This window comes from Homarus americanus, unplaced genomic scaffold (genome assembly GCF_018991925.1).
Source record: "Homarus americanus isolate GMGI-L3 unplaced genomic scaffold, GMGI_Hamer_2.0 scaffold11794, whole genome shotgun sequence".
Lineage (NCBI taxonomy): Eukaryota > Metazoa > Arthropoda > Malacostraca > Decapoda > Nephropidae > Homarus > Homarus americanus.
Window position 1 is genome coordinate 1,185,355 of NW_024739301.1, and position 139,646 is coordinate 1,325,000.

The 139,646-nt window shown below is 39.1% G+C and overlaps 2 protein-coding genes across 6 annotated transcripts; one reads left to right on the forward strand and one right to left on the reverse strand.

Annotated features, from left to right (window-relative positions):
• Positions 1-9,587: 9,587 nt before the first annotated feature.
• On the reverse strand, positions 9,588-54,407 carry LOC121874502 (sister chromatid cohesion protein PDS5 homolog B-B-like). 5 transcript variants are annotated; one of them, XM_042378649.1, is made up of 25 exons: positions 54,216-54,407; positions 44,882-45,043; positions 43,968-44,117; positions 42,399-42,583; positions 41,546-41,753; positions 40,159-40,284; positions 37,033-37,166; positions 35,890-36,027; positions 33,991-34,099; positions 33,666-33,817; positions 32,734-33,118; positions 31,885-32,106; positions 28,244-28,385; positions 27,526-27,677; positions 27,230-27,355; positions 26,211-26,464; positions 24,918-24,998; positions 22,971-23,094; positions 22,201-22,420; positions 19,887-20,149; positions 17,850-17,988; positions 14,691-14,839; positions 14,039-14,092; positions 12,791-13,014; positions 9,588-10,032 (listed from the first exon to the last, which is right to left on the reverse strand). In XM_042378649.1, exons 2-25 carry the CDS (start codon positions 45,032-45,034, stop codon positions 9,999-10,001), a joined length of 3,924 nt encoding a protein of 1,307 aa, XP_042234583.1. In that variant the 5' UTR covers positions 45,035-45,043; positions 54,216-54,407; the 3' UTR covers positions 9,588-9,998. The 5 variants fall into 5 exon arrangements, with proteins under 5 accessions (XP_042234583.1, XP_042234584.1, XP_042234588.1 ...); XM_042378650.1 differs by having other exon boundaries at positions 44,888-45,043; positions 54,216-54,406; XM_042378654.1 differs by lacking the exon at positions 24,918-24,998 and having other exon boundaries at positions 44,888-45,043; positions 54,216-54,406.
• Positions 54,408-55,198: 791 nt separating this feature from the next.
• Positions 55,199-80,443, forward strand: LOC121874503 (proteasomal ATPase-associated factor 1-like). The gene is made up of 7 exons (XM_042378655.1): positions 55,199-55,491; positions 61,764-61,968; positions 70,501-70,596; positions 75,973-76,178; positions 76,599-76,738; positions 77,890-78,089; positions 79,782-80,443. The coding sequence occupies exons 1-7, from the start codon at positions 55,436-55,438 to the stop codon at positions 80,034-80,036; spliced, it is 1,158 nt and encodes a 385-aa protein (XP_042234589.1). The 5' UTR covers positions 55,199-55,435; the 3' UTR covers positions 80,037-80,443.
• The last annotated feature ends 59,203 nt before the right edge of the window (positions 80,444-139,646 follow it).

The following is a 139,646-nucleotide window of genomic DNA, read 5'->3' on the forward strand; positions in this document are numbered from 1 at the left end:
TGGAGGGAGTGCAAATTAAGACGCTTTAACCTGTCTCTGTATTCAAGGTTCCTAATGCCTGGGATTAGCCTTGTCATTCTCCTCTGAATTCTTTCTAAGGCTTCTATATCCATTCTGTATTACGGTGACAAGAATTGAACCGTGTAATCCAAGTGGTCTCACAAACACAAGATATGGACCTCACTAGTTTTGTAACGAACACTCCTTTGTATGAACCCATGTACAGTACTTGATTAACCTTGTTTCGAGAAAATACACATGGTTTGCTTGGCCTAAGATTCCGTCTTTAATAAATTGTTTTTCATTATTTTATATCCCAAGCAGCAGTTATTTTCATGTATGTATATACAGCTCCTCCCTGACTTACGACGGGGCTAGGGACCCAAATCCAAGCCGTAAGTCGAAATGGTCGAAAGTCGAAAACGCTTAAATAATACATAGAAAATCTAAAATGGGAGTCTCTTTTTCTTTTCAGCACCACAAAACTTTCACTTTTAAGCTTGCCAGCCATTTTAAAGTGAATTACAAATGAAAAATTTCTCTGTGTACTGACGTTGGGACTCGAAAATACGTAATTTGACAAAATTTTGGTACAACCGAGGCATGTCGTAAGTCGGGGAGGAGCTGTAATGGTAAGAATGAATGGGGTGACGAAAGGGGTAAAGCAGTGGATACAAAACGGGTTAAAAATAGTGGTGACGAAGCGGGTTGTTGACGATATGGGCAGGACCCAGTACTTGCCCAGTAAAAACTGTGAGGGCAAACGTTTTCGGAGTGAGAGATGTGAACTCTTGGAACAATCTACCAGAAAGTGTTGTGACGGTACAGAGTGTAAGCTCTTTCAAGACCAGACTTGACCAACACTGGAGCGGGTTCAGGTACATTCAGGAGCCGGTGCATGCCCAGTACCTGCTAACAGTGTGTAACAGAGAGCCAGTATATAACTAATCTTGCCAACAGTGCGTGACGGAGACGTGACCGATCGCCCAAGCGGCTAACGAGCCGTTCCGTGGTGAAGAGGAAAAAAGTAAAGTAAGATACCTGTTGGCCTGTAGCTCTAAAAAGAAAATACTGTCAAAATAAAAGAACATTCAGTTCAGAAATACTGAGAAAGGGAATCATGTCAGTATTTACTTGTACAATATTCTATATTTGTGATCATCATAATTGAACAAGAAAGAGGTTGAGGAAGTGATTGTAAATTTCACTTGTTACCACTAAACAAATTCGAAGTTGAAACCATTTTTTATCGGTGGTTTTTCATGTGTTATAAATTGGGTTCAGTATAAATACAGAAATATGTTTATACTGTATTTCCTTTGTCCATGTCATTCAGCTACAAATCTGTGAACTTATGAAGCAGTATACTGTATTCTAATCCACTAGAATGGGGAGTAACAATGTCTACTTACCATCCAATTTAAATGAAATCTCTACAGCATGTTAAAAAAAAAAAAATGGTAAAGCTCACAAAGTTGGAAATATGTCAACACTCCCACCCCAATACTGTACAAGTTGAAGGCGTCCCCTGCCATACATATTAAAAAATAAAAATGAATAAATGGCTGTAGGAATGATGTAACATCTGGTAGAGGAAGGACTTATTAAAGTTCATGGTGAACTGCTCACTGTACACCATACTAAGTGCAGCTAATAATTAATTCTTACTGTTTACCAACGACTTTCGGGATCTTTGAAATTCAATGATATATGTCCACCTTGACCCTGCAATTTGAATTTTCTAAATACTACTGTACTATTTAATAAACTTTAGTTTTAACATTTAATTTTCACTCACTCACACACATACACACACAAAATTTTAGAAACCAATCAATATTATTATAGTACCCTGTATTAACATAACTAAAATAGTTCCACCAATAAAGATGTCTAAAACTTCAGGATACAAACAATAAAAACTTTACCATATGGTAATGCTGACAAACAAGTGCATACAAAAAAGTATAAAATATGAGGCATTAAAATAATGAGAAGGATAGAGCTATAATGACAGAGGGTGGGAAGGAGGTGAAGAACTTCTTTGCAATAGTTGGGCCAGGAATTTAATAGCATGCAGGATGTATATAAGGAAAACCTCTCTATTTTGACATTCTTTATTTCAGTTTCTGAATATCTCAACACTTTTTTGAGCCATCAAAACATAAATGATAATCTGACAATGTCTGCAGTAAAAAAACTCCCTTATGGTACAATTAAAGCAGATGCTGCTGACCACAGATGCCACACAATTGGGTTGTTGCAGCCAAGTGGATCAGTTGAGTGATGTCCTTTGCTTTGCTGATGTATCATTAGCTGTTATTTCTTGTTATCATATTTAACCACATATACTAGACCTTTTGAAATTTAATTTAAATCATTTAACCAAAAAAATTATAAAAAAAAAGTATATCTACCTACCAGTAAGAACTTAGGAATGATGTGTTTCTATACTGTATTTCCAAATCACCATGTTTATGGTATTCCTACCAGTAATAATCATAAGACTCAAGAGTTCCCCAAACAGCATGAAAAAATAAATAAAGAGAAGAGAAAAATAAAGATTCAATTGTATGAATATAATTACCATACTGTATAGGAAATAATGCAGTAAATAAATATGCTGCTTACAATATTGTTCCTTCTGAGGACTATGGCTATCATCAACTACAACTGAGCACACAAAAGCTTTGTTACAGTATACTGTACCTTATTTAACTTGCAACAATTTAAATTACATTGCCACTAATAAAAATAAAACAAAAGATTTCTGCTTCTACATATCATTTATTGAGCTTACCAAGATTATTCTTGATGATGCGGGTCATCTCAGTTGTACTGATTTGACTTCCATACAGTCAAACTAAAGAGGTTTTGAAACAAGTTATATTTTTTAAACACATAATTTACATACAGTATATTTAAAGAGCAAAAGTTGCTGATTCAGTCATAATTGGTTGCAGATTAAAATAAACGGTTTTATGTTTAGACAAAAGAATCTTTCATCTTGCTGTACTGTAAGTAGCATAAATTAATCATGATACATAATACTAACTAAATATAATATTGTCTTCCACAGTATAAATTAAACTAGATTGAAGTAGTTTGATCAGTTTGTTAGGTTAGACTGTTGGGATTTCACTGCTGTTTAGAAATTACACAACTGTAAATATTTTGCATCCTTTTGTTATTTTAGAGTGCAAAATTTTATTGAAATGTACATATCATTCTGAAATTCTGTATTTTATACATTGTGTATAAGTTATTTTTAATAAAAAGAAACAAAAACAAATCATAATGGGATATCTGAATGTATGATATGATGAGTGATTAAAAACATAATGGTAAATGGAACTTGGATGTCCTTCAGTTGTATGAAACAGAAGCTGGAGTACAAAGGGAAGGTGGAAGAAGTCAAGATTGGCAGAAAGAGTAAGATAAAACTACTGAATGTGGTGCACTGTTGATTGATGAAATATGGGATTTTGCGAGAGAAAATAAGACAGTCAGTCCCCCAGAAATTATGGACAAAGTACAGAGCAACATGGACTGCAGTACGTACAGGCAGACCCCGATTTACAGTACAGCTCACTGCCTGCACATACGTTCACCCCCCCACACCTATGCTCTTCATTTTTCTTATTTTATAGTTTTATATTACATTTTCTTTTTTCTAAGCCACATTAGAGTACTGTATTTTAATTTTGACTCTTTTGCTCTGTAATAAAGAAAACAGTTTTACTAGGATGGACTATGATATCCTTAGCGATATAAGTTACGTGTTAATTTACATACTCGGACTTAAATTATATGTAAGGAAAATTATTTTTGTTTACAATCATTTTTTATTTTGTATAAGTGACCAAATTACAATAATACAGTAGAACGTCGCTTTAAAACGATTCAATTTAAGATTGTTGATTTAAAGCGACATCCACAATTAAGGACGCTGTTTTAATTTAAAGCGAATCTTTCCTATTTTGTGCGAGTCAATCTGGCGTATCATATTTTAAAATTCGCGCCTAATGTTTCTCTGGGCACTCTACGCTGTCCTAGGGGCAAAGCTGTACTGTACATGTACTCAAAATAATGTACTAAATGATTACTAAAATTTTTGTCAAGTGCAAACTGTAGCATGATTATATTCAAATTACTCACTATCTTAAAAGAATTCCAGCAATGTAAATTATATTCTCCCCGGTCACTTCTGTGACATTTTATAAGCAAAAAATAAAAACTCAATCTAAAGGACATAAATAAACAAATAAATACTTCACTAGACCTTTGGCGCCAACTGTCAAACATGTCAGTCACCCCCAATCTTCCCAGCCAGGGTTTGGTGGTTATAGGCTTGCAGTTTTTATCTTATATAATATCACAGACTAAAGTTAGGAGAATATAATTTGCATTGCTAGAATCCTTGCAAGACAGCGAATAATTTAAATATAAACGTCATATTTTACACGAGAAAATTTTTTTTTGCCCTTTGTAATAAAATCAACTAGATCATGTCAGTTCAGTGACATTATAAAATTAATTAGAACATGTCAGTCAGTGACATTTTATAAGAGAAAAGCTTAGAGGCACTCTTAAGGACATATAAATAAATAAGTACAGTGGTCCCTCGGTTAACGAATACAATTTGTTCCACAGTCGTTCGTTAACCGAATCCATTGTTTCAATGGGATATTGGGTAATTGGTTCCAGCTCACAGAAAAGTACATACAAAGTAAAAAAAACAATGCAGTAAAGTACACTTACTTTGAGGTGTGTATGTAGAAGGTTCCTGGTTGATGATGATGATGGGAATTACAAGTGGGGGTGGAGGAGAAGAGAAGGAAGTGGGGATGGAGGAGAAATCACCTTTCAGGGGACCCATGCTTGATACAGTAATTTCACCAATAAAATTTTAAGTTCACTAGGTGTAATTCAAGATTATTTTATTTAAATCAACACTGCACTATATATTATCAATATGTTAACTAAATTTTGGAATGACCAATAATTTTAATGTAAAAATGCAAAAATATTCAAGACACCAACAAAATCGATGTTCGCTCCACTGTAAACAAAGCCACACTGACGCCTGGTGGGTGAGTCAAGAGGGTTATGGGTGCACAAAATACTAGTTCCCTGTACTGCATATATTGTCAATATGTTAAGTATATTTTAAAATGACTAATTAAAAAAAAAAAAAAATGCAAAAATATTAGAGCACAACTTTCTTGATATTTACTCCACTGGACAAATGTAAACATAGAACAAATTATTGAATTGGTAGACTAGCCCAGCAGCTGATGCTCACAACAAAATGTGTTTGTCGTAAGGATTTCGATAATCGAAGTTTTGTTTGTTAACCGAACTGAAGATCCTTATGGGAGGTAATTCGTTAAGCGAAATTTCGTTACTCGAACTATTCGTCAACCGGGGAACCACTGTACTAGACCTTGGCATCAACTGTCAAACATATCACCTCACCTCTACCCCACCCCCAATCGTCTCATCAGCTGATCACTAGTAAACAGAAAATTTCACGTCTCATAATTTTAGCTGTGTTGATTTATGAGTGTTTGTTTTAAGATAATACTGCAAAAAAAACAATGTTTTGTTTATTCTAGGAGATTGGCCGAGGTGCATCTGGGTAGACTCTTAGTCTTTTTATTATTTTGTGTTTCTCTCAAGTACCAAACAAAATTATTCCACTGAAACAACACTTCGATTTAGTGCGACCTTTCTTGGAACGTATCTCATGTTATACTGACGTTGTACTGTATACATTAGTGCCGCACTGTTTACTCTTTATGTAGCGTTTTCCCTTCATCACCTACCATTTCCCTGCATCACATACCATTTCCCTGTATTATTTACCATGCCTCTTGTCTACTACAATGCTTCATTCTTCGCCTGCAGTGTTCAGTGTTAATTTTTTAAAATTAGTAATAATGTGTATACGTATGTATTTATTTTTTGGGGGGGGGGGCCTCAATAAGTCGGAATTTGGGATAATTCAGGAAGGCTAGAGCCCCATACGTGCCGAGTTTTCAAGGTTTTACTGTACTTAGATGGAAGGTTTTACTAGGAGAGTGAAGTACTGTATGCACTTTTGAGTTTTCAGGGAGAAGTAAACTGGTTCCAAATGAAAGTAGGATTTCATCAAGAGTAGGTAATGTCACTGTGGTTAAATGATCTCATGGCTCGGGTACCAGGAGAGGTAAATGCAAGAGTGAAGAAGAGAGATGCCATCATCTTTTTATGGCCATTTTCCATGCTTAGTAGGTTTGTCGCGTTCACCTGATGGTAGCTCTCAATGCTGCAATCTTTCTTGGCTGATAATAAATGATAAAAGATGTAGAGGGATGGTGATGAGCAACTTGTTATTTAAAGATGATACTGCTCTAATGGACAATTTGGATGAAAATATACAAATGTGTGTGAAAAAATTTGGTAATGTGTGTGCACTTGGTAAAAGTTAATTGTGAATATGAACTAGAGTCAGGTGATGTATATAAGTAGACAGAATGAAGGAGAGTATTTTAAGATGTCTAGGAGTGGATGTGTTGACAAAAATGGAATGATAAATAACAAACTAAACTACACAGAAGTATAAGAACAAAAAATGTAATAAGTGGTCTGATAGGTATACCGGTACAGTATAGAAAAAGAGCCATATCAAAGGAGGCAAAGATGGGGATGTACAAGAGAACTACTGAGATGACATTAATATTATTATTATATGGGGTGTGAAACATGGACAATGGAAGTGATGTGAGTGACAAATAACATCCTTGAGAGAGGTTTGTGAGATGAACTGGATGTAGAGAAAAGGAGAAGTTGTTGAAGTGTTGGGTAAAGTGTAGGTCTAGATATGCTTAAGTTGTATGAGAGAATGGGAAGGGAGAGATGGTATATTTGTATGTATGATTCAGTGGACGTTGATGGACCTTATGGATGCATTAGAAGTGAGAGGGGAGGAAATCCGGAAAGTAGCAGTGAGTGTGCAAGAATGTGACAGGGAGATCAAGAGTGATTTTTAGGAAAGCATATGCTGCTAATGTTTGATACTGGCTTGTGTAATTTGGGATCTACTACAGATGAAGTAATGAATGTATGATGAATGAAAGGAGAATATGTGTATGCATTCAGTCTTGACTCCAGCAGTGTCCTGGATAAAATGAGGGATGGAGACTATAAATACAGGGTTTTCACTAAATTTATAAGAATAAAGCCCAAAATTGATTTGAATAGGATGGAGATCAAGGGCTTGGTGGCTTACATAAAGTAAATCACTAACTTAATACCTAACAAACCAATGTAATTGCATAATGAAATGAATCATATGTGTTTACAGATTAACTATGATCAATTCAATCATTTTTGTAACCTAAGTAGATGAATATTTTGTTTCAGTAACAGTCTGAACCAGCCTAGATAAAAGATGAGTCATTCAATGAGGCTCACAAGTCACCCTTCACCATACTGAGCCAAGGCTTAGAAGAATGGAGTTGGGGGAGGGGAGGGGTAACAATAATAACATTCAATAAAACTTGCCATGCTTTTTACAATACATTAACACTAGGTAGTACTTCCAGGTTTCTAGATCTGAATTTTGTGAGAAAAATTACCCGACATACTCTATATATCATTTCATCTCACAAGAAAAGTTAAGGTAGAAATATAAAGCCTGAATTTGTTATCTATTCCAAAAATATCAAGTAGTCATTAAAAGCCCGATTTGTTTCATCTTACGAAACCAGATGATATTCAATAGTCTTAGTTCACCAAATGCCAATCAGTTTTCAATTGAAATACAATACTTATACTACAGCAACGTGAACTGAACTAACCAATCAAAGAAGTCACCTCATTCCTCCAACACCAACTTGGAGGTCTAACCCATTTTCTGATGACTAAAAAAAAAACCCATACTGTGTTGAGTAAGGCACAAAATTGTGGCAAGAGTAGTTTATACATAAATGTTACAGCCAAGAATACTACTGATGACTAGGGGGAAGCAACCACCTCAACCTCTTTACCCTATTTTGGTATCAACAAAACATTTACTATTAAGAGACCTTGAAGATGCACGAAACCTGATAATGTATGTATTCAAGAGTCTAGTAATAACCACACTAAAGGAAAGTGAAATGAAATAAAATAAAAATAAAATCTCTGAATGTTTTGCAAGTTACGTCACACACAAAAGAGCCTTCATCAGAATTATTACAACAAACTTGTAGTCGATAAAAAATATATCTTTTTTTTTTAAGAATGAGAAAAAAAAAAATAATAATAATTTGAAAGTGAGTTAATTTGTAATGTTGCCTTTAACCACTGGGTCCAGAAAGTGTACGGCACGTAAGTTAACTCCACACCTGTCAAATACACTGATTCCTTTTGTCCACAAACCAAATTTAGATAAAATCTATATATCCAGCATAATTTTGGTCTAATGTTCCTCTGGCCCCTGCTCATATTCATTCATTCTAATGCCCCCTTCACTGACATAAAAAAAAGTTTACAATTTGGGAACCAATGACCACATACAGTCATTTCTTTTAACATATGAGCACACACACACACACTGAGCCAGACCCTCACATAATTCCTCACAAACATGTACACTTATTACATGTATGCCTACAGTACAAGCACACTCAAGCATACCCACGTGCATTCTTGGAAAAAATTACAATCTGAATCCCAGAGGTGGCCTCACACTATACTGTGTACTATCTGCCTCACACTATACTGTGTACTGTCTGCCTCACACTATACTGTGTGCTATGTCTGCCTCACACTATACTGTGTACTGTCTGCCTCACACTATACTGTGTACTATGTCTGCCTCACACTATACTGTGTACTATGTCTGCCTCACACTATACTGTGTACTACAGTATGTCTGCCTCACACTATACTGTGTACTAAATGTATGTCTGCCTCACACTATACTGTATACTATGTCTGCCTCACACTATACTGTGCACTATGTCTATTATGCCCTAACAGATGGGGGTAAAACATTTATGTTTTTCAATATAAGAAAATTAAATATTTTTTCCAGTCACCATCAACTGATGGAGAAGAAGAAAAAAAATTAAGATTTTCCTTTGTCTGTGAAGCTAACCTACAGGACAGTGTTAGCAGAGGCAATCTACAAATTGGTATGTCAAGCTTAAATTTTTTTCTTCAATATTTGTGGATCTCTGGTCATTAAATTAGCCTTTAAAGTTGTTGCAGCCACACCCAATAAATACATTTTTATGGAGTAAGCTATCTATTATTACTGCAATACCTGAGAAGAAAACTTTACAGAGGACATTAAACAAATGCATAATTACTTTTCACACAGTTGAAACACTTAAACATGGCATGGAACTGAAGCCTGATATAAATCATATCTGTTTTGACAAAAATAAATAATAATAACAACTAAAAGATGCAAAGGAGCTGCTCACTGTCTGCCAAAGACACCACAGTAAAACCCAATGGAATCATGTTTCCCAACCATTTGATGTAAAATGTACATGAAGGCAATAAGTCCAACCAGGCTCCATAATTATGAGGGACACTAATCTAAACACATCTTACTTTTTAATGACAGTGCATTTCATTCATATGAGACTTAGGACCATTCTTCTCCTCAAATTATGAAGAAAAACAAGTAAATAAATAAAAATACACTCGACATATCCCACCTTCTCAGCCAACTCTTTAACTTTTATATGTACAACACCTTCGACTACCTTCTAAGACTGCCATTCTTCAACAGGTTACACATTTGTTCCCACTTCTGACCAGTATACTTTCCTCAATTAGACCTGGCATGGAAATATACCTAAACTTTGGTATGGACACTAATTATGCCTGAAAGCCACACCTAAGGCTTACAGTGTACAAGTGATGCTGTTTCTGTCCTATCTGGGTACTCTAAGCACAACTACAACCCTTTGCATTCTCATAACAAGTCTGTTTTAGCTTTCTGTTGGACTGGTTACTCACGTCTTGCCATTTGTCTCTTTCTGTAGATAACTGCAGATAGAAAAAACAAAAAACACAGTAAGAAAAATATAAAGACTGTAGAGTACACATGTAAAAACCTTTCTCAACTTGTGTACAGAGAATCAAATAATTACCATATTATTATGGAAGGGTCCAATGAGTTTCAAAATGAACAAAGCAACTCCTGATGTCTCAATAGGGTTGTCAAAATTCTCTGTCCATTGTGTCATAATGTCTAATTCAAAATTGCAAAGATACTTTTTTGGCTGTGCGAACTTATATACAGACACCTACATGCAAGTTTGTGCAATAACCTATGATTTACTATAGGTATTAAAAATGGAAAAAACCTATGCTGTATGTTTTTTTGAGTAAATAAACTTAACATTGAAATGTTGACATTGGAAGTTAATTATGCATATTTTGAACCCAAAACCAAGAGCAGAGACAACTGTATCTAAATTAGTACTCTACACGTACGGAAAAATTTATCTTATCTGTATTTTATGAGATAAATGATAACTTTCTAGTTATTAAGTGCCTAGAGGGTGAAATATGATACAGCACCCAGGGGAGGAATGTCATCTAGGCTACATTAAAAATTGGTTAACCTTCATTTATAACTCATTTATCAGCTTGTACAAAGTGATAACAAAGAGATTTGTTAATTTCTTGTCCAGCTTCAATGATTTCACAAACTATGTAGCAAAATACGATTCAAAAGACCATTCTCTCTCATTGTACAGTCATAATAAACAACAGACTGACTACATGAACAGTTTGTAAGCTGACAAATGGTGAAATGATAAATGAAAAATAAACCGTCTAGCTATCAAATTCGGTACAATACATTCCATTTAGAATTGCCACACGCAAGAAAAAAAAAACTGTTTGAATTCCATTTTTCTATTCGTCTATCTATCCAATATTATATAATCACAAGTCTAGTAAAAAAAAAAAAAAAAAAGAGGTGGAAATAACAAAATAAAGTGACATAAATATAAATTCAGAGTAATATGACTCCCAGGTAATGCAAAGATCGCGGCAATGTTGGATTTAAAATGCTGGGGCTGGTTCCCATAGTAATGAAGGCGCTACATAACAATTCCCATGATTCTTCCAACTTGAGGCTTGCGTTGCCACTTTCTAACCATTTCACATGATTTTAAGACATCATTACCTAGCTTTAACAGCTGAAACAGAAATTAACCTTTTGGTAACCAGAGGGAGGTACTGTGTCTAGGTTTATTATATGGAAGCCACATAGGGGTTAAGAAGTTCAATCTTCAGCCCAAGCAAACGAGCCACCACCGAACTTCCATCTTTTTTTATCTTTATTATTATATGATTATTATATATTGTTTTACAGGATAATTATTGTTTGACTGTCATAAAATAACGGTGGAATGTGGTCTGTGGTCAACTACACAGCCATTGAACATGCTGCTAATTGTGGGATTTGCCAGAAAATACCCTTTCTCTAATAGTGCCATTAATTGGGAGTTGCTAGTCAATGGAATACTCAATACAAGTCTGTCTTTAATTAATGCAATTTATTATGGGACTGCCCAGACATCACCTCAGCATGTTTCAGGCCTAGACCATTAATCACTAAAATACAATTAAGTTCAAATACATCATAAGTCACCATAAAAAGTCAAAACCCTGGCTTTGACATTCATCGACTATTGAGGTCCACTTGTAATGCATCATTATTAATGCTGTTACCAACACCCAGTGATGCCCCCATATTCAGCTCATATGTAAGAAACTGGGCTGTCATGAATTATACTGACCTCCTTCAGAGCATTTTTTAGAGTGTTTTATTTTCCAGGAAGACATGTAGAGCACTTTCAGTGATAAGCATGTACTTATCATTTTTTTTGGTTAACATGCTTTCTCACAACACAATTTAATTTTAAAATTATTCACCAATTTGGTAACTCCTGTCACAAAGTAATCTGTTTCCAGTTTAGCACTATCGATAGACTATAGTGTCTATGATAAAGTGTTTTTGCATCCCCACTACAGTACTTTACTCACTTCTGCTCCAACTGGCAATTACAAAGTAACCTTGAGTACAGTTTGTGCAAATGTATATGAAATTAACCCCTTTATTATAAGGACATAGTAATACCAGGTGATATTATTCAGCAGAGAGAGGACACCATACACAAGTGGTTAAGAACAGTGTCAAGAGTGGTATATTAATTAGTGCTATGACAGTATATCACGTAGGATTACAGTATTCATAATAGAAAAAATTAAGAGATTGTTGTCCCTATGGACTGAGCACCAGTGCAAGCTAAAGAGGTCTCAGAGTTTGGTGGCCATACAAAGTTTTTATATCACTTTCCATGTTTTAGTTAAGCATGATACTTTTTAGGAACGTATCTACTGAGTTAACCGAGGAATACCTGAGGAATCTTGAAATACATTTCAAAGTTACAAAGTTATGGTTGGTAGTACCTTCTTTGGCTCACAGGATTCAAGAAGACTTTAGACTAATTTTTGTTAACTTTTGAAAAGTCAACAATGTAGCATTAAATTAATATGGAATGCTTTTGAAAATTTATATTAACTAAAAAATTGAATCTCAATAATTACCAGTAGTGAGAATGCAAAAAAAACAAAAACAAAACAATTTGTCTTGGAACAGATGATGACATAACAAAAACCTAATCAGCCATAAAAATGAACTGTTCTGATTGTCAGATGAATGTCTTCTTTACAATAATTACTTCTAAAAGGCCTAACTAAAACTGTTGGTCAGCCCAACACCTCTTACCTAGATATCCTATTGGATGCCGCATCAATAGCTCCTCCGATACGCCCTCTCTTGCTTGCAGGTCCTGTTGAGGATGCAGATGGAACGGTGGGTGTGGGCAATACACTGGTTAGTGTTGTGCTGTCATCATTGTCTAACTCATCCTCCAAGTTAAAGCCACCACGACTTCTTTTTCTGGTATTAGTTAAGTTACTTGTGTCCTCATCCATCATTGTGTCTTCATCCTGAAACATGGTAAGTTTATAGAAGGTGGTAACTTTCAAATACTGTATACTATATTAAATAAATAATACCAGTTTGAACTAGAGGAAGCTGATATATATATATGTGTGTGTGTGTGTGTGTGTGTGTGTGTGTGTGTGTGTGTGTGTGTGTGTGTGTGTGTGCATATTGAGGCAAGAATGCATTAAAACACTAAGGTAATCCACCCCTCTCAACCAACATGACCTTAGCACAAACACCTTAAATGACATTTTACTGTTACTCAATACTATCTTATTCACGCTTATTGAAGTTTGAAAAATACCAATTCCTTACTTACAAACTTGCTAAATTTTACACTTCTAAAAACTTTTGGTTAAAAAAATTACTAAATTACTCTCAGGATTTTCACACGAAAAGAGTCATATGTACTAAGTATTTCATGTGTGGCAGTGAAACATGGACAACCAAAAACAATGACTGCAAGAATGCAAGGCAAGGATACATATTTTTATCTTAACATACAGTCAGTCCTCGACTTACGACGGGGTTAGGGACCGACGACCAGGTCGTAAGTCGAAAATGCGAAAATGATACATAGAAAATCTAAAATGGGTGTCTCTTTTTCTTCTCAGCACCACGAAAACTCTCACTTTTAAGCTTGCCAGCCATTTTAAAGGGAATTACAAACGAAAATTTTGTCAGTACACAGCACGATCACTAACTTCGGGACTCTTAAAATGCGTAACTTTAAAAATATTTTATTCGACTGCAGCAGCTGTATGTCTGGGTGGTCGTAAGTCGAGGAGTAGCTGTATTCTACACATGGACATCAAGTAAGGAGAATGGACAATGAGTAATGTCAACAGTAAAAGCAATTTATAGAGCTGATAATATCCAGTAGTTACTGATAAAGCGTGGGGTTCTACAATAGTATGAACAGATGGGAAGCACAGATGTAGGAAATATCATAAGAAAAGTATTAAATGAAGTGTTGGAGGAGTTGAGTGTAATGGAAGCTGATATTTGGATAGAAAGCATTTTTACCTTGACCTCCTTCATTACTGGCAAGTCTATGCTGCTGCTAGTTGTTACATTATCCTTGGAAAGCATGAAAGGCAACAACACAGGGTATACAATGATTAAGCTGATACTCAAAAGTGAGCAAAAAGGACCAATACATAATATTAGTACATATAACATCACCAATAACCTTCAAAGAAGCCTTTTGCATGAGAGCAAAAGTTCTTCCACATTGTAAAAAAGAATTTCAAGTTGTAAATCTATTGGACCAATCTACCGTATCAGGTGTGACATCATTGCCTCAAAAGCCTTACACACCAAGAAAGTTAAACTCACTGGTAGTGATCAAATATAGACAGGTAAAAAATGTAAACCCTCTGTCATCTGAAATAACTTGCTGTGCTCATCAAAGCACTGTATATTTAACTATCACTGGAAAATTTTTAAATACTATTACAGTAGACAAAGCTTCTTCCCATAAAAGACCTGTTAAAGGTCTCATCACATATACTACATAAGGTTGGGCATACAGTAGTCACAAACAAACTATGTAATGGAGTTAAATAATTAGACCAGCACAGACACAGTAATTCACCGTGATTTTAGTTCTAAATGATTATAAATAATAGCACTAATCACCACCGTCAATTATTACTGTCCAAATAATGCCACTAACCTCCACTCTGTCTTCAGGTCTCTGTTTGTTCAGCACTGCAGACTTAACCATCATCACTGTATTTGTTGTTTTCTTTGTCACGCCTGTCAGCACCTTGGTTGACCCCTTGGGCGCATTCACTTGTAATTCAGTTGGCAGGTACGATTTTACTGAAAAAAGGAAAGTCGGAAATAAAGGATGTTACCAATATAACTAAAAATAAATTAAAAAGTATAAGTGTACTGTACACCTTATTCATTCCCCAAATTTATCCAATATCTGAAATCAATACAGTTCACACACACCCACACTACCTTGCTGTCACTTGGAATCGAGTATGATCATCCAGCTATGATGCAATGAAAGGAGTTATTAAAGATGTCACCTTTGTTGGTGAGCTTTGGGGTGACTGAAGAAGCCGATATGGGACTGGCAGGGCCATCCACAGATGTTGCATGTGTGGAGGGCTACATCTAGTGCAGGAGGGGTGGCGGCAGTGTCTTTCAAGGCGCTGGTGCTTGTCTACTTCGGTATGCAGTTGGGCTAACTCAAAAGTATTGACACCATTTTGTGTGGTGCTCCTCCAATCAATACGGTGTGGAGTGATCATCTCCTAGGTGAGGGGGTTGATTTGGCATTTTTTCAGGTTTGTCTTAAGACTATCCTTGTACATTTTCAGTTGCCCGCCAGCATTACGTTTACTATTCGTTAGATAAACCATAAAGTAGCTGCTTTGGCAGTATACTGTCATCCATGTGGGTAACATGGCCAGTCCAATGTAGTTGTTCATGGATAATGGTAGCCTCGATGCTCCTACAGTTGGTGTCAGTGAGAATACTGGCATTTGTTCTCTTGTCTTCCCAGCGATCTCGGAGGATGGAGCGTAGGCTACGTTGATGAAAGATTTCAAGTGCCTTGAGGTGCCTCCTGTACGTGACCCATGTCTCATTGCCATACAGCAGGGTGGGGAGGACCATTGCTCAATACACATGCAGCTTTGTGGATAATTTCTGCTCCCTACAGCTGAAGACACGGGCACGGAGTCTGCCAAAGGTTTGAGATGCAAATCTGATCCGACGTTGAATCTCTTCATCGATGTATGCGATGGTGGACAGGTGGGAGCCAAGGTACTGGAAGTGGGTAACATTAGACAGAGTTCAGCTGGATGGATGGTGGAGGTATGGTTGAACCAGGGCCAGGTTGAAAGAGAATCCGAGTCTTACGTGCATTAACGTCAAGACCGAAGTGTGCATGCTCAACTGTGTAAGTGTTCAGGATCTCCTGGAGGTCACATTCAGTGTAAGCAACGAGTGTGAGGTCGTCTGTATACTGAAGTTCAGTGATGGAAGCGGCCGACACCTTTGTTCCTGCCTGGAGTAGTCTTATGTTGAAAAGACCCCCATCCGGTACTGGATGTCCACCCAGCTGGCTAAATTGGCACTGGTACGAGTAAGGAAGGGTGCCATTGTGTAACACACTGCTGTTCATGTAATCGTGGAGTTGCTGCACAATGGCAATGAATTTTAGTGGGCAGCCAAAACAACTGAGAGTCCACCAGAGGGTTTCCCTGTTGACCGAGTCGAAGGCCTTAGCAAGGCCAATGAAGGCCATGTACAAGTCACGACACTGTTCTCTGCACTTTTTTTGTATCTTGCGGACAGCAAAGGTCATTTCAGTGGTACCGCATGATGGTATAAAGCCACATTGAGATTCTGGGAGGAACTTTTCCGCCTCAAGAAGAAGTCTGTTTCGGAGGACTCGGGCGATAATCTTGCTAGCTACGGACAGCAGTGAAATCCCGCCACAGTCTGACTGGTCTCCCTTATTCTTATAAATGTTGACGATTGAGGAGTCTTATAGATCTTGGGGGATTTCCTCCTCCTCCTCCTCCCATATACTCGTAACCAGGAGAGAGTGGAGACGGCTGGTAAGCAGAGGTCCTCCTGCTTTATACGAGTACACCTTAGCTGGGATTCCATCAGGCCCTGAGGCTTTGTTATTTTTCATCTGTTTGATGGCAGTAGTTACCCCATCCGGGGATGGAGATGGAGGATAGCTGAGGAGGGTCAGCTCTGGGTGCTGAGGAACCTGATGGGTAGTCAGGACATCCACATCGGTGTTTCGGTTGAGCAGGGAATGGTTGTGCTCTTTCCAGCGCTGACGGATGACTTCTTTGTCTTTAATTAGGGAGCTACTGTCGGATGAGCGGAAGGGGACCACGCCATGAGTACAGTAGTTGGAGCATATACTGTTTTAGTGGAATTGAAATATTCATGCATCTTGTGTTAATCCCCCCCAAAAAAAATGCATTTTACACGCTTTATTTTTCCACCATTAGTTCATTAGTTTGCGAAGTTCATGCTGGACCGCCGCTTTTTTCCTCATGGAAGGCATCAACTTTGGTCCGAGACTAAGGGTTGTTCTGCCAGTCAGTGAGAACAGCACATTTACTATTGACGAGTACTTCGATTTCCGGGCCGTTTTCATCACACCAATCCTGGTGTTTTATTTTGATCTGGTCGAGTGGGATCCCATTCGGTACAGGGATTTTGGTTGTTTGTTGTTGCGTTGTTTATCAGCCCATTGTTGAGAAGCTCTCTGAAAGCATGTGCTACCACTGGATCCTCCAGATGCTTGGTGTTAAAGCCGTTTTGGGGCAAAGTGAAGGGAGAGTTTGGCTCTGATGAGCCGATGATTTGTATCACAGTTGTCCGAGCCACGTATGGTGTTGGTGATATTGAGGTTGTGTTCAGCACACTTGCTGAGGAGTAGGCCATTGGGATTACACTTGCCTAGTCCATTCCTTCCTATGGTTCCCTGCCATCTGTTAACCTCTCTGCCACTTCTGGCATTAGAGTCTCTCACTCACTCACTCTCTCACACACACACACACACACACACACACATTACAGTTCAATATAAGTGATAACTGCAAATTTAGAACAAAAATATTTCATACATATACTGAATTCCCAGGACTTCAGTTTGGAACTTCATATGTATAGCTTGAAACCTTAAAATTTTTCTCCACCTATTCCTGTCATCTACTTTCTTAACTGTTTCCATCATGATTAACACCTTTATTATAATTTTTGTCTCCCTAAACTGCCCGCAGCACTGAATGGCAATAGTTCTGAGTCTAACTATTCCCTAACTCAAAATAAATTAACTGCTGCTTACCATTTACAAAGTTCGGATCCTCATGCTTCTTAAAGTACATAGGGGGTATCCGGGGGTCAGAGGGGAACTCCTTCATCTCGAAACTTGTCGTCTTAGACAAAATGAGGCCCATTGCTAAGTCACATACTGCCCACAATTTCTGCAAGAGAATTAAGAATATGTTTTTCATCATAACCATAAAAAAAAAAAAATGACAAACTTTATAATAAACAATGAAATTCTTATTTTACCTGTAGAGGAAACCCAACTATATCAAAAAATAATTTGTTTCAAACGATCTGTGTAATTGAAAATATGACCAGGTACAGTACCACCTGAATGCACATATCAATGCAGTACACCTCCGTTATCTGAGATTCTAAAACAGTAGTTGAACCTAGTCTAATCCAGGTTCCTCAAACAAGGATTCATTATCCACTCTAAAAATGTACTTATTTTTTATTTATTTATGGAACATGGGAAAAAATTAACTATTGGCGGGTCTGAATTTGAAATTGGCACCCACCTGGCTAAACTGTTCATTCTGACAATTTTTGGAATAATAGAAAAATGGCCTTTGTCCATAAACAATGCATAACATTTCTATATCCCATTTTGGTGTTATGGCTCTGAAAATAACATTACAAAATTAAACAAAATATAAAAATTAATGAGGTCACTAACTCCATCAGAGACATACAGTGAGTTCTGCTATAACGCGTGTTTTGATAACGCGAATTTGCTCTAACGCGATTTGTGAATTAGGAACGATATTTGTATAACGCGAACGCTTGTTTGCTATAACGCGATTTTTGCTTACTATTTCTCCAATTTTGTGGTACAGTGGGGTATGCTATAACGAATCTAATTGGTTCTAGAACCTTGTTCGTTATAGCATTCGTTCGTTATAGGATTAATCCGTTCCAGGCCCCCAAATACAACCACTTAACACTGAAAAATATAATATAAAATTGTAAAAATTGTAAAAAAGTGCATAAATATGCATCTAAACCCCTGAAATAAAGAATATCATTAATATTTGTAATAAAAAAACAATAAATTAGAAAAAAAAAAAATAAATAAAATTTAAATAATGTGAATATAGTAAAGAAGAATATCAACAAGAAGCGTTCTGGTGATAGAATTCCCGGTGATGATCATAAAAGAAAGGATATAACACTTGAAGAGTAGCTCGATTTTATCAACCTCAAAATCACCCTTCTCCCCCATCAAGTAAAGTGTTACATTTACTGTATGATTTCATTATTAGATATGAATGTAACATTTATTTAGACTGTGCTATCCTTTGTGTTAGGCTAACTACTAAATTTTTTCGATTTCGAGTAATCTGCACCTAACCCTATTTTCTCCATAAGCCCTGTTATTTCTATTACGCGATTTTCTATAACACGATATTTTACAAGAACACAATTATTGCGTTATAGCAGAACTACCTGTACAGTACTTCAGGTGCCAGTATTCTTCATTATTATTAATACATAACAATCCATTGACTGGTTTTAAGAATTTTGACTTTGAAATTCGTTTTGTGTACTTTTCCCATTACTACAACAAAAATATTTTACAATTTCCAAAGATCGAACTAACCAACTAATTTACAAAGCCAACTCTCCAAAAATTCCAACTTCTGGACACTTCTAGGGTGAATGTGCATCCCCATACCAACTGTCGGCTCTTTATCTTCCAAACTGTGGAGGACCCACTTTCACATATTTCCATACCTTATCAAAACTTACACTGACATTGGTCATTATTTTCCCAGTTCCTCAACTTCATACACACTACAGTTTCAGTAATTTTCCAAGGTTTATACGAACCTGATCTTTGTATTCTGAGTTTTACAGGTATTCATTGCTTTTAAAAAATCTGTTTAGACACAAAAGTTTATATGCTCAACCTTAAATGTGTGAACTAACACTTAACTTCATTATTTTCATATTATTTTCTCCAGCATGTTAATATATACTGTATTTTGGGGAACAATTTCCTTAAAATAAATAAATAATACAATAAATTAAAAAAGCAGCCATTACAAACCTGATTTGTTATTTCATCTTCTGGCTTCACTGCATCTTTGTGATTCTTCATCTGTTCAATGAGTGCCTTATAAAACCCAAAACAATAAACATCATTCTTGGTCATAAGAGGTTCAAGGATGTACCAGAGACAGGAGCGAATACGAGTTAACTGGGACACATCAGTGGGGTCCTTAAAGTCTGGTTGGTGGGCAAGAAGGGGCACAGCGAACACCAGCATGTAGTCTGGCATGATGTGTGGCAGTTGGCTGGATGCTTTCTCACCTGTTTAAGCAAAGAGATTTGTTGAACATCTAAACAAGTACAAGTTATTAGTATATGTACAGTACTTCTATAATTCATATATCACACTTACAAGAAAAAAGTTATTCATATACTATAATATTTTCTGCTGATTTTATATATTCTTTGGCTTCCTGTACATTTCTTTTTTATAAATACTGTACTATATATACATGAGCAGTATTTATTTATTTTTATTTTTTTTTACAAAGTAAGATTATTGGATTGTCCAGATGGTTCATACTTAGTAAGTGAGGTGAAGGACTGGTGGACTGTTATTATAACACCTAATCAAGTTCAGACAGGATCAAATATATCTACAAGTACAGGTTGTACCTCTCTAGTCCGGGATTCTATGGTCCGGAACTATTTTAGTTTGCCCAATAGCCGCTACATGGCGTTGGCGGAGTGGCGGTTGGAAATCAAAGTTTGTTTACATCCGGCAGTTCGGCTCTCTCTCTGTTTGTTAATACAGAGTACAGCATTTAACCCTTCAATATGTCTTCAAAGAGACCACGAAGCAGTGAAAGTGGTGCTAGTGCTTCCAAGCATAAGCACAAGTCACTATCTATCCAGGAAAAGGTTGAACTGTTGCAGAAATTAGATAAAGGTGCATCGGTACAGAGCTTGTGTGAGAAGTATTACCTTTTCTTATTTATTAATTCCTATCTTATGTTTTCATGCTTTATGTAGGGTGTTTCGAGGGTGAATTTCCATGGTCCGGCACTGGTCAGGTCCCGAGGTTGCCGGACTAGAGAGGTACAACCTGTAGTACTATGATAGGATGTATGGTACCAAGTAATCAGTCAACCTCCATAGCCACATTCTTTATACAGAAACCCTCACACCACCCCTGCATCCTCCCCAGGCTGTATCCTACCCACATTTGCATTGAGGGTTAGTTTCTGTGTTCAGCAACGTCCAAGAGTGTAAACTACTTTTCCCATTACGAAAGTACTTGGAGTTTCTAAGAACCTACCACCACATAATAACCATCTAAATAGGTTGCTTTAGAGACAAAACTTATTACCGAAGGCTGAAAGTAATGAATCTTATTTTAACACTAGTATGTGTACTCCATGACCCTGTTATAAATCATCATTCCCCAGATCAACCCTAAGTTCCTATCCACTGAAAGGAGAGAGAGAGAGAGGGGGGGGGATGACAACAAGAGATATACAGGTACTCCCCGATTTACGACGGGGTTAGAGACCGACATCCAGGTCGTAAGTCGAAATGGTCGAAAGTCGGAAATGCTTAAATAACACAGAAAATAAAAAATTTGGGTCTCTTGTTCTTCTCAGCACCACGAAACATTCACTTTTAAGCTTGCCAGCCATTTTAAAGTGAATTACAGATGAAAATATTGTCTTTGTACTGACTTTGAGACTGAAAAATACATAATTTGACCACATTTTGGTACAACTGAGGCGGTTGTAAGTGCGGGTGGACATAAGTCGAGTCGGTTGTAAGTCGGGGACTACATGTACTGTAAATTTATAGAATAAGGAATATGAATGGATAGCAATACTGTAGTACCCCTAAGTTTTGAGATCTGGATTCTAAATGTTCTAAGAATTAACTATGGTACCCAGGGACTGTGGTCTACCAATATTCTACCCCAAGCTTGACAATCACTAAGGCCAAAACAGTTCAGGAGCCAACAATCATCATGAACCTTGAAGGTTATGGTTGTCTAATGTGTGTGTAAAGCACCGACTCACACCCGACACACAGGTTTTACCCTACTGACTCACTGGAAATTTGCAAAGCCATAATCCCCCAGCCTTCAGCCTAGTCTGGTACCCTCTGTATACAAAGCAGTACCTTTAGATACCTCAGTATGCTAGGAAGTTATAAACTAATTAGAATTAATTAGAAAACTGGTTCAAGTCTCTGATCTCAAAGGTGCCTGGGTTCTTGACACATTGACTTAGTTAGTATATAATATACGAGTTGCCCAAGGTTACAATGTTCCTATAAACTCATAAGTGAGAACCATCAACATTTCAAAACATGGGATAGGGACTTACTTCCTCCTGACATAGTGATTGACCTAATATAATCTCTTCTCTTGCTAATGTCAGCCATCATGTATTGCCTAACTGCTATTTTCAACTGTCGGTCAGGTTCTAGCCCAGCCAAGGCATAGAACCCCATGAAATCAAGAGGCAGGCATTTGTGTGGAATCCCTCGAGCCAGACCCTTGTGCAGCTTGATGGCAAACCTTTCACGAACTTGTGGACACTCATCCTGCAAAATTAATAACCAGGTAAATAAGCACACTGTATGTATAACGGACAGTATTCACAAGTTTTACAAGAGAGTAAACTGTCAACCATTTTTCTTTTATGTAGAAACAGAAGAATGTTATATTATTTTCTTTATGATGGATAAGGGGAGGTACACCTGATGTTGTGCCCTGACAATATGACCTACAGGTCATTCAAGTTAAACTTGTTTAATATACCGAGAGGCATTTATGAGTTAACTCAGGGCATCAGCCACCTGGTATTAGCATAACATATGACAATTAGAGATTAGGTATATATATTAGATATCCCCCTTTGGTTTGAATATTTGAAACAGTCCGGTTTCTATGAAAAACCACTGAGAATGTGATGACAATTCTATTCAATATTGTGATGCCAATGCTAAGTCTGCAACCATGGAAAGAAACACCTGAACTAACTCATTTTGCATAATATTCTCATAATGAATCTTTAAAAATTAAATACTAAATTCACTTGAAACTTAATGATTTTAAATAATGAATTATGTACTAGTTACCCGATAATCTTACATTCATGAGAAGAGAGAGATTGTAGAACTGCTCTGAGGTAAACTGGTCACCAACGCCCTTCTGCTCACAAATCTTGAGCATTGCAGCACCAGCAGATAGTCTTAGATGAGCCATTTCTGCTTTCCTGTGGTGGAACAACAATATGGACTGTATAGATATATTGGGAACATCATCAACTAAGTTCAAGCCAGGAAAAAGCTAAGTACTACAGTACTTGTATGACACTCATCCATCTACCAAGCTGAACTAATTTACAACTAAATAAATGTCATTCAGGTACACCAAACTACAAGATTCTAAAACAAACAACCATTACTTAATGTGTTTTCATTCACATTCCTAACTTAATGTAGTCTACACTTCATTTCCACTGAGCACAAACTCTAGCTTTTCATTTCTTAAAATCAAGTACAGTAATAGTTTTATCAGTCATTTAAAGTTAAAATATAAACTAATTTACTTCAGTATCATATATAATGGTACAGTACTACTAAATCAATCAAGATACAGGCAGTCCCCGAGTTACGAACGGGTTACATTCTTGGACCCTGTTCGTAAGTCGGAACAGTGTTAATTTCATAGTTTAGGTTAGGATAAAGTACAACCCTGCCCATACAAAACAACAGTAGTATCCCATACATACCAAATACAGACAATGACCATTATATGATGGGTAAGAGGTCTAAAAAAGCCACTAATTAGTGATCGATTGTAACTTACAAGGAAAATAGGTTCTGTTCCTGAACCCTTGAAGAGTCCAAACAAGTTTTATATCCTGCTACTAAAATGACGAAATAACTCAAATAATGGACATGAAATCAACAAATTTATACAAAATAAAGACAAATTCAATAAATTTATACAAAATAAATATTTATTTTCATTTACCTTACAAGATATGTACTTGTACAGTACAGTAGTAAGTTGTGATCCCCCAGCTGTCCCTACAAGTAATTTTGGGTCGATATTCATAATTTCCTATTTTTTTTTAAACTTTGTTACATGCACACACAATCTTTCATACAAAATGTGAAAAATTTAAATAAATGATTATAATAAGGTAAAAAACATAAAGAGAATAAAAAATTTTATGTCCCATGAATTAGTGTGAATCATGGGAGCAGGAAGGGGGTGAGGTACAGGTATCTCAGCCTCCTGCCAAACTGTGACCTACGCTATTGTAAATTTTCAACTTGTATTTTTGGGTAGATATACATACTGTAATTTTCTTCTTCTTTATCTTATTTTTTTTTTACTGTTACATGGACACACAATCATTCATTTAGAATGTGCACAATAAATAAATAAATATTTATCATAAAGCCAAAAACATTAAGGGACTAAACATTTCTTACGTGTGCAGGGCTTAACACATATAGCGGGGGAGGAGGGAGAATGCGTGGGGGATCTCGGCTCACTGTTTTGTGTCATGTGCATAGTGATACGATTTCCAAATGGCAACGCAGTATATTTTCTATTTATTAATATTATTTCTATTTATTTGTCACATTTACTGGTACAGTATATATTACCTCATGAATAAAGAATAGTTTCTTCCACATGCAAATCATCCTTTGGGCAATGTGAGTGACACAGTTCAATTGCTTAGCCTGGCAGTAACCGGGAACAAGAAGAACCTCCCGCGTGGGTCGCACGAGTTACCCCACTCCGAGATTGCATCGTCATATCTCAGAATATTGGCAGTTATTGCACATAATTTTTTCATAGCAGTGAAAAACAATCAGGTAGCAACCATCATAAAACTGATCTTTAGCCATCACATACAGTAGCGGTAAATGGTGTTAATTCTTTAACATCATAAAACTGATCGAGAATATATAGATCCATCATGTAACGGTCATTGCCTGTAATATAAATACTGCAAATAAAGTGATGTTAAACAATATAGAATAATGAAAGTAATGTAAAAAATGGGATTTTAGTTACTGATTTTTGTGCTGAATATATTGGGATCCCGTTCGTAAGTGCGGGTGTTCGTAAGTCGGGCGTTCATAACTCGGGGACTGCCTGTACACACAAATACACAGTGGTGGTTATATCAATCTATAAGACTAGGAGGGTGTGCTTGGGGGGTACACAGAATATATGTAAAAACACTGAGGGGGGCGGGGGAGTAGGGGTAAAGCAGGGTTGTGTTATGCTTCCCTTGTTGTTTAATAATAGTACTGTACATATACTGTATATGGATGGTAAGGTGAGGGAAATGAAGGCAGTGGTAGTTTTTGTGCAGGGAAAAGAACTGGAAATGGATGGTGGGATGAAGCCAGTCTTAATGATGATGATGATGATGATGCACTTTTCTGGAGAGTGAATAATGATTACCGTACATACGTTGGTGAATGACTTTGGCTGAGTGTGTGTGAGGGAAGGTAACTAAAGATATAGCTGCATGCTAGAAAATAAGTATAAAGAAGAAAAACCAACTAAACTGGAACATAAATTGTGAGGGAGTGAAATACTGAAGCAGATTATGGAATTCAATTATCTAGGGAAGATACTCAATAAGAGAGAGAGAAATGGCAAAGGAAATCAGGGCAAGATCAATATACTGAAGAGTGTGATTGGAGAGTTGGGATGTATCATTAAGGGAAGGAACGCAAGCTTCGAGGTAAGTAGCCAAGGTATTGTGCAATCCATCCTACCTTGACATATGGCAGTGTAATATATGCTTGGATGAACCACAATGCTCTGAATAAAAGGTACAAGGGTGAGATATTTGAGAGATTACATCTGGGGGACTACAGAAAGAAAGAAGTGAAGAGTATGGGATGAACGAGAGCCAAGAATGTGAACTGTAAGAGTGATGGAATGGGGGCAGAGGTTCTCCAATATGATATGGGTATTTGAGTATAGCAGTGTGAGTGTAGCTGGAACAGGGAGTTGAAGGAAATTGCCTACCTAACGTACCGTACGGGAAAGTGGAGCAAATACTATTGAAAAATTTGGTGTGGGAATAAGGGGAAAGTGACATTGACAGCTGTAAAAAATCTGTAGTTTGACATGGAGGCTCTTCTATCATGGTCAACCCCAGAGGGAGGAGCAGTTCTTTAAGTCATTATAAACAAGAGCAGATAACACATTACACAATATGAATATGAAGTTGAGATTCTCTAATTTAAATAATACACTGTAATTTTTCATATTTCTATTGCTTTAGCACTGTATATATAACTCTGACCAACACACCATTTTTCAAAATTTTTACTGATATATACTTACAGCATTTTACCAGTTTCTAGTAAATCACCCTTGTGAAGGATGAAGGCATTTAGCATACGGAACGTTTTTTGCGCTGAGATCACGTCAGACTTTAGTCCTAGAAGCCATCTTGCCATCATTTTGATGCCCTCCATTTTAACTGATGATTCCTCAGTCAACAATTCCTCCTCGATCCACTCTTCAACATCATCTCTTGGGAGAGGGCCCGGGGTGTGTGCACTGGTTTGGTTCCGCATTAACAACTCTTTAACAACCTGGAAATTGTGTTACGAGAGTGTATATTAAAATTTTATATTAAGAAGAAAAGAGAAAGTGAGACAGAAAAAGAGGGAGATTCGTTTGTTTAAAAAATTTCAAGAAGATAATTATTTCTTTTAACATAAACATGAACAGAAAAAAGTGTCTGGCTGCACCTCTGATGATGCACATGTGGCTGAAAGTAGATGGCAAGTTTATGACATGGATACCCCCAAGAAGTTGGTAATAATATCAGCAGTTTCTGCTAATGTTTAAAGCCTTTTTAATAAATAAAAAGTGTACACTCGCTTCAAAAAGTATCTACGGAGAGATCTGATGAATTTGAAAATGAACACATCGACTCCTGTTGACTTTAAATTCTTTGTCCATTGTGTCATATTGTCTCACACAAAATCACAAAGATACTTTTTGGAGTAAGTGTACCTGCAAATAAAATTGTAACCAGGTATCCATTTGATTGGAACAGTCACTCCTTAATCTGGTCCTGCCTATACCTGTAAAGTGTTTTCTCTTCAAACTCTCAAACCAAAGATCAAGTCTTTAGTTCCTCTTCCCCCTCTAAACCCAATTTGATCTAGGAATTTATTCTCTTTCAGTTTTTAATTCATTAAAAAAATATATATTGAATGCATGACTAATAAAATTAGTTATCATGTAATGAGTGCACACTAATCCTCCTATTTTTTATGTATTAAATGAATTACAGATTTTTTTAGTTTAACTTAGACTAATAACAGCCCACATAGTGACACCAGACTCACCTTTCTTGATACAACATTTTTTATGGGTATTAGGAATTTGTCAGGCATGTTGAAAGCTATGTGACCCAAGGACACAACAGCTGTTCTGAAGTGTACGCTATCAAATGTCAGCTGTTCTTTGATTTTCTGTTAAAGGAAAATTTTATAAGGATTACAAAATGATAGATGTAGTATTATACATTATAGTGTGGTACTGTGGTTCTAGTAATAAACATGTAGGCCTCAATGACTTATAAGTCAATTAAACCACCAAGCAACATAAAATGGTTATCAAAATTAAAATTTTTCTAACCAACCTCCAATATCCTTTCAAACACTTCATCTGAGTCTGAAGTGCAGTTTGTGTGAAGACATCGTACAGCATGCTTAGCTTGTTTGGGGGTACCTGATTCTGCAAACCGCTGACAAATTGGAATAAGCACTGATGCAAGATCTGGATATGGTTCCCCTGAAAGAGAATTTACAGTCAGGAAGGAAAGAAAAGACTAATATATATAGGTAAACCTATTTCATGACTGAGGAAGAAATTAACTACCGCCAGAGAGCCTGACATATTTCACAACAGGATAAACCACGTATGTGAACAATGTCAAGTGATATACTGTATATTCAGTACACATAACTGTAATGCTTCATAATATACAGTACATTTGTAACAAGTAGCCATGGGCACAAGTGAATGGAAAGAGATACAGGGAGCAATAACTACTGTATCATGCTGTCTGTGGTGTTTTAAGGTAAAACTTGCTGAAATTTTTCATGAGCTCTGGTGGTAACAGTAAAAGCGGACACTGGTAGATGGATGGAAAATGATTACTATTTGGCTGTGTGTTGAGTCTTTACAATTATAATATATCTTTATTACATTACAAGAGGCATACCAACAAGCTCTAAATTAAGGTAATAAATATCAATTGCTCTTACCTGGACATTTGCTTTTAAAATCATATCAAGAGTTTTCTGGAAGTATAACATGATATGGTACAAGAAGATATTATCTACAGATCTACTTACCAATAGGTTTATATTTGCCTATGTAGGTAAGAACAGAAAGGACTGGTGGGGATATTGTTGAATCTGGCACGTTGAGGAGGGCAATGAGTCGCGTCAGGATGTCCGCATGCAAGAAGTGAGCTGGATACACAAATGATAACACCTGTGGAATAATCACTTTAAGTATCATATACGGTATATGCTTACATTCATTATGTAACCACAGGTGAATCAAGTCATCATTGACAACATTATCCTCCTAAATTTCATGTGGTGAAATTTTAACAACAAGCAAGAAGCACCTGTTCCAGTTGTTGCTTTTGAACTAAAATTAAAAAGGCTAATACACAGAGAAATATCCTATTTTTAAAGGTACCTTTAATCCTCAACACCATGGACCTACAGTTATCTATATGTTGTCACATTTCTCAGCCACAAGATTACAACAAAGCTCTAGGGAAATAAATATAACAAAATTTTGTTGACACCAGTGAGTGCAGCTAACAGAGGTGCTATCCATAACTCTTTTACTGTTTAGTTATGATGAAGTACCAATGCTAGAATATAAGATGGGCAGCATCTCAGTATCAGTAGTACTTTGTTTGTGGAAAATGAGTGTGAATACAGCACACTGTACATTAAGCCTTTTATACACATGGAGGGAGAGTGGCTGGCAATGCACTCAAACAGTAAAGTTAGATACCCATTAACAGCTGGGTGGACTGAAAACACCCTGGCTACAACCCAACAACTCTCCAGAACAAGAGGTAAGTGATGTACCTACATTGCTGCCACCCCCACCCTGCAGTTTTGTTTGCAATGTACAAGCTGAATGCTAATAATGGTCTGATGAATAAATATAATACACACTGTTTGCCATAATCTTCTTATCCATCAACAAAAGCTTGGTACTCATTAACACTTCCCCAATTATGTATACCAAATTTTATTCTCATTTTCAACACTGACTACCCGGATGAAAATTGCTAGATATTTTACAACCATACATGTGGGTGAGAGCAACAATATCTTCACTGTCTCAGTATAGTATAGTCTCGGTTTACGCGGATTTTTTACGCGGTTGGTCATTTATGCGGCACCTGTCCAGACGCGCCAATTATTAGTTACGCTCTTACATCACCGCTGACGTATCAGACTGTGATTGGGCCACGCATCCTTACCACCCACAAATCCCCTCCGCCGCGAGCTGTGATTGGTCTAATTTAACTTGGCGTGCCCTGCCACCAGAGGGAATAAGTTGCTGACCTTAGAAGCGTTAGTCCCATTGTCCTCCTTCTCTGCGTATACAGTGCTCCCTCGTGCCCACTAATCTGCTCAACAATGGCTTCCGCTGGACCCCCACCACACCCGAGAAACCTTGAACTACTTGGCCCAAGCCCAAGAAGGTACGACGCGCCTTAAGCTATGAAGTGACGTACAAAATCGTCCAGGAGTTAGAGAAAGGCACAAGACAGGTGGATCTCGCCCGACAATATGGAGTTAATGAATCGACGATCCTCACCATCAAGAAGGATGCCGGCTAGATAAAAGAACACATGAGCATCACAAAGTCTGCAGGTGCGTCGATGGCAAAATATTGCCACAATAAGGTGCTGCTCAAGACTGAAAGTTTATTGGTCAGGTACTTGATTCGTCAGTCAAGAAGGAACATGTCGGTCGACACTCGGGCAATGCAGGACTACGCGAGAGAACTGTACCTATCAGTGGCGCGAAAAATGGGAATTGCAGAGCCCAAAACCCTTCACTGCTTCCGCTGGGTGGCTGCAAGGTTCGAACGTCATAATAAGATCACGAACGTTAAACTGTTGGTGAAGGAGCAAGTGGCTGCCGCCATGAATTTTCCCCCATTCTTACGAGAAATTATGGAGGAAGGACAGTACATCGACGACCAAGTGTTCAACATGGATGAATCCGGGTTGTTTTGGAAGAAATTGCCATCCAAGACCTTTGTAGTCAAGTCTGCGAGCAAGTGTCGGGGCCGGAAATTGCAGGAGCGCATCACCGTTCAGTTCACCACCAATGCCTCAGGCACTTGTAAGCTGAAGTTGTCTGTGATCCACAAAGCCCGCAAGCCGCATGCCTACAAAAATATGGACAAGAGCAAGTTAAATGTCCATTGGCTAAACTCAGGGAAGGCGTGGATATTCACTGGTCTGTCCCTTTCATGGTTTGACAACTGTTTCGTTCCTGTTGTGAAGAAATTCTGCGAGCAACATAATGTTCCATTCAACATTTTGTTGCTCCTTGACAACGCACCAGGACACTCGCCCCTATTGCTGGATCGTCACCCCAATGTAAAAGCAGTCTTCCTTCCCCCTAACACTATGTCGTTAATCCAGCCCATGGATCAGGAGTTGATATCCAACGTCAAGGCTGCTTTCTCCGCAAAGAAGTTACGGCTCCTGAACTACTTCACCAACACCAAGGATGAATTGCAGAACCTTCTGAGTGGCACCGATGGCGAGAGCGAGGATCCAGAACAAGATTTGGCGGACCATGAAGTGCGAGTCAAGCAGTTCTGGAAACTGTTTAATGTCAAGAAAGCTGTTGATTTCTTGGTGGAGGCATGGGGGCAGCTGTTTGTGACAACGATTCGTCACGCATGGCGGCCTGTGTTGGAGGGTATCCCAGGTGGGAGGCAGAGTTAAGCGGTGGCTGGTGAGGCTCAGTCTGTTGCTGTGGCATTGGACATTGCAAGAGAGGCTGCACAAAGTGTTAGAGCTGCAGGCTTCTCCGAGATCACCAATGATGACATCCTGGAGGTAATCAGGCAACCTGAGGTGACTGCGGACGAGATGTTAGAAGATGATGACGTCAGTGAGCAGCCAGGTGTTACGGAAGAACAAGAACAGAAACTAACACATGGTGATGTGAAGGAGGTCATTGAGTTTGCTGAGAAAATCAAACTCATCCTTGCCAAAGACCCAGTCAGTCATCGATATGAAGTGTCAAATAACCTTCTGTTGAAATCTATGGAGCCGTATGTCCAGATGTATCACGACCACATCAATGCTAGCCGTCAATGAAACATTACTGAGTTCTGCACCCGCAACCCACCACAGCCACAGTCAGCCCAAGTCAGTGATAGTGAGGATATGGACTTTGAGGGGTTTGACATGGAGGCCCTGCTAGCCTCTGTGGTGGATAGTGATAAAGGTGATGCAAGTGATACACCCGAGGGCCACTAATCTGCCCTCTGCCTCAGAACCAGCCCCCCATCCCTGTGTGCCCAGCCATCTCTTCTACTAACGTGACTGTTAAAAAACCTAATATTATTGATATTTCTCTTATATATTGTGTGTGCATACCATCATAAAATTAAGATGTTATTTTTACTACAATGTATGTATTGTGTCGGGAAAAGGGTAGTCTGGGGGTCGGCCCAGTCTCTATTTCAACTAATCCCATATGTTCTGTTATTTCGTTTACGCGTTATACGCGGACCTCCATGGGTTTAATTGACCACGTAAAACAAGACTATACTGTATACCAAATAAAGTTAACACCCAGTCAGCTCTTCAAGGTTGTCACAGAATCTTTACTCTCTGAAGTTAAGTAAGAGTTAGCCTCTCTTCACCAGAGGCCCTCGATACTCCCCAATTAAATAATGATGTAAAAATAAAACCACGAGTAAGACTTACAAACAGCAGCTTTAGTCCTTTTTCGGTAGCAATGTCGGAGGTGAGGTTGAGGGAGTCGAGCACACTTGTGTCTGCACTAAGAGCCCCCTCTACTAGTCCTACAAGGGCCTCCAGTGCTGTCTGGTCCACCATGACACTAGACACACGCTCCAGCAACATCTTGATGGTGTTATAATACAAGTTGGTCATCACTGGTTGCCCGAGCTTCTTCAGGATCTGTGTCTGTGTGTGATACAGTAAAGCAAAACCTTAGAAAAAAAAACATACCTAATGTCTTAAAACATTATCATAAGATACACTATTGATACAGATGGTGAAAGACAAGATGGGTAGTTAGGCAAAGTTTAAAGCACTCCAGAAGTAAAAAAAAAATTAATAATAATAAATAAATAAATAAAAAATAAATAAAATGAATAAATGAAAAATAAAAAATAAAAAAGTTACAGTATATTGTACAGTACACTCTACTTTATTTCCTAAAAATCAATATACCCTGTACACTGATCCCTCATTAATTTGACATTCATAAATTCAGAATTTGAACTCGTGTAGCAGGTTCAGGTATTACTGAAACTCCAAGGAAAATTCCAGAATGTGGACGATGTTCGTTGAATTCACCCAATTCAACAAAATTGGTGCACGCATGCACACTCATGTTTGATTTTTTATTTTGAAATAAATAAGGGCAGAATAAGTTTCAGGGGACCAAGTTGCCTTAATGGTGACTTCAGGTGCTTTAAAGTGCATACAGAATTTAAATTTAATACCTGGAAAAAATGTAAGGGCCATGAATATAAACACGACTCAAAAAACAAAATTGTGGAAAACAATACTTGACAAGACACTCACCACGGCTTCTACACTGTCTTTGCACGAAACATCATGACTGACAACAGTTTCCATAAGTGACAATAACTGTGGGTCAGTATTAAGGTTCTGAGAAAACTTTCTTAGGAACTCCTGAACCTTTAGAGGGTCAGGAAGGAACTTAGTGAGGTGGCCAAGTCTGTAAGCAATTTCACGGTCTCGCTCCTCATCCTGAGGCTTTCGGTGAAGCTCAATAAGCTCGGCAACATTTTTTCTCACGGCCAACTGGTGTTTCTGAAGTTCTATGAAGGCTTTGGTAGCATTGTCATCAATAGAGGCATACAGATAAAACAGCTTCTTCATGCGGTCTTCTGGGGGAAGCTGATATGGTACCAGACATGTATTTAAGAGACGTTCCACAAGTAATCTGTAGGAAGATAAGAGTCTAAGTTTTCTACAGTAACATTATTTTTCTAAATCCCCTTTTAATATTTATAACAATACTTGGCATAATAAAAAAGTTATGGGTGATTTGCATACAAAATTTCACCAATTAATTACAAAACCAAACAGAAACTGGTTAAGCTCACACCTTTATGTCACCTGCAGCAAAATGACTGTCCTGACAGGTATTGGATAATACAAATGTTCTCATACCAATTAAATTTTTTTCCTTAATTGAATATAACAGACTTCTGACAAGAGAATAAATGTCCTGAAGTGGTAGTGTACATTCCCTCATCCAATGATTTAAAAATAACCTCACTGAAGCACAAACACTCATCAACGTTCATTGTGTTCAACAAACTAGACCATCATTCACTATCGGTAGCTATTTACTTTACTAACGAACTATCATAGAAATGATAAAATAACTTGGAATTCCAAAATGCTAATATGAATAAGATTCTACTGAACAAGCATAAATCGGAAGTACAGAATAAAACAAAGTGAATGAGCATGAGGGTGGTCACCTGTCATCCATGCTGGTCATGTAGTAGCCATGAAGAATCTTATCCTTGATCCAGGTGACAGCGTGGCGGGTGGCTGGTGGAACATCTGGACTATTGAGGTGTTTTTTGTATATCATTGCTAAACCACACATGGCTTCCTTACGAATCTTGAACTGTAAAATAAACAAACAGCAAAATGTCAAAAAAGAGAAAGTGTGGTTATGGGTCCAGACTTTTAAACAACTAAAATAAATTATATACTGCTTATACTGTACACATATTCAGCTAACCCTCACTGAACACAGACCTATGCCCTGCAGCTTTGCTTAAGTGATAAAAAACTAACCTTTTTATCAAGTGTTCTCTCCTTTACAAAATTAAGGAGATCTTCACTGTCTGACACTATGCTGAAGTCTTTCTTGGCAGTTGATACAATGGCCATCACAACTTCATATCTGTCAAGACACACACACAAGATATATTAGGAGGATGTATTTTTACCTCATCAAAATAGTCTGTAGAATAAATGCTACACAAATAATTGAAGTATTCATTTTCCAGAATGACTCTTTTGCTTCCTGCATCATCACTTACATTTCATGTCTCTTTGAAAACTATGATACATTTACAATAACAATGAAGACAAATAGATGTACAGTCTCATTCAAAATTCTTTGAACACTGCTAGAGACAGCTGGCAACTCAAGACCGTTTGTTTACTATACTACGTAGTAAAAATTATGAATGAATGTAAAAGCCCAACCATTAATTAAGCAACGGGGAACTAAGTAACCAATCGCCGATCACTTTTACATTCATTCATAATTTTAACTACGTAGTATAGTAAACAAATGGCCCTGAGTTGCCAGCTGTCTCCAGCAGTGTTCAAAGAATCTTGAATGAGACTGTACATCACATAACACTGCATTTAATATTGACCACAATACCCACTCATGGGAAGGTGTAGGGATACAGACCCCATCCTCTGTGGCATCACCCCAGGAGGTTTAGGGCTGATCCTCTTTCTACTTGTTAGAAAATTACAAAATGGATGATTAATCACAACATGCCCTTTTTCTAGTAAATATTTAAGCCAGACAGCTTAAACACACTGGGTGACTTATCAGGAAATCCCTGAATTCATCAAACAGACTCTTCCAATGTTTGTCTAATTAATCTCTAATCCCTTGGATAAACTAATTATCTTTCATTTCCCCCTTGTGATGTTGGCCTCAAATAAGGCACAGCAGTTGTTCCAGAGAACCGAAGGTCTATTTAGAGCTATGACCATCTCACCACTCAATTGCTTAAACAACTGGCTCAGCTGTCTATAAATCGGAGCAATTTGAACCCACCACAGATGAATTAAAACAAACTCAGGTCAAGTCAATCACATGTTTCAGTTCCTGACAACTACCCATGAAACCAGGGGCAGAGAGGGAGGTTTTCAAACAAGCCCCACAATGAGTTGACTTTCTGAATTCACCAGATCAGGAGTTCAGTCCTCTCTAATTCTCTCAACATACAGTTCTGGGATTTTCCTGAAGTCTCCAGAAAAGATTACCTCTTGGACCCAAAGTCCCACATAAACATGTAAACACTGGACAATATGTGCCCTGGTGGCTAATGTCTTCCCTATGAAAACTATATGCATTCTATGCAGGTCAGGAAAATAGGAATGTAGTAGCATGCATCCAAAACATAAATAGCCCCAAAGAGGTTTACCTATTTAAATGTTACTTTTAAGACAGAAATACAAAATAATCCCAGAGGACCCAAGAGTGAAGCTCCTAAAACAGAGAATGCCTTACCCAATTTTATGATAGAGCAGATGCTCTGTACGGTATGCATTAACTCACCCTGTTATCCCATTACCACCTATCACTGTGTAAAAGTATCATTACACAATGTAAAGGTATTCGCAAACACGTAGAGAAGAAAATCAGTTTTTGCTTATTTTCTAAATGCTTATTTTAGCTAAGTACAGTATAAAAGAAAACAGATATTTGACTGATCTGCCCACAAGAGCTATTTGTCCCGATGACCAGTAGTTACAACTTGACCTTGGTCTGAGGACCACCATAGCAGAACACGTCTGAAATAGCACGTAGAATAAACAAATAACGACTGTTACTGTTCACTCAGGTCAGTCTCCTCAGTTGTGAGAAAAGGATTGAAAAAGTATTAGTAAAAAAAATGAAGTTTCATATAATAAACAGTGTTGATGAAAAAAAAGCCAACTTACCTCACACTCTCTTCAGAGTCGTGCTGTCTGAGTTTCAAGGTGTCTGTAATGTCTTTTCGTAGCAGGGGATGATTTAATAAGAAGTGCATAGAATACTGGACACACTTTGTACGAATCTTGATGCTGATGTCATTAAATCTGAAACATAAAATAAACATTGTAAACTTAGGAATACTGCAAGTTATACATAAACATGAGCAACATTTATGACCAAGTCCTGCCTATGTTGACTTCCACATTAACTCGTGTTAACCCTTTAGAGGGTAATGTAGCCCTTTGACATTTTATTTTGGCTAATGCGAGACGATTTTATTCAGCCGAGAGAAACTCCTGTCCTCTAAAGGGTTAACCATTACATATTAGTAACAGGGACTTATTTTGCACCTGTCAACTGGGTCAGCCATGAGATTTAATCATGTAAGTTCTAGCCACAACTCTGCACTGTCCAGGTGGCTCACCAGCAGCACCAGGAGAGGCATAGAGCTAAGTGCATCTGTCATTACTGCTACTACCAGCCTGATCCCTACAGCTTTAAGGGTTCCTCAGTATTTCTAAGGATAAGACTGTTTCTGTCATGTAAGTGTTGTATAATATTACTAAAAGACCAGATTTGAAATCAAATTAGCATGTCAGCACTTGGGGATGACTGAATGCACAATTTGTAATGCATTGGAGTCTGGCCCGGGGATTTAAGGAAGATCTATTTGTGGTACTGGTTGAGGAGTATGCTGGGTTGTTCCCTCAGGAGTAAGCAGATATGCAAAAATTATTTTCTGTTCAGTTTTTTATGTACTCGTACGAGTGTGTTGTCTCATGTTTGATCAAGGCTGGTGATGCCTCTCTCAGGCTGTAAATTGGTTTGGAGGAAAGTAGTAACTGGATTAACTATATTTTCTTTTCAACAAACAGAACCTTATGACACTAGATATTTCACTGAAAAAGTATTACATTAATACCTTACAGTTTACACAATTGTAACTTGTGCCAGGTGATTCATAGTGTAAATTAGCAAGGTAAAGGAATTACGTATTTTATATATCCTGAGCATTACTGACAGATGGATGGAAGAACCCACCATATTCTTTGCTCAATCAGTGGCCTGAGGAATAGAAAAAAAGTATCAATAGGGATTACTGTACTTACCTCCCCAGAAAAGCAGTCCACAACTGTCTATGATTCAGTGCCAGAGTTGAATCCTTTTCTGAGAACATACGAGCAAGTAAAGAGACTGACCCATAACGCTCCTCTTCATCAGAACTCTTCAGTTTAAACTCCAACTGGAAAGAAAGGTCACAAAATGTTAAGTATAACTAGAGTGCCGGTATGATATAAAGTAAATTTAAATAACTATCCTTGAGTTCTACCTTTCATGAAGATATATATACTGCACCTACATATACTGTATACTGTATATTGACGCAGCATTTTAACATGAATTTGAAGCAATTCCACATGTAGGTAAAATTCAATAAAACTGGATTTGTACAATGTTGACCCAAGAAACAATCAAGGATTACAAATATTCATCAAATTATAGCCAGACATGGGAATCATTTAGCATTCTTCATGATGTAACAAATGCTAAGTGATGTTGATACAGTAATGCTACTGCACCCTACAACAGAGACATTTTGACAGCATTATCAACATGTCAACCACTACAGTCATTTCTTCCTTGAGATATGAAGGCTTATAAATTTAAAAGGAGAATTACTGCAACTACCACCTGGGAAGATATTGGAAGCATAATGTGTTGTCTAATGGTAGACCCTGCTGCCATATGGCATCACAAAAATAGTGACCAAGTCCCAGGTTGCTGATCTGAATTTCTGCCCATTTACATACAATTGCAGGGTCTCAAATGTTTCTCTTACTTTGACAGCACAACATACATATATCGTTTCTCACTATTAATCTTTTTTAATTTTTGTTATTTATTTATGGTCCTTTAATATTATTATTATTATCATATTATATTTTTATTTAATATTTTTTGCATTTATATTTGTTATTAATATTATTATAATTTTGCCCCAAGGCCCCGATGTGGGTCATTGACCTGTGCCATGGTGGGCTAATCCTGTAAAAAAAAAAAAAAAAAAAAAAAAAAAAGATACCGGGTATGAGTTTAAGGGAAATACAGTAATAGTCTGGTCCTAAAAACCCATGTCATAACATTTAATAATTTTTCCATAAAAAATTTCAGGGTCTTCCCAGTAAACTCCTGAGCCATATGCAACTAGAAGTGATCAGAAGGTTACTCCCTCTCTTTAGCACTATCATACAACAGTAACAGATTAGGGTTCACAGTTTGCCTAAGACGTGGAGTATAAGGAGTCATAATACTGTGCAGCTCATTCTTTCCACCATGCAGACTGTACTTCAATGGACATTGTAGTAAACTAATTAACAGTAACAGGCCCTCAGTCCAGCTACCTCCAATGAAATCTGGCTATTAGGAAATGGGTTTTCAAGATCAAAGCTTCATTTATAACTTGCAAACAGTTCACACCAACCCATGAAAGGGAGAGCAGTAAACTTAAAAATGAAGGCAATAAGAAGTTCCTTGTGCTGTGCAACATACAGATGAGGAGTTTGTTTTCCTCACACAATCTCTTCTTTTCCCTATGCAAAATTCTGATGTAAATCTGAATTTTTTAAGCCGACTCTCTTAATCAGGAATATGTGGTCTGGAAGAATGAGTCTCTGAATAGTCAAACAAAATGCCAGTTAATAAAGACTTGTCAACCCTGAAAACTGAGGTGCCCAATACACTGACAGACACCAAGCCCAATTAAACTCCCTTAAGCTAAGTGCCTGTAACCAGTGTATCTTGAAACTCCACATTAATAATTTGAAAAGTGAGGACCAACTGGCAATATTCAGTTAATACTACTTCAGGGATTTCTCTTTCCTTCAACTAAACCAAGCTCTTTTTTCTTTTTCTTTACCTTTGTTGTCAGTTTTATTTATAGGTTAAGTTTCAATTTCATATTGGAAGCTTGTCACGAAACCAATAGTACTCTTGTCCAGGATGTAGGGAGGCAGTGGCTAGGTTAGGTGAGGTAGAAGGCAGCTACCAAACAGGGAGGTACTACCGCCTGGGAAGATATTGGAAGCATAATGTGTTGTCAAATGGTAGACCCTGCTGCCATATGGCATCACGAAAATTGTGACCAAGTCCCAGGTTGCTGATCTGACTTTCTGCCTCATTTACACACAATTGCAGGGTCTTAATTGTTTCTCTTACTTTGATAACACATCATACATATTTTGTTAGTCACTTGATTTTTCTTTAAATTGTTGTACTTATTTATGGTTATTATTGTTATTATTATTATATTTTTGGTATTTTTTTATTATAATTTTTATTTATTTTTATTAAATTTATTATTATTATCATCATTATTATATCCATCCCCCCACCTGTGCCCAGGTGGGCTAATGCCCCCCCCCCATCAAAAAAAAAAAAGGCAATACAATCCTTCAATAGTTTTCTAATGTCCCTTTACAAGCCTTTAAACACTATTTTAAAGGCCCTCGGAGGCCGAGACAATAAAGAAAAGAAGTAGTGATGCAATGGGCCAGTCACTAAAAAACTCTCTTCACTCAAATGGCAGGGGAAAAGTCAAGGCAGACAGACACCAAGTAAGATTTTCCATTAACCTAGTGACACAATCACACAGCTACCAAGCCCCACACAAAATCAAAAGGTCATTACAAATGTAAACACTCAGAAAATGATGCCAGAGAAAGGAAACATCCACACCCACTTTATAAAAAAAAACAGTAGCTGTGTGAGCCAGCCTAACCCTAGTACCAAGAAGGCATGTATTGTATTTCTCAATTACATGAGGAGCTGGACAGATGTGCCTTTCCTCAGTGAGTCTGGAGGCAGTGAGGAGGTTGTTCTGCTAATCTAGTTTCCTACACAGACAAATAAAATGATATCAAAGCAATGGAAAGAGTGAGTGATCTTTGGGTTACCACCAGTTGTTCACAGCACTGGTGTTTATTGGGAAAGCACTGTACATCTTGCAAATCACCCAAAATGGGTACAAAGTTATAAAAACTCTCCATACCTCTACCAGATATATTAAGGATATCCAAATAATATGTAAAATGACCCAGATTTTTAAATCTGTTTCTGTGGAACTGCCCATTACATTCAGATTACAATATAGTATAACTGTATTAAGAGTTGAAACAACATTAATACTGGCATTAAAAACTAAATAAATGCAAACCCTGTAAATACAAAATACTAACCTGTGGTAAGACGGATAGTAAGACTGAAGGACATATGTGATTCAATTCGTAAATGAGGTCGTATACCTTCTGTGATATGGTCAGTGTCTTCTCCTCACGACCCAATATCAAGACATGGTTGAAGAACTGCAAAAATAAGCGGAAACATGTTAAATACTCACACAAAAACACTAAAAACATTTTCAATTAAGTAGGTTATACTAATGGGTAAATACCTACCAACCATTTACCATTTACAAGTCTTTTTCACTATGCTGCAAGATGGTTGGAATCATGAGCTAACACAACTTTTTTTTCACCAGTCTCCCTCAACCATTTGCTATAACACCTTGTGAACAGTCCCACCATAAACTACAAGACACCATGTTCTGTTTGTCCCTCCTGTCAACTCCTCTCACTTTCAGAACTTCCTTCACCCAGAACTTCCTTCTCCTCTCTCCCTCCTGCCAACCAACCATCTTTTACTTCCCATTCTCTCTCCTTCACACTCCTTCTCATTCTCTGTAACCAATTTACCCTGTATATTTCTCCCAAGTATAAATTTCTTTTGTTTCTTATTTGGTCCTTCCCCTTGTATCCAGAACCCCTGCCTCACATCCACATAATAAAGAATGGCTTAAACATATCCCCTGTTCAGTACATTACAAAATTGATCTTCCTTGATACAATTATCTCTTTGTATATTTCTTAATTGTTCTTATTATTTTATTTACCCTGAGCTATTCTATAATCCATCCATTTGTTTCCACATTCAGATATCACTTCTCTCATTCTCCTCCTTTCAAGCAATCATTCAGTTTCCTCTATAACACTTTCTCTCAATCATTCATCTGCCTTTCTACTGCATTATTTCACCAATCACCCCAGTCTCTCACCCCTCTCTCTATCTTGAAACTGATATTTATACGACCTTGTCCTCTCCTTCATTAACACCCTTGACCTCTCACCAGACCATTCTTTTTCACTTCCTTTTTTTTATCATTCTCATTCTCCAATACCCAAACACCAGTGCTGTCCTTTAATGATGGACTATGACTGTACTCTTGACCTGCTTCCTCCTTTCTCTCAACCACTCCCTCTCATCTCTATCTACATGTGCCCACCTTGCCTTAACCATTTCTTGATAGTGTACACTTCAGTAACATTCTCTTTCCTCAGCTTGTTGACTTCTAAAGCCCAATACTCATTTTCAACCTTCCATTCATTCACTATTAGTCTCCACAAATATAAAAAGTAATTTAATTTTTAATGATAATTAACCCCAAGACCAAATCAATTATAAGTGATCTCAATATATTAGTATCTAAACAACCTTTCTTTCTCAACAAATTATATAACAGTAAACATCTTATTTCAATAAAAAGTAATAAGTGTATTCTTCTCTTACTGCTTGTATGTAAGGTTCCAAGGTGTCGGAGCATTTGACCACCAGTTCTTTGGCTAGATGATAAGCGTTTTTCCGCTGGGACTTGGCTGGCTCAAGAACGTTGGACAGTATAATGTCTAAGAGATCATTAGACACGACATCACTCTCATTGATAAGTGGACAGAGGACATCCAACATAAATGACTTCACCTTCCCACTGTGTTCATCACTAGGGGCAGAAATTCAAATATTAATAAACATTTATTTGCAAAACAAATGAGCTATAATTTAAATAACAACTGAGTAAATTTAAGTTACCTGTTGGCATTATGTTAAAAAATATATGCTATTCTGAGAAAGTATCACAACTACATAAGCACTGAAATGTAAGCAAATTTGCCTTGAAATTCCATAAAAGGATAAACTATGATTATGTAATGTTCCTGTAACTGGCAAGTGATATACCAACTGTGTCATGTATGTTTGGCACAGAACAGACAAAAGTGTGCCTTGAGACTTTAAAGATCTGTAATCATTAGATTATGATTTTTTTTTACATTTCTTCTATATAACTGGCATAAAAGTAGCAATAATGTTTGGGTTACACTAAATAACTAAATAACAATCTTTATGAAAAATTATCAATTGCAAAACCTATGATGTCTGAAAGATCCTGTTGAATTACTGTATATCTGTATTAAAAATTTCACAAACCAAATTGTATTTCTTAAAATGTTTTAGTCACAATTTGACTGATTGGGAAGACAAACACAAGTTCTCTCACCAAAATAATGGGAGATAACAATGAAGGTGACACCATTTGACAGCCAACACAAAGAATGGCAAATGTGACAAATATTTCATTTTTACTTACTTGACAATGTTAAACATTAGTTTGAAAAGCTTGCAAAATATCTCTTGACAATCTTCCAACTCAAAGCACATGTTAAAGGACTTGACATAGGCCAGGTTCTCTAGGAGGTAGAAGTAGCGCTTGAAGGCTGGATCTTTAGGATCTTTGAGGCCTCCAAGCTGCTTTATCAGGAACATGAAGAGAGTCTGTAGGACAAAAGGAATAGCTAATTACACACAGCCTCTATACCTACATCAACTAACACTCTACCAACTAAAACCAAAAAGGGTCATTCTAATATTCAATGGTGATACATTAAGCTTTCAACATCGATCCGTGTGGTATTTCAAATTGCCCAGATAGGTTCAGATACTGATCCTGTAACTACAGCACACTGGAAGCAATCTGATGGATAAGGTTGAAGTAGAGTACAGTACAGACATTCACTGAGCTATATTGTATACATTATTACAGGTGTCTCTCAATTTACATATGTTTGGTTTAAGCCATTTTTAGAATAATGTGTGTGATCCAATTACACTTTTTTTTTAATTTACGTGGGGTTACGATTGGAATAATGTGACCATCGACAAACATAGTCGTTCGGCTGGCAGTGCAGTCGCATTGCCAGCGCCGTACGCATGGCATGGGTATGCAGCTTACCGCCTTGCAGTCTGCGGTGTGTTGATACAGTCGATAGTCACTGACTGCTATAGAATTTCGTGCTGCAGTATACTGTATATTGCAAGTGTTTTGCATCATGCCACCAAAGTGTCCTTTAAATTTTCCTGGTACCAGTGGTGCTAAAAAGGTTAAGGTCATCACCACTGAGGTTAAGGTGGATGAACTCAAACAGTACAAGAGAGGTGAACAAAGAGTGATATTAAGCGTACCCTTGGACTCGATGAATCTATTTTACAGAATAATTGTGATAGTGCAGAGAAGATCACGGAAAGTGCCAAGAATGGAACATTAATCAGTACATCTAAGACCTTGCATTGCTAAAGTTTGATTATGAGAGAATGGAACGAATGTTGAGCATATGGATCAAACATCTAATTCACAAAAATGTTCCTCCCAGCATGCTTATGATGAAAGCAAAGGCCCAGAGTAGCTATTTTATATTTCCTGGTACTGGTACATGTATACACTAGTTTTTCACTGGTATAATAATAGATACTGTCTTATTTATAATGAAACCCCTTAATCTCCACTATTTGCATAAGTTTGATTCACATGACCATTTTCAAGTACATAATTACCGTGTAAATTGAGAGGTTCTTGTCCATAAAACTGAGGGATCAAGTTGTGAAGTTCTGTATTAGATAAAAAGGAAATGTTTGCTATCTGTATATACTAAAACACATGGGAGATTTTAAACTCTTAGTTCATTATGATAAAAGATAATTTAATGAAGAATAGTAAAACCTTTATAATGAATTTGTCTATGATATGATGAAGTAGTTACACAAGAAAGATAACATGAAGAAGAAGTGAAGCAAGAAAGATAACATGATGAAGTAGTTACACAAGAAAGATAACATGATGAAGTAGTTACACAAGAAAGGAGAAGAGAAGACTTGACTTTACCTTCACTTGTCCAGGATCTTTGTAAGGCGCTTCTGGGGCATAAACCCTCAAAACATCAGCAATGCAGCAGGCTATCAGCAGCTGCACATCACGACTCGGATAAGAGAGAAAGAAGTCATCTGCTATGTGCATGGCCAATGGGACGTATTCCTGTGAAGATGTAAATAACACACGATAGGTTGATATTCCAAAACAATAACACGAATGACATTCTCATAAACAATATTAATACAGTAATTAGAATGATACTCCAATATATTTCATAATAATATTTCCATATACTGTACAGTACTTGGTGAGAATTATATCCCCATACAATTAATACTAGGAATATTTTGATACATTACAGTGTAACTAAAACAAGGAATAATCCCATATATTTGATAACAGAAATATGGTGGGAAGATGTTTTTGGGTTACATCTATAAACTCAATTTAATCAAAATCTCCAGGAACACTGCATCCCTAACACCCACCCTATTATGAATAAAACCACCACCACCAATCCACCATGCCTGTAATCTAAACCTTGAACCACAATTTGTAAACCCTTAAAGATCACAAATAATACCTCTACATACAGTACACAAGGTGGGTGAGAATAGAATAATGCTATTTGAAATGTTTTGTGTGCTCACTCATTTACATATACACATGCACAGACAGTGAGGAACAGACATACACACACACACCCATACATTATTTACCCTCAGCTTCCCCTTAGTGGTGGGGGTCAAGGAGGCAGCTTTACCTACAAAATACTACTCACAAATGGTAACACTCTTAAAACTAGGTAGCCAATGGGAATAACTAGTCTGAAGGCTGTTACATTAAATACTACTAAACTAGACAGAAGTAAGTTAACAGATAAGAGTGCACAACAGACCAAACAGAACAAAATGCTTTGGACTCACACTAACCTGGTAAGCACCATCATCCTGGCCCATGGACTGTAGAGTGTGAGCTAAAGTCTTCAGCCGCCGGATTAGCTCATCAGGACCAACATCTTCCGTCACTTCCTTACACCCAGAAGGGTATAATATGGTCAGGTTGTCCCCACGCCCCATCCTCACCCCCTGTAAATAAAATAAATAAATAAATAAATAAAAAAGTTGATTACATTTGAAAAAAAAAGGGGTATACAGTATTATACACACATTATAGGGCTCATTTGAACTACATCTTACATTAGTGAAGGCTGTGAGGAGTTTTGGAGATGGTAGTAGTGTATGTGAGAATTAACAAAGGTGAGAAGGAGTGGTTTGACGTTATGAAGCGTGTGTAGTGCCACCTTGGTTATTTAATGTCTTTGTGGAAGAAGCAGTAGTGTATAAGGAAAGACAACAAGAATGAGAGACTGGTTCACAAATGAAACAATGGCACATTGATGGCTGTGGGTGTCACATCTAATACCTGTGTAGTCAACTACCAAAGTTTGCTTCCCACCCCTGAACCCCAAGATATAGACTCATGAGCTCAAAGCAGTTTTAATACTTAAAACAAATTACAACCAGCACTTAAGGTCAGTTCCTCGATTTTATCTTAAAATCACTGTTCAGTAGTAGTACAGTATTATTACATAGTTATTAATCTCTAAGTTTTCAATACTCTATCTGATTTATTTTAGTTAAAGGTAACAAAAAAAATTCTTCAACACACAAAAGTATTTAACTAAACAGTAAAATGATAAAGTAAACTACTTCTACCATAAAACCTAAAAGAGTTGTTTTAACAAATTTAAGAAAATCAAGAGTTCACCCCCAACACACTTGTTACAATAGAATACTTCAGTCTATAGTGAACTGAACCTTTTAACCCCTTTTTGTACCTACTTTACTTTGAGAATAATCAGGAGACCAAAACACATAATGAATCACTGGAACCCCATTAACAAAAATATGACTGGCTTTTGTTGTTGATCTGAAGCTATGGTACCATAATGGCCTTCATGGAGGTCGAGGTATAAACCAATAATGAAAAAAAGATGAAAAAATCTCGTATTTTATCTTTCTGTAACAAAATCAGTATTATTTGGGGGCTGACCAGGTTAATAAGAAGGGCATGTCGAGCAGAAAACTGTGTTCCAACCCCTATGCCATGCAGCCCTGCATCCCAATGTGTGCACTCTGATTTGAAATACCATAACTATATACGGTACAGATTTCTGCACTGCCCTGCATCTCAATATGCACCTAGGCTTACATTGGTCTAATCTTTGTACATTTGGTCACACCTTCCCACCACAAAATAGTTATGACAGTAACTTCTGATAATAGTACAGTATTGTACAGATATTATATCTATACAGTATTACTATGTTCTTTAAGTTTCCTAAACCTGTCATCTTACTGACAGTTGTCAGTTCTGTTGTTTCTCAGTAAGCAAACTGCCATGTGTGCCTCCCCTGGCCCAACAAAGTTGGAAATATAAACTATAGTATTTATTCATGCACAGCATTTGAAATGGCAGATATCAGTCCAATATATTACTGTACCCTGTACTGTGAATAGCCTATAGTGAAATGAAGGCAATGCTATTTTTTTTTCTGGAACGAATCCACAGAATTGAGAATAAACCTTCAACATTTCACTGCCCCTGACTACCTCAGCATGCAGGAAGCCCTTGATCTGGTCTCCAGAGAGTGTGATTCACTTGGTTTCCTTCTTTCAACTGCGAAAACAAAAGCCATGTGGCACGGTCGTGTTGTACCTCCACCCCTTCTCTTATCAGGAACGCCCTTGGACTGAGTTAATGAGAAAAAATACCTGGGTGTGTATGTAACTCGCACACGTTGTCAGATCCCTGAAGTCCGCTATCTTCGAGACATATGTTTTCGGCGTCTCGCTCCCCTCTCTACCATGTGCAGGGGTTCCCTTGGTGCCACCATCCCTGTACTTCTCACCATGTACAAGTCCTTTGACCGTTCCTGTGTGGACTACGCCGCCCCTGCCCTTGTCAACATTAGTCGGACTGCTGTCAACCGTCTCGAAGTTATCCAGAGGAAAGCTGCTCGTATCATCCTTGTGGCTCCTCAGTGGACACGCTCTACTTCTCTATATACCGAACTTGGTCTTTCCCCCTTACAGGATCGCGTCCAGGAGTTTTACCTAAAAAATGCCGTTTCCATTCTACGGGATCCTTGGGGCAACTATGTCCAAACCAACTTGACTCCTGCTGTCCGAGACCGACCTCCATTTAGAAGACAGTGGCGAGGGTCACTCATCCGAGCCCTTCAGGAACACGACCTCCTGCCTGATATTGTTGTCACCCCTGCTGTTGGTTCGTCTCCTTCTCCCTGGCTGGATTTTCAACCTGAAGTGATTGCCCTCGGTGGACTGCTCCCGAAATCCCAGGTGAACCCTGTTATTCTCTGCAAATACCACCTCTCCAGGATCGCTCACTGGTCCCCAGGTAGGGTCGTCCTCTACACTGATGGTTCTGTTGAACCCGCTACAGGTAGGGCCGGGGCTGGTGTCTACATCTTCCGTCCTGATGCCCCTGAGCCTATCAAACTGTCTCTCAGAGTTTCTGACGGGGCATCCTCCACTTAGGCTGAACTAATAGTCCTCCTTGCTGCCCTTCTCGCTGAGGAAGAAGCAGATGGTTTCTGCCCCTTGCTTGTCTGCTGCGATTCCAGGTCTGCTCTCGACGGGATCGCATTTGGATCAGGGGAAAATAAGGAACTCATCCTCCGAATACAAGGGTTAACATCAACACTTCAGGATGCAGGCCGTCCCGTGACATTCCTATGGATACCCAGTCATGTCGGTATCTTGGGGAATGAGGCAGCAGATGGCCTTGCCAAGACTGGCTGCAACAAGGCCACACCTGACTACGTTGTTCCTCGAACACTCTTACAGATTAGGACCCAAATTCGCCGCAAACAGAGAGAAGCTCAGGAAGCAGCCATCCCCCTGGACTCCCCGCCCACCTGGTACGATGTCCTCCTTAAACTTCCTGACCTCTCGTACGTCTACGGGAAAGGGTCGTGGAAAGGGGACATGATTGCTGCCCGTATCATCATTGGGTATGAGTTTGCTTGGGAGATTGGTATCCCCACATCCCCTGAGCAATGCTCTTGTGCATTATGCAGAAGACCCGACAGCAGCACCCTTTTCCATTACCTCCTAAGATGTCCCCACACACAACGCTTCCATTGTTTACATCCAGTGTGCGCGCATGTTTCTCACCCCAGCAGTTGGATTTAACTTTTACTAACATACAGTAAGTACAGTTCAGTACAGTTCAGTACAGTGCATTACCCTTATTCAAGATGACTGGAAAGAGGCCATCAAGTGGAAGTGACCGCAGTAGTGCAAAAAGAAGCCGCAAAGGCATTACATTGGATATTAAACTTGATGTTTTAAGAAGGTATATCATAAATTATTTAATGTATACTGTATTGTATGTGTTTATAAGTGTATATTTTCATTCATAAAAGTGCCTGAATTACCTTTTTGGGGCCGAAAAAATTCCTTAGGAATGCATCTCCAGTCTTATAATGGAAGTCAATGGGAAAATAGGTTTCGCATTACGGAATTTCGCGACACGGTCAATTTTCCAGGGACGCAACCCTTCCGTGAAGCGGGGGATGCCTGTAATGGAAGACTACGTCCATGTAATGACAAGGTTCAACTTATTCATCAGTTAAAGCCTCAGGTGGAAAAGGACTGAAGAAGACACAAATCTGCATTCACCCTAGAGTTCGTAATTCCTGATTGTATATGTATTCTTTATGATGGTATGGCAGTTGTCCATGAAATGGCCTTTTGCAAGGATGAAATATATAGCTGCAAGGACTTGGCTGTTTACTACATCACTTCTATTGACAGGAAAATTCAAAGTTATGCCAATGCAGTTGCAGTATTTGACAACTATAGTGTCAAGTGTTTGAAGGAGAGCACAAAGGATTTCAACACATTTCTTAGCAGCGCCAAAAACAAAAGATCTCCTGACAGTTTACCTGGTAAGAAAAGGTGTGGAAAATTGCAAGATAGCCATCAATACAGTCACACGAATGGGGTTGTCATCAAATCAGGCTGAATCAGAAGGAATGTAGTTGATTTGGAAAGTTCCCAAGTAGAGACAGATAACACTAATCTTATTGTATGCCGCTGAAGTGCAAAAAGCTGGAAAACCAGTTCACATCAATGCATCTGATAAAGATGTGTTACTAATGCCAGTACTGGGTGATCAACCATGTATCATTATGGGGACGGGTACAAATCGTCAACACGTGCATCTGCAACCACTGTATCATGCCCTTGGTGAAAGTCGTGTTCAGGTTTTAAGAGGTTTTCATTCAATTAGTGCTGTGACAACTGGTCATATCTTTGGAAAAAAAAAGAATGGCTGGTGGAATACATTTGTCTTAGAAAGTGTTTTACATGCTCTTGCTGTCGTTTAGGGATTGGTGAAGAACCAGTCAGTTATGTATTTAAAGGTTGTGAAGAATTCAGCAGCCCGAAGAAGGAACAATATAGTGACCCACTGGAACTCCGTTGGTACTATTTCAGATGACTAAATAAATGAATGTCAAGGTACGTTAATGATAAATTGCCACCGACCCAAGGGGCTATTCATGAGTATATAAGGCTAGGTCACTTGCAGAGCAATGTGTGGCAACAGGTACCGAGTCCACGTCCAGTATATCCAGAACTTACTAGATTAGGATGGTCAACAGAACCATCAGGAGAATTCCTTCCAGTCCAGACAGGAGTACCTACCTCTTGCTCCAGAAAGTTTACTGCACAGGCACCAAAAGCCTGTGCAGAGGACGATGCTCATGCAGATAAAACAATAAGACTTGTACCGACACCTTCCAGTGACCCCAGACAGCTGCACAAATATGGTCGAAGCAGAAAATGATTCAGATGATGAAGGATCTATTTTGTGTTTTTAATGGATTGAAACTTTTAAGTTATTTTTTTCTCATAATCCCTATGTTACTATTGAGCTAGTTAGGTTTTACTACAATCCAGTAAAATCTAATATATATATATATATATATATATATATATATATATATATATATATATATATATATATATATATATATATATATATATATATATATATATGAACCCTCACTTTACGCTGTTAATTCAACCCACGGCGCGTAAAGTGAGAAAAAAAGTGAACAACATAACATATGGGATTAATTGAAATAGAGGCCGGGCGGGCCGACCCCAAACTCCACTTTTTCAGACACAATACCTACGTTGTAGTAAAAATAACATCTTAATTTTATGATGGTATGCACACACAATTAATAATTAAGAGAAATATCAATAATATTAGGTTTTTTAACACTTACATTAGTAGAAAAGATGGCTGGGCACACGGGGATGGGGGGTTGGTTCCGAGGCAGAGGGCAGATTATTGGCCCTCACCTGTATCACTTGTATCACTATCCACCACAGAGGCTTGCAGGGCCTCTTTGTCAAACCCCTCAAAGTCCATATAAGTCCATATCCTCACTATCATTATCACTATCACTGACTTGGGCCAGCTGTGGCGGGTGGCGGGTGAAGAACTCAGTAATGTTTTGATGATTGAGCGACCTTGTGCGCACCCTGCTCGCGCTGCTCTCCGCGTAAAAGGGTACACGCACCGCGGAATGTGAGCATTCCGGTTTTGGCAGGGTACCGCGTAAACGTGGAAACGCGTAAAGCGAGGGTTGACTGTATATATATATATATATATATATATATATATATATATATATATATATATATATATATATATATATATATATATATATATATATATATATATATATATATATATATAAATCTTCCAATATCCCTGATTGTTAAAGTATTGAATTTCAAAATATTTTCTTTTTCAGTAAATGTTCTCAGTTAATGATCTTAGTTTGTACCATCTACAATGTTTCATATTGCTTCCATTTTGGAAAACAAAAACATAAAATTTGTTGATTATGATGGTAATGAATTAATGTAATACTGTACTGTACTATGTCCTTAGCTACTGTTTCTTGAATGCAGATTATAGTGGTGACAACACTTAATAATTTGTATTTTTCAATCACACCAGTTACACAGGGAAAATAAGGATACTAATAGATATCATTATTTACCTCTCAGTAACTACAGATGGTAACAGAAAAAATGATAAAAAAAATTTTTCTTTAGACCCTAAATATACCATACACATACATTGGCAAGAACGTGTATGAAATTCCCACGAGAACCTATTTAATGACAAAAAAATGTAATTATTGATGCCTGACCCAGGGCCAATTTTTCAGAGAAAACGATTATAAAACCACCACAATTTCACTGTGCTTTACAGTGGACACAGCCGTAGTTTGTGCAAATGTGTTAAAAGTTGTTATTGCTAAATTAAACATAACCTAACCTTAGTTGATATGAAAAACAAACAGCAGAAGCCTTGTTAGAAGACCTCACCAACCTAACCAAATAAACCTGCCTAACTTCCTAGCCGGGGGCCCGGTATATTAAACGGAAAGAACTGACTATGATATGGTGTAATTTTTTTTTTTTTTGTGGACGTGATAGCAGCTTCCCATACTGAATGGTTCACAAGCATACAATGAGCATTGGCATTGAGCCAGCCCGGGCAGCAGTGTTTTGAAATATGTCAATATGATTAGCTGCTTACATCCTGGGATGAGATGTCACCACCACATTACCGCTGAGAAAACAAAGTAGTGCCCAACTGGGCACCTAATTATCTACCAAACGAAGCATTTGCACAAGAAATAATTACCATATCAGAACTCATTGATGAAAATAGAATAAGAAAATAAACAGCATAACAAATAACTTATCAGTAGGTTAGTCTTCAATATTAACCACAAAATATAATATATAAAAAGAATCACACCATCAAAGCTAAAAATGCTGAGTCAAACACTTGTTGATAACTTGTAAATAATGGGACCACCTCATCCACCTTCTCATTGCCAAACAAATTTGTGCCAATTACTCAGCAGAAAATAACCTGACGACGGTCCGACTAATTACCCAAATGTAGCCGCAATGAAGTCAAATAATGGTCCTACATGAATAAATCGGACTGCCAATCACTTCTCGACTAGTACTTGGTGTCACAAAGTCACAAAAAATTGGAAAACATACTTTAATCTGAGTTAATAGATCGCGTGCATGTACCGAGGGAGCGAGTAATTACCCAAATGTAGTCGCAATGAAGTCAAATGATGGCCCTACAAGCGTAAATCGGGCTGTGAATCACTTCTCGATTATTATTTGGTGTCATAAAGTCACAAAAAATTGGTAAACTTAATTTAATCTGAGTTGTGTTAGGTTAGGTTAGGTACATGCACTCGATCTATTAACTCAGATTAAATTAAGTTTACCAATTTTTTGTGACTTTGTGACACCAAATACTAGTCGAGAAGTGATTGGCAGTCCGATTTATTCATTTAGGACCATTATTTGACTTCTTTCCGGGTACATTTGGGTGCATTTGGGTAATTAGTCAGACCCCTTATAGAGTAAACCTACCCTATGTCTCCAAGCTTAGAGTAAACCCATGTGTCTCCAAGAGTATGGAGTAAATCCCTGCATGTCTTGCCAAGCTTATCTTCTATTTACCATTATTAAGTTTTACAATTGGTAACAAGAAGAATTACAGAACAATACTGTAATACAAAGTGTATGTAGTTTGGGGGTCCACCCTGTCAGGGGGAACCAGCATAATGATTGAAGCTTTGTCAGACAAGGAAAATGTCATTCCTTTACTCCACATATATTTAGCTTGCACATATGTTTTGACAAATACAATGATAAACTTAAAATCTCTTTGTAAAGTTCAAGTTACAGCATTAAAAGCCAGTTTACACCAAAATACTCCTCCCATTTACTAGAATTTATTTAAAGATTTGATTTACGATTCCCACAACTTTAAATATACTGTATTGCTATGAAGCATCAAGTTACCATAGCCTCAGTAACTTCAGCAAAGTGATGATGACTCACTGTATTAGTTACAGTAGGAATAAACCACTAATTACACTAAGTGTACAGTACTTCCAAATCCGAGTACAGTATATCTTCGAGGTTCACATCTACTAAAACCTAACATACTAATAGTTTAGTGGTGATTTTATGTTATTCGGCCAAGGTACTGTACTGAATATGCAGAGACCAAAACCTACTTGACAATTCATAGTAGACTCAAAGTAGAAATAGTATATCACACCTTGAAATGGGTTCCACCGAGACGAGTATCTTGGTTCACATTTAATAAATACAATCTAATTAATAAACAAACACAACTAAATCGGGTTGTTATAACTTTGGGATATAATGCAGAAAACAACATAAGTTTGTTTGTAAATACTGTCCAAAGTACTGTACAGTACTTATAAAATTATACATCATTCACTCACCGACTGTTAATACAGCACAGTACTGAAGTCGAATGCTTCTTTAAACAGTCCTTAACTTTTGCATTTACTGATTATATGCGCAACAGCATAACTTACGGATTTTTCATCAACAAACTCCTTTTCCATATATTTTGGTATTATTTTCTCTAATTAATCCCTATAAATAGTGATCAACAAAGCTTAATTGAGAAATATGTCCTGCAAAAGTTGAGGCGACTTAAAAATTTCCCTTGAAAAATAAAACTTTACATTTCAAATATTTCCTCACATATCACTGTTATAAAATATAAAATATTTCCTCGCATTTTATGATTTTGAGAGTTTAATGTTTGTAATATTTGCACGGGGGCTACAGGAGTGGGGACCGTGGTGTGGTGGTCAGGAACAAGCAAGCACAACATCCTGGCATCATCCCCCATAAGGTCACACACAGTACTAATATACAGTAAAGACCTTTATAACCGTGAAAAATATCTTCACTGGGCCATAATATCGTATTTTTCCGTACTTCCATGATTCGGCGATGATAGAAAGACGCACATTAAGTAAAATAAAAGAAAATGTTGGAGAGAGGAGTGAGGGTGTGATCACATCTCCATAACTGCGCTCCACATTTCTCCATTCTTCCCGCAGCTGGTCTACACACACTACCCAAATATCCCTCTACGCGCTGGAGGTAATGGCGAGAAAATTTATAAAGTAGTTAAAGTAAAGAGGAGTGAGGATTGTTATGGTGTGGGTATGTCATCAGAGGCCTAGATGCGGCTGGGCCAGTTGTGATAGTTTTCTGCAAGAGATGGCTCTGATCACAAATGTCACAAATTCAAGTTTTCTCCCGGGTACTTTACCTGTTTAGGCCCAGACTGGAGTGTAAGACTGAAGTATTCCGTCCAGTGTCTGTGTGGGTGATGGTTCACATATCAATATTATATTCCTTCAAATAAAAATCGCTTGAAATAAGAGTAGCGAAGGTAATATGGCGGGAAAACGTGCAGGATACCGCTCCTTTCTTCCTTAGTTCACCAGAGCTTCAAGAGATGGCGTTACTGAGTCTTATCAACATTTGGACTTGACTTAATATTGGCTATTCCTTCCTACGTCGTAGTTTACAGTATTTTATGAATAATTGTGATAAGCTAAGTTCAATATATATTAAAGTTTAGTTTTGTTGAATTATGATTATTACTTCACTTATGGTTGAAAAAACATCAGCAGAGTGGTATATAAAACTCGCTAAATGAAGAATGTAAACAGAAATGTAGTTGTCTATGTCACCAACAGATGGCGAGCTAATAATCCCGCCAACATTTAAACATTAATTTATCAGCTACAATTTAATTTGACTAGATATCTAAAGTACAAATAAGCATAGCCTATGGCATTATTAAATTGATCTAAGGTATACTAACGAGCCCCTCAAATTCTTTTTTTCATAACTTCAATATTAACTTAATAAAAGTCATCTTTCTTTTAACAATTACAAGTTGCGTTCCTTTCTCATATGTTTATCACTACTAAATAGTCGGAACTAAGGATAACTTCTCAACCAAATTACAATGCAAATTTAAAATGAAATTACCACTGGTCGAAATAGAGTGTACTTAAAAATTCATATTGATTGATACAAGAATAAAGTCAGGACATAATTGCTGGCGTACAGTAACATTGTTGTTATGTTACCTGTACAATCACTTATTTTACCTGTTCTGTATGTTTGTGTGTGTTTTTACAGAGTAGTGAGGTGTTATTGGTAGAGTACTGAGGTAAAACGCGTATAATATGCAGGTACAGGTATTTCAATTTAGTGTCCTGGGTTCAATCCCCGGCTTGGGAAAAGCTTGAGAAGGTGTTTACCAGTGTGACCCTTCTAAACATAACAGCTTTTTAATCGTCATAAAATAGAGGTAATGCCAAAGTAATAAATAACAGGCCAACATCCACAATTGTAAATAAGCTGATAAATATGAATTAAAAAAATAAACTGGTAAGTTGAGAAGAAAATAAAGTAAATACAGTTCTCGGTATTCGTGGAGGGAAGTGGAGACGGTGAACAACAACAACACACAACATGGCTGGACCCAAGAGTGTTCTCGTCATCCAGAGTGATTGGCATGACTCGTTAAGGTGAGTCTAGGGGTTATTAGAAGGTCTGGTATGTGGTGTGTGGTAGAACGGTTGGTAATGCTTGACAGATTGAAGGTAATGAGAAACGGGTGTGTTGCGTGATGAGGTACGCAGTACTGTCACTCCGTTGATTGGGGGGGCCACAGGACTGGTGGCTGCACTACGGCACCCCAGTTACCCCGAGGTTGTCAAGTTTAAACTATAAGGGTGACTTAATAGTAGTTAATAAGCAATTCAGAGGGTAAAACTTAGTCGAGTGTTCATACCTGGCTGGGATTAGATGATGCCCGGCCCACTACCTCAAGGGTCACAGCTTAACGTTGAAGAAGCTACAAGTTCACAAAACTCTCAGGGTAAACTTTTATGAGTAAATTTGCAATTTCAACCAATATGGCTGTCGAGTTTCCTTCAGAAATAACCTAAAATTACATAACCTAACCTAACTGTAGTATGTTTAATCCTTTGCGAGGGAAACTTCATAGAACAAAAGTTGGGGTATTTTTGCGTTTAAACATTCCACATTCCTACCACTAATCTATTATCATATTCTTATAAGACGTCTAATTATAAGATCATTTTCATCTATTACATTACCGTCGCAAATGTATAATAACGGAGATAGCATATCCAAAATTTTCTCTATTTTCTTCCATTAATCTTCCGCCATTATCGCCTACCTCACCTCCCACACTGCGTGTCTCCTTCATAAATCTTCACGCGCATGCATTCCCGTGCGCGTCACGCGACCAATCAAAAGTGTTTTTTTTTTTTTTGCAACCAATTAAAATGACTTGTGGTTTAATTCGCGGTATTTTTGGTCCAATCAAAATCTATTTTTATTTTGGGTCTCATATTTCGAAATTCAACTTCATTTCCGACCATGGAAGTCTGTGATGGGTGTCACTTCAATTATATGGAGCCGATTGACAGTTTTGGGGGAAAAAACGAAGAAACTATAGCATTTTTTTGATCGCATGGTGTTCTTCCAACCTCAGTAAAGAGTCCTACGTGCAAGACTGAATGTAAATATTGCAAAGAACAACATATGTAGTGTTGTGTAAGAATCTCAGAATCCAACAATGAACAAGAACCAGCCCAATAAGGTAAGGAATAGGTGATTCCATCATATGGTGAGAGTTAGTTAGGTAAGGTTAAGTTTGATTTTTGTTTTTCTAGCGTGTTTTGGTGTATTTTTTATTCGCTTAGCATTAATTTTTTTTCAAAAGTGTCCAACAAAAACAAATCAATTAAAAAAACGGCCAATTTCCAACGGAAATGAAGGTCATATTCGGTCTAAACACACACACATACACTAGAAAAATATATTTTTTACTTTCTAACAGAGTGGGAGGTGGAAGTGCAAATTTACCAAAGTGGGTAATTACAGTATATAGGACTAACAAGTGAGCAAAATTGATTGAAAAAAGTTATGAAAACATCAGATTTTCATTGTTATATTATAGTGGACACTGTTGTAGTTTGTGGAAATATGTAAAAAAATGGATATTTTAAAACTAAACATTACTTAACATTTGTTGGTATGAAAAACAGACCTAACCAACCTACCGGTACCTAATCTTACCTAACTTTCCCCGGACCCCCCGGTATATTAAACAGAAAGAACTTACTATGATATGGTGAAATTTGAGGCATTTTCTGGACGTGAAATGATACGGCCGCATCGGCACTATGCACCCCAGGCGGCGGAGTGATTTACTGTGTTGGTGGGTTCCACAATAAATGATTAACATATCAGAACTCACTGATGAAAATAATGTAAGAAAATAAACAGTCTCTATGTAAAGGAACAATGCCGTGATCTTTAAACAACAACTGAAGGGTTTCGTTGTCTTTACTCCTAAATTCACAAATTACGTTCATGTAAGATCGGCAAGAACTTTCACATGACGTGCTGAAAAACAAACTGGCCCGGGCGCGGGAAAAGCCTCTCAGCAGACCTCGGCCTCATTACCACCCACAAGACAAACTAATGTGCGCCAAGGCACCTAATTATCTGTAAAACGAACAATTTCCACAATAAATGATTATCATATTAGAACTCATTGATGAAAATATTGTAAGAAAATAAACAGTAATAAAAATACAGTAACTCGCTAACTGGTTAGTCCTATATATTAACCAAAAAGTTTCTTAAAATTGGTACCCTGTATTATTTTACTTGTTACTACTAAATGAATATCGTGAATTTTATAGTTGTAAATTCGACAATTCTAAGACAATTTTCTTCACTGGTATTTCTGGCGCAAATTACATTTAAGTGAGATACGTGGTGGCACACACCCAGAACATCGAACGACTGTGTAGCCCCCCTGGATAGGTTAGGCAAGGTAAAGTTTGGTTGGTTAGGTTAGATTCAAAATTCTTTTTCCGATGTTTTTTTTTTATGTGTTTTGAACACTTTTTACCTTATTTTTTTTATAGCAAATCTCTAGATTCTGAGATGGGAGGAGGAAGGGGGGCTTATCTCAGAAACTATTGATTTGCACCGGAAATGAAGGTAAAGTTTGTTCATAACACATCACAACCACCAGAAAAACATAGTATCAACTTTGAGTTTGTCTACCGGCAACAAGTGAAAATTTACCTTAAAAATTTCTAAACCGTCAGAAAAACACATTGTTCAACTCAAGAACCATATTGGTTGAAAATGCAAATTTACCCTTTTATGTAGTGAGAGTTGTGAACAATCTGCAAGAGAGTGTTGTGGTGGCACTGAGTGTGAGCTCATTCAAGAACAGACTTGACTAAAGGCAGTGGCACACAGGGCACATACTTCCTAACATGTTATCCGTTTTGCTGGCTGCTGGCCTGGCGGCACAGCAAGCAGCAGGATTTCGACTGTTGCAAGAAATGGACAGTGGTTTGGCAGTGATCTTTGCTGGTCGGGTTATTGCTCAAAGGAGCTTCATATTAGATTTTGAATATTCAAGTAAAAATTGAAATAAATCATGAAATGATAATAATTTAAAATATAACACATAAAATGGTGACCTGTTTCTATTTATTCGTCCCTTTAAAACTTCTTTAGTTTTATTAAATCATTATTCTGGATCTTCTTTGACCAGCCAGTCGCTGCCACTTTTAAAGAAACTTCATGTCTCACCCATTGTCTTTTCTTTAACTTTTACAGACGCCTCACTTGCTTCAGCAATTGAAGAACTATAGCACAATCCTGCAAGGCCTCAACGTGGTAATGGGATCTATGGCGAACCTCGTCTAGAAACTTTGTTGTTGCTTTCGTTGCATTGGGCGGACTCGCCAACAAAACATCTCAGTGTGATGCAAACATCTCTTTGTTTAGCTGGCTGGACTGTGTTTGCCCAACATGTTGGGGAGAAAAGTGCCCAGTGTGTTGCCACCTTAACACTTGTGCTGGTACAGATACATTCTGGAGCAAGTACATGCCCAGTACTTTTCAATCTGTAAGGATAAAATAAAGAGTAATACTGGAGTAGATGGCCAACACCAAAAAGAGTTGTTCGATTTCATTCATTTTTTTCACAGATGTTCTTTGGATGATAGTAAGTAATGAAAATGATATGTCAACTTTTTATTTTAATAATAATGTACGTAGTGATTATTTTACCGTGACCAACTAAGTTCCTACTAACGTTATTTTACCATGAGTGCGCTTTGATTGACTAGGTACTTTCTGTTTAATATGACGGGGGGTCTGACCCCGGCTAGGAAATTAGGTAAGGTCAGGTTGGTTTCTTTGGTTGGTTAGGTCAGGTTCTAGTAAATGTCGCCTCTTTTTTAATGATAAGTTTCCATGTACAACAGAATTATGGTTAGGTATGTTTACAGCTCCACAACGATTGGCTCATGGCAAAATACATGCCAAATGCTGCCAGGGTCAAATATGGTTCTTGCGTTGTTCGGCGGTAATAGACGATTAGCCAGTCAAAGCACATTCACAGTAAAATATCATTAATAGGAAGTTATCGGTCATGGCAAAATATCCACTACAGTACCTTAATAATAATAATATACATTATATATTTTAGTTTATTTTTTATTTTTTTTATTTTTTCTTCTATCTATGATCATAAATCACTTGTAGTGGGCAGGGTATGAAGGATAAAAGAAATTGCGAGGTGAAACATGGTGAAAAACTGATCATATGACCCTAAAATGATGTCTTTCCATGCTTTGTACACATAGAAATGAAGTATTTACAGTACAGTATGCCCGAATAATTCGCGGATTTTTATTTCGCGGTCCTCTATTATTCGCAGATGACACCCTGGATGTACCCAAGAATGTCTGTGGGTAGTTTTAAAGTTACCAGCATTTTCGCAGCCGGCACAGGGAGCCATTTGTTCTAGAGACAGTAATTTCCTTTACCTGTACAGTAGTGTGTGTGCGTGCATGCTTGTGTGCGTGCGTGCGGGTGGACACACACAAAACACATACAAATAAATAATAATGGGAGAATCCTCTCACAAATAATCAGAAACAAACGTAGTACTGTATTAAAAATGTTGAGTCTACCCTCAAGTTTACCCCGTGCTTTATTAATAACAAAGCACGGAGTAGACTTGAGGGTACACTCAACATTTCTAATACTACATTTGTTTCTGATTATTTGTGAGAGGATTTTCCCATTACTATTTATTTGTGGTGTGTGGATTAGTGGATCCCATGTTATTGACCTGACCTGATGTTATGCAAGGTCACCTTTTGTATATAAGCCTCTCTCAGTCCCTGTAAATTCAGTTGCCTCTGAAGATGTCTTGAATAAAGACAAAAGCTAAGGTGCTCCAGTGTTTCCCTTTCCCTTGCGGGGCACACTGTATTTAAAGATAAAATACTGGCAACAGCCACTATAAGTGAGCTATGACGCCGTCCCAAACCATCGAAGCTGTCGGACTATCGGGTCCCTGATTAGCGGGGTCCAACCTGTACTTTGTATGAGAAACTTAAGTCATCAATACTACTTTCCTTCGTATGTGGAAGTTTGGAGCTTGATGAAGTGTATTGTACAGTAGGATGAAGTCTTATTACTGAAGCATAGGGAGATCAACAGGATCATAGTTGGAAGAGGGCAATGCAATGGAGGTGGAGCGGCGGCAGCAGCTGACCAAGTAGATGTGGGAGACAAATCAGCTGGGCGAGCGACTGACTGGTTCTTTCTTGAAAAATATCGTGATTGGTAGTTGTTTCTTCCTGGCTTTGAGGTTTCTAAAAGTTTCACTTCACTAGCATTACTACCACAAACACTAAGCAGTCTTTTAGGGGCCATTTCACACAGAAACACTAAAGTTTTGAGTGCAACACAAGAGATGCTGCATCGCAGGCAATAGTTGAGTGCAAACAAAGGGAGATGAGACACTGTGGGCGCATGGGGGTGACTCATTGTTCTGCAGGAGAGGCTTGTAAGTTAGCCACCATATGCTTACCGCAAAGAGCAAAATCGTGAATAGCAAGGGTTTACTGTACTCCAGTTACCTCACAGACAGTATTAACACTGGACGATAAAATTCAAAAAGTAATATCTCCGTTAGCTGGAATCCTCAAACCTGGAGCTCTCCGACAGCTGGAATTGAAATTTTCTTGGAAAATCGTTCGCAAAGCTGGAATGTTCTGGAAAATTCAGTGGGAAAAAATTTCTGGGAATTTTTGGGGATGGGGAAGGTTTTCCAGGTTTGAGAGATGAAAATCAGGTGCATTTTCTGGAAATTCCAGGAAAAAATTTTCGGTATCCGGAAAACTCCGGGGTTGGGGGATATTTTTCTGGGTTCGAGAGATGATGTAATGCACAATTTCTGGAACTTTCGAGAACATTACCCGGAAAATTCCAGAGATGAGGGATTTTTCCAGCTTTGAAAGAGTTGTCTCGTTACCTGGAACCTCTTACTCCTGGCAGTGCTCTGCACCAATTGTTCTGGCTAACAGAGATATGTAAAATCGAACAAACCAACCATCGGAACAGCTAGTAAGTTGATAAGTGGTGAAATGATAGATTAGATTGAATTTGGTGACATATTAAAATAAAATAAAATTACTGTACTGTATTCAATATTCTTAAATTTCATATTTAGAATGCTCAGATCTTCCATGAATTACTGGGTAGATTATTTCATAAAGTAGATTTTCGGCTGACAGTTACATTATAAATTATTGCCGGGTATTTTGTTGAAGTCTGTCCTTGGAAAGGGTGTTCACTACTTGATTCTTGGGTGAAATTATAATGCTGCGGCAATACAGTATGTGGCATTCGGGAATTTGTAATTTTACATTACTTTCAGAGACAATGATAGTTCAGCCTGGATTCTACACAAGCCTCTCGGGCAAAAAGCAGTATATGGCAAGGTCGGTGGATTGTCAACTGATGCAGTATTCACCGTACACTCTCGCACTGAACGGACCATTTCTGTCACACACCAGCCATCTGGACTCTCCACAGTTTTTATAGCACCAATAGCAACATTCAACAATATTCATTCTAAAAGTGTAGGTAAACTAATAAACACATATTTGTATCCTATTTTAGTATTTCCCTGTATGTTCTGGGCATGGATAATTGGTTATCCACCTGGGAGCACTTTAATGTGACTTTGTGGTAAGAATTATATGAGCATGTAATCTTCACCGCTGTCACACTTTGAACTAGAGTGAAAGCTGGTCACTGCACTATGGCTTCACTCTTGTTTCTGTTATTTGTTGATATTACTTCCTGTTAGTGTTTCACGAGGAGTAACAGCTAATATATTTGAAGTTTATCTCAAAGTGTTAATGCTCAAAGTAAACACTTCTATTTATTATAAAAATATAGTTATAGTGTATCACAGTCTGTTGAGTTTATCTACGGATTAATGAACACATGGCTACGAGATGTTACATTAGGCTCAGGGCTAGAGCCGTCAGTCACACGTCTAGATGTGTGCTGTACAGCCTTGATATCTCTACCAGCCGATAACTTACTTGCTTAGTTAACAGGTTTACTGGGCCATGGAGATGACCTGAATGTGATCTGCAACGTGACAGGAAATGATGAGGTAGTGTGTTGTACTGTATGTATGTATAAACAATATGTAATTAGCCCACATTTATATAAGAACTACTGTCTATCTGTAGACAGGCTATTACATGTACAGTATTTGCAGGAAGCGAATTACAGGCAGAATCTTGCCTAAACACTTGTTTCTCACCACATTTTTATTTCAAGTCTTAAATGGTGTGTGAATCATTCTCTTTACAGTATTGATCTAACTGTCTCATAGAGATACTTTATACTAAGATAATTGAAAATTTGAAGAAATTTGAGAATGTGGGGTAACCAGTAACAAATAAAAGATGTGTGACAGTCATTCTTTATTAAATGGCTAAGAATAAGCTACACTGAAGGGAAAACAAATGAAGAAGTGCTAAGATTGGCAGGAACTTCAAGAGAAATGCATGAAATGTACAGAAAAAAATTTAGATACTTTGCACATAATTAGGAATGAGGGGATAATAACAGAAATAATAATGGGCAAAGTTGAGGGTAGGAGGGCCAAGGGAAGGCAGAGACAGGAATGGATGAATGAAATAAAAAACTGGGTCATCCAGAGAGATACAAATCCTTGGAGGATTTGTAAAAAAAACAGCCCGAGAACATTTAGAGTGGATGACTGCTGTCGCCAAACTTCATCATCTGCAGACCCAAGAGACTTGACGTCAGTGACTGGGATTAATCTTACGAATAGTCTATTGTCTCGTACCTTAACCATTACCCTGAGATGAAGAGGAAGCAAAGGTTTTCTCACAGGTAAATTAAAGAGAGGAGACCTGGTGAGTACCGGACATACAGTATGCTTGTGTGTGCATTGCCTTCATTCCAAGCTTGACTTCTTAATTCTTTAGTTGCCATCCCCATTCGTTCCCATCATAATGTACTTTCACACTAAGCTGCAAGAGAAGTGGGAAACTTGAGCTGCCTAGTTCCAGGTTTAGGTATAAATTAGAATTTCAGGATTAATTCTTCATTTATAGCCAGTTGCCCTGAAGCCAGATAAAACCGAAAGAAGGTGGGACTAAATTTTCCAACAGTTAATGTGACAGTTATCTTGAGAGACATACTGCTGTTACACAGTCTATCAATGATGACATGTCCAAATACTGTACAGTAGATTAACACTATATCACAGATCACTAAAGTGTGTTTTCACTTATACTGTGAACTTTGTATGGAGGAATGGTGCTAAATAAGATACTGAGCAGGGAACTTTTAAAGGGGTAACCAAGTGATGCATAAACTGCTAGGCTAAGTAAAAAAATAGGCCTACATAATGCTATGGCTGGAAACAAGACTAGACAGGCTTACAGCTGACCTTTAATGATAAAGTTAGACCAGAAAAAATATTAAGTCACAATTCTTGATAAAAGGCAAGTTTATTAAAAGAACAATTTGTCCATTGCATTCAGGTCTAAGTAAATCTTGTTAAGTTAAAAGCTGATGATTACAGAAATTAGGATAATTTTTTCTGAGTTTAGGCAGTGTTAAGTCATGCGCTCTTCTTAAAATCTGACACATGACAAATGTGTAAATCCCTTCATATATGATACAGTAACATTAATGTTTGTACTGTACTGTACTGTACTATACTGTACTGTACTGTACTATACTATACTGTACTGTACTGTGCTATACTATACTGTACTGTACTGTACTGTACTGTACTGTACTACATACTACAATATACTGTACTGTACTATACTGTACTGTGCTGTACTGTACTATACTATACTGTACTGTACTGTACTATACTGTACTGTACTGTACTATACTGTACTGTACTACAGGTTGACAACCCTTTATCCGAAATTCCAAAAACCGAAAGGGTTTTTTTTTTTTTTTTTTTTTTTTTTTTTTTTATTATTATAAACAGGGATTATTAGCCCACCCAGGCACAGATCACTGACCCGCATTGGGGCCTGGGGGGGCAAAAATGTAATAGTAATAATAATTATATTAATAATAATTATTCATAGTAAATAAAAATTTTAATAAAAATACACCAAAATAAAATAATAATGATTACAATAATAATGATAAAAATAATAATAAAATATAATAATAATAATAATAATAATAATAACAATAATACTGTAATAATAAAATAATATTAATACAGTAAAGAAATACAAGAATGAAAAAAAGATCAAAAGTGAGAAACACGACCTAGACCTATGAATTATAATTATTATTATAATTTTTATTATATTTTCGACCCCCAGGCCCCAATGTGGGTCAGTGATCTATGCCCGGGTGGGTTAATGCACATTAAAAAAAACGAAAAAAAAACTAACCATTCTGAAAACCGAAAAATTCCAAAAACCAAAATGCCTCTGGCCCCAAGGATTTCGGATAAGGGATTGTCAACCTGTGTACTGTACTGTACTGTACTATACTGTACTGTACTGTACTGTACTGTACTATACTATACTATACTATACTGTACTGTACTGCACTGTACTGTACTATACTGTACTATACTATACTATACTATACTATACTGTACTGTACTGTACTGTACTGTACTGTACTGTACTATACTATACTATACTATACTGTACTGTACTGTACTGTACTATACTATACTATACTATACTGTACTGTACTGTGCTGTGCTGTGCTGTACTGTACTGTACTGTACTGTACTGTACTGTACTGTACTGTACTATACTATACTGTTCTGTACTGTTCTGTACTATACTGCACTGTACTGTATTGTACTGTACTGTACTATACTATACTATACTATACTATACTATACTATACTGTACTGTACTGTACTATACTATACTATACTATACTATACTATACTGCACTGTACTGTACTACAGTGGTCCCTCGGTTAACGAACACAATTCGTTCCAGAAGGTCGTTCGTTAACCGAAACCATTGTTTCAATGGGATTTTGGGTAATTGGTTCCAGCTCACCGAAAATTACATACAACGTAAAAATAAATGCAGTAAAGTACACCTACTTTGAGGTGTGTATGTAGAAGGCTCCTGGTTGATGATGATGATGATGATGATGATGATGATGATGGGAATTAGAAGTGGGGGTGGAGGAGAAGGGAGAAGAGAAGGAAGTAGGGGTGGAAGAGAAATCACCCCATGGTTCATGCCGTCATTTCACCCATAAAATTTTAAGTTCACTAGGTGTAATTCAAGATTATTTTCTTTAAATCAACACTGCACTGCACTATATATTGTCAATATGTAAAATAAACTTCAAAATGATCAATAATTGTACTGTAAAAATGTAAAAATAGTTTATGTTCAAGAGTGTCTCAAGCAAGATGTTACCTCCACTGAGCAGAGACACAAACTGATGCCATGCTGGGTGAGTCAAGTGGCTGTTTGGCACACTAAAAACTAGTTTCCTGTACTTCAATTATGTTAAATAATTGTTAAAATGACTAAAAAAATTAATATAAAACTTGGAAAATTATTGAATAGTACAACCTTCTTGATACTTACTCAAATGGGAGTGAATTTATGCCCTAGAACCGATTACTGTATTGGCGGACTAATATTCCAGCTGGTGAGCAAGCGAAAACATGTTGAGAGGAATTCATTAGCCGAATTGAAGATTCTTATGGAAGGTAATTCGTTAACTGAGGCGTTCGTTAACCGAGGGATCACTGTATACTGTACTGTACTTAGCTTAAAAAATATTCAGCACAGACTTGCAATCCATTGTATTGGTTATCCTTGGCTCCAAACTTTGGAAATCTCAAAACTCTAAGCACTTTTAACTCAATAAAATATACCTGAATTTGGTACCAATTGTCCATTGTGTTAAGACAGATTGAAAGTAGTGCTTCATTACATTACTGCACTCCACTTTTCTGGCTACAACTATACCCCTGTGTTGCCTCTGGCATCCAAAAGACAATTACTATATCGTAATTTGAAGGTCTGTACCTGGAAAATAAACACTACAGTGATATCCCTGTTAACTGGAACAGTTGGTGCAGAACACTTCTGGGACTGAGATATTTCCGGGTTACGAGACGACTCTCAAATCCAGAAAAAAATCCCCATCCTTGGAATTTTTCTGGGTACAGCACCAGGAAAAGTATCTCAAAAATTTCCTGAAATTGCGCATTATTTTAGGAGTCGGCACTGGACATAGTATGCAATCAAGTAAGGTGCAAATTTATACAGTACAGTTTTACCACACATATGCCATCTCAATCCTACCACTACACAATGTTGTGCTGGTACTGAACCCTAAAATAATGTCAAAGTACATATATTTACACTATTTACAAGATTGGTTGGAATTTAAACAATTTCAAGTACATACAGGTACCTGTACAGTCATTTCTGCTACAACGCGTGTTTTGTCAACGCGAATTGGTTGTAACACGATTGATGAATAGGGGAACGCTGTTTGTAAATCACGAACTTTTGCATACTAATGTTGGCTATAACACGATTCCATCCTCAACGTTTTAAGTGTAGCGTGGCGCGGGGTTATGCAATGTTTACAGTTCACGTTCGACATCACATGTTCAATTGATTCGTGTGCTTTGTTTGTGAGGTGTGTTTTGAGAGGTACTATGTAATTTTTTTTTTTTTTTTTTTTTGCAAATTTAGCTGTTACCCATAAATTCTGTATGAAAAGAATAAGTAAAAAGAATGTTTCACAGTGAGGACTAATAACGGTTTACACCAGCGCTCTGTGTTTACATCATGTGATCAGTTGAATCGTGCAGTTTCTGTCAATTGATCTGTGAAGTGTCTGTGATTTTTGCCGTTTTCTCCAATTTTGTTGTGTTAGCCAAGAGTATGGAAAGACAAGGTAAGAAGAAAGTTTCCAAGAAGCATTCTGGTAATCGAATTGCCGGTGGCGAATGTAAAAAAAAGGCTTTAACATTATTGTTGGAACAAGCTTGGGTGCTAGCAAATCTGTGAGATCACGGCCAAAGTAATATGTACCTAACCCTATTTTTCTCCATAAGCCCTGTTATTTTTATTGCGTGGATTTCTACAGCACGAAGTTTCACAAGAACGCAACGATCGTGTTCTAACAGAAATGACCGTCTAATAAACCCTCGATAACTCAGCATTTGATAACTCGGATTTCCATATAACTCGGCATGGATATGGTCTCGGAATGTATTATAGTATAACTTGGGAAATGCCGTGAGATATAAAATTATCTGGGAAAATCTCGGCACATCTGGCCACCTGCATCACCTACCATTCCTCTGTGTCACCTACCATTCCTCTATGTCACCTACTATGATGCTTCATTCTTTGCCTGCATTGCTGATAAGTGTTACTTTTTGACATTTAGTAATTATATGTCAGTAAAAAAAAATATGGCACAGGGGGGGTCTGCTGACTTCCATAATGATCCATACATCACCTGATGTGTTCATATTCAGTTATACCATCAACTATATATACGGCAGGATATGTGCAACAGATATGTGAGGACACCCTCAGGCAAGGACAGCAGGACTATCACCATAATACAGGACAAACACACATACTATTCCACTATCCCTCGTTCGTGGTGGCGAAACTTTTTTTACTGTGTACACATATATGGGTCAATAATTTTTTATTGTAGGAGGGGGAAAATGCCGTAATAAATCGGAATTTGGGATAACTTGGCAAGGCCAGAGCCCCATATGTGCCGAGTTATCGAAGGTTTACTGTATTCTGTAGATATGCTGTACACCCTTAAACATGGTGTCCCTTACCTTAGCAGATGTTTATCTTTGCCCTAAACCTTGTACAGTATAGGGGTATTAAGTTACAATAGAGGTGCCCACTTGGAGCACAGAATCCTCATATTTTTTACTTCCCTCCTGAATTTTTCCCAGTTGTTAAATTTTTTTTTGAGACTAGGAAACATTTCCCATTACCCGGAAAAATTCCGGGGTTGAAGGATTTTTCTGACTTTGAGAGTCGTCTCGTTACCCAGAAATCTCTCATCCCGGCAGAGCTCTGCACCAATTATTCCGGCAAACAGGGATATCAATACTTGTTTACAGTATTATGATTTGTGTAAGTTTGCATATATACATTATACTGTACAGTATTGTATTAATGGCAATAGTTTACATGCACATCTAAGTAGTACTGTATTGCAAAAAAATTTAATCTTAGTCTTAAATAAATGTACCGTACTGTACTGTATTTCTGTAGCTGCGTTTTATTTCTCAAGATGCGCTATGACAGTTTGGTTACAAATCCAGTATGGTGGCCAAGTTGTGTTCCATTGTAATAGCATACAAAGGTACAAGCCAATGACCAGGCACCTCTTTTTATAATATCCCATACTTCATGGGCATTCTTCTCGGGAAAGCCGAAGAAGTTGCAAGGCCTTGAGGCATCTGTGAGCATAGACAATGTGACCTGTGCAATCATGCTGGATAAGTAATGCGTGTAAGCTCCATAGTCATAGTGGAAGAACAGAGTTTAATATTGAAACTGTTCAGTCACAGAAATATAGGAAGATGCTGCCTTTTACAGCTCAGAATAACTTATGAGAAGTGACTGTGGATTTCCAGGCAGAGACTTTAATCTGCTTCATTCAAAAAGGAGTCATTTATTACCAAGTACTTCATACTCAGTCTCAGTCTTGTCCATTCCACAGATGGACCAAATGAAATAAAACCAGATCTGTGTCTCAAGACAGGCACTTCTAAAATGCTTTTCCCTGATGCTGAGTGAGGGGGAAGACTACCTTAATTGATAACAACTACAATATGTAAATGATGAGACAGGCTCCAAGGGTCTTAACAATTTGTTCTAGAGACTGCTTAACCTGTCATAATCATAAAGGTGTCATCAAAAAGAAGGATTAAGAAAAATCCTTAATTACTGGTGAAGGAAAGATTAATTAAAAAAGCCTCCCTAAAACAGCTTGTTAGGGCATCCTATCAGATTTTTTATATAAAACAATAATAACTTAACCGATCTTCAATGTTATCCATTAATATCTCTACCAGTATCCCCTCATTACTGTACTTGGCAGAGTGCATTACTGTACAGTATTTAACTTTTTTATTCAATATATTTCAGCATACAGTATCTCCTAAACATGTACTGTACCTCCTTTGTTTGTTTATCAGCATAACTAATCTTTTACAGTATCATTTAGCACCTCATTTCAAAGGCCTTTTGTCTTCTTATCTGGTGAAAGTGTTCATGTTGCTGATCCATGTTAAGTGAGTCATTATTTGAGTGAGGTCGTTGCTGTATGGTAACAGTTACTGGGTCTGTCATCTGCCATGCAGGAGAGGAAGTTTTGAAAATTTCTCCAACAAAGTGATGTGTAGTACTGTATTTTAACAGATTTGGAAGAAAGTCAAACACTGCATCCATTAGTGTTCATGATTTGTTTGGCTGCTGTTGAACAGTGTGTCCAAAAGTTAAATGAAAATACATACTGCACTGTACTGTTTATTTTCTTGATTTTTTTTTTTTTTACGGGAATTAGCCCACCCAGACACAGGCCAAACGACCCACAATGGGGCTTGGGGGGCGGGGGGGGGAGAACAGAAAGAAATTGAAAATAGAGAAGAAAAAGGTTATACAGTACTTGTACACAAGTAGAAATAACATTATTGCTTGGTAATGAAATATTGTTCTGAGAATTCAGTTGAATGTTAAATGTGTTTATTAGGGAATAAGAAAAAGGTGAAGGGACCCTATAAAATTGACATTAATCACATGAGTAACTTGTTTATTTGCCGAAAGTGTGTGTTAATTGATTACTTGGCAAAAGTATTACCTGAATACTGTACTTTACTAACAGATCCTGAGTACATCATGACAAACTGATTTCTGTAGCAAGTACTGTAATAAGATGTTCATAGATAAGTTACAAAGATGGAAGTGTGATACAGTATATGTACAGTATATCATAATTTATATGTATGGTACTATCATAATTTATATGTATGGTACTATATATGTTTGGTACTGTATTGTAAAACTCTTGAACTAACCAATTGTCTCCCTTGCAGGTACTGTGTCTTGATGTTGCTAATGGAGGACTGGGGGTGTCAGTCTCTACAGAAAACAAGCTGCATGTTTGGGAAACTAAATCAGGACTTGTCAGAGTAAGCTCATATGTTATGTTTTATGGTTATGGACTTTATGAATAACATGATTTACAGAGCTCTCTAAACCATCGTGCCATAGCCCATGTTGTCACCTTTGGTTAGAGCAATGAGGTACTGTCTAAACACTTCCATTTACAGCTCTAATTGGGTCTATAGGGGTTCTCTTGCAGTACAGTATATGAATCACCGAGTCATTTGCCTTTGTTTGTGCATTTGCCTCCATTCACTTCTTTCCCCAGGGTGCTCAAAAGCGTGTCCCTGCTTCACCTTGAATTCTTATTAATATGACCTCCTGACCAAACAACAATGAGGTAGCTTATCATCTCCTTTTGTGCTAGTTTCTGAGGCAGGTATTTATGGGATTACACTTCTAATGTTGCAGTAAATCCTCAATAACTGGTTTAACTGAAGGGAAAGCTAGTCTGGAAAATCCTAATTTCCTGTATGTGTGGGAGTGTTTCCTAAGCATGAAATAAAACCATTTACAGCCATTTGAAGTTGACATTTATGACTATCTTATGATTTTTTCCAAGTTCCATTAAACATAAAAAACAAGTGCTGTACAGTGACATAATGTAGTACAGTATTAATATACAAATGGAAATTTTTAAGAACTAACAAGCTAACCTGCTCACCCCCTTAAGATTGTAGTGTGTCAAGTTGGGGCAGCTTCATGCAGAGTGGCAAAATGTTATATATACTGTACTGTAGTATGCATTTTTCTTTAGGCTGAGTTCTTGTTATAAATTCTCGTCACAGTGTTTATGGTCAATAGTACAACTTGCACTCGGTAAGGTAACACAGCAAAGCATCACACTATTCAACATCTAGGTGTGATATAAACAAGTGCTTGGGGTGTGTAGTTCAGTGAATGTGTGATAATGAGCATGAACTGAAGAGTAAGAATGCACCAAACAGGTCGGTTTAAACAAAAGCACAAAATTAACGCCCAACCCCGTAGCTGAAATTGTGTTGTGAGAATCATAGCTAGATATGTTCACTCAGCATCAGACAAAATTAAGGAAACAATCACTTCTTCAAACACTGAACATGTCAAGTGTGATGGATAGAGTGAAGTAACTGAGGCAGAATCATGCTTACAAAATTTTCAATGGGCTGTTCCCAGAGTATTTAACAACAAACTTTGCAAGGATTCGAGATATGAACTGGCAGGGAGTGAACATAATTTTATGGTACCTGGTGTCTGCGGTTTATTGAAAAACACTTTCTTCTCTACTGCTATGACAGACTGGAACAAGTTCTAATATTACTACTGTATTCTGTTCTATCATATTTTTGCCATTTACCAGAGCCAGATGATAGAAATACCAGTTAAATAGGTGATCGATATAATTAATGGTGCATCAGCCTATGTTACACTTATCCTGATGCTCCAAAATTTATGCACATTGCAGTGAATATATTGAGTAAATAAACAAGTAATGTGACAATAATATTTAATAAATATATAATACTCTACTGTAGTTGTACTATACAATAAATGAAATAATATAACAGCTGAAAGATACAGTATGTAGCATGTGTACATGCCAGACATATGCAGTCACAACACTCATGATCCATACTTATCCTTAAATAATGTTGTGTTACTCTTACAGCCATGCCTCCCAAAAGAAAACCTTTCCTACAGAAACTCTTAATAATTGATAAACTTTACATGATATACAAAGGAAGAGTGTGTGCTTAATCTACATCGCACACCTGTTGTGGTCAACTGACCACCCACTATGCACTTACTCCATGACTCAGTGACTTGTAATTCTTAAATGATGATAACCATCTTAAAGAAGAACCTTTTTTCTACAAACTGACTAAAGATACAGTAGCTGTTTCAGCAGCACCTTTCTTCTGTACCCAAACTTGACAACCTGATTTTTATCATAAAGGATTAATGAACTCAGTAATTCATGAGTTACATTCCATTCTCACTCATAATATGGGAATGCAGAACTGAGCTCCCCCAATCCCATTTTTTTTATCCTTAATGATGCCAAAATTTCAACTGAAATGAAAGAGTTGGTATTTTTAATTAAACACTTCCCCCTGGCTGAATTATGGTGAAAGGAGCTCACTCTCATGGTAAGTGTTCTTTAAGAAGAAAAAGGGTAGTTGTTTAATTCTTATGGAATATTCACAGTCATCCTTGTACACTACAGTATAGTGATATGATACACTTTTTTGTATTTAGGATTTATAAAGTTCAATTATGGGTTCACCAAGGTCAGATATTTAGTTTGTGTGATAAAAAACTTCTCAATCGATCACGCCTTGAATGTCGTTGCTTTAGTACAGTACAGGGGGTCACCAGGTTACGAACGGGTTTCGTTTCTGAGGACGTTCTTAAGTCAGAACACGTGCTATGTATATACTGTACCGTACTGTACTTACACTGTATAAAATCCCACTATATCATAGCTTAATTCCTTATATACATCTAAAATCATTTAATTTAAGACAGAAGAAATAGAATGACAAAATACAGTAAAGAAAGGTAAAAAATAAGTCATCAGGTAAATAAAATACTGAAAATTTCAAGTTTAACCCCGTTCGTATCGGCGTTCATTCGTAAGTCAGGGACCCCCTTTAGTGTATATGTGAAATATTTCTTTTCTAAGAAGTATTGTCTCTACTCATTATAATTACTGTATAGTATTCCATTGATGTCATATTTTTCCCATTTTCTCTTTGTACATACTGTACTGTACAAGACCAGATCATGCATGGTCATCATTTTTTAGTTTCCTTTTGAATGACTTGTACTTCCTGCTGTGATTTACTTCTGTGTTTATAGGCTTTCGTTATATGTTATTAAACAAGTTTTTGTTACTCTGAAAACAAAAATCTTATACAATTTGAAGGACCTGAGACCTTCCCTTGTGAATAATAGCAGTTTCTATTTTTTATGGTATTTGTTAATATAATTTGACATTTAGTGTAGGGGAAACAATGTTGGATATTGCAGAACACTTGTGTTCTGCAATATATATACACATTCCAAATAAACAGTATATATATATATATATATATATATATATATATATATATATATATATATATATATATATATATATATATATATATATATATATATATATATATATATATATATATATATATATATATATATATATATATATATATATATATATATATATATATATATATATATATATATATATATATATATATATATATATATATATATATATATATATATATACACAGTATTACCCCGCCTAACGCGGTTTCACTTAACGCGTTTTATCATATACGCGGTGCCTCGCCAGAGCTGAACTTTCACTTAACACGGATTTTTCCACATATACGCGGTGAGTGTCCGGCTCGAGATGCTATTTTTAGATTTGCCCCACCCTGCCTGACTGCCTGTTTTAGCTCATAAAATTCATACAAATTACCCTGCCAGAATATAATTTACATTGCTGGAATTCTTATAATTTGGTGATCATTTTGAATATAAACATCATATTTTTGCATTAGACATACAAATTTTAGATAAAAAATTTTCTCAAATTAACTATGTTATCTTTTGTGCAAAATATATGACATTTATATTCAAAATATTCCTGGTCTTACAAGGAATCCAGCAATGTCAATTATATTATCCTAACTTTAGTTTGAGGTATTATTTATTAAAATTTAGTGGTTATCCCACACATCTCCTTGGGACGGTTGGTGGGGGGTGGGGGGGAGGGAGGGACCGACCGACCATCTGTTACCCTGTGAAGAATTATTTTTTTTTTTATTAACTGAAGATATTTGTTTTAGCTCATAAAATTCATACAAATTATCCGGTCTGAATATAATTTACATTGCTGGAATTCTTATAATTTGATGATCATTTTGAATATAAACATCATATTTTTGCATTAGACATACAAATTTTAGATAAAAATTTTCTCAAATTAACTATGTTATCTTTTGTGCAAAATATATGACATTTATATTCAAAACATTCCTGGTCTTACAAGGAATCCAGCAATGTCAATTATATTATCCTAACTTTAATCTGAGGTATTATTTAATACTAAATGTTAAAAACCCTGGAAGGGAGGATTGGTGGGGGGTGGGGGGGAGGGTTGGGACTGACCACACGGTTGGAAGAGGGGGGGAGGCAAGGTGGGGTACTTTGATTGACAGATAGTGTTGTGAAGGTTATTTTTTTTTTATTAACTGAAGATATTTGTTTTAGCTCATAAAATTCATACAAATTACCCGGTCAGAATATAATTTACATTGCTGGAATTCTTATAATTTGGTGATCATTTTGAATATAAACATCATATATTTTTCATTAAACATACAAATTTTAGATAAACATTTTTCTCTAGGTAACTATGTTATCTTTTGTGCAAAATATATGACATTTATATTCAAAATATTCCTGGTCTTACAAGGAATCCAGCAATGTCAATTGTATTATCCTAACTTTAGTTTGAGGTATTATTTATTAAAATTTAGTGGTTTTCCCCCAAAAATTTCTCTGAGAGGGAAGAGCCAGCAAGTGTAGTGTGAGAGAGGGAGGGATTTGAGTCCATTATTTGAATGGACATTAACTTGGCGACTGTATTTCTCTTAAGTATTAATTGTGTGCATGTACCATCATAAAATTAAGATGTTATTTTTACTACAACATAGGTATGTGCCTTCAAAAGTGGAGTTTGGGGTCAGGCCGGTTTCTATTGAATTAATCCCATATGTTCTGTTGTTCACTTAACGCGGATTTCACTTAACGCAACCCTCTGGGTTCACCTGACCGCGTATAAGTAAAACTATATATATATATATATATATATATATATATATATATATATATATATATATATATATATATATATATATATGTATATATATATATATATATATATATATATATATATATATATATATATATATATATATATATATATATATATATATATATATATATATATATATATATATATATATATATATATATATATATATATATATATATATATATATATATATATATATATATATATATACTGTTTATTTGGAATGTTTCCTGCATTTTTTTTTTTTTTTTTTTTTTATTCTATTCTTATTGTTAGTGACCATTGAGAGAAACATATCATTAGCATTTATTAGGCATGGTTATGGTCCTCTTGTGATTCAGAGACCACAGAGAGTTCTAAACACAAGGTTCAGTTGTATTAGAAAGTGTACTTTATAGCCAGAAATGTTCAGTACAAAGTTAGATTATGGTATTCTTTTACTTCTCAGGAAACTCCAGGTACGTGTATGGTTAGTGGAATGTTTTCCACAGCTGTAGAGCAGAAATGTTAATGGTTTATTGTCTTATCTTTGCAGAGAGTCCTAGAAGGTCATCTTTTTGATGTGTATACATGTAGTCTGTTTCCCTCTGGCCTCGTGGTGCTCTCTGGTGGTGGAGACATGCAGCTCCGCATTTGGGATGCAGTCACAGGAGCATGTCCTGTGGTGCTTAAAGGACACACAGGGGCTGTCCTAGACACAGCTATTGTGGATCGTGGCAAAAACATCATCTCTGTTAGCAAGTGAGTTTGTGAACATTACTACATACAGTAACTAATTTCTCTTGTTCAAATATGTGGTAATTTCTCCATCTTAAAATTGAAGAAACATGAAATTATAAGACTATTTAAAGACCTTGTTGCTCATGATGCACAACTGGTGATGAAGGAAGTGACTCACACTTTGCTCAGAGATGAGGGAAGAATAATGTTGCGTAGTAAATATCATAACTGGTGTGTTTGTTTCCCTGGCTCCTGATGTGATTACCTGATATATAAACAATTGGCTCCTAATTAGTTTTAAGTGGCACAATCAAACTTCATTTTTCTTCCGAAAATCTGTTCAAAGGAAGTGTGTGTTAGGTCTTAAGCCTGTTGCAGTGAAAGGGTTCAAGGGTTTGTATTTTTTTCACCAGCAAACTTGTGCCTCTTGATTATCCACAGAGATGGAACAGCTAAACTTTGGAACTGTGCTCAGGCCAAGTGTATTGCCACTCTCCTGAAGGCTGAGTCCATCATAAATTGCTGTGCCATTAGTGATGTGACCGGGGTGATCAACCTACCAACACCTGCAGAAGTTCCAGGTACAGTATTGTACTGTATGTTCAGTCTTAACATTTTAATTATCTAAATTTCTAAAAGCTAAACCAGTTTACAATTTAGTGAGTAGTAAATATGAAGACAAGAATGAAATAAGTTGTTTGAGGTCCTTTGATTATGAGAATTATTAATTTATGTTGGACAGTAAAGGAAGGCAGTACTGAAGGATTTATATAGATAGCTGAAGAGGAAACCTGACTTTAGTATGCAAGTGTGATAAGAGGATTCAGTTTATGATGTCAAATAAAATGAAAATTTTACGGTTTTTGCTCTATACCTTAATTTGCTTTAATGGGGATGATTAATAATTTGATAGGTATAGAATCCGATTCAAGTAGAATCTTTAGGTATAAAATGTTTTGGGCAATACTGTACCAATACAGGTAGTGCTGGGGGGGAGGAGGGGGTATATTCTGGGTTTAAGGCCAAAGTTCACATAAGAAAGTACTTTTGATTTCACATTTACCATCCTTAGAACTATCTTTATTACAAATACCAGAAAATACAACTTCATGACTCCCTACAGTTAAGAAATACGAGTATTCATCCTTGTGTATCAGAAATTTCTACTTTTCATGTATTATGGTCCAGTGACCTAGAGAGATGACACTTGTATTTTTTGCAGTTATACTGAAACCTATTAACCCCTTCATTTCAGAACACCACTTTTATTATTTTATTTGGTTAATTCCTAATTTTATTCAGCACAGAGAGACCCCTGTACACCAAGGGTTAAACTACTACATAGATGTTTCTTGAAAGGGTTATTGTGACTTAGGTGATGTTTCTAGCTACGTACTAGTCTTAGTTATCAGGGTTATGAACTGGGAATTTGGCTAATATCATTCTCTGCCTCCCAAGCTGGATGGTGACATAAGTAATTTGGAATACATATTGGAAATCTTTTATATATTCTCATGAATGATTTCCTGTTTTCAATCTGAGCAGCCTGGATATTTAAAATATTTAATAATTTATTTTTTATTTAGTCTCCAGTCAAGACAAATACCATAGTTCCTTGGGTGGACTCCTCATACCAATAGGAAAGTCAGAAGACAAAACAGATGTAAGACATCTTTCAACTTCAGTTAAAATTTTATAATTTTTATAATGCTATTTGCTTTACAAACCACAGATGAGCTTGAGCATTGTTCTGCTGGGAAGGTGCTACTTGTGGGCTGTGAAGAGGCCACCGTTTACCTTGTAGCAGTGGAAAGCCGCTCCCTCATGGGCTCATTCTCAGTTGGTGCAACAGTCCTGTCTGTGTGTTGGGCCACCTCTACACAAGGAGTTGCGGGACTCAGTGATGGTCGACTGGTGGTCATTGATGCAGTGGTCAGTATGGAGATTGTAATTTTGTGCTCCAGTGTATGTGAGTGTTTATATCACATATTTGTAGTTATTTATGAAATGTGCAGTAAACTTTAGTATCTGCAGGTGGGGTCAGACCTCCATGCATAGTCAGTTTGTAACTAAGTTGGTCCACAGTAGGAATGATGGTTATTCATACTGTACATCATGTGTTATCCTCCATTTTTATTTTTTTTTGTGTGTATGCATATGTGAGTTTTTCCCATCAAATCAAATTAGGGAGACATGAGTTTACACATCTGGTCTATGGGTTGCATCTCAGGAGACCCTTGACACTGTTGGCTGCCGCAAATATGTATAATTTGTACCATTTAGAGCTTAAGAGCCGAATAAGTTTTGGTGCTACAGAAACTTACGTGTACAGTACATCTTTCCTTTTCCATTATTGGTTATGCTGGCTTTCCAGCATTATGCTGCAGTCTGTTTGTCTCCCTTCTCAAAGCACATTATTTTCTGGACAGCCCCACTTCATATATGAGCTCAGTTGTGCTTGTACCCCATACAGGGTATTTACCACAGAGAGATACTTACGACTTTGCCCACAATTTCTCTCAGTAGCTCCAAGGCTCAATTAGCTCTTAAGCCTTGAATTATACACCTCCTCACCCTAAACTTCTTTTGACAGCTGTGGCTGCAACAGATGAGTTGTACAACTGTAACTGTTAAGATCAGTGCCAACTGTCAATGTTGTGGGTTAAACCTGGTTTGCAAATCATAGACTTGTTGAATAAAATCATGACTTGATCATAAAATGGGATTTTCTGGATCAATCTTTGATTTTTGTTGATAGTTGATGCCATGAAACAGTCAAGAAAAGACTAGAAAATTTTAACACCTTCATTATGACAAGGGGTTTGAGGATACCTTAAAGTAACACTTGTCAAAGTTCATGCCAGCTGATCATGAACCATATCTGAGATTATACTTATACTGTATTTGAGATGCTTTTTAAATTCTCCTCCCAAGCATAATAGATTTGATTTTAAATTAAAGAACTTCAAAATATTTTTTAAATGTTCTTTTTAAGGATTGAAATGGAGGTGATACATCAGAAGGAAGCCCATTAGTAGCACCTACAGTCACTAATGTACCTGAGGAAAAAAGTTACTCTTCTCCTAGTCATGTGGTTAACTTAAAAAATCTTCAAACATAAAACTGTTATATAAAGACTGTCATTATTCCAGTAGAGTTAGATACTGTAAATTCCATATTTAGGAGGAAGGCCAAGCTCAAAAAAACAGCCCTCAAAATAAAAAGAGCAAATAATTTGATCCTGATTATGCACATTATGCTATGAGACCATGAGTTTATGGCAGTGCCAACTATATCTAGGAACATAATGGTAAGAATGCCTCAGAAGTTAAGGTAGTGGACATAGAGTCATAGAGGAAGCAGTGTTTGACTGACCTGAGAACACCGGTGCTGGGTTGTTTGAGTTACAGGGGTTTGGGCTCGAGTTGAGAGGAACACCATAGAAGACTACAACCATTAGAGAAATAAAAGTGAATGAATGGCAGTGATTGAAGAGAGATTGTGTGTTTGCTCCTGATTGAAGCCACCAGTATTATAACTGAAGCAGGTTGAAATAGTGAGAGAGAGAAAATTAAGAGTTTACATGAATAATATTTATAGCTCAGCTTTCCTTCATCTTTTCAGAGCCTTACAACTCGTCCATTGGCCCACCACAGCACCTCCCCAGTTGAGAGTTTGACGCCTCACTGTGGGGGAATTCTGGCAGGAAGGCGGGATGGGATTTGTCAGTTCTATAGCCTGGATGGTTCTAGCACCTACCAGCTGACTGGCTCAGATTGTGATCCCATATACAAAATTGGAACTGATAATAATTATATATACACAGCCTGCAGAGATGGAATGATCAGAAAATATAGGAGCAGAGATATAAATGTGTGAATAAAGGAGATGAATATTGGAGTAAATATTGTTGCATTATTTAGAAGAGCAGATTTTATTATCCGAGGTTCAACTGAATATTGGAATAAAGTGTTGAAAGGGAAGAAGATCGGAAGAGCAAAGATGTTAGTGCTTCTATATGAGAGCAAAAGTACTGTATAAATGGTTTCATATGAGATGTCATATTTTGGAGAGATCTGATTGTAATTTAATAAACAATTATTTATTTTAATTTTTTTAATGGTAAATTTGAGTAAAATTGACAAAAGTTTAAACAAGATTCATAATTTCATTTGAAGTGTTGAAGTGTTTGGGAGTAAGACGTTAGATGGGTAGTCTTGAAATAGTGAGAAGTACCATAGTTTTTATTTACCTACTAATATTGGTAATAAAAGCAAACCCAAGTATGACAGATGATTTATTTAAGTACATCTCCTCCCTGACTTATGACCTACTCGACTTACGACCTGCCTCAGTCATACCAAAATTTTGTCAAATTACGTATTTTCGAGTCCCAACGTCAGTACAGTACATAGACAAAATTTTCGTTTGTAATTCACTTTAAATTGGCTGGCAAGCTTAAAAGTGAGAGTTTTGTGGTGCTGAGAAGAAAAAGAGACACCCATGACACCCATTTTAGCTTTTCTATGTATTATTTAAGCATTTTCGACTCACAACCATTTCAACTTACGACCTTGATTTGGGTCCCTAACCCCGTCGTAAGTCGGGGAGGAGCTGTATTAGTAAGAAATTAAGGTACTGTAATTACTTTCCAGATGACTGAGACATTTCTAGGATATTGATGTTGTTAGGAGAAGCTTCAAAAGCTTTCATCCTCTATGGCAAATTTCCCTTGACTTGAAAGTGTTGTTGATGTACTTTGTTTAACATCTCATACAGCTGAAGAAGAGTGCCTTTGATGATTACTGTGTTTAATAATAAAACCACATCAATATAGACTTAATGAGCAGTGCACCATCACCATTTTTAACTCTGTAATGTGTTTGTTCTGATCTTTATCCATTTAACACAGTAAAAATTGGATGTGACATATTGGTGTGTGTTTGTGTGTTTCTTATAAAAAACAATATACTTGCCAAGCATTCAATATTTGCATGTTAAGCAATGAGATTATTGTTCATAAATCATTATATTTCTTTTCTTTACCTTCATTTACTTGTTAGCTAATAAAACCTAAAGGAAACAAAGCCTGCAGAACTAAGCCTTTTAGGATAAGAAGAATAATTTTTTTTTTCAGTTATTTTCAGTATTACAGTCTCAGATTATACCACTTTTACTGTTATTATTTTAGCATGTTAGACTGGAAATTAGTAAAGTATGCTACCAATGCTCCTTCTTTCTGACATATTTGTAACAGACAGTGATGGATTAGTTAATGGTAATGGATAAATTATTTGAACAGTGTTATGTGAAACAGAGACCCCAAAGACATTATAGAGGGAAATGTTATACAAAACTCAAGTGGGGTTGGTTGTCATATGTGCTGTTATGTCCGATTTGATAAAGGTAAAGCCTATGGTAGAGGTTTAAAAGATATATTCATTGTATTTGATATGCTTAAAAAATTAAAGGTTAGTGGTATATAGTGAAATAGTGTAGATAAACAGTACAGTAATTACCTTTCATTGCATAAGCTGTTGCATCACCGGGGATGTTATTACCACAGTCAATCAATCGCTCTCCCGTTGCATGGTGTGTTCACATCATCTCTCGGAGATCTCCTACATTCAGACTTGACACTCAATTGTAAAACTATCCTGTTACTTTTCTCCTTAGATTTAGTGTTCGCTCTTAATACATGTTTGTTTTCCTGATCAGTGCAAAGTCTTAACATGATTACTTGAACAGGAAACAGGAATTAATTACAGGTACTAATAATAATATAATTATTATATTGTATTAAGTTTTGTCAGATCAAACCAAGCCAGTAGAAACACATGCATACAAGTATCTATGAGGTTATTGTTTGTAAAATATGAGATGCATAATCGCCCCAGGGGCTATACTAGATACTGCACATGATATTACTGTCTACAGTATATGTGTCATCAGTTCTCTGGTATGGAAGCTTTGGTCTTGGCGGGAGGTGTAATGATTGTTTATCAGACCATAGCTTACAGCCCAGAGAAAGACAACACATATAACAGTAAGTAGATGCCCACGTGGTAACCCTCGTAAGTTGACACACCCTACAGTAATTAAGGTGGAATTAAGACCTTACCCAGAGTTCTCACCGCCACTCGATCATGACCGTGTTAAAGAGTCACCTGACCAAGACACCCTGGTGGTAATAATTAGGAAGCATTACTGACCAGCAACATGACCACGCACCTGGGCAAAGACAGTTTAGTGTTAATTAGGAGAGGTCAGCTGCCGGCTCTCCTCCAATATAAAGAGGCCTGCAGCTCCTCCCACCAGCATTACTAACAGAACAGGGAAGGTGCCTTCAGCTCCAAAGCTACTCTACTAAAGATAGGAAAGCTCCAGCTAAAATATATGAAATATGTGTATGCTGCAGTTGCCAGATACCTCAGTAATAGCGCCATCTATTGGCTGCGTCCGAAAGCTATTCGTGACGTCATGAGTGATATTTTTTTTTATGTTTTCCATTTATTTTTAGACATCAATCTTCATTTATGTATGCATGTATGTATACATATAAAGAGAGAATGAAAATACTACTGTATAATTTTCACTGACTCCACTGCCTCAAGATCTTAGTTGAGTTCAGAAATTAAAAGGCAATCTTTTCTCTTGCTTAATTATCATACAATTACTGCAAGTGATGAATCACCTGTTATGCCGTTACATAAATTTGGGGAATAAATTACAGTGGTCCCTCGGTTAACGAGATTTCGGTTAACGATTTACCTTCCATAAGATACTTAACTTCGGTTAACGAGCAATCCCTCGATTAACGAGTTTTTTACGAGCCGACTTCAACATGTTTTCGCTTGCATTTGGCGGTCCACCAGCTGTAGTATTAGTCCGCCAATACAGTAATCGGTTTTAGGGCTTAAATTCCTTACTATTTTAGTAAATATCAAGAAGTTTATACTATTCAATAATTTTAAAAGTTTAATATTAACTTTTTTAGTCATTTTAACAATTATTGAACATAATTGAAGGTAAAGAAACTAGTTTCTGGCGTGCCATCCAACCTGTTAACACACCAGACAAGCATTAGTCTCTCTCTGTTTTCAGTGGAGGTAACATCTTGCTTGAGACTCTCTTCAACTAAATGCTTTTTTTCTGTGTTTCCAAGTAAATTATTGGTCATTTTGAAATATATTTTACATATTGACAATATATAATGCAGTGCAGTGTTGATTTAAAGAAAATAATCTTGAAATACACCAAGAGAACTAAAATTTTATGGGTGAAATGGTGCCATGGGGTGACTTCTCTTCTTCCTTCTCCTCCACCCCCATTCTAATTCCCATCATCATCATCATCATCATCATCCAGGAGCCTTCTACATACACACCTCAAAGTAAGTGTATTTTTCTACCCTTTTTGTTGAATTTAGGCAATTTTCGGTGAGCTGGAACCAATTACCCAAAAACCAATTGAAACAATGGTTTCGGTTAACGAGTTTTTCGGTTAACGAGCAACCTGCTGGAACGGATTGTGCTCGTTAACCGAGGGACCACTGTAACTTGTTTTCAAAAGAGTTCTTGGTCAACTTTCACTAATGCACAGGTCTTTGTTTGGATATTAGAAATATATTTTTCCGATGGTATTTGATGAGTTTCGAACGAATTTGATATTCATTTCAGCTGGAATCAATATTTTTTTTTAATCCCCTCCCCCCACCCTACCCATCAATCTTAACGAAAAATGTTTGGAGTAAATCACATAAATAAAAAACAACAAACCAACTAAACCAAACCTAACACTATTTTTCTGATGAAACTGCAGTTGACGTAAAATATTCACAATGTCGGCACAGTTCTTTCCACCTGTTCAGTCAGAGACGAGACCGATCGCCCAAGCGGATAACGAGCCGATCAGTGGTGAAGCAGATAAAATTAAAAGTAAAGTAAAAGGTACTGAAATATCAAATCTCCGCTCCCGACGCACCCACGCATTGTTCATTGGCTAAGACAAAGAACTCTTGTCCAATTATAAGTCTCCTATGGCTATAGCCAATAAGAACCCCCCCCCCTCCGCACATGCGCTGTAGACACTTATAAAGCCAACACGGAGGTAAGGAGCACTGCATGATGGTTGGTCAGACCTCTGTGAGAAGTAAACGGCAAATGGCGACACTTGTGACTGACCAAATCTAATAATATTGAAAAATTAATATCTAGGCTATCCTTAATTTCAGGCGGAAATGTCACAGAAGAAAACGGCCTTAGACTTGTCCAAACATTACGAAAACACATTAATAACAGCGAGAGAAATACCGGTACAAGATCGAGTAAATCGCCGAATTTTTGTCTATTAAAAGGCATTCTTATTGTTTATCTTTACTGAAATAAACAGACACAAAGCCAAAAATTCAAGTTGTGGTTTGGTCATTCATGTATTATAATATTTCATCTATCATGCTCGTCACAAGTCGAGGTCGGGAGGGAGACTTCCCTAACCAGCTAGCAGAGTCTCCCATAAGAGACATAGTCCAGCAGCACCTGCAGTTTCCCCAGCCGATGGGCCTCCCTCAGGTCACACGTGAGTCATTTGTCAGAACGATCCATTAGGGTGAGTTACTTAAGGTGGGAAGTGTATCCATTTCATGTTTGTGTCCGAGTCATTGCCGAGTAATGTCAATATATGAATGTGTCTGTGACAGCTGAATAATAAATAGCTGTACTTGGAGTGGTGTTTAGAAAGATTTCCCCTAAGAATATATTAATATACTGTGCAGTTAAATAAGTAATCAGTTACGTTACCAAACTTTCCTCACTTTAAAATCCTACAGCTAAAAATTCTTACTGTTACTTTCTACCTAGTCTCCCCCTCATTTTTAATCTGCATTGTCATGCAGGTTAAAATTTTAATTGATAAAGAACAATACTAATTGTAAACAATAAGGATAGCCGACAAAGCTGTCAGATGAGTATTTTCAAATTTAGCTTTGGTCTAATCAGTAATATCATAGATACATATCTAATAAGATGCGCCACTTTCGCTTCCCAATTGTAATCGGTCGACAGCATCGACTCAAGTAGTCGAAGGTTGTTTATATACTGTATATCATGTCGCCGTGGAGTAAAGGCTGCTCCAGCTATTGTTCACAGTGGAGTTGTGGGGTTCAGGATGTTTGGTTCACACTCAGGATGGGTTGGAGAAAGGAAACTCACAATGTTCTCTCTTTATACATGTTGTATTGGATGTACAATGCAGCTTGGTGCTGGGCAGGCAGCATGGTTACAAGCGTGATGTAGAGAGAGCTGGTTGGTGAGGGTGCTCAGAGGAGGACCAGTTTGTGGGTCGCCATGCTCGCCGGCGGGAGCGAGGTCCGCCAGGCAGGCGGAGGAGGAGCGAGGTAAAAAGAGGCAGGTCACCACGAGGTCAGGTCTTAAATAGCGGGGGGTAGGCGTGGCTTAGTAGTTGACCCCCGCTCCGTGATGTATGGCGGCGCTGGTTGACCTAGAGTCTAGGTCCTAGACCACGAGGCATACACTGGGGAATTGGTGGGGTCGGCTACTCAGCGACAAACAGCGTTTGTTGGGGAGAAATCCACTACAGAGTGTTCCAACAACAGACAAATGTTTAGATTCATAGTTTTTCCGATTCTCTAAATGTAAAGTAAGGTAATATTAATGTGTTCTTACAACATTTGCATGAACTGCAAAGGTCATTTTATAGTATAGGACATAATTCGATGCTGGGTTTTGTTGTTGCTAATGATAAGTTCAGATAAAAACAGGATTTTAACCTATGACACTTTTGGAGCATTTTACCCGCAACCAAGAAAACTGCTCGAAAAATTCTAAGCTGTGAGGAGAAATGGCGGGATTTCATTGTTTAAGCATGGCTGTCGTGTGTGTCGGGTGTCACTGGCGAGTGGGAAACCAGGACACCCCCTGAGGATGGTTTTTAAGGTAAGAATTACAATTTCTGACTTGAAATATATTGTCATTGTGCTGATTATGGCGGAGCCCCCCGGTTATGAAGTTAGGTAAGGTTTGGTTGGTTAGGATAACTTAATTAGTAATGAGTGGTTAATAGCACCAACCATACGTACCTAATCTTACCTAACTTCCTAACGGGGGAAGGGTATATTAAATATCTCGGTTCTAGGTCGCTTGCGAGGGAACTCACAGAAGAAAAGGTTCTTAGAATTGTCTAAACTATTGTTTGCAAAGAAAAAATCTCGAGATTCGGTTGGTGGCAACAAATACAACAATAACTTTTCTAGTACCGTACTACATAGTTTTCTGATTTTCAACTCCCGACATCTCGCTGATGAGTGAAATGCACCAAGTGTCATGAATGAAAATCGTCTTGGTTTTTGTGTAAACTTATCATGAGTAACAACAAAAAACTCAGTATCGAATTATGTCTTGTACCATAAATTGGCCCTCAATTGAGGACAAAATTCTTTGTTCCTTAAGCAATACATCAATACAGTGAACAACAAATTTGGTACACCATGAAGTACCTTGTTTCGCCCAAAGTACATGGTTAGTTTCTTCAAAACATTAAATTTGATTTGATTTATCGTGGAACATTGCTCTCTTGACACGGTTACTTAGTCTGTGCACAGTACACTACGGTGCATGTATTATAATTATAAAATACTTTGGGTGAGTAGTAAGTATAGACACGAGTAGAAGTTAAGGATTAAATTGGGAAGAGGGATATTACGGTGTTTATTATACACTTGTGACATCTAAAGAGTAAATTAGCCTTTGTCTCACAAATGACATTTGGTGATAATACTGTATGTAATTGCCTAGTCATAAAGATCCTGCACTCCAACAAGGAAGACTAATTAAGTATTCAAATATTGTAAATCAAATTAAATTCATGCAGGCACAGAAGGGGCGAGGGGCGATTTGACATTAATAAATGCTTGCTGAACTATATTATTTTAAATAGTCGTTTACTTGAATTTTACATTTCTAATGAAAGGTATTCAGGATTTATTTGACTATACTGGAAATGGAGCTACTGCAGCAGGAAAGTGCAGTACTGTACCAATAATCGTGTTGATTTTTGATGCGAGTGCTGAGCGGGGAAGCCACGCTACTGTACGTCGTGATGGGCTGCACTGAGTGGCGGAACTTATTGACTGTAGCATCTTTTCTAATAGTGCTGTATATCTACAGCAGTAATAGAGAAAGCTTTTTGATGAATTCACCAAGCATTACATTGATTGCGCTTGGTTTATCCGAGGCTGGCGGATCACTTTAACAGTACAACATTCTGCGGTTAATAATAGACTCACCCTCTTCTCTTGCTGTAGAGACCTTTTGATGTACCACATACAGTAAATAAATTGACCATGACAGGTCAAAGGTCAAGGTCACAATGGCCCAAAATGAAGCAAACTTTTTAAATGATCTAAATAACTCGGCTGGGGCGATTTTGCCATCTGCCATCTAAGATTGACGTGTTGAATCATTTGTTGAACAAAATTGCAAGCTGTTTTGACCTGATATGGAATAATAGGAATTTCTGAAAAGATTTTGGTGAGTTTGAAAGAGCGTGGCTTCTGACCATTTTATCTTTTACTTCAGAGTTTTCCACTCTGTGCACTACTTAATTATACGTCTGTACCAAACAGTCGTGTTATATTCAGTACTAGCATATTGCAGTATCTTATTAACATGTTGCAACCATCATACCAAACTCAGGGCTAGACGGATAATATATACGTGTGTCAATTTTTCGTCATAGTAATAATTATATACTGTAGTATTTCGTTTGGGGGGTTATACTGCGCTATGTTGAATAATTAATGTTTTTTGTTAACGGTAAGTACTGTAGCAATTATGGGAGAAGATAAACATCAATCTCATTTGCAATCCCAGTGAATTACCAAATACAGTAGAAGCTGCCATTGATTATCCTAAATATAGAACGATGGCACTGGTTTTATGATTCTTTTACGAAATATTTATATCCAGCATATATTATACGAAACTGATTGAAAGAGAGACAGAGAGTATTTGTCTACTAGATTATCGTGCGCTTCTAAAGGATAAGCATGATTCAGTGTGAAGCTCAACCCAGTTACGGTACCATACAAATTAACCGAGTCGCTGGAACACTTTAAAAACGGGTTATAGTATTTAAAGTGCTGGGGAGAAATGGTGAAAACCAGAAAAAAAAATGGCTGGTACGACCATATAATTTTCAGTATGGATTGTATTTGGACAATTCATTAAAAAAAATGACTACAATATCCCAGTTATAAAGATATACTGCTAAAAATAAGATGATGGAAGGCTTATAAATACAATTACCCGAAGTTGTGAGGTATTATGTTTTCAGCTGTTTGTTAGACGTAATTTATAACACTGAGTTCAGTGAGTTGTATACAAGGCATTATAGTATAAACAATATTTGCTAGGACCTTGCGGGAGGAGTGAGGTTTACTGTACTCGTAATTGTTTTCAGGGGCGGACTAGGAAGACGAAGGGTCAAGAAAATAGACCAAAGGGGGGGTTAGGAAGAATAAGCTTAATTGTAATATAATGGAATTAAAATATCCCACGAAAAGGCTGCTACAACAAGTAGTTCATGCATACTCTAATGGCCTGGTCGTCGTCATAGGCCCTTAATTTTTTAAGCACTTGTCACTCCTTTGGTAACTCCTGGACCTTTGTTATCTACCTGTGACTCTTTGGTGCCCTTATCTTCTTTGGACTATAATTTCTGGAAGCCTAGTCGTCCCTGAGTACCATAATCTGTGGGACCTTCGCTCCGTAACATTCCGTTGTTTCCAGATGTGCGGGACCGTCCTCCCAAATGTATATACTGTATGTCTCTATCCTCCCTATCCCTGCCTTTCTTTTTAGAGACCCACTAAAGCAACATAAGAGGGGAAGGGGACCCCACCGGGTATGTGTCTGTGTAAACAAATTACCACTCCACCCCAGATCGTTTTGTGTGTGTGTGTGTGTGTGTCCTGGCAGCACCGGAGGCAAATATCAACATGTTTGTGTGCTCTCTTTTGGTGTTATGTAGTTGTGTGCCGTATAAGCCTGCTAACACTCAACTGTGTTAGTGCTTGTGGTCTGTCAGGTCGAAATGTCACTGAAGTCTTTATAGAAATAGTTAATTGTCGGAGATGATCTATAACGGTTAATGAGACCCTATACCATTAATGGGGTGATCTAAGGTAATTATAATGGATCTCGGACCATTATATGGGTTAACTACCATGATGGCTGACTGGGGGTCATTGGGTTCAACATACAGTAGCTTATTACGAATTGCAGTATTTCCAGTAACGATAATCTTAGATGTTTTTGAAAATTAAACTATAATTGTATCTATCCCAAAAGTTCTTATCCCGTCTTCGATTTGAGTGTAATAGAATGTAAAACAATAGAAACACCAACGTTGTGTTCAGACAAGGAACTCATGGATTCTTGCATTTTCGTATTCTTTTTCTTCCATTTTCCGTTGCATCTACAGTGACAATGACTTGGGGAAGGTTATAACTCATCAAATGGTAATACAGTAGTGTAGTCTTATACAAGGTTCTGTAGATTTAGCCTCATAGACCTATCACTGCTTCGATTCAGTGGTGCAGTGAATATTGCATGATAACGGTGACATTAATCTCCTCCCACAGTGATTACGGAAAGGGTCGCTGTGAATATTGTACAGTAATGTTGCTGATAACGTTTGTTTACGGTGATTTATGAGGAATGCACAGTACCGTATATCATTATGATAAGGTATGATAACTTTTATTTTCTTTACTTTGCCTTGTATGTCTCTGGCTAAATTTCGTACTTGTTCTCAATATTTATCATTGTTCATAAACGTTTAGAAAAACTTAAGTTTATTCAATTATCAAAAGTATTATTAAATATTATTCGCCGTTATTTTTTTAACTTGCGGAGTGTAAAACCACATGAACTGTCTCTATATTATTTAGTAATAAAATCGAATACCTTTCCCTCCGATTACTTATCCGTTTTCTTCGTGACCGAAAAGGACGTGCACCTAGTTTGCCTCGACTGTGTCTATAAATAAAGACGCCCATTTCCAGACCGAATTTCAATCCCAACACGAAGTTAGGGGCTAGGATGAGGGGGCGTGAGGGAGTGTGCGCGCCGCCCACCCAATCATGGCTCAGTGGGGCGGAGCTCTCCTTCACGCGGTTGACTATTAGGCATATTCGAATATAGAAAATACGGATGAATAAAAAAGATCATCTGGGTATATCATGTGTTTCAGGTAAAAATCACTTAAAAAACACAATTAAATATTTATATAAAAGTTGATTAACATTCTAGAGTATGTATAACGGTGTAGGATATAATTTTGACTTGCGCCAGTTGCCATGGGAGCAGTGACAAGCTGAGCAATAACAAGGTATGTGCCCTTGGCTGTCTGGTCTGCACACGTTTAGTAATTGCGAAATGATACTGAGAGTGGACACGTGTGTGTACCTGTGCTTACTGTAGTGAAGTGTACCGTGTCAGTTACGTGGTCCATTGGAAGTGATATGTAAATCGAGGCTTGATTATGATCCGACACAGGAGAATATTTACAGTGAAGTGTTACAAAGTTTAACCGTAGAGTTGCTTCAATGGACGTTTTCACGTGCATTTGATGATTACAAGCACACACATCGTTATGCAACAGAAAACTGGACTGTTATGGATTGGTAAGTATGTTCCATACCCATGTCACTGTAACGTTAATATACAATATTTAGAAACTAGATAATTCTTTAGTATTATCCAGGTTTAGATAGTTGAAGTAACACGCTGAAGTAGCATCATTGTCTCCTAACTGAATTTATAGTTCCCAACTTAAAATATTATTGATTACTTATATCAAGAGATAGTTGAAGGGCAGTACTGTAATCGATCAATGAACATAATTACTTAACGAGGAAGATACGACATTTATGTAAACGCCTGTACATACCGTGAAAGTTGCAGCCTAACTACGAGTAACAAGCGTATAATTGTTATGTCAGAGTATGTATATACTGTATGTATTTCATTATTTCAGAAATCCTGCTCGACTTGTTTGACTTTTCATTCCAAACTTAACAAACATTTGGTGTAATTAATAAGACAAAAAACAGTCATACTAAATACCGAAAACGACCGAAATGGATCCCCACCAAAAAACAAACAAAAAACAAACAAACCGAATATGGCTAATAAGAACATATAGACTGAGATCTCAAGATTCAAGATTGCCCCCAAGGGGGCTAGTTTATTGGGCACCCCCTTACATCGGGTGCAAGGTGAAGCGCAGAAGCGTTTACAGCGCCCATCTGGGAAGCATGCTAAGTTCATGCTTGCCTTTATGACTCAAGCATTTAGGGCGTAAAAGCCTGAAGGGTTATAGGTTTTATCAGCAAGTTACATAAAGTGACGGAATGATGAGTGTGTGGGATGAATACTGGTAATAGTTGCTTATAAAAACATTGCAAGTTACAGAGGACTAAGGGAGTGGATCTGGATTTTTTTTGTCATGTGCTGTACATAAAAGCTACGTTAGGTTGGGTTGCGTTTAATTAGGTTAGGTTTGGTTAGGTTAGGTGAGATTATTCTTGGTTTAATTAGGTTGTTAGGTTTGGTTAGGTGAGGATAGACTTGGTTTAGTTAGGTTAGGTGAGGTTAATCTAGGTTTGGTTAGGTTAGGCTTGGTTAGGTTAGGTTAGCAGTTTCAGGGATTGCAGAAACTGGTTAGTGTTTCCCCAGGCTCATGTCGACGAGCGGCTGTGATGTGTGCTGTGGAGACTATTCTTTGGCTTTACGTAAAGAGCGTTAAGGATACCTACAGCTACCTCGTATAAGTTGTAGTCAGCAATGTAGTTGTAGAGTGAAGGGGCTATGTAGTTGATCTGGAGGTTGAGTTTATTTACGTTGTCTTCTCAGTCATAAGAACGGGAAGGAAATATACTAAGGTTTAATGCCAGTGAACCCATTGCTTCCCTGCTGAGGTGGAGTTAAGGGGCGTATCGAACCGGTCTGGCCTGATGAATCGATCCATAATTAACTTGAATGAATTGTATTGAAATCAAGAGTACCCTACTGAGGCTTTATTCAACTTCATTCAACAGAACTAATGAAACAAAGGGAAATATAGATTTTGTATACAGTATACTGTAATGCATTACATGATTATGGAGTACAACAGTGTGACAATACACATAAGTTGCTAGGCTGCTGTGGCCAGTCTAGCAGACTTGTTTAACGAAGCCTCACGTATACACGAGGGAGTCCTGAAGCCGTTGGACTGTGTCCAGAGACAAACAAAGTAGTAATTCTTAATTTTGTCATTTAAATATCTTAGAAATATGTTTCTTCTGTATTGACACACGTGTTCCGGCATTTTTTCCATCTGTGGAAGACATTCATTTCATCTTATGACATACCGGTACGATTGAAGATGCCTTGTGATGAGACGTTCTCATTGAGAACTGCGTCTTTAAATTGAGACTCAGTGTGATCTGGCCTCAGGGAAGAGTAAACAGTAACTTGGAGCTAAATCTGGTTAGTGGTGGCGAGAGAGGAGTGTGATGTACTGCGTTAGTCTGCTTCTCGTATAACCTTGAGGCTGATGCAAAATGTGTGGGCTAATACGTTGTCATGGTAACATCACCACCGAGTACGATCTTACCTCTTCTGTATTTTTCTCATGAATTAAATCTTGCACATTAGGCTGGTAGGCTAGACTTACTATTATGTGTGAAGGAACATGAGGATAAGTAACAATAATACCACGTTTCTTTCCCTCTGACATAAAATAATAATATTTCCACATCTGTTCAAAACATTACAAATAATAGCAATATGATTCATGTCGTTGTAATATAACCAAGAAAATCCATTTCAGGTCGACGAGATTCTGTTTTCCTTTGATTATAGTTTCGAATAGTTGACAAAATGTGTTACGGGCTAGATGAGCATCTTCGAGGGGAGGTACCCCTCTGGAATTTCTTGTTTTTGTTTATATAATAGTGAGGCAGGAGTGTAGACAACGACCACACATCTTGGTTCTCCTTTTTCCAGATCCTGTGGTGCAGGTACCTTTAACAACTGGGAAGAGAGAGTTGCAATGGACTGCCGAAAGCCCAATTTGTTGACTTTCGCCTTTAATGGCCTGTTCATCGTGTATTGTCTTCATCCGTTGGTGTAGTCGTTGGGTTCCCACGTTGGTGACCTCTTCCGCCTATTGTTGTTGGGACCATAATGGAGCTTTGTAAGCGTGTGCTGCACGGAGAGGTTAACTGCAGGGGTTGCTTAGATGATGTGTATGTCCATTATCTGCCTCACGGAGCCCAAGCTGGTTTTCTGTCGGGTTTCTTCGATAGCCAAATTATCGAAGAGTGTGACCACAAGGCAGTGGTAACACTAATACAGGCACATACACTAATATAGGTATTATACAATAATACACGATCAATGCCCGCGGCGGCCACACATATTACTAATTACACAATATTATGCTGCCTCAATATGCATAAATGCTCACACACACACACACACTATATATATATATATATATATATATATATATATATATATATATATATATATATATATATATATATATATATATATATCACACTCATGTGATGAATAACATAATGAACAAAAAACACTTATGTTTATTCTGCGTAGCTACAAGTTTCGGTGCCACTCACCTTCTCAATACAGAGCTGCTACAAAGTAACTGAGGCCTAAAAGGAAAATATGCCTATAACACGTTGGCCAACACTACTTGAACGGCCTAATTCAAAATCAAAGTGAACCTCTAATAACTAGAGTTTGTAATTATTCTCCTCCGGCTCTTGGGCGGCGTATAGGAGCAGCTAAGGATTCAGGTATTCAGACTCACACTAATACATTTTACTGGTATATACATTACCTAATGTTGGTATATATGCACATCATAAAAACTTTAAAGGTGTTTCAGCAGTTACTGTATATTGTTTCCGCGATCAGGTTTGTTGCCAACTTCATTTAGTTTTTCGATAGTTTTCTTTTTCAAACTCGCAATTTGAAATTTATATGATCGTATACAGTGAATTAATCAATAACATTATTATTTTTTCGATGATGCTGTATGTGCTCTTAGTTCACATCCACAAAATACAAGAACGTCGTGAGGTCCGGTTAGGGTTAAGCTGTTAACGAAGAAGGGTAAGCCTTATTTGTAGCCTAGTTTTTGAGACCTTGCTGAGGTGCATTGTTGGCCGCGCCTCGCTCAGTTCCAGCTAAGATAGGCTACTCAATAATTTAAAAGGGTAATAAGGAACAGCTGATTGTTGTTGGATTATTTTTCTCTCGTCATAACCAGCTTGTATCACTGTGACAGTCATCAGTACTTATAATTAACATTACAAGGATCGCCACAACGTCTTCCACCATTACAACTTCAATTACCTCTACTACTACTACTACTACTACTACTACTACTACTACTACTACTACTACTACTACTACTACTGCTGCTGCTAGTACTACTACTATCACATCAGTACATACCGCCATCACCATATTAACTCCTCCACAATCACATCATTAGCACCACCACTGTTACCACCTCCACCATTACCACTAGGCATTACTATTATCACCCTTACCACCACTAGACACTCGCCTTTGATCAACAGGGTGGAAATATCGCCCTCGTACACGCTATTCCGAGTTAGTTAATGTATGCGCAGCGCCCCGCCACACCGTGTAGGGGAAGAGATGTGCAAGTTAGGGTGCGTGGCTTGGCCTGGGGGTGAGTTTGATGTGAAGGTGGCAGAGGACATCTAACTGATTCAATTTAAGCTTCGATAGAAATGTCGGTGTAAATGGTGTAGACATTGCATTAAGACTCTACCGTAACCAGATGCCCTTACTTATCTTCAGTTAGGAGGAAAAGACGACTATAATTCGCTGAGTGTTAGGGATCCAGAATCACAAAGCTTAGGTTAACTCCAGAGCGAAGGGGGAGTGAAGACCAGCCATATGGACCGAGTGAGTGACAACTTGCCTCTCTACAGTCTCCCTCTGGCCAGATCTTCTACAGTGTTGGTATATCAACTATATAGTGTGATGAGCATTTTTGTCACACTTGGTCACACTAGCTATCATACTCACCCACAACAAACAATCCTAAACACCCAGCAATTAACCACAACCAGGACTGTTCTAACAAGTGCCTGGTTATGTGACGTCACTTTTTGGGGGAATTTGATTGGGGTCCTAGAGGATGCGACGCCGGTGCAATACTCTGGCAATGGAATCAAACCTTAATAATAATTTAACCTAAGGGAGGTCATTTTGTATTACCTACGGTCAGTTTATTTTGTTGCACGGGGTCCTAACCTAACCTAGCTTAACCTAACCTATAAGGTTGTGCTTGATTTTTTCTTCTTATATAGTGCGGTATTACAGCTGGCATTGCATTGAATTAGGTGAGTGGAGGGAGGTTCTAGCTGGGTAACCCCCCCCCCCCCGATCTGTCATTGCGTTTAGATTAAATTATGGAATCGGAGTACTAAATCCCATAAACCCTGAGCAATAGAATTTTAAACGTAACCTACTGTACTGTAACCCAACCAATAACACATGGATGTAAGAAGGGGTAACGTAAGTTCTCTAGGAAGGGGGAATTCCGTTCTCATTTATGGAATCAGGATACTCGGTTACGTATTCTATGGATTCTGTATTATGTAACACAACCGGCTTGAGTTTGGTCCCCTCCCATCAGCTGCAGGTGAGGGAGGGTGCATGTAAAGCCACGGGTCGATTAGTCGATACGCTCGGACCCCCGCAGAATGTTGGCCGGAAATTGATTCATCCTAAGCACATAGTTAAATAATACTCTAATTAAAGCATAAAGTGCTCGTCTGTTTATTATTTATTGACAGTTACTGTTAATACATTCTACTTGTCAATGGGTCCTTGTCTCCGGTGCTCTAACGAGCCTACCGTTGCCGGGAAAGTCAGTCAAGCTACTGTATTATTGGCGTGTGTAAATGTGTTTTTATTGCCAGTGATCATGGTTTGTGATCATCTGGTATGCAAGTCATTTTCATCGAACTAATATCTCCTACTTTGTTGTAAATTTTGGGAAGTGTCCTTTGAAATATTGTACTTATTTCAAGGTAATGTACTTGTATGTTGTACAGCACTTTCTTGTCAGTAATATTACAGTAGGAATATTATCCTGTGAAAAAAGAACATTATTATCTGGACGAACGTAAAGCTTTCCCGCCACCAGTTTTAAGTGTGGGATATTATTCCCGTGGCGGGGGAGTTTTCCCCAAACAGAGAAAATACTACCACCACCACCGGTTGCTTACCTGGCTGCCCCTTGGTGCCAATTAAGGGATGCTATGCAGCGTGTGGGGGAGGGAGAAGCAGGTCGATGGCGGTGACCACACAATCGATACTTGTCGGACACCCACACTACGTAATTACCTCTTATCTTGTGACAGACGTGATCGCCTCGTTACCCTACGCAAGTTACTTAACAATAGGCTTGGCTGCCGCTTAGTACAATAGATGGTTGATTCATTGGTCGGCCCGAGATAATACACTATTAATTTTCATTGTCGAAAATGTTTTGTGGGTAGATGTTCAGTCTCCGGCCAAGCCACTACGCTCCTGATCCTGTGGTATCCGTCAAATTTTAACACTAATACTGTTTGTTGACATTACTAGGCTTCAGTGTCAGCCACGTCACTGCCTTGTTAGTTCTCATATGTACATTTTCACGGATGATTAGTAACATGAAAGAAGATATGCTTCTAAATGTTAAATATACAAGACTACGGGAGCTGGATAGGCTACTGCGTTTGCGTCTGACATTATTAAATAATTTTCAGGGGTGGGTGATCGTTTAGTGAAGGACTCTTTATTACTATATTAGGCTATGGTCAGGCCAGGGTAGTGGGCCATTCACCTATCTAATTTTTAAGGTTACAATTGCAAATATTCGGTTATAATAGTAAGATGTGTAGTCAGTCATGCCGCCGTATTCTACGAGTGTCCTAGTACATTTTGTAGCGTCAGTTTTTTCTTCATTATTTTTTTTTCAGCGTTACGCCTAAATCAAGTAAGAGATGGTCGTTACACACAAGCAAGTTCATGTTAGCAAATATTAATACCTTCAGTTTTTTATATTATTGTAGCAATTTAGCCAACAGAACAAAATGTGTGGGGTTCACGACTGTCTGATCCCGCCACTCTCAGGTTTACCCAAGTCTATTATCATTTATCAAAACAGACCCAATTTTAATGCGTCCGTTCGATAATAAATACGATGGTAGTGAATAAAGCTTTCGTACAACAGTCTTGAAAATAAACTGTGGTACAACGCAAGTTCTAACATTTGGTATAATTATGTACCAAATGTTACAAGCGGTGGCCAGTTCTTGTTTATCTTTTAGGGGACGGAGCTGTAAGCCCAAGAACTATAAACAGTATATTATCCTTAGCTGTAACCACCTCCACAACCTTACTGTATTCTGTATCAAAGTTCAATTAACGGGTTGTGTGTTTGTGTGTGAATATTTTTACATCAATATTAAATACTGGATCTTTTATTTGATAGACTAAATTATGTCGAAGTGAGCATTAAAAGCAGTGCTTTCGCGTTTTATTAGATCATGATAACATAAAAGCAGTGTGTTCGCGTTTTACTAGATCGTGATAACATAAAAGCAGTGTGTTCGTGTTTTACTAGATCGTGATAACATAAAAGCAGTGTGTTCGTGTTTTACTAGATCGTGATAACATAAAAGCAGTGTGTTCGTGTTTTATTAGATCATGATAACATAAAAGCAGTGTGTTCGCGTTTTACTAGGTCGTGATAACATAAAAGCAGTGTGTTCGTGTTTTACTAGATCGTGATAACATAAAAGCAGTGTGTTCGTGTTTTACTAGATCGTGATAACATAAAAGCAGTGTGTTCGTGTTTTACTAGATCGTGATAACATAAAAGCAGTGTGTTCGTGTTTTACTAGATCGTGATAACATAAAAGCAGTGTGTTCGTGTTTTACTAGGTCGTGATAACATAAAAGCAGTGTGTTCGTGTTTTACTAGATCGTGATAACATAAAAGCAGTGTGTTCGCGTTTTACTAGATCGTGATAACATAAAAGCAGTGTGTTCGTGTTTTACTAGATCGTGATAACATAAAAGCAGTGTGTTCGTGTTTTACTAGATCGTGATAACATAAAAGCAGTGTGTTCGTGTTTTACTAGGTCGTGATAACATAAAAGCAGTGTGTTCGTGTTTTACTAGATCGTGATAACATAAAAGCAGTGTGTTCGCGTTTTACTAGATCGTGATAACATAAAAGCAGTGTGTTCGTGTTTTACTAGATCGTGATAACATAAAAGCAGTGTGTTCGCGTTTTACTAGATCGTGATAACATAAAAGCAGTGTGTTCGCGTTTTACTAGATCGTGATAACATAAAAGCAGTGTGTTCGCGTTTTACTAGATCGTGATAACATAAAAGCAGTGTGTTCGTGTTTTACTAGGTCGTGATAACATAAAAGCAGTGTGTTCGTGTTTTACTAGATCGTGATAACATAAAAGCAGTGTGTTCGCGTTTTACTAGATCGTGATAACATAAAAGCAGTGTGTTCGTGTTTTACTAGATCGTGATAACATAAAAGCAGAGTGTTCTTGTTTTACTAGATCATGATAACATAAAAGCAGTGTGTTCGTGTTTTACTAGGTCGTGATAACATAAAAGCAGTGTGTTCGTGTTTTACTAGATCGTGATAACATAAAAGCAGTGTGTTCGCGTTTTACTAGATCGTGATAACATAAAAGCAGTGTGTTCGTGTTTTACTAGATCGTGATAACATAAAAGCAGTGTGTTCGCGTTTTACTAGATCGTCATAACATAAAAGCAGTGTGTTCGCGTTTTACTAGATCGTGATAACATAAAAGCAGTGTGTTCGCGTTTTACTAGATCGTGATAACATAAAAGCAGTGTGTTCGCGTTTTACTAGGTCGTGATAACATAAAAGCAGTGTGTTCGTGTTTTACTAGATCGTGATAACATAAAAGCAGTGTGTTCGCGTTTTACTAGATCGTGATAACATAAAAGCAGTGTGTTCGTGTTTTACTAGATCGTGATAACATAAAAGCAGTGTGTTCGTGTTTTACTAGATCGTGATAACATAAAGGCAGTGTGTTCGCGTTTTACTAGATCGTGATAACATAAAAGCAGTGTGTTCGCGTTTTACTAGATGTGTATAAAAGCAGTGTGTTCGTGTTTTTACTAGATCGTGATAACATAAAAAGCAGTGTGTTCGCGTTTTACTAGATCGTGATAACATAAAGCAGTGTGTTCGTGTTTTACTAGGTCGTGATAACATAAGCAATAGTGTGTTCACCAAATACGTTTTACGGTTGGCGAAACTAACATAAAAGCGGTGTGTTCGCGTTTTACTAGATCGTGATAACATAAAAGCAGTGTGTTCGTGTTTTACTAGATCGTGATAACATAAAAGCAGTGTGTTCGCGTTTTACTAGATCGTGATAACATAAAAGCAGTGTGTTCGCGTTTTACTAGATCGTGATAACATAAAAGCAGTGTGTTCGCGTTTTACTAGATCGTGATAACATAAAAGCAGTGTGTTCGTGTTTTACTAGGTCGTGATAACATAAAAGCAGTGTGTTCGTGTTTTACTAGATCGTGATAACATAAAAGCAGTGTGTTCGCGTTTTACTAGATCGTGATAACATAAAAGCAGTGTGTTCGTGTTTTACTAGATCGTGATAACATAAAAGCAGAGTGTTCTTGTTTTACTAGATCATGATAACATAAAAGCAGTGTGTTCGTGTTTTACTAGGTCGTGATAACATAAAAGCAGTGTGTTCGTGTTTTACTAGATCGTGATAACATAAAAGCAGTGTGTTCGCGTTTTACTAGATCGTGATAACATAAAAGCAGTGTGTTCGTGTTTTACTAGATCGTGATAACATAAAAGCAGTGTGTTCGCGTTTTACTAGATCGTCATAACATAAAAGCAGTGTGTTCGCGTTTTACTAGATCGTGATAACATAAAAGCAGTGTGTTCGCGTTTTACTAGATCGTGATAACATAAAAGCAGTGTGTTCGCGTTTTACTAGGTCGTGATAACATAAAAGCAGTGTGTTCGTGTTTTACTAGATCGTGATAACATAAAAGCAGTGTGTTCGCGTTTTACTAGATCGTGATAACATAAAAGCAGTGTGTTCGTGTTTTACTAGATCGTGATAACATAAAAGCAGTGTGTTCGTGTTTTACTAGATCGTGATAACATAAAGGCAGTGTGTTCGCGTTTTACTAGATCGTGATAACATAAAAGCAGTGTGTTCGCGTCTTACTAGATCGTGATAACATAAAAGCAGTGTGTTCGTGTTTTACTAGATCGTGATAACATAAAAGCAGTGTGTTCGCGTTTTACTAGATCGTGATAACATAAAAGCAGTGTGTTCGTGTTCTACTAGGTCGTGATAACATAAAAGCAGTGTGTTCGCGTTTTACTAGGTCGTGATAACATAAAAGCAGTGTGTTCGTGTTTTACTAGATCGTGATAACATAAAAGCAGTGTGTTCGCGTTTTACTGAATCGTGATAACATAAAGCAGTGTGTTCGTGTTTTGCTAGATCGTGATAACATAAAAGCAGTGTGTTCGTGTTTTACTAGATCATTGATAACATAAAGCAGTGTGTTCGTGTTTTACTAGATCGTGATAACATAAAAGCAGTGTGTTCGTGTTTTACTAGATCGTGATAACATAAAAGCAGTGTGTTCGCGTTTTACTAGATCGTGATAACATAAGCAGTGTGTTCGCGTTTTACTAGATCGTGATAACATAAAAGCAGTGTGTTCGCGTTTTATTAGATCATTAGAACATAAAAGCAGTGTGTTCGCGTTTTACTAGATCGTGATAACATAAAAGCAGTGTGTTCGCCTTTTTACTAGATCGTGATAACATAAAAGCAGTGTGTTCGTGTTTTACTAGATCGTGATAACATAAAAGCAGTGTGTTCGCGTTTTACTAGATCGTGATAACATAAAAGCAGTGTGTTCGCCTTTTACTAGATCGTGATAACATAAAAGCAGTGTGTTCGCGTTTTATTAGATCATTAGAACATAAAAGCAGTGTGATCGCCTTTTACTAAACCATAATAACGAAATACCAACAGAAAAATAAAACAAATGAGAGTCAGGATGAAGATGGGAACTTACTAATTGAACCGGAGTTAATCAGTGGCAGGTGGACTAGAAAGAATATATTGACCACAAGCGAAAGATGTAGCCACAAAAAACAGGAAGAGTGAGATGTTAGTGAGACGGGGAGGGCAAACGTAAAGGGAGGCGATCGACTTTCTTGAGGAACTTTTCGAAAATACTCGGGTGAACGGGAGACGAAAAACCTTACTCCAACGACCATTATACTCCACACCCTCATCACCAGTCCCCCCCCACCCCTCTCTCTCTCTCTCTGCAAGTATTCTTCTCCGTCTCCTTATACATCCACATTCTTTACCCATCTACCCTATCTCTATATTTCTCTCCCGTGTCTAGTTCCCTCTCTTCCTATCTTACTTCCCTACCCATTTCCGCCCCTTCCAATTACACTTGGTTACGATTATTGTTCCTTCCCTCTTCCTTTCCCTCTTTCCTTCTTTATATATCCTCTCCCTCCCCCTCCCTCCCTCTCCCCTTCCCTCTCTCCCCTCTCTCGTTCATGTCTCTCTCGCTCTTTACCTACCCTTCTCTCCCTCCTTCCCTATCATGCCCCCCCCCCTTTTTACCCCTTTTCTCTACCTATCATTTCATTCCTCTCCTTCCTCCCCATCTTCTTCATCTTCCTCTTTACTTGTCTTTCTCCCTCCATCCCTAAACCTCCCCCCCCTCCCTCTTCCCCTGTCTTTACCCTCTCCCTTTTTTATCTCTGTCTTTCCCTCCCTCCCTCCCTTCTTTCTTCCCTCCCTTCTTTCTTCCCTACCTACCTACTTACCTACCAGGCCTACCTGTCCTCCTGGTAATCACTCAGTACGCGTCTCCCACCTGAAGATTCCCACCATTCTCCTTCACTATTCCCATTCCCGGCGTGGTGTTCCAGGTTCTCTTCCGCCCCCGAGCTCTTCCCGATGCTTATGTGACAGATATGGGAAGCCCGCCAGGGAGGAGTGTGGCCAGGCTCTTTCCTTTGACGGGTATAGGAATTGCTGTTGAACATTAGAGAATTGCTAGTAGTCTTGGAATTGCTATTTGTCAGGTATGGTGTTGATGTTGGTACCAGTGTTGAAATTGCTGTTATACGTATGCTGTTAAACCTAATCGTTATATATAACTTGTAAGTGGGTACTGTAGTTGAGAGAGAGAGAGAGAGAGAGAGAGAGAGAGAGAGAGAGAGAGAGAGAGAGAGACAGTGATAGTAGAGCATTATTAAATAGTAGCCACGAGAGAGAGAGAGAGAAAGAGAGAGAAGAGAGAAGAAGAGAGAGAGAGAAGTCATAATCAAACAGAACATTTTATGCATAAATTCTAACAAATTGATAGAATTTTCGTCTCAAGTAGGTAGTGTAATAGTGTGTTTTTAGCGCCTGACAAGGGATGCCAGTGTAAGTTGGTGACGTCAGGTTTTTATATATATATATATATATATATATATATATATATATATATATATATATACAGTAAATATCTATATACAGTATATATATAGGCCTATATATAAATATATATATATATTTATATTTATATGTATATATATATGTATATATATATATATATACTGCATGAGGCTATAAAGTTGTAACCTTAAAACGTGATCCAAGAACTTTAATTAAGACTCGGAAACCAGTGATGTAGGAGCCACAGTCTTTAATTATAAACTAGTGGGATTAATACTCAACATTTATTAAGGGGTAATAGTGTAATTTATGCTAATTTGATACGGTACAGTCTAACAAAATATGAAGGTGCGCTGAAATTCCTTTTTCGTTTTTAACATTGTATTTTAAGAGATAATTTCTTCTATTTTGGTAATGAATACATGTTTTACACCAGGAGGTCAGTGACGTTAATTTAGAATATTAGAGTTGAGTCAGTGGTGGTTGCAGGGCCTAATACAGTACAGAGTTAAAGATACCTAACACTCAGGGGACAACACCGGGCAAAAGGTATATGTAGGTATTCTATTTGTTCTAAAATGATAAAATAACCTCATAAATATTTTTTTTACACTCGCCGCCCATTTTCTTTTCACTTTTCGGAAAGGAATAACAATGCATGGTAAACAGTTGTTGTTATTCAGTAATGTTGTAACGTTATTATTGCCCTTCAACAAGGAGCGATTTAGAAATAAATGAGTTCAGTGGCACCGTTCACAGGTGTATAAGCGACGGCAAAAGAAACGCTTATCCTACGCCTGTACTTTTAAAACGCCCCCCCCCCTAAAAAAAGCGCAGAGCGTTCTAGAATTATTTTTCGTATGGCAATGGAGTACTTTGGACGAGCGTTTATTTTTTTTTCCGCGCGTCAGTTGGGGGTTCATCTGTGGTAGGTAATGTAAGTAGTAATTTTAAGTAATCGTGTACTATGAATATGCATGTCGGATATCTATAATCAAATAGTATATATTATATTATAGCACATACGAACACTATTGATGAGAATGTAATAATATGTTATAGAACAGCGTTATAGCACCCCATCTTGAAACTGAAATACTCGATAGAAGTTGAAAAGCTTTGTTTATTAATCAAAGGTTTAGTTATCAAATACACTCAAATAATTATCTTGTTTACGTCCTCCACCACGAGTAGATGCAGAAAAAATGTTTCATGATGGTGAGTTGACCTGTAAGTCATTAAGATGTATCGAAATGAAAAAGTAAATACATGTAGACATGATGTGTTTAACATTACCTGCCCTTCATCCACCCCCACCCACTGTCCTCACTCTCCTTCCACACCATACCACCTCTACAGCCCAACCACCACCTCCCCTGACATCCTCCTCTACTCCCACACCTCCCTCACTCCCCATTACCCCTCCCTCCTAGTCAGCCCTTCAACCTTCCCCCATTCCCCGGTCTGCAACTCTCACTATCACGTACCAAATCAAATTATGTGTGTGACGGGTTGGAGCACTGCTGGTTGAGTGCGTCCCGGGAGACACTGTTGCAACCTTTATGACCAGTGTTATTGTTGTTATTGTTGTTGTTCTCGGGTTAGGCTGGTGTGGGGTGTTGTTGTTATCAGGCTAGCATAACACTGTATTGTAAATAACTGGAGAACAGGAGTGAGAAGCGAGGTTGATGTAGCCAATGAGAACAGTGGAAATAATACTGGGTATATAACGCTACACGGCCAGAGAGCGTAACGATAGAACATAGCTGCTGCGACGATCGCTTCGTTTATATTCCCTGTGTTTTGTTATCGAGAGAGGAGCCGTAAGATGGATACCAGATAGTCTATAAATTCTATATTGAACATTTACCACGCAGACGCTGTGCAGTCACTGACTAAGTAACTATAGCTACGTGATGACTGAATGGGTGGATGTGGAGGTGAATAATAAAACCGTATTTATGCTACAATTATAAACGCGCGTCAACGCATTTCATTGGATATTACACTCATTTAGAACATAAGAACACAAGAATGAAGGAAACTGCAGCCGGCCTATTGGACCATACTTGGCAATCCCGTTTACACCCAACCCCTATCGCTCATATAACCGTCCATCCTATGTCTGAAGCTATCCAGCGTATTCGAGTTAATGATGATGTTTGGTAACTTGTTCCACTCATCCACTACTCTATATCCAAACTAGTGTTTACCTATCTCGCGAGTGAATCTAAATTTGTCTGATTTAAAACCACTGCTACGAGTTCGCTCCTGGTTGGATAATTTAAGTACCTTTGTTATATCACATTTGTTTATCCCTGACTTCAATTTATACACCTCGATCATATCGCCCCTCACTCTACGTCTCTCGACGGAGTGCAAATTAAGATGCTTCAAACTGTCTTTGTACTCCGGGTTCCTAATGCCCGGGATTAATGTCATTCTCCTCTGAATGCTTTACAAGGTCTATATCCATTCTGTACCCGTGGTTTGGTGACCAGAACTGAACTGCGTAATCCAAGTGAGGTCTCAAAGCGCAAGACAGTTTAAGGATAACCTGGCTAGTCTTGTAATAACAGTCCTTTGTATGAACCCACTGTTAAATGAATACTGTAAGTGATTGAATAAATTTGGTAAATTGATGTGACTTCGTATAGTTAACATATAGTCTATTGCAGTTTAAAAAATAGTTGGCTGGGGATCAGCAGTGCGGTAGAAGTGGTTGAAGAATGCTTGTGTACTGTACTGTTGTGGTAGTGTTGGCTGACGGAGAGGTTGTCACGAGCAGGATGGCAGTTACTCATGATTAGGGAACACTCGTGATTGACTTACATCTCTGCTGCTTGTCCGGTTGTTGTGGCTTCCGACAGGCTGATCGGCAGAAAGTGACAAAAGGTCGCAGTGTGAACTTCACTGGAGAGGCGAGAGAATATTGATATAAGATTATTCAAACCTCCCCCGGCAGAGTGTGTGTTAGGCGTGGATTATACAGACTGTGAAGCCTGTTGGTGGAGAGACTCATGTGGGGACCGGCAGGGTAAGGTATAGTGCACTTGATCTACGAGTGTGTGTGGCCCGGTTGGGAGACGGAGTACTCACACTCTCCAATGCAGGCCTCAATCGGTCTTGAGTGTAGTGTTCGCCCTGTTAGATCTTTGAGACAGTGTACAGTACCTGGAAGCCTTGTCTGTGGTTGTATCATGTTATACGGCCAGGGAAAGGTTACTCATGGGTTCCTCCCCATAGGTTAGCTTGTATTACAGGCTTATGTTCTGACCAGGCGGTGTAGCTTGAGTTCTGTATATGTAGTTGAGGTGGGTTATAGTATGAGTATAATGTTATGAGTATAGGTTAGGTTAGGTTGTATTATCTTTTGTATTGTCTAAATATATTGTTATATGTTTGTCATGCCAGGTGGCTAAGTATGTTTTTTTGTGTTGTTTAGTTATGCCATGTTAATTGGGTGCCCTTGTTTATTATGTAGATGACATTCCTATATGAGTTAGGCAGTGCTTTGATATTACATTTGACGTCTTGCATTGATCATTATGATCATGAAATTGAATGGGGTTTAATGATTAATTTGGAAGAACCTGTAACTGTATTCTGGAGAGGAATATCTACAGGTCTTGAGGACAGGGTGGCTTGAGAGAGGAGAGTATTATACAGCAAACAGCCTTAATGAAACAGGAGCAGAAATATATCAACAGTATATCATTACAGGTATTATAATAAGGATCAGGTATTTATATTTATTGTATATATATACCGTTAATACACATCATACCTCGTGTACGTATACCATATTTCGGTCCAGGTCACCAACACCACCTGTCAAGATGCCTCAGTATATTTCCACTGAAGTCACCAGGTTCATACCTTCCCTCCCTCCCTCTGAAGAATCTCTACTAAACCTTCACATGAAGATTAGCAACCACCCTAACGCTAACGGCGCTAACCACCTAACGCTAACTGGCACCAACCACTAGCATAGGCTAAATTTAACCTAAACAACCCTGGCCTTTATCACGACTTCTCTAACTTATCCTAACCTAACCTGTAGAGCCTGATCACCCTAACTAACCTAACCTAACCCACCTAATGCTAACTCTTCTACTTCAACCTGTATTGTAAACTCTTGACTCCCAGGGTAATATAGGAGTGAATCTTCATCTCACCTGCAGTATGCCTCCCCACCTCCCCCCCACACACCTCCCCACCCTTCCCCACCTCCTCGCCCATCCCTCCCCTCTACCTCCTCCTTCCCCCTCTACCTCTCTGGCTCACCTGCCCTTTGCCGAGACCTGCCTGCACCTGTTCTTGTCCCCTCAGGTGTGTGGTAAACGAAGATGTACCTGACGAGGATGTATTCGTGATTACCTTGTTGAGGGTGGGTGGGGGTTGTGAGTGAGGAAGGTAGAGTAGTTAGGGAGTGTGGGGGGGGTGAGGTGGGTAACAAAGTGTGGGGGGATGAGGTGAATAGATCAGAGTGGGGTGAAGAAGGTTACATAAAGAGGTTATTTTTTTTACTGTTATATGCTCTTGATAACGGGGAGGTAGTGCAGTTTATGCCGGTGTCTGTGTTGGTCTGTGTGATGGTCTGTGTTGGTCTGTGTTGGTCTGTGATGGTCTGTAGTGGTCTGTGTTGGTCTGTGATGGCTATATTGGTCTGTGTTGGTCTGTGATGGTCTGTGTGTTGGTCTGTGATGGTCTGTGTTGGTCTGTGATGGTCTGTGTTGGTCTGTGTTGGTCTGTGTTGGTCTGTGATGGTCTGTTTTGGTCTCTGTGATGGTCTGTGTGTGTTGGTCTGTGTTGGTCTGTGTTGGTCTGTGATGGTCTGTGATGGTCTGTGTTGGTCTGTGATGGTCTGTATTGGTCTGTGTTGGTCTGTGTTGGTGTGTGTTGGTCTGTGTTGGTCTGATGGTCTGTGTTTGTCTGTGATGGTCTGTGATGGTCTGTGTCTGTGGTCTGTGTTGGTCTGTGGTTGGTCTGTGATGGTCTGTATTGGTCTGTGTGTCTGTTTGGTCTGTGTTGGTCTGTGTGTGTTGGTGTTGGTCTGTGTGGTCTGTGTTGGTCTGTGTTGGTCTGTGTTGGTCTGTGTTGGTCTCTGTGTTGGTCTGTGATGGTCTGTGTCTGTGATGGTCTGTGTTGGTCTGTGATGGTCTGTGTTGGTCTGTGTTGGTCTGTGATGGTCTGTGATGGTCTGTGATGGTCTGTGAGTGGTCTGTGTTGGTCTGTGATGGTCTGTGTGGTCTGTGTTGGTCTGTGATGGTCTGTGATGGTCTGTATTGTCTGTGTTGGTCTGTGTTGGTCTGTGTGTGTCTGTGATGGTCTGTGATGGTCTGTATTGGTCTGTGTTGGTCTGTGATGATGGTCTGTGTTGGTCTGTGCTGTGTGTGGTCTGTGATGGTCTGTGATGGTCTGTTTGTCTGTGATGGTCTGTGTTGGTCTGTGTTGGTCTGTGATGGTCTGTGAGTGGTCTGTGTTGGTCTGTGTTGGTCTGTGTTGGTCTGTGTGGTCTGTGATGGTCTGTGATGGTCTGTATGTTGGTCTGTGATGGTCTGTGTTGGTCTGTGTTGGTCTGGTGGTCTGTGATGGTCTGTATTGGTCTGTGGTGGTCTGTGATGGTCTGTGTTGGTCTGTGTTGGTCTGTGTTTGGTCTGTGTTGGTCTGTGTTGGTCTGCTTGTATTGGTCTGTATTGGTCTGCGTGATGGTGCTAGTGTTGGTCTGTGTTGGTCTGTGTTGGTCTGTGATGGTCTCTGTGATGGTCTGTATTAGTCTGTGATGGTCTGTGTTGGTCTGTGTTGGTCTGCTGTGATGGTCTGTGATGGTCTGTGATGGTCTGTATGTTGGTCTGTGTTGGTCTGTGTTGGTCTGTGATGGTCTGTGTTGGTCTGTGTTGGTGTGTTGGTCTGTGTTGGTCTGTGATGGTCTGTGATGGTCTGTATTAGTCTGTGATGGTCTGTGTTGGTCTGTGTTGGTCTGTGATGGTCTGTGTTGGTCTGTGTTGGTCTGTATTTAGTCTGTATGTTGGTCTGTGATGGTCTGTGTTGGTCTGTGTTGCTCTGTGTTGGTCTGTGTTGGTCTGTATTGGTCTGTGATGGTCTGTATTGGTCTGCTGTGATGGTCTACTTGATGGTCTGTGATGGTCTGTGTTGGTCTGTGATGGTCTGTGTTGGTCTGTGATGGTCTGTGATGGTCTGTGATGGTCTGTGTTGGTCTGTGTTGGTCTGTGTTGGTCTGTGTTGGTCTGTGATGGTCTGTGTTGGTCTGTGATGGTCTGTGTTGGTCTGTGTTGGTCTGTGTTGGTCTGTGATGGTCTGTGTTGGTCTGTGATGGTCTGTGATGTGTCTTTTATGAGGTGGTGTACGGGTGCCTAGTAAACTTGCTCCCGTGTCTGAGTCTGGTAAATCTCTCTTTCACTAACACACGCACACACGCACACTATACAAGGCACATATATTATACACGTACACGCACACACTATACACGCACATATACTATACGCGCACATATACTATACACACACACACACACAATACACCTACTTTTCCCTGTCCCCACGCCACCCCTCTCTCTCTCCCACATAATAATGACCTTGGGAACATAAATAAGAGGATAATCACGGCAGAGGCAGGATGGAAATACGCTATATCCTCCTTCTCCACCCACCACCCATCACCCACCCACCCACCCACCCACCCATCCACCCATTGCACCTGTCTACCTCAAGCGCACTACCAAACACACTCTACCTTTTTACCCAGGGCGTACCACCACCACCACCACCACGCGATAACACTGTACTAGGAAAAGAATAAGAGAGAGAGAGAGAGAGAGAGAGAGAGAGAGAGAGAGAGAGAGAGAGAGAGAGAGAGAGAGAGACCCGTCGTCATTAGTGAAGTGTGTATATAACATTAAAAATCTCCTTCACTGAGCCACTTCCACCCTTACCCTCATTGATACGCCTTCCCACACTTACTACATCATGTTAACCAGGTCTTAGCTTCACGTTAACCACGTCTTAGCTTCACCTTAGTTTCACACTATCGCAAGGTATGTAATGTTTTGTCCCAGAGCTGGATAGTTTTACCTGCGCTATATGGTAATTAATAGTATTCGGTACATTATTTTTTCCTGTACTGTGTGTGTGTGTGTGTGTGTGTGTGTGTTGATTTATTACCTTATAGCAAAGCGTCACAATGTTTGTCTTTCCGGAAATATTGTTGTTGTTGGGTTGGGAATGCTATAGTGTATCAGTGACTCGTTAATATACCCTTACGCTGGTTACACGGCGAGGCACAGTGTCGTGGTAGCTCCTTGCTTTATACTGTACTTTTAGTGCTTTTTAGGGGCGACGGTGGGGGGTGGGGGAGGAGGGGTGAGGAGAGGGGAAGGAGGTGAGCTAGGGGCATGGAGGGGTAGTTAAGAGCCCCTTTTTCCGACAAACTTGTGTGATGGTTGAATAGGTGACAAATAAAGTACCGGTCATTATCCATAATCCTGTGTGTGTGTGTGTGTGTGTGTGTGTGTGTGTGTGTGTGTGTGTGTTTGTTTCTGTTTGTCAGTGTGGCTCCCTCCCTCCTTCCATCCTTCCTCTTTCCCTTACCCTCCCTCTGTTTGTCCTCCTCCTACCCCTTCCCCCCTCTTTTCGTCCCTCCTTCCCTTTCTCCCTTCCTTCCTTCTTCATCCATCCCTCCTTCCCTCTCCCTTCTTCCCTCCCTCCCTCTCCCTTCTTCCCACCATCCCTCTCCCTTCTTCCCTCCCTCCCTCTCCCTTCTCCCTGCCACCCCTCTCCCTCTCTTTCCGCTTGTCTGGTCCCTGTATCCCCCTCACCTCCCCCTCGCCGCCAATCAGGTTACTCAACACTCCGGAACGGGTCGCTGCGGCTTGCATGTCGTGACGTCACCTCTGGCACACCGAGGAGAGGAGTTTCAGGTATATTGTTTTGTAATTTGTATTCACTTATTTTCTGACGACGTTGGTTTTTATCACACACACACACAGTTTTGGCTGAGGGATCTGTCACTCATGCTGTCTGTCTGTCTTTCTGTCTGTCTGTCTGTCTGTCTGTCTGTCTGTCCATCCATTCGTAACATATTTACCTCAGTTCATTAGCCTCACCCCCTCCTCAGGTTAAATCCAAGAGTAGTGCCCTTGAGTTCCTTACCTATCCCCCCTTCGACCACATGAGAGAGAGAGAGAGAGAGAGAGAGAGAGAGAGAGAGAGAGAGAGTTATATCACCTGAAGCATCTCTGAGTTATCTTCCTCTCCTTCTCCACTCCACCCCCTCCCCTCTCATGGTAGATACAGTAATAAGTACTTCTCCCTCACTTCCTCAACCCTCCCGTCCTTGAACGAGTTTTTTCTCAGAATGGATCAATGGATTACGCTAAATTTTGCCACCACTTGTCTACGGCTCGGGCAACACGTCTGCTTCTGTTGAAAATGGTAAAACTAGTGGAAAAAATGTATAGGGAATTCTTTTATTGGTTTATATGGTGTTGGGAGTCGTGGTTGATGTAGGAATGTGGGTGGTGTATGATTGTGGTTGGTGTAGGATTGTGGTTGGTGTGGGATTGTGGTTGGTGTATGATTGTGGTAGGTGTAGGATTGTGGTTGGTGTATGAGTGTGGTAGGTGTAGGATTGTGGTTGGTGTAGGATTGTGGTTGATGTAGGATTGTGGTTGGTGTATGATTGTGGTTAGTGGAGGAAAATTGTGGTTGATTGTTTTGTCTGTGTTAGCATGTTTTGTTGTTACCTGGTTGAGAATTATGTCGGTTATTTGAGACACTTGTTTGGTTATGGGTGTGTGGTTGTACTGAAGGCAGGTAGGCAGGCAGGTAGGCCTATCCACACCGCACACAGAGTAACCACACACACACACACACACATATACACACATACACGCTCACCTTCCCTCACACACACCTCCACACACCTCCCTCCTCACACACGGCCACTACCAGACACCGACACGCCCACTACCAGACACCGACACTACCAGACATCGACACGCCCACACACGCCCACTCCCAGACACTCACACGATCTATACACTTCCAGGAACGAGGAGGTCTCCGTCAGCCCTCATAGCCACCGGGCGTGACGTCATGTTCTTCACAGTCAAGTTTTTCTCGGTATAACTTTGTTCTTTGTTCAGTATGTTTTGTGTAGCAGTGGACCATGACAAGTGGTCTGTGGTGCCGGGGTGTAGGATAGTGTTCCTTGATGGTCTGTGATGGTGGTTCATAGACGGTCATACAAGTTGACATGTGTCCTCTGTTACATAATACCCGCTGATTGTGCCGTGTTTAGGTGTAATTCCATCATTTGTTAAAGATGAAGAACTAAGATACAAGTGGATTAACCTCTATAGGATAAAAGCCAACATCAGTACTGCTAATGCTCGGATATGTAGTCTTCATTTTGAACCAACTACCTTGAGAGAAATATTCAAGTATCATTTAATCGGGCTGTCAGTACCAAGATCACAAATAACATGGTAAGTTGTGTCCATCAAACCTCTTCTCCGGTATTTACAACTGGCAATAGTGAACAATTTGTAATAACGTTTTTGTGATGTATTATTAAGAGAACGATATAATATAACCTGGAATACATCGGCATGCAACAGTGTCGGGAATAAAGCAGATAAGGTTGTGAGTTTTTCTCCTCCACAGGTGTAACAACAGTACACAGGTTATATTACAACATTATCTGGCTCTTGTTAGACTCTTAATGCTGTTCAGTTTTATTATTCTTATTGTGTAATTGATATTAATCCCCACGAATCGGTACTGAGAAGAATAAGTGAACTAATTCTGGGTCATAGAGATACCTTATACCTTATCTCCAGTCAATAAGTTCCTCTGTGGATTGGGAGGAGGACTAATCCCTAATCAGTAATCTATCCCCAAAAAATAGCCATAGTGGAGTAACATGTGACCAGCCACTACAGTGTAACTCAGTGTGATTGATTGATTGAGAGAGAGAGACTGGTGGGTTATTTACACTGCATTCGTAGGTCAGTAGTGTTAGTAGTAGGGTAGGGGAGTGGAGGGAGGTGTGTGTGTGTGTGGAGGTCGACGACACGGGATCAGACAGACCTCGCGTGACCTAGTGTGTGAGTGAGTGAGTGGTTACTGTGGTACTTGCCTTACTCCCCCCCCTCTCTCTCTCTCTCTCACACACACACACACACACACCATGTATACTGTACCAGTGATATAATACTGTATATTAAACTCCTTTTATAAGTTAATCACATGTTTCTCAAGGTAAGACTTTGAATCAACAGGAAGTGAGAGACATTATTTATACCCCAGGCTGCTGTTTGATGAGAGATGCACGGGGAGTGAGAGGCATTAGGGGAGTGAGAGACACCTGGCTGATGTGACTGAGAGATATGAAAGAAGTGAGAGACGCGTGGGGAGTGAGAGACATGTGAGGAGTGAGAGACATTAGAGAAGACAAAGACATTATTTAACCCTAGGCAGCTGTTTAATGAGGCTCATTAAGGGAGGGTGAGAGACATTAAGGACGACCTATACACATTAAGGGAGACTGAGACACATCAAGGGAGAGTGAGATACATTAAGGGAGACTGAGACACATTAAGGGAGACTGAGGCACATTAAGGGAGACTAAGACACATTAAGGGAGACTAAGACACATTAAGGGAGACTGAGACTCATTAAGGGAAGCTGAGACACATTAAGGGAGACTGAGACACACTAAGGGGAAAGTGATGCACATTAAGGGAGACTGAGACACATTAAGGAAAGGGTGAGACACATTAAGGGAGACTGAGACACATTACGGGGAGGGTGAGACACATTAAGGGGAGGGTGAGACACATTAAGGGAGACTGAGACACATTAAGGGGAGGGTGAGACACATTAAGGGAGGGTGAGACACATTAAGGGGAGGGTGAGACACATTAAGGGAGTGAGATGGTCACAGGGTGTGGTGTTAATCAATCCTGAGGTTATAAATGCACCAAAAGCTTTTCTCCACATCATCAATTGAGAGAAAGTCACAGGAGGAAGGGAGGGAGGAAGAGTCACAGGAGAGAGAGAGGGGAAGAGGGAGAGTCACAGGAGAGAGAGAGGGAGATAAAGTCACATGAGGGAGGGGCAGGGAAGGAGAGGAAATCTGGAAAGTGAAGGGGGAGAGAGGTATGATAAGTAGAGAGAGAGGCAGCCGACGGGAGCTGATCACCATTAAGCTCACCACAATATCATTCAGGGACTGGTCACCCTTCCGATCACCAACCACAAGAGGCCCAGGGCTGATCAATCAATCACTCAGTGAAATTGATCACCAAGTTCAATATGAGCTGATCACCAATCCTTCCTTGGGGCTGATCACTGGGCAGTCAATAGGGCAGATCACCAATCACTGGGAGAGGGAAGTTGTTACCGAGAGCTGGACAATCACCCAATCACTAGCGGCTTAACGAGAGGCATTTAAAGAACCCGCTAAGATTACCTCCTTACGGACCTTCATTCCCTTCCCATACTCCCTTCACTCCCTTCCCCTGTTCCCTTCACTCCCTTCCCACGTTCCCTTCACTCCCTTCCCCTGTTCCCTTCACTCCCTTCCCCTGTTCCCTTCACTCCCTTCCCATGTTCCCTTCACTCCGTTCCCCTGTTCCCTTCACTCCGTTCCCCTGTTCCCTTCACTCCCTTCCCCTGTTCCCTTCACTCCTTCCCCTGTTCCCTTCCTCCCTTCCCTGTTCCCTTCACTCTCTTCCCCTGTTCCCTTCCTCCCCTTCCCTATTTCCTTCACTCCCTTCCCCTGTTCCTTCACTCTCTTCCCCCCTGTTCCCTTCCTCCATTCCCTATTCCCTTCTTTCCCCTTCCCTGTTCCTTCCTCCTTCCCTGTCCCTTCACTCCTTCCCTATTTTCCTTCACTCGCCCTGTTCCCTTCCTCCTTCCCTCATTCCCTTCCTCTCTCTTCCCTGTTCCTTCACTCCTTCCTATTTCCTTCCTCCCTTCCCTGTTCCCTTCCTCCTTCCCTGTTTCACCCTCCACTTCCTGTTCATGCTCTCTTTACTGTTCCCTTCACTCCTTCCTATTCCTTCCTCCCTTCCCTGTTCCTTCCTCCCTTCCCTGTTCCTTCCTCCACTTCCCTGTTCCCTTCACTCCCTTCCCCTGTTCCCTTCACTCTAGTCTTGCGGCTCCCCCACTATTATCAACAACAGTGATCATATCAACACAGTAATGGTGGTGGTGGTAGTGATGATGATGGTGGTGATGGTGGGTGGTGGTGATGGTGGTAGTGGTGGTGGTGGTAGTGATGAAAATAGTACCTTAAGTTACCCAAGTAAATCTTATGAATATTCTTAATGGGAATATATAACGAGATGCTGAGTCAACAACAACACTTTTGATGATGGTGAAACGTGGGAGTCTAGATACCCGTGTGTGGTGGTGGTGGTGATGGTGATGGGTGTAGTGGTGGTGATAGTGGTGTTGGTACATGGTGGTGATAGTGGTAATGATGGTGCTGATGCTGTTGGTGGTGCTAATAATAATAATAATAATAGTAAGATCAATAATTATAAAACACGATAATAATATAATAAATAATAAAGAGTAATTAAAGGGAAATTAATATTAGTAATTAAATATTTATATCACCTTTCGTCTACTAATGATAATAATAAAAACTAATAACAATAACAATAACAACAATCAGATATTCCCGTCTCGTGACCACTATAACGAGGTCCTTAACACTGTAAACAAACCAATGCTACATCAAACACACATTACCTTAATAATACCCCAACCATCAGCTGCACACGACCGTAATACTACTACTACTACTACTACTACTACTACTACTACTACGACGTGGCCTCCAGCCTCCCCAATAGCCACACCTTCGCCACCATTTATTTACCTTAATATTAAATATCCTAATACATAAGCAACTATACTATCTGTGTTAAATTAGTTGAGCCGCAGATCGATGCGGCATTCGGTGACTGTAGCCTCATAGTCGATATCTGCAGCAGTTGACGGAGTAGGGGCAGAAGCTCTCGTTCCCCTGAGGCAGAGCAAAGCCGACCGAAGGAGAGAGGACAGTCGACATCTCATCCAGGCTGTGACATAACTTCTGGGCTGCTGCTTCTGTTCGGAGATTAGCTCCGCGAGTCTGGCGTAGAAACATCTTGCGCTTGGGCCCATCCCACCAGAGGTTGTGAACACTAGCGGAGTGAAGCTGCCTTGATCGACACTTTGAATTCTCTCCCCATATGCCCTTCTCTTGTCGTTCTCGTTCCTCCTATGTGCAGCATCGAGAGCTAGGTTACGGTGACAAACGGCCATGGGATCAAAAATCCTGATGTCGAAGAAGGCTCGCTGTCCCCGCGTCCAGAATCCTCGAGCACTGACGTCCACACGGGCTTCATTAGATGTGTTTGATCTGTATTTGGGCTAATATATAATAATAATCGACAACCCAAGAGCAACACTAGCGAGATGCCAGTAATGTTTTTGTTTTTTGAAGTCTCAAACAACAATTTTTGTCGGCGGTACGAACAGGCAGTACAGCGCCATCACGTTCATCCGCTTCTCTATAAAGCTGATTGAATAGTGACTCGTAGCAGTACAGCCACTTGAGAGAGGGAAGGAGTGAGAGGAGAGTGAAGAGAATGAAAAGGGAAAGGGTCTTTCTGATAATCGATATATTGATGGATGTCTCTCCTCTCTCTCTCTCTCTCTCTCTACTCCTCTCTCTCTCTCTCTCTCTCTCTCTCTCTCTCTCTCTCTCTCTCTTGTCTTTAATCAAATTTTTCTCTCCTCTTGTTCGGTCATCTCTCTATCTCTTCAACTCCTCCTTCTTCATTCTTTCCCCTTTCTTCTCTCCTCTTATACGTATTGTCTTCAACCTCCCTCCCTCCTCTTGTTCCCTCCTCCTCCCCCTCCTCTTCTTTTCCTCTTCTCTTCCACCCTGTCCTCAGCACTCCTCCTCCCCCAGCACCATTCAAAGTCGTATCTGGTGAATGAAGTGAGGGAGGCTGGTCAAATTACAGGGTGTTTGTGACGCGTTAAGTGTGTGTGTGTGTGTGTGTGTGTGTGTGTGTGTGTGTGTGTGTGTGTGTGTGTGTGTGTGTGGGGGTGTGTGTGTGTGTGTGTGTGTGATGGTAACTCAACTAACCTTCACCACTGTACGTATCCAGACTGGGTTGATCTTTTCACAAGTATTCCTGACGGGGACAACAAAAGCCCTCACAGTGACACATTGACTCCTGCAGGATGGTCTTGAGAGCTCGACTTAACACTGACGGTCTCCTCGCTCTGCTCTCACTATATAAGGGTCGAGTAGACGGTGCCATGATTGGGTATAATGCCTTTGAGGTGTGTGTGTGTGTGTGTGTGTGTGTGTACTGTAGGTCACCACCTCAGCAACTCACCACCATCTCCTTTTCTTCTCTGTGTCGTCACTAATTAACTCATCATCATACAGGGTGAGAGTGTTGACAGAAACCGAGGTTTAGATCAAATATTCTCTTCTGAAACTAACAGGACGACTGTAAAAAGCACTTGGGAGGGGGAGGGTCGAGAGGGTGTTGGAGGTAGTGTCAGGATTTACCTCTAGATTTTGAGGGGTTGTAGGTTAAGGATAAGGTACCTCAGGGTAATCTCTCTTTAAGGTTGAGTTATTGTGTATATTTTATAGGTGAGGCCGCGAGGTTAAGTACATCCTGTTTATTAATCCTTAAAGGGGATTTTACCAAGTTACTGTGGAGAGTTGGGTGAGGAACATCATTCTATACTCGGTGGAACACGTGGGACACTTGTACCTGGTGGAACACGTGGAACATCTGTACCTGGTGGAACAAGTGTAGACGAGAGAGAGAGAGAGAGAGAGAGAGAGAGAGAGAGAGAGAGAGAGAGAGTCATTGTGCAAGTCGAGGTTTTGCTGGCGTTCAACCCACTTCACATTTCATGGCTCCTGTCCTTTCCACTCTCCCTCATGACAAGTTTCTGTGAGGCCGGCCAGCTGTCCAAATGTCCATGTACCCCTCCCTCTCCCCCTCCCTCCCTCCCTCCCTCCCTCTCTCTCCTTGCTTTCCTTTCATCCCTTCCCTCCCTCCCTCCCTGCAGCCCTTCAATGTCCTCAGTATCCGCTGGCTGAGCTGATTAAAAACATGATACTGTACTCTTAGCATGTGTGTGTGTGTGTGTGTGTGTGTATCTCGGAGTAGGATTTGCGTGCTTGTGTATGTATTTATATGAGTATGTATCAACCCGGCAGTAATTAGGGGACCTGGATGTCAATCGATTGTCTGATCACTAACCGGTGTCCTGAGGGAGTGAGACGGGGGAGGTGGGTGAGTTAGCCAGTGCAGTTAGCAAAGTGTCCGGTCTTCCTGGATTATATTTTTTTAGTCACTATGGGTCATACAGCTTGTTATCTCATGGTGGTGTTGTGATGGCGACACCTACAGTTATTAAGAGATTAATTCACCATCTAGTCTCTGTATATATATATATATTAAGAAATTTTTTTTATTATTATTTTCTGTTTATTTTTTTAGTTTTAATATATATATATATTTATATATATATATATATATATATATATATATATATATATATATATATATATATATATATATATATATATATATATATGCAAAATAAATCACTGTAGGTGCGTAGGTATTAGGTATATGCTGATATACAAGGAAAGAAAAGCCACAAAAGTGAGTACTCACCTGAAGATGTGGAATACACAGCGCTGCTTTGAACTTCGTGTTTCTTCTTTTCCTTGGTTATCAGCATATATATATATATATATATATATATATATATATATATATATATATATATATATATATATATATATATATATATATATATATATATATATGTCATTTACCTCAATAATGCTTTAATTATCGACTTTACAGCCGATAATATTTCACAACACGGAACACAGCGACATTACAGCTTGTGTTATGAGACTTATTACACCATAACACAATACAGTACATTACAACATTCCCGTTATTGTTATGTAATGATACACATTTTGGCTCAATTATACACGAGACTACACTAGACATATACAGGTGAATGGTGATTAATACAGACCTAACTATACGTTTGTATCACATGACCTGACTTAGCGTGTTACAGTGATCAGGGTGTACAGTTACTGGTGGGGAACTGTGTATTACTGTGTGTCGATATAGGGTAATGGTGGCAGGTGGGAGTGACGCAGTGTGTGTGTGTGTGTGTGTGTGTGTGTGTTTATCTCATGTTGATTTTATTATTATTATTGTTATTATTATTATTATTATTATTATTATTATTATTATTATTATTATTATTATTATTATTGTTGTTGTTTTTATTGTTATTATTATTATCACTATTATTATCAATGTGCCACTCCTCTGACATTCTCTCTCTCTCTCTCTCTCTCTCTCTCTCTTTGACTCATTATAGTGATGTTCGGGTCCGGCCATGAGTCCACTTCACCACCCCCCTATCATTACGTACCCCGGACACTGTGAAACCTTTAATCTACCCCCTTACCCCCCACCCACCCACCCACCCACCACCTACTCACCCACCCACCCACCCAGCTTCACCCATGTCCCTCTCACACACACCCCATTGCCTCCCCTCCCCTCTGTTTCCCCTCTTATCCCTCTCAGTCTCACTTCCTCTCTCCCTCTCTCTTACCCCTTTAACCTCCCCTCTCATCCTCTTCCTCCCTCACCATGCAGCCTTTATCCTTCTCCCCTCTCCTATTTTTTTACCCTCTTTTTCTCTCATCCTTCCTCTTCCTCTTCCTGTCTTCTCTTCTTTTTTCTTCTCTCTTCTCTTCCTCTTCTCTTCTCTTCGCTTCTCTTCTCTTCTCTTCTCTCCTCTCTAGCACCTTTCTCTTCTACCTCTCCGCCCCCCCTTACTTCCTCTGCCTTGTTCTTCCTCTCTCCACTCCTCTTTCTCTCTCTTCTCTCTCCCTCTGCTTCTCCTTCCCCTTTCCCCCTCGGTTCATTCCTCTTCCATTCCTCTTTCTTTCTATCTTCCCTCTTCCTCCTTCTAATTACATCTTCTTCCTCCTCTCCTCCTTCTCTTCTTTCCCATTTCGTTTTCTTCTCTCTCCCCGCCTTCCTCCCCATCGTCCTCCTCCTACTTTCTACACTCTTTATTCTTCACTCTCTCTCTCCTCTCCATTCTTCCTCAATCCTCCTCTCCACATTCTTTATTCTTCCTGTTTTCCTCTCCCTTAGCTACCCCCTCCTCCTGTTCTCCCCTTCTCTCCTCTCCCTCCTTCCCTCCCATTCTCCTCTACTTTATCCCCGTCTCTCCTCTCCCAGCTGTAATACTCTCACCTGGGGGTGTGGTGTACCGTGACCCTGTCTGTTCCACGCAATCAATGGAACATGAAATTGAGTTCGGAAGACAGTCACCCCTAATTCAGCCTCCCTGTGTTCTGCTTGTAATGTTGATAATACAGGTAATGATGAGGAATGGGGGGAGGAAGGTACACAACCACCCCCTCACCTGATGTAACCTGAAACCCCTCACGCCTGTCTGTCTGTCTGTCTGTCTGTCTATCTATACTATTTTACCTGTCTGTGTTGCAGGGCCAAGATCCATTTCCTTTCGTATTCATTTTTCCCCATTCAATTTCCGCCAGATTAAATAAACAAAGATCACTTCTCCTTTACGGTGTCTGTCTGTCTGTATGTGTGTGTGTGAGTATATTTGTCTGTTAAGCTGTCTGTCTGCGTGAATGTCTTTGTTTGTCTGTTAGGCTGTCTTCCCGTCAGTCTCTGTTTCACCGTTTTTTTTCTGGTTCTGTGTCTGTTTATCCGTTTTTTTTGTTTCTTTCTCTCCGTCCGTTTGTCTCTTTTCTGTCTACCTGTACCATCTTTTTTTCATTGTGTCTACTTGTATTTGTCTGTCTGTCTGTCTGTCTGTCTGTCTGTCTGTCCGTCTGTGTGGCATGAGAGGTGTTCACGTCAGGACACTGTAGCGTTAACCTCTGTAGTTACTGCCAGAGATGTATTGCTTGTGTTGCTTGTTACCTCAGTTGACTTCCTGCTACTGTCATTTGTGGAGGGGGGAGAAGAGGTAGAGGGAGAGGATGAGGAGGGAAGAGGTAGAGGGAGAAGAGGAGGAGGGAAGAGGTGGGAGTGGGAGGGGGAGGGGAGGGAAGAGGTAGAGGAGAGGAGGAGGAGGGGAAGAGGAGAGGGAGAGGAGGAGGGGAGGGAAGAGGAGGGAGAGGAGGAGGGGAGGAAGAGGTAGAGGAGAGGAGGAGGGAGAGAGAGAGAGGGTGAGAGGTGGGGAGAGAGATAGGAGTAGGGAGGGGGGGTGAAGGAGAGGGGGGAGAGAGGGAGGGGAGGGCTTTTATAATGTGTCTGTCATTGAGTACTTAGTTTGTAAGTCATGTGTGTGTGTGTGTGTGAGCGAGGTCATTAACATAGTAGAGTAGAGTAGATTAGTGAAGAGTAAATTAGAGCGGAGTAGAGAAGGGTAGAGTAGATTAAAGTAGAATAGTGTAAAGTAGAATAAAGTAGAGCTGATTAAAGTAGAGTAGAACAGAGTAGAGTAGGGTAGAGTAGAGTAGAGCAGAGTAGAGTAGAGTAGAGTAGAGTAGAGTAGAGTAGAGTAGAGTAGAGTAGAGTAGAGGGTGTATTAAGAGGGGACCCGCCAGCCAGCCTCACAGTGGTAGATAATCAATACAGAAACACAACGTTAAATTTTTCAGAACCACCTTTGGTCTCTCAATTGGGCTCAAAGGGACTGAGAGAAGGGAGGTGGGTAGGGGTGAGACGGGGAGTAGGTGGGAGGACAGGGGGGTGAGAGACGGTGGTGGAGAGACAGGGGATGAGAGAGGGGGATGGAGAGACGGATGGGAGGACAGGGGGTGAGAGACGGTGGTGGCGAGACAGGGGGATGAGATAGGGATGGAGAGAAGGGGAGGACAGGGGGTGAGATGGTGGTGGCGAGACAGGATGAGAGAGGGGATGGAGAGACGGATGGGAGGGACAGGGGGGTGAGAGACGGGGGTGGAGAGACAGGGGGATGAGATAGGGGAGGAGAGAAGGGGATGGAGAGACGGGAAACAGGAAAAGACGAGAGGTTGGTGTGTGTGTGAGAGAGAGACAGACAATAAGACAGTATATGGCTTCCACTGTGTACTGTCCCGGTAACTGTGGGATGTATGGGCGGACACACTTCATTCAGGCCACAACTAAACACACCTGTTGCGTTAACTGCCCGAATAACTGGTGTAAGCAGATGGTATTGTGTTGTTGTCATAACCTAACCTGGAATTAAGTTGTGGAGAAATATGTTAGATGAGGTTAGGTTAGGTTAGGTTATGGGGGGTTAGGTTCGGTTATGGGGGAGTTAGGTTAGGTTATGGAGGGAGTTAGGTTAGGTTATGGGGGTAGGTCTGCTATGGGGGAGTCAAGGAAGGCGGGGGGTTAGGTTCGGTTATGGGGGAGTTAGGTTAGGTTATGGAGGGAGTTAGGTTAGGTTATGGGGGAGTTAGGTTAGGTTAGGTTAGGTTAGGTTATGAGGGTAGTACGTGGCCGTAATAAAAGTATCGTTAGAGATACTGTCCGACCGTCTTAAAAGTCATTTACTAAGTACGGTTATTGACTTTCCTTTGTTGCCAGAGAGACAGGTACGTGGTGGTGAGAGACAAATGTGTGGTGGTGAGAGACAAGTATGTGGTGGTGAGAGACAAGTATGTGGTGGTGAGAGACAAGTATGTGGTGGTGAGAGACAAATGTGTGGTGGTGAGAGACAGGTACGTGGTGGTGAGAGACAGGTACGTGGTGGTGAGAGACAGGTATGTGGTGGTGAGAGACAATTATGTGGTGGTGAGAGACAATTATGTGGTGATGGTGAGACACTATGTGGTGGTGAGAGTACAATTATGTGGTGATGAGAGACAATTATGTGGCAGGATGAGAGACAATTATGTGGGTGGGTGAGAGCATACCAGGTGGTGAGAGACAATGTGGTGATGAGAGACACCAGGTGGTGGTGAGAGATACATGTGGTAGGAGAGACAAAGTATGTGTGGTGGTGAGAGACAAGCATGTGGTGGTGAGAGACAAATGTGGTGATGAGAGACAATTATGTGGTGGTGAGAGACAATTATGTGGTGATGAGAGACAATTATGTGGTGGTGAGAGACAATTATGGTGGTGAGAGACAATTATGTGGTGATGAGAGACAATTATGTGGTGGTGAGAGACATATATGTGGTGGTGAGAGACAATTATGTGGTGGTGAGAGACAATTATGTGGTGGTGAGAGACAATTATGTGGTGATGAGAGACAATTATGTGGTGGTGAGAGATAAATGTGTGGTGGTGAGAGAGACAATTGTATGTTAGAGAGATAGAGACAGAAATGTTTGGTGGGAGAGACGAGGGTGAATCAATAGTTAGTCTTTTAACATAATCACATCTCCGAGAGAGACAGTACATAACATCACCTCACCTGGAGCGCTTACGAGTCTACCTGCACCCAACACCTGCTGCTGCCAATTAACTAAAGCGGTCACCACACAGACGCCGCCGGGATTCAGACACTTGGCTTACTAAGAGAGATTAAGTCGCATACGAATGTCTTATTTATACTGCACAAAGACATAGGGGGGATAATGTAATGGGCGTTTATAAAGCACATCAAAGGACATTACTCAAGAGGAAGTGTTGTCATAACCTAACCTAGTCTAATTTAACCTAACCTAACCTAACCTAACCTAACCTAAACTAACCTAACCTAACCTAACCTAACCTAACCTAACCTAGTCTAATTTAACCTAACCTAACCTAACTGACCCACTGGCTAGTAATGCTGTAAGCAGAGAGGTGAGAGAGGAGGTGTGAAGAGAGAGGGGTGGTGTTGGTGAGAGGTGGTTGGTGAGTGGTTGGTGAATGTTGGTGAGAGGTGAGGCAGAATGTTGGTGAGAGGTGGTGAGAGGTGGTGAGGGGTGGTGAATGTTGGTGAGAGGTGGTGAGAGGTGGTGAATGTTGGTGAGAGGTGGTGAGTGTTGGTGAGGGAGTGGGAGCTTATTAACACCTCAAATCACGTGACACTAATGAGACAAACAGACAGACAGACAGAAGAGAAGGACAGGTATCAAGCCTTCCATCTTTACATGTGCCGGACAAACAGAGAAAGAGACAGACAAACAACAAACTAAAGAAACAAACAGACAGACAGACAGACAAACAAACAGACAGACAGACAGACAGATAACATAAAGAAACAAAGAGACAGACAGACAAAGATATAGACAGACAGCAAACTAAAGAAACAGACAGAGAGACAGAGAGACAGACAGACAGACAGAGACAGACAGACAGCGATACAGAGAGACAGACAGACAGACAGACAGCGATACAGACAGACAGAGAGACAGAGAGACAGACAGACAGAGAGACAGACAGACAGATAGACAGCGATACAGACAGACAGACAGACAGTGAGACAGACAGACAGACAGACAAGCAGACAGACAGAGAGACAGACAGACAGAGAGACAGACAGACAGCGATACAGACAGAGAGACAGAGAGACAGAGAGACAGACAGCGATACAGACAGACAGCGATACAGACAGACAGAGACAGACAGACAGCGATACAGACAGACAGAGAGACAGACAGACAGAGAGACAGACAGACAGACAGAGACAGACAGACAGCGATACAGACAGACAGACAGACAGAGAGACAGACAGACAGAGAGACAGACAGACAGACAGCGATACAGACAGAGACACAGACAGACACACAGAGCCAACAGAAGGCACTCCTACCCCCCCCTCTCACTCTGCATACATTAAGGATTCTCTCACACTCACTATGTAAATAAACGAGTCTTGCCGGGGAGTACAAATTGATTTTAGCTTAATTAGCAAAATTTTCCCCTTGTTGTGCACTAGACTGTATGTATGTATAGTATGTGTGTATGTTTGTATGTATGTATAGAATGTATGTATGTATGTATGTATAGTATGTATGTATGTGTATTGACTGCTATGTATGTATGTATGTATGTATGTGTATTGAATGTTATGTATATATGTGCGTATGCATGTATATATGTATGTACGTATGTATGTGTATTGAATGTTATGTATGTATGTATGTATGTATGTATGTATGTATGTATGTGTATTGAATGTTATGTATATATGTGCGTATGCATGTATATATGTATGTACGTATGTATGTGTATTGAATGTTATGTATGTATGTATGTATGTATGTATGTATGTATGTATGTATGTATGTATGTGCGGGCAATAAGACACACAAATATGGGTAGTAATGTAACAGTGAAAAGGGGTTATAGTCGTGTGTGTGTGTGTGTGTGTGTGTGTGTGTGTGTGTTGTAGTGTTTTTGTCTGGTGTTACTATGTGTCTTTGTTATAATGTTTTTGTTTGTCTGGTCTTACTATCATGGTAATTTTCTTCATTAAGTTTTAAATTGTAATTATCTTTAATGACTTACTATTTATCTCTGTTGTAAGTCAATTTTAGGTAGTGGCTAAAGTACCAGTCACGGCAAAATAACCTGACAGGCTGTTTTGGGCTATTTTGCCCAGGGCGTCAACACCCGCGGCCAGCAGGAAGAAGGCGCTGCCAAGATCAAACTCAGTGTAGCTCATCAACACAACCCACTCGAGGGACGTGCGTGTGTGTGTGTGTGTACCAATGTCACGGAGTACAGCACAACGCCCGTACACTTCTCGCGGCGATAATATTTAAACCATGTTAGTGAAGAAAATAATCTTGTCTGAGTGAGCTCATTCACTCTCAGTGCAGTGCATATGAGAATGAAAACAAATGTCATGACTGTTGTCTGACGTAAGTGCAGAACACAATTAGCAATCATATTTGACTGAAGTGATATCACTTAGAAAATCACCCAAATATCATAGAAAAGTTTGTAATATCAGGTGCGAGTGTCAGAGTGGGCAAAGTGAGTGCCAGGTCGACTGTAACGAAAGCAATAAGACGAGGCACACGAACGTGCCCTGATAATTGAGTGAGACAAGGAACATGCACGTGCCCCAGTAAATGAATGAAAGACGAGGCACACGCATGTGCCCATCAGATGAACCCAAGCCTAGACATAGAGTCAACGTATTGGGGGCATAAGTAAGTGCCAAATAATCAAACACAAGTGGCCGAAAAACATACTCAGCTTTGGAAACTGGCATCTCGGCTATGGGGTGCAGTAAGCTATCTAGAGAATCTGAAATTGAAACACGACAGACCTTCAGAACGTTGGTGGTTAAGCGTCCCCTAAAATTGAGGGAACACTGTGTGGGTGATGTACAGATATATCAGAAGTCGACAATACACAGAACAGGGCTGGTGAAGTGGTTAGCGCTATACTTGGATGAGTAAGTGGTGACGATAGAGGACATGGCTCTGCTATCAAGCGAGGACAGTCAAGAAAGAAGTAAGAAAAGACAAGAAGAATCATCATCAACCAAACGGCCTGAGAGCAGCGTAGTCACAAGAACGTGACAAAGTTAAACATTAAACGGCCTGAGGGCAGCGTAGTCACAAGAACGTGACAAAGTTAAATATCAAACGGCCTGAGGGCAGCGTAGTCACAAGAACGTGACAAAGTTAAATATCAAACGGCCTGAGGGCAGCGTAGTCACAAGAACATGACAAAGTTAAGTACCACCAGCCTGAGGGCAGCATAGTCACAAGAACGTGACAAAGTATCAAACGGCCTGATCTAGTTTTGAGCGTGAACGCTCAACGGAGGGGGTGTTACCGCAAGCAGTAATGAGTAGGATGACCCATAAACAAATATCATGTTGGGTTGTAAGTCATGTCATGTTTATTGGACGTGCCTGCCCGTATATAGAGTAATGAGTTGGTGGAGATGGAGAGACACGGAGGAGGTTGGGGTGTTGGGTGGTAGTAAGGGGAGCTTGTTTGCATATATACGCCTGACGCAGCAGCAAAATCGGCCAGCCAGGGTTGGGCCTGTGACGCCGGGCATCCAGCCCATACGTGCACGAACTGATCGCTATAAGAACAGCCCAGTCCCAACCATTGTAAAAATTATCAATAACTTGTAATAAACCAGTGTATTCACTCCCAGTAAATCCTACTTCTTGCACTGTCACTATGTTGAAATGTCCTGCAGTTTGAGCTTTTCCCCATCTAGTTATTATATATCTTATGTGTATCACTTATGTTACTTGTATATTATTTGTAAATCGAAACCCATTCCCCAATTATATAACTGTATATTTTCAGCCTACTGGCTGCTATGCTCTTTCAATGAACCGTTAATTATTATCATTATTAGCTATCCCCATCAGAGAGTCAACACCTAACCTGTTTCTCTTGAGACTTTCAACACGTAAGTTTAACCTGTACTTAAGTTTACACAGGTAGACTTTGTCCATTGTATTGTTCATTATTGTGACAACATGGAATTTTTGTTTTTTTATTGCCCCCCTCCCCTACATCCTTGTGTAAGGTGAAGCGCAGAACCTTTTACAGCGCCCAACAAGGAAGCATGCTAAGTTCATGCTTGCCTTATGTCTTATGAGTTAAGGGCGTAGAAGACTGAAGAGTCGAGGGCGTAGAAGCCTGAAGAGTCAATGGTTTTGTTTTTATGTCTAAGCAAGTTATTGGAAGTTCCAACAACTTTTCCCTGAATACGAATTCGCAACTTTCAACTTACAGCAGGTACCTACTTTGCTGCTAGGTGAACAGGGACCAAGGGGACTAGGAAGATTGTCCAAACAAAGCATGGAAATATGGCAAATTAAGTAGTCATTATAAGTGTTAAGATTAGACTCATTACATAGCTATGATTGCTATGTGATTATATATTGGATTAAACATTTATGTATGATTGCCTATGTATGTTTTATTATTTGAAATACTAAGAATGAATTGTATTCAACAGGTCTGACTGAATTATAACGTTCGAGTTTAACGTGAAGAGTCTGATTATCTCTTAAACGCTCAGAAGGCGTTTACAGTACAGTTTGTGGATTTTTTGTAGTTCAAGATCAATAAATACCTAATTTTGTTACTTCGACATGGACCAGAAAGGGAAGGGATTTAATGTAGTGTGCAAATACCCCGTACGTTATTTTCACTAGTGTACAAATACTAATAAGTCATGTTTTTATTTGAATGCTGCAATAAATACTATTATATCATTACTTTGGACCGGTAAAATAGCCGGTCAGACTATTTCCCGTGACCGGTAACGAGCCTATTCGTAAATTTTGTATATATACCCAAATTGGGGAGGATCATACACACACACACACACACACACACACACACACACACATTGACATATAGACAAACAAACCCATTTACAACGAAATTGACAAGAGACATATATTTGCAAGTGACAAACAGAGTCACACACAGAATATACCTGTTTATATACAAACACATTCACAACAAATAAAGTAACAAAAACTAACAGAAAGATAAAACCACACTAACAGACAGACAAACCTTACCTTACCTTCCTTTACCTTACCTGGTGACTGGCGGGTCCCCAAACTTACGGTACTGCGTGGTGGCCTTGCGTGGGGCGGGTGTGATAGTGATGAGCTGCCATGTTAAATTCATGAGTCTTCTTTGCCTGTAAATATTGTACTTTTAGCTTGATAATGCTGGGTTAAATCCTCCGCAGGGAAAATGATTAAGAATGTGTCACGTGTTTTCAGGGGTAACATGCGACTTAGTGTTTCTTAACTGGCGGGACACACGCTAATCTAACTCATTATTGTTGTTGGTTTGATCCAGCTATTTCTGTAAAAAATAAATAAATAAATAGAGGTTTTAATATGAGGCGATAATCTGTGTGTGTGTGTGTGTGTTGTGTGTGTGTGTGTGTGTGTTGTGTGTGTGTGTGTGTTGTGTGTATGTGTGTGTGTGTGTGTGTACAGGGAGACAGAGGATCAAATTAAGAGTGGCTGCCACACATCAAAGTGGAGACTGTGGGCTCTCTCTCTCTCTCTCTCTCTCTCTCTCTCTCTCTCTCTCTTCTCTCTCTCTCTCTCTCTCTCCCCCAGCTCCTTCGTTTCATCTCCCATCCCCACTTTAACCTCCTCCATGCACCCCCCCCCTTCATTCTTTCCTCCCCTCTTCTCCTCCTCCTCCTCGTCTTCCCTCCCTTGTGTCCCTCATACTTCCCCTTCTCTCCTCACCTATCTTCCTTCCTCTTTCCTTGCTCTCCTCCCCCTCACGTCTCCCCCTCTCTCTCTCTTCTTCCTCCCCTCCTACTCTCCCATCTTCCTCCCTCTCTCTTCTGCCCTACATCTTTCCCCTCCCCCAAATCCTTCTAATTTTTCCTTTCTTTACCCTCTCACCCTCCCATCCCCCTCCCCTCACCCCCGTCTCTCCCAATTCCCTTCCACTTCCTCCCCACCTCCCCCCTCCTCACAACCCTCCCCCTGCCCTCCTTCCAAAGTAGGGGGGTGGGAGGTGGAGATGTAAACAGTAATGACGTTTATGGGTTTTATCCGTAAGCTGGGGGCGCAGGGGGAGGGGGGGGCGTAGGGGGAGGGGGGAGGGGCGTAGGGGGAGGAGGGAGGGGCGTAAGGTGGGTGAGGGTGTGGTGGAAGAGGGATTTTTGGAGGAAAAGAGGGATGGAAGAAGAAGAAGGGAAGAGTGGAGGAGAGGATGAGAGAAGAGGAAGCGGGTGGATAGGGGTGGATGAAGGGGAAAGGAAGGGATGGAAGAAGAGAAGAGAGGAGGTAAAAGAGTTGGTGGGAGGAGGGGAAGGGGAGGGAGGGGGTGAAGGAAGGGCTGGAAGAAGGGAAGGGTAGAGGAAGAGGAGTTGAGACAAGAAAAGGGAAGAGGAAGTAGGGGAGGGGTGAGAGAAGAGGAGGAGGGGGTGAGAGAAGAGGAGGAGGGGGGTGGAAGGGAGGAGGGGGGTGAGAGAAGAGGGGGAGGGGGGTGAGAGAAGAGGAGGAAGTTATATAGTCGTCAAGGCTCTTGTTGTGTCCTCCGGGGTAATATTCCTCCGCCATGGCAACATTCTTCCCAATTTAGACGATAATCACGAGTCATCAACACGACACGACGGCTGGCGGGCACTAACCTAACCTAACCCCGGGAGGAGGACAGTGGACGAGCCCAGCCTCTGGTCATAGAGTCCTCTCAGGGAATCAATATTGTAGTAAGATATTGATACAGTATTGATATTGATACTGGTGATTTAGGCAGAAAAATACAGATACAGAGTGGACAATAACAACAACATTGAGGAGGTCGAGCCGAGTGAGAGCCTGAACCCTCATAGTGGCACCTGTTATATACTGTACATTTATCTCAAGGAATTATTGTATAACATTTAGTATCATCTGGATTATACTACGTGTAATGTGGTGCTCAGAATTACATTAACAGGAGCCAGAAGTACTGTATATTGGGCGTGTACAGTCAACCACTAAGGTCCAATAGTCCATTCGCCTCTCATCCCTGAACCATGAACCCGAACTGACTGGTGAACCCGAAGCAGTAGACTGTCCGTAAATGCTTCGGATTTATGTGTCTAAATCTCGGAGTTCGTGGTTCAGGGGGAGAGGGAAATGGACTTTATTAGTTGACTGTATAAAACGTCATATGTATCATTTTTTTTATAATACAAATAGAATGTTAAAGAAAAAAAAATGACAAACCACTGATATAGAAATCCCAGGTCCTTTAACGTACAAAATCTTGGAGGTTCCAGATTCTTGGTGAGTCAGTATGTCAGGTGGACAGGCGCCTAATTTGTGTAGTGGTGGGCGGTGTGCCGCGGTCACCCCCGACCAAGATCCAATCCTCCTCAACGACACCCACGAGACAAGTGACGATCGACCCCCACAAAAAACTATCCACGACTGTATTGAGAGACACTCAACCCTCCTCGCTACCTCCTCCTCCTTATCACTGTAAATACTGGAGTACATTGTCTGATGAATAATAATGAGAAACAAATTAAACCCCCCTTTTTAAACGACTAAGAATATAATGTATTGTTTATATGGAGAGACTTGTGTGATGGCGGCAGTACTGTAGGTTTAGAATGGAGAAATCCTCTAATTGGTAAATAACCGATCATTCACAGTGTAGCGTGTGTGTGTGTGTGTGAACTAACTTTTATTACCTCAGATTTTGTTTTTAGTTGAAGGGAAAAATAAAAATAGATTACATACAGTGCAAGTGTCGAAACAGTTTCCTCCTCACTCAGCGGCAGAACATTGGGCGTCGCGAGTCAGTCAGTGGTCACGTTCAGGGAGTTGGATATCCGTCCTGGTAGAGGATTGGGTTGCCTCTCTGTGCACTAGGTCTTGGTCTGTACACTCAGCAGTATAGGAGAACACTAGAGCGGATACGGTGGTTACCAGTGGCTCAACCTTACACTTATTAACATCTTGCCCACTACCTGTTCATGCTGTAACCCACAACCTGTTCCTGCTGTAACCCACTACCTGTTCCTACTGTAACCCACTACCTGTTCCTACGGTAACCCACTACCTGTTCATGCTGTAACCCACTACCTGTTCATGCTGTAACCCACTACCTGTTCATGCTGTAACCCACTACCTGTTCATGCTGTAACCCACTACCTGTTCCTACTGTAACCCACTACCTGTTCCTACTGTACCTGTTCATGCCTTAACCCACTACCTGTTATTTCATGCTGTAACCCCACTACCACCTGTGTTCCTACTGTAACCCACTACTGTTCATGCTGTAACCAACTACACCTGTTCCTGCTGTAACCCACTATTCATCTGTAACCCCACTACCTGTTCCATAACTGTAACCCACTACCCACATTTCTACAGTAACCCACTACCTGTTCATGCTGTAACCAGCTACCTGTTCCTCTGCCAACCCACTACCTGTTCATGCTGTAACCCACTACCTGTTCCCTCATCAGCCCCACTACCTGTTCATGCTGTAACCCACTACCTGTTCATAACAACCCACTACCTGTTCTAAAGTAATCCACTACCTGTCCTGCTGTAACCCACCACCTGTTCCTGCTGTAACCCACTACCTGTTCCCTACAGTAACCCCACTACCTGTTCGTGCTGTAACCCTACCTGTTCCTACTTTAACCCCACTATTCGTGCTGTCGCCCACTACCTGTTCCTGCAACCCCACTACCTGTTCGTGCTGTAACCCACTACCTGTTCCTACTTTAACCCACTACCTGTTCGTGCTGTAACCCACTACCTGTTCCTGCTGTAACCCACTACCTGTTCGTGCTGTAACCCACTACCTGTTCCTACGGTAACCCACTACCTGTTCATGCTGTAACCCACTACCTGTTCCTGCTGTAACCCACTATCTGCTCCTGCTCTAACCCACTACCTGTTCCTGCTGTAACCCACTATCTGCTCCTGCTCTAACCCACTACCTGCTGAATGTTGATTAACAGTAAGATTACCACCTGCCCAGCCTCCCTACAGTCCACAGTGTAGCAGGAAATTTACTTAATAAAAACTGAATATACTGTTTGTCTATTTTTTCTATACTGAGTCAACAAAATCTCAGTGAACAGTGTGTGTGTGTGTGTGTGCGTCTTGATACTGTGGTGAGGCACTTGACCACGTGCTGAGGTGGCTGACGGTGCTCTCCTGACGGTGCATGCAGTGCTCTCCTGGCTGACGGTGAAGGCAGAGTTGCATTATCACCAACAAGGACCCTCGTCTCTCATACATCCTTGAGCAGCCTGTAACATAACACCCAAAGATCATATTGTTATTGATCCTCCTCCTCCCCTTCTTCCCCCTCCTCTTCTTCCTCTTCTTCCTCCTCCTCCCCCTCCTCCTCCTCTTCCTCCTTCTCCTGCACACACTCCATTATTCCCACACTTGCTTGAGGGAATTGTTTGGTGTTTAAAAATGGTGTGAGGGGGAATAGGTGGCTGTGTGAATTATGAATGTTACCAGGCACGACACAGCCCTCCCCCCCCTCCCTCCCTGAGTGTGGTGACAAGTGTGTGTGTGTGTGTGACGCCTCGTGTGGGTAAACCCTTCCCTTCATTCTCCCTACATACATACATAACATACATACATACAGTACACAAGTACCTTAGGAAATATTCAATTTATTAACACTACTTCAGAACTTTAGCTAGATACACACACACACACACACACACACACACACACACATACACACACCTCCCTGTCCTGTGCCGCCCCCTGAGTGGTGACGCTGGCCTATGTTACAGAAGGTTAGGCCGGTGGGCTATCTTGGGCCTAGATTTGGGTTGTGTTGTGGTTGTTATATGACGTTGTATGTTCGTCTTGTATTTATTTCTGGTTTGTTATTATTATTATTATTATTATTATTATTATTATTATTATTATTATTATTATTATTATTATTATTGTTGTTGTTGTTGTTGTTGTTGTTGTTGTTGTTGTTGTTGTTGTTGTTGTTATTATTATTATTATTATTATTAATATTATTATTATTATTATTATTATTACTGTTGTTGTTATTGTTGTTGTTGTTTTTATTATTGTTATTATTATTATTATAATTATTATTATTATTATTATTATTATTATTATTATTATTATTATTATTATTATTATTATTATTATTGTTGTTATTGTTTTTGTTGTTTTTATTATTGTTATTATTATTATTATAATTATTATTATTATTATTATTATTATTATTATTATTATTATTGTTGTTGTTATTATTGTTATTATTATTATTATTATTGTTGTTATTGTTATTATTATTATTATTATTATTATTATTATTATTATTATTATTATTATTATTAATGTTGTTGTTATTATTGTTATTATTATTATTATTATTATTATTATTATTATTATTATTATTATTATTATTATTACTGTTGTTGTTATTGTTATTATTGTTGTTTTCATTATTATTTTAAAGCAGTGGTGGGATGGCCTCTGCTTTTCTACAGTATAATAAATCCTGTGGTGCTCAGTAGATATCTTGTCTCTATGCAATACCTGAGGTCACCTGGTGTGTGTGTGTGTGTGTGTGACCTGTACCCCGTCCCTCACCAGGTGCCACTAACGACCCTACTTATCTTCACCAATTAAGTGATCTAGTGTGTGTGTGTGTGTGTGTGTGTGTGTGTGTAGTGTCAATTATCACCGCTCCAACAAATTTACCATGATACGACACAGTAAATACCAAAGCAAAATATTCACCAGACAACAATGAGTAAGACAAACACAAATAAACAACGAGGTATAAGGCAAACAAACACAAATATACAACGAGGTATAAGGCAAACAAACACAAATATACAACGAGGTATAAGGCAAACAAACACAAATAAACAACGAGGTATAAGGCAAACAAACACAAATATACAACGAGGTATAAGGCAAAACAAACACAAATAAACAACGAGGTATAAGGCAAACAAACACAAATAAACAACGAGGTATAAGGCAAACAAACACAAATAAACAACGAGGTATAAGGCAAACAAACACAAATAAACAACGAGGTATAAGGCAAGCAAACACAAATAAACAACGAAATTATAAGGCAAACAAACACCAAATAAACAACGGTATAAAGGCAAACAAACACAAATATACAACGAAAGTTATAAGGCAAACAAACACAAATATACAACGAAGTATAAAACCAAACAAACACTGGAAAACAACGGTATAAGAGCAAACAAACACAAATAAACAACGGTATAGAAACCAAACAAACACAAATATACAACGAAGTATAAAGGCAAACAACACAAATAAACAACGAGGTATAAGAGCAAACCAAAGCACAAATAAACAACGGTATAAGGCAAAACAAACACAAATATACAACGAGGTATAAAATGACAAACACAAATAAACAACGAGGTATAAGGCAAGCAAAACACAAATAAGCAACTTGGGGTATAAGGCAAACAAACACAAATAAACAACAGCAGGGGTATAAAGGCAAGCAAATACAAATAAACAACGCGGTATAAAAGGCCAAAACAAGCACAATATATACAACGAGGTATAAAGGCAAGCAAGCACAAATAAACAACGAGGTATAAGGCAAACAAACACAAATATACAACGAGGTATAAGGCAAACAAACACAAATATACAACGAAGTATAAGGCAAACAAACACAAATAAACAACGAGGTATAAGGCAAACAAACACAAATAAACAACGAGGTATAAGGCAAACAAACACAAATATACAACGAGGTATAAGGCAAACAAACACAAATAAACAACGAGGTATAAGGCAAACAAACACAAATATACAACGAGGTATAAGGCAAACAAACACAAATATACAACGAAGTATAAGGCAAACAAACACAAATAAACAACGAGGTATAAGGCAAACAAACACAAATAAACAACGAGGTATAAGGCAAACAAACACAAATATACAACGAGGTATAAGGCAAACAAACACAAATAAACAACAGTAAGACAAACAAACACAAATAAACAACGAGGTATAAGGCAAAACAAACACAAATATACAACGAGGTATAAGGCAAACAAACACAAATAAACAACGAGGTATAAGGCAAACAAACACAAATAAACAACGGGGTATAAGGCAAACAAACACAAATAAACAACGGGGTATAAGGCAAACAAACACAAATAAACAACGCGGTATAAGGCAAAACAAACACAAATATACAACGAGGTATAAGGCAAACAAACACAAATAAACAACGAGGTATAAGGCAAACAAACACAAATAAACAACGAGGTATAAGGCAAACAAAAAAACAGACAGACAGACACAAAAACACATTATTGTTATACTCTTTACATCGTAGGGAATAATAATTAGTAAGTGTAATTAAGGAAGAGGGATTAATTAGCATGAAGAGTGATCAGGGTGTAGGTATATTAGGCTAGTACAGTACCTCCCTCCTCTCCCTCCTTCCTTCTCTCCCTCCCTCCTTCCTTCATTTTCTCCCTCCTTCCTTCCGTTTATCCCTCCTCTCTCCCCTTCTTTCCCTTCTTCTTTCCTTCCTTCCTACTTCTTTCCTCCTCCCTCCCACCTTCCTTCTTCGCCCTCCCTCCCTCCTTTCTTCCTCCCTTCCCTCCCTTCTTCCTTCCTTTTCTCCTTCTTCCGTTATATCAGGGTCCATTAGATGTGAAACCCCCATCTTATGGATTATATTGAGAGAAAAGTCCGCTATGTGGAGAGAAAAGTCCGCTATGTGGAGAGAAAAGTCCGCTATGTGGAGAGAAAAGTCCGCTATATGGAGAGAAAAATCCGTTATATATAGAGAACTGTCCATTATATAGAGGTTTCACTGTACTTCTAGATAATTACCGTAATACCAGGTCAATCAATAGCGGTTAAATTTCGGGAGGTTGAAAACAGAGTCGTAATTACTGTTATGGCCGACTATCCTAATTACATGTAGGTTTTAAACAGAATATTTAAAGAGGTCAAAGTAATTAGGGAGAGGTTAATTGTACGTACCTGGATAATTTGGGATGAATTATTGATGGCGATGATGGGAAGAGGTGCATCTGGTTGACCGTCTGTGCCTGTCTGTTTGCATGTCTGCCTGCTTGTTAGTTTGTGTGTGTGTGTGTGTGTGTGTATGTATGTATACAGTATATGTACCGGTATTGCGAATATGTATGTATGTGTATTCTCAAAACTGGACAAAATGGATAAACAAGCCAAAATTTCTCAAAACTATACAAAACAAAACTAAATTTTCACGAAATAGAACACAGCTGGACAAAATGGGTCACAATTGGACTAAACTGGACAAAATGAGCCATAACTGGACTAAAGGAGCCATAACTGGACAAGAGGAGCCATAACTGGACAAAAGGAGCCATAACTGGACAAAACAGACCGGCGCAGCGGGTGTGTGAACAAAACAAGAGAGAGTTGGCTAAGTGGACGATCTCAGGCGACCTTGAGCAGAATATTAGGTTCGATTACATTACTTTTAATTGGTGTTTTTTCACTTAAACCTATTTTACCCAATCAGAGGTGTGGGTAGGGTGGTGTGAGGTGTGGGAAGGGTGTTGTGGGGAGAAGGTTGTGTGTGGTGGGGGTTGTTGGGTGAGGGGAGAAGGTTATGTGGTGAAGGGTGTGGGGAGGGTGTTGTAGGGTGTGGGGAAAAGGTTTTGGGGTGTGGAGAGTGTGTTGTAGTGTGTGGGGAGTGTGTTGTAGGGTGTGGGGAAAAGGTTGTGAGGTGTGGGGCGTGTGTTGTGAGGTGTGGGGAGTGTGTTGTGAGGTGTGGGGAGGTTATGTGGTGAAGGGTGGTGGGGAGGGTGTTGTAGGGGTGTGGGGAAAAGGTTGTGAGGTGTGGGGAGTGTGTTGTGAGGTGTGGGGAGCGTGTTGTGAGGTGTGGGGACTCGGGAAGAGGTTGTGAAGCGTGGGAGGTGTTGTGGAAAAAGTTGTGATGTTTTGAGAGAGAAAAAATATGTGTATGTGTGCGTGTGTGTATGTACGTATGTATGTGTGTAGGTATAGATTCATCACACCAAACTCCCAGCCTCCGGGACACTAGGAGGCAGGCTTCACCTTCACTCCCCCAACTAAAGAGTCAAGGACCTATTCACCGCTGGGTCGACCCGGGGAGCCTCGGGCGTAGAACCAGCGACCCTTAGGACAGGAGGTGAATGGTGAAGCCACTTGGCCACGGCATCACTGAATGTGTATGCGAGGTCATATTAAAACACTGTGTATGTTTGTAGGTATTGTTGATATGTGTATGTTTGCACGTATATCTCGTATAATTAAGTATATAAATGACTTAGTCGTGTGTGTGTGTATGTGTCTGTATATCTGTATGTATGTATGTATGTATGTAAGGGGAGGAGTTTTCAATGGGGGGTTGATTGTTGACCCAAGGCGGGATAGCGTTACAAGAGAGCAGGTTATGGTACACACACACACACACACACACACACACACACACACACACACACGAGCTCCTCAGTGTATACACAACATTCATACTTCCCAAGCTCACCCATGCCTCCCCCACCTGGTCTTCCTCCCTAAATGCCACACAACGTAAACACCTAGAAAAAGTGCAAAAGAGGGCATGCAAGATTATTCTCTCCCCTTCCTACTCCACATATCAAGAAGCGCTCAACACACTGACCCTTTCGACTCTCACTGACCATCACCACGGCCTCATCTGCAAATTTGGTAAGAAGCTTCTACACCATCCCCGACACCGGCCCCTACTACCACCTGAGATCCCCTGTCCGAGAATTACTGTTCGACACCACAACCGCATCCAGCCCATACGTGCACGAACTGATCGCTATAAGAACAGCCCAGTCCCAACCATTGTAAAAATTATCAATAACTTGTAATAAATCAGTGTATTCACTCCCAGTAAACACTGCTCCTTACACTGTCACTATGTTAAAATGAACTGTAGTTTGAGCTTTTCCCCATCTAAGTTATTATATGTCTTATTTGTGTCACTTATGTTACTTGTATATTATTTGTAATTCGTAACCCATTCCCCAAATATGTAACTGTATATTTTCAGCCTTCTGGCTGCCAAGCTCTTTCAATAAACCGTTAATTATTATTATTATTATTATACATATTACACACAGTACTATACCTTCATGGGCCAGAGAGTGTGTACCTTGATCATCACTCCTGGAATCTTAAGCCTGTGTGTGTGTGTGTGTGTGTGTGTGTGTGTGTGTGTGTGTGTGTGTGTGTGTGTGTGTGTGTGTGTGTGTGTGTGTGTGTGTGTGTGTGTGTGTGTGGAAAGAACTACTATAGGTTATATAATGAATTAATATTATATAAGTAAATTAATCCTATATAATTACTATAAGCTATACAGTTAAGTAATATAATATAATATACTGTGATATATATATTTTTTAGTATATTTAATTCACTCATCCTCATTAGCTTAATTGGAATGCCCATTTTATCCCAATTAACTGTGATTAATTGGCTACACCCATTATGTTCAATCAGCTTAATTAATATGGTATATTTCTCGGGTATGTTTAGTATATTTAATGTATGTCGTAACTTTATTTAAGCTTCTCTGTGGTGGTGTTTAGCTGTCTGTGTATCTGTTTGTCTGCCCTGTGTCTGTCTGTCTGGAGTCTGTACTTATAGGAGTGAAGGTCCCTCTAGGGATGATTGTAAGGGGGGGGAGAAAGAACACGGAAATACAATGCATAAGAAAGGTTAAAAAAATTACGTCATACGCCCGCCAGCAGTGTTCAGCGTACGGGAGAGGGAGAGAGGGGGAGCTGCCAGTCGCTTCATCCCAAGTTGTCGTACAGTATTAAGATTTTTTTTATACGCTAGCATCACTCTTTGGGGGTGTGGGGGCAGCTGTTCTGGCCCTCTCGGCGGAGTCCTGAAGACCCTCAGCTGCCTCAGCACCTAAGGAAATTGGCCAAGAAGGGTGGCCTATGGGACCCACTCGGCGGAGTTTTTGAAGGTTCTGGGCTGCCCTTGCCAATACATGCTATCAGTGTCATTTGTATTAAATTTAACACCTAATATAATTTTTCCCTGTAATAATACGTATAAATGAATAGCTTCACACAAAACGTAACGTAACGTAACGTAACGTAACGTAATCTGCTTTAGTTATAATATGAATATCTTATGATTGTAAACGTCTTAGATGAAACAACAAATTATTTTCATATGCAAATTAATTTACATTGTCATAACAATGAACAAAAAATGATCTCTTTATCCCTATTTAGAGGACACACACACACACACACACACGGGTGGTTGAAAAACAAGAACAAGGGTGAGGATAAGGGAATAGGAGCAGGAAGAG

Bases quoted from the DNA above. Each gene is read 5' to 3' on its own strand.
- LOC121874502 (XM_042378649.1), bottom strand. From the start codon at position 45,034: ATGGGGCGTGGGGACAACCTGACCATATTATACCCTTCTGGGTGTAAG. The intron at 44,118-44,881 runs GTGAGTCCAAAG...ACATCTTCACAG, and splicing joins ATGGTGCTTACCAGGTTAGT to GAATACGTCCCATTGGCCAT. The intron at 37,167-40,158 runs GTTAGTATTTTG...CTTTCTTTCCAG, and splicing joins TACTATCCGTCTTACCACAG to TTGGAGTTTAAACTGAAGAG.
- LOC121874503 (XM_042378655.1), top strand. From the start codon at position 55,436: ATGGCTGGACCCAAGAGTGTTCTCGTCATCCAGAGTGATTGGCATGAC. The intron at 55,492-61,763 runs GTGAGTCTAGGG...CATTACTTTCAG, and splicing joins GATTGGCATGACTCGTTAAG to AGACAATGATAGTTCAGCCT. The intron at 61,969-70,500 runs GTAGGTAAACTA...TCTCCCTTGCAG, and splicing joins ACAATATTCATTCTAAAAGT to GTACTGTGTCTTGATGTTGC.